The following is a 144,179-nucleotide window of genomic DNA, read 5'->3' as shown; positions in this document are numbered from 1 at the left end:
AGTTGAAAATGAGAGAAAAATGTAATGTTTTTAAGTGTAATTATAGAGATGAAGATAGATATGCTAATTGTACGTAATGCTCTTGTTGTGCCAATGAACTTCTAAGATAATTTTTTCAATGAGCATAACCTTAAATTCTTCTTGCACAAGATTATATCTGAACTTTTTTTTTCTTTTTCTGATTATTATTATTGTTATATCATTTTCTGTCAATTGATAGATATATCCTATTCTGCTTGTAACAGTTGAAGCCATGAAGTTGATAGCCTCAAAACTACAATATAGGAATTGGAATGTTGCTAGTGATTCATGCATCAGAAGAAGCAGTTCAGGGTTCGACAGCATAATTTCCGTGGAGAACACAGGGATTATGAAACAAGGCAGCAATGTAACTTGCAACTGTACCGCCATTGTTTGCCACATATCGACAATGTACGTATGTCTTAATTTGTGTATAATGTGGTAGGGGGTTAAATTCAAATGAGAATCACTAAACAGTTGGGAACTAAGACTACCCACTGTCACAACCCAACCCAACCCAACCCAACCCAACCCAACCCAACCTTTCAATTAAAAACTAATTTCTCTCTCTTTCACCTACACAACCCAACCCAACCCAACCCAATCTAAAATTTCACTCACATTCACAACCCAACCTAACTTAATATTTTATTAACTAAATAAGATTTATCACTATTATTTATTATATTAAAAAATAAATACGTTTAAAAATAAAAATTTTAGAAACTAATTTACTATTTTTATTTAATATAAATAAAAATACATATTATATAAATAAAAAATTACAATAAAATTTTAAAATGTAAAAAACACATAATACTAAACATAATCAATGAAAAGTAAATAATTAAAAGTAAATAATTAAAAGGAAAAAAAATAATAATAAAGTAAAGCAGGAACAACTAACAATATTAAATAAAAATTAAATAAAAGGTTTTAAAATAATAGAAAAAGAAACAAATATTATTAGCATGATGACAAGATATATTAAAATAATATTACAATTTGGTTGCAATCGTTGGTTGATGATGCGATCGGGTTGTGACTTTTATTTTTATTTAACATTTTTTAAATGACAACCACTTTTGTCCTTTAGTGAAATATTGCAACCCGTTGAGGCAAATGGTCATGATAGTGAGTAGTCTAACAAAGAAACCACTTTCTAGCCTTTGATATATGATCAATAGGATGAAATGTGGTTTCCTTTGATTCCTAATTATTATTTATGGTTATCATTTGAATCTCACATTTACTTTGTTTCTAATTGACTTTTCCATCAAACCATTTTAGTGCTAATCAATGTTTCAATATCTTTCCACGCGTGTTATATATTTGCAGCCAACTAAGAAGACTCAATTTGGGAGGAGTTCTACCAGCAGAAGAATTTTTAAATCTCCCTTATTTGAAAGAAATGTAAGTGGACTCACTTCTGTTGGGAAAAACGACCACCTAGCCACGAACGGTATACAAAAAAGTGCGGAATTAAACTTCGTTTGGCTAAACTTTTTCCCGACCTGAATGAACCAATAAGGATGCAAACAAATAGGGTATTTAAAAGTAAATATGACACAATAATTTTAGCGTGGAAAACCTCTCAAGGCGAGAGTAAAAACCACGGGACTACTAGAGCCGCTTCAAATCCACTATCACCAATAATGAGCAATACAAAAGTTCTTCTATAGGTAAAACTAGAGGCATACACAAATCATCATATACTTGGTACAAACTATCTTCAAGTATATGGAATCAAAACTACAAAGGAGTAACGAGTAAGAGGTATCACCAACGAGAGAATAAGTCGATCTCTGGAACGTTTCTTATCTTCAACAAAACACCCAAAAAGAATAGAGCACTAAATATCTTCTCTTCGTAACTGCTTGTCGAATCAACAGTAGAGGAACAAAAAAAAACTCTAAATCTTTTCGTATGTGTGCTTTTTCCACAGAATATGAATATGGCAAAACCATATATAAATATTCTTGTGATGTCGGTTTCTAATTACCATTCTAAAGAAACCCTTTTAAAATGCTTCCTTGACTCCCACGTGAAGCCCCCCGAAGCCCAAACAAAAAAATCACCAATATTATGTTGTGGCCATGTGGGCCCAGGAAGACAACCCACCAATTTGTTTGTTCATCGTGAGCAAAAGAACAATAATAATATATTTTTTTTTCTTTCATTATTATTAAATAGAAATAACAAAACCCATAAACGATTAATATGTTGGGCATTCTCATGAGCAAAAAATACCCCAACAACTTCACTACATAAATCACATTGTGTGTATGAATATAAGTTTTAAACTGTTTGTTACACAGAGATCTACTTAGCAACTATATAAATGGCACTATCCCATCCAGTTTAAGTCGGCTTAACCTTCGCATTTTGTAAGAGTTATTATTTATTTTATTTGCTTCACCTTACCTTCTTATGTTCACCATAACTCTGTGAACTTACTCTTTTAAATACCACAGGAATCTTTTGGCGAACCGAATCAGTGGATCCATACCCGAAGAAATAGGTGATATTTCTACACTTGAGGAGCTGTAAGTAAAGATCCTTACTCTAGATGCAGTTTTGACCATTCATTGGTTATATATTTACAATCTTGACCTGTACAACAGAACCTTAGAAGACAATTTGCTTGAAGGACCACTTCCTCAAAATCTTGGCCGTTTGACCCGCTTGAAAAGACTGTATGATTACTTGACCTTGTTCCAAGTATAATTTATCGCTTTGTCCATGAATAAATTAAATTACTTACCATTTTCTTGCAGCCTTCTTTCTGCAAATAACTTTACAGGAACAATACCAGAATCGTATGGCAATCTGACCAGTTTAGAATATATGTAAGTCGTGTTTTGTTTCTTCTTACCATGTAGTGACTTACACCAAAGTTAACGTACAATCATGAACGACATCAGACGTTTATTATTGCGGCATACTAATCAAATGATTATAAGAGAAAACGAGAGCAAATTGCAAACAAAAGAAACAAATTGGAAAACTAATTACAAACCCTATCGTCAACAAACAATTAACAATGTGACATCCGGCATTTTTAAGTTAACTCTGTTAACTAAACCCAGTTAAATCCTGTTGACTATGTCTATAATCCCAGTTAGTTCTGTTAACTATGAGTATGAACTCTTGTACATGTGATGTCATGTATGCGTATATTTAAGTCAACGTGTCATTGGTGACTTAAACAAGGATAAGTGACTAATTATAACTAGGATAATAAACCCGTCTTGCATGTTATAATAAACATGTCATATAACATGTATGATAAGTATAATGTGCTATGTGATTAATATGTTATATTATGGTTATTACATGATGATGTGATTGTAAGTAAGCTAAATGATTAAATAGGTTATATTGTATGTCATGTAACATGTTTATTATTTAAATGGAACCTTAGGTTATGTTACATAGGAAATGTTTATTAAAATATGTAGCATGTCACACATGAGTTAATAAAAGTTAACCTAAGTAATTTTATTCATTAAATCAATCATAAAGGGTTGTTAATAACAAGAAGGTTACAACTATTGGATGCCAACACCTTTTCCTTTCCCTTTTCCTCTCTCTTTGGCCGTGATACTCACACACACACACATACTCTCATTTTCTTTCATACAAACAATCATCTTCTAGTATTTTCTCCATAACACAAGAGTTGGTGATTTTGGTAAACAAGGGTTTAAGCATTTGATCAAGCAAAGTGAGTAGATTATTATGTTTATATGTTTCTTTTTCTTTTAATTCATATGAACCTTGTATCCAAATGGTTGGATCATGAAAGGGGATGATCAAAGTTTGACAAGTAAAAAGGATTTTTGTATGTGTCTTGATTAGTATTTTTGAGTCTTTTATAAATACATGTGTTTTTACTTCTCTTATGAAATCAAATGGATAAAAATAAGACATGAAATTTGATTTGGTAAGAATGTTTCTTGATGATTTTGAATCATAAATGTTTCTTGATGATTTTGAATCAAAAGGATAGAAAAGTTGTGATTTGTAGTGGATTGTGCCTAAAACTGCTTGTTGGCAGACTTGATGTTCCGGATTGCATTGTGGATAACTTGATGATATGTTTGAGTTTTTGATCGATTTTTGATTCTATGAACATGTACTTTGAATCTAGTTTTCAGAAAGTTTGGAATCTTAATTTTTGGACTCTGTTTGAGTACTTTTTATGAATTTATAAAATCAGGATGCAAAGCTGATTTAGGGATAATAATTTCGGAGTTGAGTTGTAAATTTCATAACTTGATGATAAAAATAGATACGGATATAATTCTACTTCTAGGATGTTGTAAATTGAATTAGGAATCTAGTCCAATTGGTCTTGCATCAATTAGACAAATATGGAATTTTTGACAAATTTTTGATTACTGCTGTGTTGTTGTAGAAATATAAATCATGTTGTTGTAGTATATGAATATTCTGGACGAATTGGTAAATCCAAAAATTGTGAGAAAAATATATGTTGAACCTAATACTGATGTGTACATGTGTGATTTATTTGGTAATTTAATTGTGAGTTTTGATTGATGAGAAAAATCGGTTTAGGTGGTATAAATTGTTAAAGGTGATAAAGGTGTTGGTTGAATTGAGATAATTGCAAATTGTGATATGTTAGTTGTGGTAAATTAGAACTTTGACTTTTTAAGTTAACTTAGAACTAGTTGACTAAATAGTTAGTCTTGCTTGTGATGTTGTGAACGTGTATTGATCATAGAATTGCAAGGAATATGGCTAAGTGTGTATACTTGATGATTGATTAAGTGTGACTAGAATGATAAGGTAAACATTCTAAGTCCAACCTTTTAGTCAAAGGTCAATATTTTAGTCAAAGTCAACTTTAGTCAAAGTCAACAAAAGTCAAACTTTGGTCAAAAGTCTTTTTAAAAACAATGGGAGATTGTTGGATACTAGTGGTTCTAGGAACCATCCCACAAGTTACTTACGTACTTGCATTTTAAGGGTCTTAGCACGTGACGCATTTACTTCGGTCGGATTTGTGTAATACCCGAAGCACCAACAAGGTGAGTTTACGGCCCCACTTTTATACCTTTCCTTTGGGGAAGGAAACATGCAAAACTGTTTTACTTTACTTGCTCTAAATCTTTACACAACCTTTTGGTTGCTTATAACGTAGTGTTTCTTTGCCATGGAAAGTCCTCACAAACATCGGACCGTTAACTAAGGTTAACTGGCGTGGTAAATTTAAATAGTACTATTGGGTTTGACAAACCCCACCCTGCATTATTCTCGACTGGAGGTCGAACGGGGTGTAACTTTGACCAAACATTGTTAAGTTTTGGAAATACTTGACTTGAGGCAATAACTAGTCAGCTTCGGTCGTGATGGAAACATAACACTATGCAGCAACGAGTTAACTAAGTGTAGTTAACCATGGGCCACTTTTATTTATAAATGTTTATGAACGGATAGAGCATAACTTACTTTGAAAACATGTGATCTCACCAACCATATGTGTTGACTCTTTTTAGCATGTTTTCCTCAGGTCACTAGCAAGCACTTGAATTAGGATAACATTGCATGCATGGACTCGCATTGGTTTAAGTTTGAAAACATTTATTTGATATTGGTTTTGCGCTTGTAGCGCCATGAATTATTTAAACTTGTTTGGGAGATGGCTCCCGCACTTTGTTTAGCTTCCGCACTAGCACTTAAGTACTCTGAACATTTTATTTTGATTTGTTAAAACTTTTAAGACCATGTAGATGTCGTTTGGTGTGATTAATGTGTTCGGATCCTGGTTTGTCACCCGCCTTACGGTAAAACTCCGTTAGTGGAAATTTGGGGGTGTGACAAACAACCTCACATGTCAGCTCATGCGTATTAAGCCATACTAAGTGACTAACGTACACTCATTAAGAATTTGACCAAAATGTGTTTCAATAAACAATTTATTAAAAACTTTTGAAGCATTTGTATTATTCTTGCAGTTTGATAGATGGGAGTTTATTATCTGGAAGAATACCTGATTTTATCGGAAATTGGACAAACCTCTCGATACTGTGAGTACTATTTTTCTATATAGGTTAAAGTTAACGTACAAATGAAATTAACGTGCTAAACGTGAGAATCAAGTAGAGTAATTATATATACAAGTAGAGTAATTATGTGATTACTCTAAGATGTAATTACATAATTACTCTATGATGTAATTGCATAATTACTCTACTTGTATATATAAATACTCTATTTGATTCTCACGTTTAGCATGTTAATTTCATTTGTATTTGATCCAAACCCTTGCTATATACATATATATAAACTACTTCAACTTCAAAATATTCACTATATATAATTTATTGTGCAGTAATTTGGAAGGAACTTCAATGGAAGGGCCGATTCCTCCCTCAATATCCCGGTTGACAAAGTTGAAGGAATTGTGAGCACGTTATTAAGCCTCCAGTTTGTTTTCTCTTTTCTGGCTTTCGTTTTCGAGTTTTCATATATTCGTTATATTTGTCAGGAGGATATCTGATTTGGCTGGAACAACAAGCTCACAATTTCCTAAACTACAAAATATGACACAATTGATTAGATTGTAAGTTATTGCATGAATGCATGACAAAAGAATGAAACAACTAGTTTATTAACTTGATTTTACTGCAGGGTCCTGAGAAATTGTTTACTTACTGGTTCAATACCCGAAGGCATAGGAAACCCAAACAACTTGAAACTTATGTAAGTTTTTTTAATCTATTGGGACATTAAAGATTTTGGCAATTTCCGATTACTAGTATTATTGGGGCAACAAGTTTGGTGGTGTTCGAAATGGATTATAGCAAGTTGTTTATATCCTGTTATTTAGCAATTCGTATTAGAGTCTAACGAAACTAGATGAGCATATGTAAACCGAGTTATGGTTATTTAACGTTTAGGGGTTATTAAAATGAGTTTGTTAATCGTTTTGATATGAAATACATCACTCGAAAAGGGTCGTAATTAGAAATATTTCTTTTTTTTTTGTAGAGACTTCAGCTTCAACAATTTGGATGGTTCAATACCCAATTCATTTGGGAACCTCTACTTTGATGCCTTGTATGCAACTAATTAGAAATATTTTATACTTAAATTACCTGCTTATCTTTATTTTTGACATATAAATGTGAGATAAATGTTGTCTATGACTCCATGGATGTAGATTTTTAAACAACAACTTGCTGTCGGGAAAGATACCGGATTGGGTATTTTCAAAGCAAAAAAATTCAGGACAAGCAAAGATAAAGATGTTAGTAACTCTCCTTAATTATGATATAAGTTTGTAATTTCATTTTTGTGTTTTTAATTAGTCTTTGTGACAATATTGTGATGACCTATGACTTATATAACTTCCATCTTTCTTATTGTAGCGACTTATCTTACAACAACTTTGCACGACCTCAACAACAGATCAGCTGTGACACATCTAATTTGTATGTTTTATATCCAATCCTATATTATACATATGCAAACCTTACTTTATATTTTGCTTATCACTGGATACCTTTACCACAGGAATTTAGTTGCAGCCTTTTCGGCTTCAGCAACGAGCAACGAGTATGTCAATTCACCAACCTATACATATATACACTTGTCTAATTTATATAATGAAGTGACCTAACTTGATTTTATCTTATAGAGATGATTGGTGTTTGAATGACCAGCCTACTTGCAGAAATCCCAACCGTAAGAGTGATAATAAATATAGGCATTTCCTTCTGTTTCCTTCACATTTTTTGTAATATTTATCACTAACATATTCACAAATGCAATACATTGTAGGTCATTCTTTATTTATTAATTGTGGCGGAGGCACAACAGAGTTTGAAGGAAACGAATATGAAGACGACACAACGGACGAAGAATCTCACTATTTTTATAAGCCAGAGAGATGGGCTTACAGCGCAAATGGTGCTTTTATTTACAAAGATCATGTTCCATTTATTGTCCATGGGTCAAATGTGGCACTTGCCGAAATATATAGATCAGCTCGTGGTGCTCCCACTACACTCAGGTACTACGGACTGTGTTTGTGGTCAGGGAGTTATAAAGTGAGGCTTCACTTTGCTGAAATAAGTTATACGAATGACACTACTTATAGTAGTCTTGGAAGACGCTATTTTGATATATCCATACAAGTAAGTGACATATCAGCATTGTTTACATTGTATATTTTAGAAGTTGAATGACAGTAATTTTTTTGTAAGAGGTTGAAATACTTTATGACAAGATATCTAAATGGTTAGTCTTTCCAAGAACCAACTAAAATAGTTACAGAGTAGCTTTAAGGATGGCATAATGGTAAGCGCTTGAGATATCTCATGTTTTCAACCTTTAGGCATTAAACCCCTTGAAGGCCACCTGGCAGTGCAAGCTCCGATCTCATTGGTTATCGGGGCATTTATGAGTCCCGTGAGTTTTCGAGTCATGGTACTCATGTTTACTAGAAAAATGGTTGGTGGTATTTTGATTGCATTTTTCCCCCAAATTGGAAGTTAAGGTTTTAATACATTTTTTTAAAATAAAATTTAACACTCTTGGTGAACTTTCATCCTGGTTTACCGTTAGGACCCATTAAGATTTAAGATCCAACCTTAAATAATATTTTTTATAAACGGCGACTTTCTTGTGCTTAGGCTACCGCACAACTCCTCAAATTTGGAGAATCCGTTATCCCACTCTAGCCAGACTATGTTGTTATAACCCGGCCCAAGCTGGCTTCAGAGCTTGGCTTGGGCGTTCCCTCGGGAAACCACACTGTCAGCTGCAAGTTGGCAGTCATGCCGCACAAGATTGTTTTTGTTTTTGTTTCTTTTTCCACTATGATTTACACTTGGGCAGTAGGACGACTTTCATCTTGATTTTCCGTTCAACCCATTTTAAACCAAATGGAATGAAATTTCCACCTTCAATTGGAGAATTAATTACAATTTTTAGTTGCCTTTCATGTAGGGAGTTCGGAAACGACAAAACTTCAACATTGCGGACGAAGCAAAAGGTGTTGGAAGGCCTTTCAAATTAGATTTTGATAATGTTATGGTTAATGGTACCACCTTGGATATCCACCTATACTGGGCAGGAAAGGGGACTACTGCCATTCCAGATAGAGGTGTATACGGCCCTCTTTTATCAGCTATCGCAATTACACCAAGTAAGGATTTTGTGTTCATGTGGCAATGGTTTCCTTGTTACATTGTCATTGTTTGTTTACTTTTATTATTTTGTTTTCTCACTCTTAAGCAAAAGTTTAAAGTACTTATTCTCCTTTATGTAGACTATGACGTCAGTACAGGATCAGGATCAGGATCAGGACTCTCGGGTGGAGCTATAGCTGGAATTGTGATTTGCTCGTGTACGTTTGTAGGGATAATTTTTGCCTTACTTTGGAAGAAAGGTTATTTATGTGGAGATAAAGTAAATAAAGGTAAGAACAATAGATGATACTGATTGTGAATGTAAATTTGCTTTTTTGTTACAAATATTAGGATCAAAGCGTGTCGGGTAATGGATCGGGATGAAACGGGCCGGATGACTTCTAAACACTATTTTGCCCATCTTTTACATTTTTTTTGTAAATAACTAACGTGTTAGTTTTTGAAGAAACAATATTATTACAGTAATGATTTAAATCTTTGAATATAAACGATTTCGGAGGATGTATGGAAAAATAGACTTTTAGAGACTTACAACCCGTTTGACCCAACACCCTTTTTAAATATTATTTTCCTAAAGTATAACCAAACTTGGCTCATTCCTGAGCAATCATGTCGAAAATGTCACCTGTTGATCTTGTATTCTTTTTTCTTTTTTCTTTTTTTTTTGTTTTTATGTTTTTTTTTTTAAAGTAACCATTTCCCCTTTAAGCTATTATTTCTTAAATATATATAACATTGTTGGCTCATCCATACACAATCGGGATTGTCGCCTCTGGTTCATGTATGGTTTAGATATCACTTGTTATCACTTTTAACTAAAATTATTAATTTTGTCACAGAGCTTCATGGAGTTGAACTACAAACGGGTTATTTTAGTCTACGGCAAATCAAATTTGCAACTCATAACTTCGATCCTGCTAATAAGATTGGTGAAGGAGGCTTTGGACCCGTTTACAAGGTGAAAAAAAACACCGACAAACATTATTATGTTTTATTTACTTCTATATTTAATTAAGGTAATTATATTCAAATTTTTATTTATTTATTTTCAGGGTGTACTCAAAAATGGCTCTGAGATTGCTGTTAAGAAATTATCAGCTAGATCAAAACAAGGGAACCGTGAATTTGTCACTGAAATAGGCATGATATCCGCTTTACAACATCCAAATCTAGTAAAACTTCTAGGGTGTTGCATTGAAGGAAAAGAATTATTACTCATATACGAATACCTGGAAAATAACAATCTTGCACGTGCTCTTTTCGGTAAATGTTTCACTTTGATGATATTCTCGTGTTATATTAATGGTGTAGCGTTCACCTCACTTATTATTATAGTAATCTCATGTTTTAATAATTTTTAATTTATTATACTAAGTGAAATATTATTATAAAATTTTATATAAAGAACATGCTCATTTAAGCTTAGCTTGATACGGGTTTTTAGTGACTCGACTTAAGTAGCTTATGAACAACTCGGTTGGTTTACACCCATATGTTGTATACCTTTTTGAGGAAATAACTAGTTAACAATAATATGTTATAGGTGACGAGGAACAAAAACTTAATTTAGATTGGGTCACAAGAAAGAAGATATGTATGGGAGTAGCACGGGGCTTAGCTTATCTCCATGAAGAATCGAGATTAAAAATAGTTCATAGAGACATAAAAGCCACCAATGTTCTTCTTGACAAGGATCTTAATGCTAAAATATCAGATTTTGGTTTAGCAAAACTGGATGAAGAAGAGAACACTCATATTAGTACAAGAATTGCGGGAACAATGTGAGTTTTCATATTCTTTTCTTAACATTTTACATTAATTGGTAGAGATGTAGATAGGGTCTACCTGGTACTAGAATCAACCTCTCTATCCTCTAGATTGAATATGGTTTGCATGCCTCTAGAGGGATCTTACGTTATTCATATCCTACCAATAGCAATGTAATGGGTGAAATTTTCCTAGATGTGGTTGTTGTTTTCAGTTGTGGAGATATTTATTGGTGTATATTTGTAGAGGATACATGGCTCCGGAATACGCGACGAGAGGTTACTTGACTGATAAGGCAGATGTTTACAGCTTTGGAGTTGTTGCATTAGAGATTGTTTGCGGGAAAAGCAATAAATGTCACATGCCCAGAGAAGATTTTGTCTACCTCCTCGACTGGGTACATTAATTCAATCTTTCATACAATTATATTATTTTCTAAAATTTTAGTAGGATCCGAGTCGAAGTAGCCGTAAGCCTTTTTCTTTAAATCCTTTACTTTTTTTAGTGGTTTTCTCTTTGCAGAGAAGATTCGATCAGCTATTAATTAACCTTTTTCATCATGTCAAAGAAGTTAATTATATTGTGAAAATGATTGCAAGGGCTAAACTAGGGGAGTTATGTGGATTCAGTTTAGATATAAACTTTATTAAGAACAGTATTCAAAATATCTATTTTTTTAGTATTACAGTCTATACCGAGATTAAACTATCATAACTAAAGAATTGTTTTATGTACTTGTTCAATACGTTATGTACTCGATTTTTAACTCACCCCCTAGATTAAACTATAAAAAAAAATCATTTTATAAACTATTTGAATTTCTATTCACCCCTGGCTGTTGACCCTTTTATAAATTGTTAACATAAAAAAAGAATTATTAACATCTTACCTCTTAAAGATAAAAGCAGGAGCTAACCATTCATTTTGCTTGTGAAGGCTTATACACTACAAGAGCAAGGAAATCTTTTAAAACTAGTGGATCCTAGTTTAGAAATATACTCAGAGCAAGAGGCAATAAAATTGCTTAACTTGGCTCTTCTATGTACAAACGATTCTCCTACCTTAAGGCCACCCATGTCAACCGTGGTCAAAATGTTGGAAGGCAAGATGCCGGTTCAGCCCCCAATCCTAGACACAAGATTAAAAGCCACTGACTTGATATCACATGACAGTCAAACACAAGACTCTACCATATCATCGGACAGTCAAGGGACCAAAAGCATCTCCACCGATAGTCAATGGGTAGATTCATCAATTTACAACAATGAGAATTCTTCTCCGGAAGAAACACTTCTACATGATCTTTATAATGTCGATATTTGAATCAATTGGTACAGTTTGTGATTCGTTTTCCTCATTTCTAATAAAATTTTATATTGTAATTTATAACTGTAGATTAATAATTTTGAGAAGTTAGGGGTAAAATGGTGTTTAGCTCACCAATGTCTTCGGTACCCTTTCATTTACCGAAAAAATAAATACAAATTTGCCCCCTTCCCCCTCAACTTCTTTATTTTTGTTAATTTATATAACAGTTAGACATATATCTCTTATTTTAAACTAACTATCCTCACAACTTTTTTATGATCATAAATTTTTTATACGTTAATGTTTTTAAAAAAAATATATAATAAAAACAAGCATTTTATTCTCTTTAATTTTAATATGATATTGCTATATTTTTTCAATTTTAAAAAAACTTACATGTTATGTGATTGTGAGTTAGGACCTACAACGAGTCGGGCGGACTTGGGTCATGTTTAAGACTGGATTAGGGTCAGAACGAGTCAATACAAAAAATGCTTAATTTGGTTTGGGTCGGTTCGGTATGGGTTCAGATTGAAATGAGTCAAGTCATAACAAGTTTCGAGTTAGAACAGTGTCCGGTGGGAACATGAGTTGAGTCAAAATTGGTTGTTTAAAAATTTATTTATATAAAGTTATTGTATATTTCATCTTTGCTTCTTGATTTTCAGCACCAGTTACGCATATGGCATTATTTACACATACTGGTGCCAGTTACGTGTTCATTCAGTGTTACACGCGTATCAATACCGGATTGCACGCGCATAAGCATTGTGTGACGGACTCATGGCCGACTATATATATATATATATATGATTGAGATTATGTGAGAACTATTTTGAAATTAAGAACTTTGAGAACCATTTTAAACCACAAAAAACCCAAAAATAAAAGAAAATCATAAAACAAAAAAAAAAACGCAAAAATGAAAAAAGTAAAAAAACCAAAATTTTTATCATCCCAGTTTCATAAAAAAATCCATCTCGGTTTAGCTAAATTATATATATATATATGTATGTATAATATGTACATATATGTACATACATGTTTTTTTATTATACACACATGTACAATTTAAGGTAAATGATAATGTACATATGTGTACATTACGTAACTACAGATTAAATGAAATTATACACATGTGTATCATACGAAGTTTTTTTAATGAATCCGGAATGAAATATAAGAATTTTGGTTTTTTAACTTTTTAAAAATTTTTGTTTTTTTGTTTTATAATTTTTTTAAATATTTTTTTAGTGGTCCAAAATGGTTCTCAAAGCTCTTAATTTATACCACTAAACAAACCATTTAAAAATTGAGAACTTTGGATACCATTTTGGACCACTAAAAAATCTCTAAAAAATATTTAAAAAAACTATAAAACAAAAAAAACAAAAATTTTATAAAAGTAAAAAAAAAACCAAATCTCTTATATCCGGTTTCATTAAAATTTTTTTTTATTATATGCATATGTATAATTTCATTTAATCTCTGGTTACGTCATATACACATATATACATTATCATTTACCTTAAATTGTACATAACTGTATAAAAAAACCTATATACACATATATGTACATATTATACATATATGTATAATTTAGCTAAACAGATACGTTTTTTTATTATATATAAAACCGGGATGATAAATAAGAATATTGGTTTTTACTTTTTTCGTTTATGCGTTTTTTTTTGTTTTATATATTTTTTTTTATTTTTAAGTTTTTTATGGTCCAAAATGGTTCTCAAAATTCTCAATTTCAAAATAGTTTTCACATGATCCAAATCATATATATATATATATATAAACGAAGACATAAAAATCTTACGTGTCGCGATATGGTCGCTCCCCCTTTTTTGGAGTCACAAGATTTTCTTGATTTTTAAATGAGGGCTTCTCATGCATATGACCCGAATTCATTGGTATGGGTCTTACCAAACCCATAATTTCTTAAACGGGTTATAACATCTCATTAAATTAAAAACTAATCTCACCAAATTATTGATGTAAAAATCCTATAAAATATGATATAATAAAAATTAATATCTTATTTATTTTTAAAAAAAATATATATTATTTAAATTAAAAAACCAATTTGATAGTAAAAAAATAAACGGGTCTTGAGTCTCATCAAACCATAAGTATATTATTAACTTTTATAAATATTATTTATAATTAAAAAACCAATTTTATAGTAAAAAAAATAAACGGGTCTTGGGTCTCATCAAAACCATATAGCTTTTAAACCGGGTTATAACATCTCATTTATTTGTGAAACAATTTATCACCATAAGTATATTATTAACTTTCATACAATAAAAAAATATAAATTCAAAAAATAAATAAATTATTAAAATAAAAAATATAAAACAACCCCCGTATATATATATATATATATATATATATATATATATATATATATATATATATATATATATATATATATAGGATTGGTATCATTTAAGAACCCTTAATTTAATTAAGAAATTACAGAACTCATCTCAACCATCTAATGTTAATCTCATCCATCTGAAGGTGTGATCAACTGCTAAGATCATAATGGTATTTTTGTAAATACAATATGTAAGGCCAATATTTGTGACTTGAGATATCAAATTACGAAACCATTATATATTTTAAGGTCAAGTTAATAATTAAAGTCGACGAGAAACCGGACACGAAACGAGAGCTTGGGGAACACGCGTTTAGCTTCAACGGGAGGAGATCTTCTAGAATATGTTATGTTTAGCTATAAATAGGGACTTATATTTCTATTTATGTGTGTGTTTGTAAGATGTAAATCAACCACCCAAGGGGAGCTCACCTGGGATGTTCGTTGTGACTTGCGATATCAAATTACGAAACCATTATATATTTTAAGGTCAAGTTAATGATTAAAGCCGACGAGAAACCGGAAACGAAACGAGAGCTTCGGGAACACGCGTTTAGCTTCAACGGCAGGAGATCTTCTAATGTTATGTTTAGCTATAAATAGGGACTTGTATTTCTATTTATGTGTGTGTTTGTAAGATGTAAATCAGCCACCCAAGGGGAGCTCACCTTGGGTGGAATCAGTTCTTTAATATTATCAATCATTTAACTGATTACGGAGTCGTTCACTATACTTATTATCTTTATGGTTTTGTTCGATCGTTTGATTTACCGCACCCGTCTCGACACATATATACCAATTGTAGGTCCCAAAACGACCACTCGAACTGTTTTGCTCTCGATATACGTGTCGAGACGGGTGCGGTAAATCAAACGATCGAACAAAACCATAAAGATAATAAGTATAGTGAATGACTCCATAATCGGTTAAAAGATTGATAATATTAAAGAACCGATCCCACCCAAGGTGACCTCCCCTCGGGTGGTTGATTTACATCTTACAAACACACACATAAATAGAAATACAAGTCCCTATTTATAGCTAAACATAACATATTCTAGAAGATCTCCTCCCATTGAAGCTAAACGCGTGTTCCCGAAGCTCTCGTTTCGTGTCCGGTTTCTCGTCGGCTTTAATTATTAACTTGACCTCAAAATATATAATGGTTGCGTAATTTGATATCGCAAGTCACAAATATTGGCCTTACAATCACCCCTTTTACTTATGATATCAAAAACTTTGTTAAACCGTGTCTCGCATCTTCACGAATCAACCCGATAAAGCCAAAACCTCTTCAATCACCCCCTAAAGGTATGATCCACCTAATTTATTCATAAAGGAGTTATCTCTTCTTTATCCATCTTGGATCCTCAAGCACTATAGGTTCAGAAGAACGACGGGGGATCACGATCAAATGAACAAAGCTTGTTATTTCCTTTTTAAGTCCAAATTCGTATCCAATTTGTTCAAAGTTCACCAACTTCTCGAACACCTAAAAAATAATATAGAAATAACATGCTTTGAACACGATTCAACAACGACAAAAACCCAAACGTATTTGACTTTCTTCAGTTTGGTCAACCCCGAACGGCAATTATTTCTTTACACAAAAAAATTCAGCAGCCAAAGGAAATGAACTAGCTTGTTTCTTAATCAGTTTGGGCAGCCCATTATATTAACAGCCCAACACAAGGATATGGCCCAGTTGCAGCCCAAGCCCAAACCCATTAATCTTTTATCATTTTAGGGCACAAAACATAATAATAATAATAATAATAATAATAATAATAATAATAATAATAATATAGCAGCATCACTTCACACAGCCGCCACCCACCTACCAGCCGTCGCCGGAGAGGCAATTGCGATGACCAGCTGTCCTACGGAAAAACGAAAATCCGGTCACCTCCAATGCCGAAACCCGCCATTATCAAACGTCGTTATTTTTCTTCTCTTTTACCTCCTTCACACGACCGAAAAAAGAAAAAATGGGGCCGCCGAAAAGGCGCGCCGGAGCTACTGCCGTCATCCACCACATCACCACTACCACAGCCTCTACCATTTCTTGACTACCATAGGAAATCGTATTCCGGTCACCACATATCCTTTTCCTCAACCATTACAACCTACACCACCACCACCACCACCACCACCACATACCATGACCTTCATCAAACCGTCGATATGCTCACCACAACGGCCGAAAAAACGACCCATACCGGAAAACGTTTTCCGGTGACTGCATCCGTCTACTTCTTTTTCACCTCAGTCAACCCAACCATGGCCACTTGTGCCTCTGCAGACAGCATAGCAGATTCTAAACACCAATGACGCCACTGCAATCGAACACCGCAGTTCTTTAAACGAGGCGGTGAACCCAGATCTACACAGGAGACGAACTTCGAGCACTTTTATTTTCTCAGATCTTCAAACTTTATTTCCAAACTTCTAACTTTATTTTCAAAACATCAACAGAATTAACATCTCGGTTCAGGTAATAGCGGAAATAGAACCCGAATATCAAGAGCAAAGTTGAATCCTAAGATTCGAATAAACAACAAGATCATTGTTTGATGTGTAGATATGCTTGACAAATGAGTAAGTATCATAGTGGTATAAACTTATATATCTGCATATGCCAGTGGTTACACTCTTATGAAGCGGTTGCCGACTCCAATTAAGTCATATTTATGATGGCAAAAATGTTATTATTCAGTTATACACGAGCCCGTTAGTGATTGATCTCCATAAAAACTTATTTCTTGCTTTAAAATCAAATGTTGAAATATAAAAAAATTATTGAAAAAACAGAAAACTGCAAAATGCTCAAAAATATTTAAATCAACACCAAAATGTTGATTAAACAAACATAAAAGTTTATGAAGGCTTGTAAGTCCGAACAGCGATCAGCCGAAACGTGAGGCAAACAAGCAAGTACTAAACACTTTATATGAAGGCTTGTAAGTCCGAACAGCGTGTAAGTCCATGGTTCAACCTTTACAAATGTTTGAAAGAAAATTTGCAAAAGTTTATGAAAGCTCAAAATGTTTTGATCAATCATTAGGGGGTCGGAGTCAAGTCGGGGTGATACTGATGAACACAAGCTATGCCTGTGGTATGATGGAGTTTGTAACATGTCGGATTAACAGGGGACCACACATGTATTGTGCCTAACTATACCTTAACGTATCACGGTGAAATCAAAATACTTGTTAAGTTTAAAGTGGATCAATATATCTGCAATCGACTTTGGGTGCTTGGCATAATAATATCCAAATAGAAGTGTGATCTAGGACACTATAGAAAATATGATTCCATGTCATGATCTTTTTCACCAAAAACAACTATTAATAGCCTCTTTTGTAAATTAATAAATATGATTAATATGTTATTAATTTTCTCCTTATTTTAATTTAAAATTTTAGCTCATTTTTAAGTTTTTATTTTATTTTATTTTACATGTTAAAATTAGTTTAACTTATATTTCTTTTAATTTTATTTTATCTTTTTTCATTTACTTTCAACTTTATTTTTTAAATCTTATCTTTACTTCTAACTTATTTGATTTTATCTTACTTTATTCTTATTTCTTAAGTTATTTTACTTTTGTTTTTATCTTTGTAATCATTTTAAAACTTCTTTTAAATTTTTTATAAATTTTCTCTTTGTCCAAAAAGTTTCATTTTCTGTTAATCTAAACATTTTAAAACTTTATTTTACTTTAAACTTATTTTAAAATTTTAATTTTATTCTATTTTATTTAAAAAATTATTTTAATTTTTAAGTATTTAGTCAAAATGGGTTTTTGTTTTCAACAAGGTTCTCATTGCATTGTTTGTTAAGTATTGATCCAATAAAATATATCTTAAAAAGTGCTTGGATGAAGACGATGATGAGTCAGAAAAGAGACGACGAGGATGAGGATGAGGATGAGTATGATAGCTATGATGATACTCGTGGTGATGGTAGTGGTAGTGGAATTGGTAGCGGTGAGGCTACCGGAAATAAGACAAAATAAGACGGCTGATGTTTAGCGGTCAAAGGAGGCTAAGAAAACGAGGGAATCGGAGGCTGTGAAGGAGGCTGAGCTCGCCTTCTTTACTAAATGTTTGTTCTTTTGCAGGAACCATCCCTTCTGTTCGAGAAAGCCGTGGATGGAAATAATTATGGAAGTGATGATGATCAATTATTCTCCCGATCCCGACACACCAGTCAGGGAGAATGGTGAGCCAGCCGTTGATAAACATGTTGTCACTCATGTTGCTGCACCTGCTCGAAAAAACTCAAGAAAAGGAATCAAATTCTATAGCGTGAGCAGGATGGGAAGCATGTGAACGAGGTCAAAGTTTCTTCACGACTTCATTGCATGAAAATTCGACAATGTATACGGCGAAGTTATCATACATTGCACTCGCAGTCATGAGCTCACGTTCCTTGATGAGCTTGAACTGGCAAGACTTGGACTCCGAGACCTCAAGAAGCTAATAGAGTCACCCCTGTACAGTTGAAGATGTTCGTCGTGACAACACAGACGCCATCATTGGAAAGTTCAACAAGTTCGCCAGAATACTTGTTGAAAAACAACCATTTGAAGAAGATCCAGACGAGGTATTCGAATATGAGTCCGAATGCGAGTGGTGAGAAGGAAATAAAGCAAATACAAAAGACTAGAGGGAGATTGTAAGGTCCATTTCATTAGTAGTCTTTCGTATTTGTAACTAGTGTACATTTATGTTGTTTATTCGATTACGTTTGTATGTTTGGGCCCGAGGCCTTTGTATTTGGAGCCTATTGGGCATTATTAATGAAAGGGGTGTATGAGTAAACACTCACATATATAAGGTGTGTGTATCTCATACACCAAACTAACCCTTTCACCAAACATATTGTCCAAGTCTTTCAAAACTCTCTCAACTCCTCACCCTTACTTTCAACTTTTGGCTCTTACTCAAACACACACAAGATCCGAGATCTCGGTCCAACTAGTTGTTTCCGCCAACTAGTTGTGAGGTTGATCCAAGAAAGACTAGTACTTAGTTTGTTTTGTTGTTTGATCCTGTTTGGGGACCTACACAATAAAAATAAAGGTAATTAAATAAAAAGATACGGGGTATTGTAGTAACTTAAATTTGCTAACTGATTACGCCCTGCTTGCGGTGCGCGCATATAATATATATATGTGTGAACCTTCGGGTGGGCAAAAGTAAAATTGCACTAATTTTGACGTTATTTTACTAATCTCGTGAAAATAACGTTAAAAGTGGCGGAAGGTTAATCAGGCATCATGTGGTGGCGTTGATAGCCGAAAGACAAGGGCACATGCACCAATCAGCCGGTGTCCCGATGATTGAGTGCTATGTGCCTTATGTCCAAGGCTTGATGCAAAAATACTATCGAGCCGGGGGTCTCACCGGAAGCAGCCTCTCTATCCCTATGTGATAGAGGTAAGGCTGTCTACATCTTACCCTCCTCAGACCCTACCATAGCATTGCTATTGGTGGGATATACTGAGTACGATGATGATGATGATGAAATTTGCTAACTGATTATTATTTCCTCTTTTTATTTCATAAAGAAGTGCATCTATCATTTGTTTATATATTATTATTATTATTCATTTTTTTCTCTCTTGCTCGCCTTCCTTAATTCAGAAACGATAAATCCTATTGACTGATGATCAAAATTTAATACAATTATTATTATTTCTTTTTTCTATCTTCCTATTGAAATATGTCGATTTTAATACAATTACATATATGTAAACTCTATTATTTGTTGCATAAACATTTGTATGTAGATGTCGGTTTTAATACATTTTCATATATATAAACTCTATTTTTTGTTGCATAAACATTTGTATGTAGATGTTTGTTTTAATACAATTACATATATGTAAACTCTATTTTTTGTTGCATAAACATCTATGCAATATGTCTAAGTGTAGATCTTAATTATGTTTTTAACTTGATAAATTTCCTGCATAAATTTTTGTAGCATACACATTAGTAAGCACTCATGTTTTCTTTTACATGCACATGTGTAAAAACTTTGTAATGCAATTACGTAGAATTACATTGGAAAGCATTTCTCATGTGATATATGCGTGTAAAAAGTATTTATTTACGTATAGAATCACGAACATAAACAGCGTGTGCATCCTTGTTTTAATATGCATAATTTAATATTTACATACATGTTTGACTTTGAACATGCTGATTTGCATCCGATGTTATTAAAAGAAAAATAAATAAATAAATAAAGTTTCATACTTGTAGTGAAAAGTGACGTAAGATAAGTAATTGAAAGAAAAAATGAAAAAAATTGAATGGAGAGAGAAAAACAATTAATCACTTAAATGGAGAGAGAAATATTAGCATGTTAAAGTTATATTCTTTTTATTTTATTTTTCTTTTTTAAATTAAAAATAATAAGTGGTTTAAATTGGTTGTTAAAGTTCTTAGAGAAAAGTGAGTTCTTTATTGAAACTAATGGTTTTAATACGAGAAGTGCGATAAATAAATCTAACAAATCACAAATTTTCTTTTTATTTTCTGATTTATTTTATTAGAAGGGTATATTAGTACACATAAATTTTAATATTTTTGGTAACCATCATTAATTTAAGGATGTCTATAATTACCTTTTTTATATATAATATAATTTATCGTTTTTTTTATTATGGTTATCATAAGCCAAAATCAAATTCTAACCAACATTTTTTTCATGATAATGTAGGTAGATCTAAATATTTTAATTATATTGTTTTTTCCTGTTAAATCAAGAATAAATTCAAACATCAAAATTCAATTCCTTTTCTTCATTTTGCATTTTCCTACAACCACCAACAAGATATTCCATTATATTTAGCAAGTATTTATATCTTTGAAAGTTTTAATTTTGTTATTTATTAAGTTATGGCTTTGTTAATAAAAATATATAAAAAAAAGAATTGACATTATTTTGGATTCATACTATTATAGATTATCAGACTAGATTAGTTTTTTTCTATTTAATTTTGATTCGTTATTGTTTAAATTAAAAACATATACATATAACAAAAAGAAATTATTGATAAAAGAACATATATGTTTAAACACCAATATTATTAAAGTAGTACCTTATAATTATATTTATACCTACGTTACATTAGTATAACAACATACTCTGATCACCTACATTAAACATAAAATAGCCTACACATGAAATCACTCATACACAACCATTAAATAACATATAATTACACAACTAGCATATGCCCACACAACTTATATGTATTTGGATAACTATATTAACATGTATTTACACAAACTTTTAACAACCTACACAACCAATATGTATTTAGAGAACTATATTAAGATGCGCATACACACAGTTTTAGTAGCCTACACAACTAAAAGTGTCTCCACATAGTTTGGTTGTTAAATCCAAATTTTTTTTTATAATTACGCAAGATTTAAAAAATATGTGTATGATTGGTGGTTGTGTAGGAAAATTTGTGTTCTTTGTGTGCTTGTAAACTATAATAGTGAGGTGGTTGCGTGAAGTTTTAAGTCTGTATGTAATTTTTTTTTTACTGTTTTTGTGTATTGGACTTATTTATTTGTGTAGGTTGTTAATTAATTCAGTTATGATATATACACTTGTATTGCGTTGGACATTCATTTGATATTTTTGTAAACTTTCACAACACATATTTTAAATCATACATGAATTTTTATTAGTTTACGCGCACGTATATTTAAGTGTAGGAATTTATCCAATTTATTTAGGATAATATCCATACACATAACCAATGTGTGTAGGATTATATCACTTTGATATACAAATAATAAAAAAAAAAACAAAATCTAGGAATACATATTAATAAAAAGAAAGTGGACGACATTAAATAAAAACAAGTGAAACAAATTTGATTTTTTTTAAAATACTTGTTTATGTATCATTATATTAATGTCAATTTAAATAAGGAGATTGTTTCATAAATTGATTTTTTCAACCAAAAATACATAGCTACCCTTTAAGTATTAAAATCAATTAACGTAAATAGCTTAAATTTAAAACATTGTCATTTTAAATTTAATTAATGATCATTGATTACACATAATCAATGGTCCAGATCTATTTCTCGCACTTCTTCCAATAAATGACTTTTATATATATAGGCTAAAATAAAAATAAATAGTTTTCTAAGAAAAGTAAAAATAGATCTAGGTCATTGGATTTATGATTTAGTGGTTGAGATTGTTAATTTGCAAAATACCAAATAGTTTCCTAGTATCTAGAATTTAGACTACATAGTTTTCTAACTTCAATTTTTATGCTCTTTTTACCATTCCTAGGAAACTATCTATTTTTATTTTAACCATTATATATATATATATATATATATATATATATATATATATATATATATATATATATATATATATATATATATATATATATATGGGATGGATCTTGCGAGAAGTGATATTACAGCGAGAAGTGCGAGAAGTGAAGGTGCAACTCCATTAATACATAATTTCACTCCCTTTCTTATTGTGTGTAGGTGCGTATGTACGTGTGTAGGTACGTATTTTGTATATGTGTATGTATGTTTGTATGCGTAGGTTTGAATGTGGCTCGGTACGTTTGTATGTGTGTAGGTACGCATGTATATGTGTGTAGGTAGGTTTGAATGTGTGTAGCTAAGACATAAATACAATCAACCTACATACATGTAGGTAACATCATAAGAAAGAGAATGAAATTAGAGATTTATGGAGTTACACCTTCACTTCTCACCCTTCTCGCTGTAAACAAATTTATGAAATGATCCAATACCTATATATATATATATATATATATATATATATATATATATATGCAAATGAGTGTTTAAGCGAAAAAAAATGTAGATGGTGTGGTGGTAAGGATGTTGAGGTGTATACCATAGGACTTGAGTTCACCTGATGGAGTGGCCATTTTTAGGTTTTACTTTTCAAAAGAGAAATGCATAAATAACATCTTAGTTTTATTCAAATTTACTTTGTTCTTACTAAACTTTTTAAAATTTATTCTACAACATATAAACTTTAATAAAAAAACTGTGTTGTACACTTGTACTAAGTGCTTTGGTGATGCTTTTGTTAACCTGGCCATTCATGTGTAGCTCAACAATTTTCACGTCTGATTTTTATTTGGTTTTCTTAATGGCTCACGAAAGTTACTGACCATGGGAGAGGGATTGTAATAACTCGGACTTTTCGAAATCTATATTTTTATTAAAACCAGACCCGTTTCGGTGTTCGCATTATCGAGAAAATTAACTATTATTATTATTTAATTAATTAATTATATATGATATATTTATAACTTTCAAAATATGGCTATTATAACCCCAAACTAAACTATTACCTATATTTGATTCCACATCTAATCTTTGAGGACCTTTTTGCAAATTATACATACAATATCCATTTAACCCTTTTACCCAGCAAACCTGACCCGTAACCCATGTTCGTATCCTAAACCTGATAACCCGTTTGATTTCTTGGTCCTCAATTCTTGTCACAATCATAGTAATTAAATCTTTTGATATGGTATACCTTCCAAATCGGCCTACCAACACTCGTATTATGTAAAATCAAATCAAATAGATCTGTATTGTTTAAATTTTCCTAGCCGTCAACCCTAGATCATTAAACTATATCAATACGAGTTTTATAATTCAATTAAATCAGTAGCCATCTTCCTGCAACTAGCGCTAAGCAAATCCATACAATTAATTTGATTATTACGGCCTGATGTGGGGTGTTCTTGATCGTCTTAAGGCCGACCACTGTTCACTTCATTAACCATTGTTTAAACAACTTTAAAGGTAATTGTATATATCTTTGTTCTCGTCGTTGTCTGCTTTATATTTTCCCTAACCTCAATCGATCGAACGTTTAGCGGATTGATCGATTGAAGGTTCTAGGGTTCATACATTAAGCTGGGTTCATGTGTGTCTGGTTAATAAATTTTGTTCAGATGTTATATACAAATGAGCTGGCAGTGCAGTTGGTTTTTGTTTACTTGTTAAGATTTGGAAACGGCAGGGGACGCAGGTTCGATCCCCCAGCCCCGCATTTTTAGTTAATTTTTTTTAAGTTTTGTTATTTTAATAACTTTTAACCAATAATAATAATATCAAAACGATAAATAAAATGTAATTTTTATAAAAACAGTCATATTAACTCATTGTTTACCCCGAATCTTGATTTAAAACTATATATATAATATATATAATCGTTATTTGAATTTTTAAAGGTTTTATTGGATTAAAGGTTTTAAAAAGGTTTTCTTTTTAAATACAAAATACATAATTATATTTTATAAATACATCTTATTATATTTGCATGATAATTATAAGGAAAATACATTATTATAAACAAATATTTACACTATTTATTTCGAAACAAATCTTTATATCGTTGTGTAAGACCTTAAATGAAAATAATACTCATAATAATAAAATTTAATAAATAAAGTATTAATAGTTTATAACTTAATAGAATAATAATCTACCGTCAGACTCTCGAATCCTATTCGTCAACTTCGTATATTTATTTTCCTCATTCACTTTCTTTCTTAGGCTTTATCGTCAACGAGAGATCACCGCTTTCATTGTTATTATTATTTTATTAATTCCGCTTGCTTAATCGCTAAGGTGAGTATTTCACTCCCCTCTTTTACTTATTTTAACCGTTTTGGGGACATATGCGTTCGTAGATATTTTCTATTATATAGTATTCAACCGCAACTGTTTATCCTTGTGTGTTTATCAGTTTGCCTAACTTGCTATTTGCTTACTTGCTTTGTTTGAATGCTACTTGCTTATTTCGGCAACCGATGTTCATTTTTATGGCACGGTTTAGTCCTTGCTTGGTAACCAATGTCAATTTATATGGATTGGTTGAGCCCTTTCTTTATGATTTGCTTTCTTTATGGTTTGTTGATTGTTACGTGCTATGGTTTAACTGAATATCTCAAAGGAACAGTTTGCACTTTTACTTATTATTATATAGTGTCTCAAATCTGGTGATTTACTCACTCAACCTTGTGTTGACAAAACCTATTTGTATTTTTAACGCATATGCAGGTTATCGTGTGACGTGATTATCAAGATTGTTTAATGCAACTTAGGATGCATATTAGAGAAGAAGATACAAGAATTTAATGTTGGATGTTTGTTGTACTTGTTTATTTATAAGTTTGATGTACTTGATTATTTAATTAAATTTAATAGATATTGTCACATTTAATATTGCATGATAGTAACCTTTAAAAAGCTGTGAGCAATCGGTTCGCCTCGGCATTTCCGCCGTAGGTTGGGGTGTGGCAGAGATGGTGTCCGAAGGCGGTGGTGGATTGGTGTTGACCTCGTGTTTTCAAGGGAAGTGGATGTACGAATAAGTAAACGGTGTTACACCGTGCCGCAACGTAGTGGTGTAAATACTAGCTAGTTAAATGATAATTACTAGTAAATAATTAACCTAAACAAACATAATTTTCTTCCTTTTAGAGGAAGCTGCTGTGTGGCCCTGGACCCTTTGGATTTGTCAATGTTGATGTGCATGAAGAAGGATTAATTAAGGACATAAAATACTCCAATCATTCGACCAACCTGCATGAATAAAATATATATATATTCGTGCGCAGCCGGTACGTAATCTAACAGTTAAACGATGTCGTAGTTTATCGAGTTAATTCTACATCAACAAAGGAACTAAAGTAGCAGCCAATTAATACTAGTGTACCTAACATTCTAACAAGATATTAAGTTTTTCAAGTGTTTACTTAAAAGGTTTTTTTTTCTTTTTAAATTCTCTTAAATTTCATTAAGGTCTGTTTGGTATGAGATAACTATGAAATAGAGAGCGAATGAAATGGATGACCACTACAAGAGAATTTCTCTAATGATCAGACCGTTTTTACCAGTCACATTTGGTCGGTACAAGTTCTACCGACCACATGTAGTCGGTATAGCTTGGTGACTAGAAAACGGTCGTAATAAGTTGAATTTATGGTCGGTATACATACACCGGCCTTTCCCGACCACAAGTGGTCACAAAAAATTATTTCGCAATGAAATGAAATTGATCGTTTCCATTCCTTTATCTTGCATGTTTGATTTACCTCTGGAGTGACGTATTACTTTATGTTGTTTGGTAGCCAAAGAAAAATGCAGGAATGAAATACAAATATCAAAAATACCCCTAACTCAAAGTAAAGATATTTTATCAAAAAAATGGTAATTGCGACGACAATGGTGATGGTGGCCGGTGAAGTGGCGATGATGGTGGTGGCAGCGGCGGTGGTGGTAGGCTGGTAGCGATGACAGTCAGGGGGTGGCCCCGGCCCCGGTTTTTTTTGCGTAATAGTGTAAATTTACCTGTTTTCGTCCGAAATTTTTTATACGTAGTGTAAATTTAGCCGTTTTCGGCCGAAAATTTGAGCCTGGCCCCTCAGTTTCTGAAATTCTTTATACATTTTGAGTCCGGCCCCAGTGTCTTAGTCCAAGCTTTGTCACTGATGATAGTGATGGCGCCCAAGCAGAGTTAGGGGTTTGCTATGGTGGGCCGGTGCTAGTTATAATAAAAAGGGTATAACTGTCTTTTGGTCTAGAAAGTCTAACCCTAAACCATCGTTTTCTTTTCATCCCTTCGGCCCTCCATGCGATTTTTTCAAATCAATCTTTTTCTTTGGACTATTTAACAGATGAAGAGCCCCACTCGAACAATTATCCATATTGGAATTATCTAACACACATGGAGGTCTAATCAATCAATAATTTTCTATATTGTTTAATATTCAATTGGAAGCCTACCGATTGCAATTCAGTTGGAAGTATCAAGTATTTCTAGATTAGACAACACAAGAGGTCCAATAATAATATTCTCTCTATTGTTAGTAGTTAACTTAAGTTTTGGAACTATCAACTATCAAGTATTTCAAGATTAGACTTGTAACACAAGAGGCCCAATAATAATATCTGCGCAAAGTGGCTACGTTTTTGCGAAAAAATGATTATTGAGTTTGTTTTGTGCGTATTAAAAGATTTTGTAGTAGTAAAGAGCAATTCACCCTCATGCCACCTTTTAGCAAGGTTTCGTACACGTTGCTGCATTGATAGAATCATCCGGGACAATAGCCGATCCAACATCGGAAATCAGCCCAAGATCGACTCTTTCTATTAACTAAGATCGACTCTTTCAATTAATTATATTTTTCTTGATACCAAATACATGGTCATAATCATCTATTTATATTAATTCTCTCTCTAAACATACTGTGACTCAAACTTCTAATGTCTAGTAATTCAAACAACTATATAAACATGAAATTAAATCAAACTGTTAACCCGATAAACATACTAATAAATTAAGCTTATCACCTGATTATTTTGTAGTTCAACCCCCCCCCCCCCCCCCCCAAACCTGTCTTTCACACATTAATTGATTATAAGTCGTAATTCCTAAGAAGCCACTATTTAATGCGTCTAAGTGGGGACTAAGGGGGAGGAGCAAGAAAGGAAAAAAAGAGTTTCTCTATTCTTCATCTACAAGACACGTGTCAATTTTAGTTATTTTTTTAAGTCCGTAACACAATGGACAACGAAACATGCTAAAACATCATGTTAATTGACATTTGGGGAGCATTAGTTAACATACATGAGATAATACTTTATACTATTTCCCTCATAGTAATCTCAACTATCCAAATCTACGAGTGGAATTTAATTTTCCTACACTTCCTACAAAAATAAAACTTCCTAATTAAACATAACTATAACAAGATAAACGAATGCCATATTTAAAAATTAGTAAAGTGAAGACTTGATTTCTTAAAAGTCGTCGAAAGATTCCTGGTTGTTTCTTGTTAGGACAAAGAAGTTGATAAGAAACCTTTATATAAGTTAATTATGCATGCATTATTTCTTCATATAAGACATGTTTCTAACATGTGAGGGACCCTTGTTGAATAGAAAGAGCCAAAACAAGTTGCAAAACACTCATACTATTCAAATGTATTGACTTAAACACCCAATCTTCATCTTCAAACACTTATCTTACATTTTTAAGAACATATATAAATGCATTACCCAAAAATGTTTATGGATCTACACAACATGTTGCTCATAATCCTATGTATTGGGTTGCTCCCCTTCAATTTTGCATCCCTAAACACAACATGTCTTGCCGCCGATGAAGGTTTGTAATACATCATAATCCATATAATTAGGTGCTTGGGATTGCTTATTAAAGTTGGTTGTCCGCTTACTGTCTTTTATTTAAAAGTTTTTTTTTATATAGAAAAGAGTTTATTTATTTGTAAGCAATGATTTTCTTCTTCTTTTTTTTATACGTAAGTAGTTCTAGCAAGCAATCCTAAAAACCGTTCAATGAGTAGATATGAATCTATGATGATTCATGTTATCGTGTTTCATTTTTTTTTAATTTATTTTTCTTTTTCTCAGGTAATGCATTGAATGAGATCGAAATGAAGATGGGTAGAGATTGAGATTTCCAGGGACGCTTGTGTTGTGATTGGGTTGGTTCTTCCAATTCTCATATGATAATAGCATCAGATGCAATTGTAGTCAACCAAACAACACAATATGTCGTGTTACTAGCATGTAATTTTCTCTTCCCAAACACTCTTAACTTAATTATACAAATGATGTTAAAATGAGTGATAATTAACATAAAGGTGCATCCTTATGGTAAGACGTCTCTCTTTTATACAAGAGGTTGAGGATTTAAATTATGCAAAGTGTTTGGATAAATTGTATATAGGAGTAGCTAAGAGGTCACTTAAAAGAAAAAAAAAAGGAAAACTATTCGACTAAGTAATAAAGAAATAACTTAATATAAGAACACTTTTTTAAGTTATAAATAACATTCCTTTATTTCGTTAAGAATCTCCTACTAATTAGTAACTAATATATAAACAACAAAGTACATGAGTATTTAAAGTAAGGGCTATCTTATAATATGAAGTAATAGTTTTAGAGCCCGTGTCATACACGGGATAATTCAATTATTAAATTACAAGTAAAACAATTAATTACATAACGTATTTGAAAATTTGTATTACATATGTGCTTATATCTATACTATGTGTACATAAATTGATCTTATTTATATCACAAAATGAATTTTTTAAATAAAGTTAATAAAAAAATGCGCGTGCAAAAACGAACCCGAGAAAGCTTCTTTCTATTGAAACTTTCGTTCTCAGTGTCATATATGTATAATTAAAAGAATTTTTATTATGAATCAGTTTCGGAAATAAGACGTCTCATACGATAGTAATTCTAAGCACTCAGCCTAAATACAGAAAGAGTGTTACCTTTTGTTGATATATTTATTAATTTACCACTCATCGAAAGAAAGGAGAACATTAAATTGTAACGACGAATGTTCTTCAAAAACTATGTTTTCTAATGACAACATAAAAAAAATAACATGCTAACCCATTTCAATTTTGTGAATATTTTTTGAGCGTAGTTTTGCATGACATGTTTCCCATACAACTTGATCACCATTGAAGGAAAAGTTAACGTTGACATAAAAATTTCAAATTTGATAAAAGTTAGAAACATTGATAGGCATAGGGTGGCATGTCGAAAATGTTCGCGATATTTTTTTATATTTTAGTAGTCGAGAGAAAAATAGTCAATTTTTCAACTCCCGAACCTTTTGATTAATTCCAAAAATGCACTTGAAAATAAATTTGAAACCCACATCATGTTTAAAATTCTAACTTTCATCCGCTTGATAATTCAAGTCAAAACTGTGAATCCATAACAGATTTGACAATAAATCTATTTGCATTCTCAAAGTTTTAAAAATATTCAAATTTTCCATTTTTGACCCGCAACAAATTTTGACTTAAATTTAGTTAACTTGTACCAAACAATCTATTTATCAACTTTTGACCCATAAAAATCAAATTTAAGTTTCACACAAAACCCAAAACAATCCTTGATAAAAAAAACTAAGAAATTAAATATGATAAACTTTGTTATGTCTGAAAGTGATTTCCTTTATTTTCTTGAATCGTAAGAGTACCAGGTACTTTCAAATCAATTTATGAAGGAGTGGGTAGTAGTCTTTGGGGTAGGCTTTATAATGATCTTTGTAATCTATGCACATCTACCATGCCCCATTGCTCTTTGTGATCATCACAGGGTTAGCAACTCGAGTTTGGTAGCGGATCTTGTAGATGATGCCCTCGTTGAGTAGCTCTTGAACCTTATCGTTCATTGTCTTGGTTTTCTTTTGGTCCATCTTCCTTTTTTTCTGGACAATCGGCGTAAATGCGGGGTTGACCTTTCATTTATGCTCAACTTTGCTTCGTGGGACTCCCACCATGTTGGAGGGTTGCCACGTGAAGACATCCATTTTTGTAATGAGAAACTTCATAAGGAAGGTGCATGTGTTCTCAAATATAGAGGCTTCTAGATTGATGGTTTGTTTGGAAAAATTAGTGTTTAGCACCACTAATATATACTTCCCAATCCCAACTGAGCTGGGGAGTTTCAAGTTATAGGGGAGCGGAGTGTGAGCTATCTTCTCTAAGAACTTCAATTTTTCCGTAAACACTACGGTGGGTACGACTTAGTGAAATTGACTTCCGTGTTGTGGCAATACTCTGTTTACGGATTCGCTTTTTGTTTGGGGTGGCTTCAGCCTCCTTTGTGATAATTTTGGGTGTTAGTGTGTCACCATCACTCATTTGTTCATGACTATTATCGCGGTAGTTTCATCATGCGCGTAGCTTCTGGTCTGGTGGGCGGCATGGCTCTTATTGTAAGGGGATTGCGCGGTACGGCCTTTGCCATGACCGCCTTGAGTCCGACTTTCCGCTACCAAAAGCTCCTAACCTTTTACTAGTATGGTTGTTTTGGGCAAGCATGTGGCGGCCATCGGCCGTTGGTGGGGAGTCTTCACTATTTTGTGTTGAGTTATCGTAAGTGAGAAATTTAGGAGTGAGTTGTTGTTCGCAGACCCTGTGTTCGTATTCCTTGCAAATTATATATTGCTCATGTTTGAGCCATGTCTCTACTAAATCCTCAGATAATGCGGGTCCTGATTACTGCCAAATACGAGACGTACAAGTCAGCAAACTGAAAGGACACGTTCGAGCATTGAGAATGATCTATTGGTATGAAGTTCCCCACATTAATATGGAGTGGTTTCTCGGCCACATAATCTCTGTCTAGGATACCAGACCCGCCGGTGGTGGTTCCTGATCTAGACGACGATGGAAGAGTGCATGGAGGAGGCTGAGTGGAACTCATATTGATCATAAAGGGAAAACGATTTTGTTGTTCATGTCGAATGTGAATGACACCAATGAAGAAACACTAGTTCAACCTAGAGGTTAAGTACAAGTCGAACCTAGAGGTTAAGCCTAAGTCTCAACCGGGTTTGGGGTTTGGTCTGATCACTCAAGTTTTAATTAAATTCAACATGCAAAACATAACAACATGAGCTTGTTATGAGAAGAGGAATAGGGTCCTTCTTATAACCACCATCTGGTGTGAGAATCAGTATTGTTATTTACAAGTAATAACAAGTGATAATGAGAGAGTTGGATCCTTAAACCGTTGGTCCAAGTGAGGTATTTATTATTGGAGATGTAGTGAAGGAATGGTAAGGTTGTCACTATCAGGAGAACCGTCTATTCTCATGAGAGAGCACATGCAAGGCTACCGATTAGTTGGGGGATGTGGACGGTTGTCACTTGGAGGTACCGTCCTGTGATAGGCTCGACATGCAATCGCAATTCCTTTTGTACCGGTTATCGCCCTAAAGGAATCTTGGATTGAATTGGCCCATTGACTAGTCGTTATGTATTGTTTGCTCCTCTATGGGTGAGAGATCTTCTGACTGCGGGTGGCGCTTGCGGCTTCTTACATAGTGATAAGTATAGACCCGCAAGTGTGATCTAAGACCATTTTTGTAGTTTACTTGGGTCCGGCGGGTTGGTCTAGGACCCTATATTTTCACGGTGCCACACTGGTGGTGGTGGCGAAATCGATTCCGGTTGTTATGATAGTGTGTCATGGTGTGGTGGCGGTGGATGGTGGTCGTTTTTTGAGAATTGGGGTTTGTTTTGAGATGAAAGGGGTGGTTAAGATGGTGGATGTAAGTTGGTTCTATGAAATTTAGGGTATGGCCCAAAATTCCGTCTTTCTTAGCCTTCCAACAGAAGTGAAATTTCTTATTTTAACCTAACCCTTTAAGGTAAACCAAAATGTAGTTTAAAATAGAAATGAAAACTTTTATAAAGAGAAAAGTAAAAGTGAAATAAACTTTTATACGCTCATGTCGTTTTCTATGGGATTTAGAGTGATCTCAGCGTGGGTAGCATCCAAAGTTATCATTTTGAGCTAAGAGCAAATAGTGGCACACAGAGAAAATTTTCTCACATGGGTTGGAAATTTTCTAAATTGACTATCTTTATGTACTCACGGGGTCGGTCAGGATTTTTTACATTAATAGTACTAAAAAACTCACTATGGACGCTCAACCCCGTACTACAAGAGTAGGTCCTCCCCTGAGAGCAAACGTTAGACATAAGAAAATGAGATTGTGGAATTCGTTTTTATATACGCAAGTGTTGGAAACTTAAGATGTATATTTTTATTTCTCCTTTTCAACTTTAACACATGCAACTTAGGGCTGATTAGCAAGTGAGTGAGTGTTACCGAGCCAAGTCGAGCTTGGGTTCCAAGTTAAACGAGCTAGCTTGGCTTAGAAAGTCTTAAGGAGCCGAAACTTGATCCTACTTGGATTAAATTGGAGCCAAGTCATGGGTCAAGTCCCAAATCGGTAAATTAATATCACGTAACACACGATGAATTCATATTAAATAAATCTCAGTCTTATTAACCATGATATCTTAACCATTAAACCAATTACAAACTCATAACCACAATCACAACTTTGACTAAGTTACACAAACCATGACTCGGTATAGTTAGAGATGGGCTCAAACACCTAAGAATCACTTCTCTCTCTTTCTCTCTCCCTCTCAAACTCACACACACAAATTAGCTATATAAATTAAATACATCTCATTTAGTTTATCCGTATTGATTTAATTAATTGACTTAATTCCATAATTCGAAACCAGCCAACTCGATCACCCCCAACACCATCTTATATTTAAGAGCGAGTTACGTCCAACAATAACCCTCCTAGATTTCGACATGAAAGAGACATGACTTCAACTCCAAGCATTTTATCCTTTTCTTAATTCTCTCGAGGCTCGGCATGATCTTTTAAACTGTTGTTTGGGCTCCGCATAGTTATAACAAATACCTAGTTCTTGTGATTATCATACATCATTCCTTAGGCTTAAATCTCTTACTTGACCGTGCTTTTAATTTCTCGAGCATTCTTCTTTAATTTTGGGCTTCAAAATAGAAGTTTCTTTTAGTCCAACACTTTGTAGATCTCGCATGTAAAATCTTCATTCCAACCATGTTAGGTTATGTACCGCAAGTGGCTATCTTGAGGCTAATCTTTACAATCGGTTCTTGGTCCTTGTCCTTTTAATCAAAATCTTACATGCATCATTATGAATGGTTAGCAACTCGTGCTTCATCGGAATGTTGCACCCACCTTCCATTGCTTGACGAAAACATTTGATATTGCATTGTAGGCTTTGGATGTAGAAAACATTGATTAAAAGATGCTTCTCCATTGTTTTCCCTTAGGTTAAAAGCAACCACTTTCTGCGAATGTCAGTACAAGATCCATGTCTAAACTTCACATTCCTCCATTCCTCTTACCAGTTCATTCAGTTCATAAATATAATAATTATTACATGTCATGTGATTCTATGCTCAGTTTTCGAGATACCAAGTGTCATTCTCCATCAACTCATTTTGTAAATGCTTTAGAATCACTCCTTCGTTTAAAACAATCTTTTTTTTATCACACATTGTAACGAAGTTGTATCCACATCTTTGATTATGATAAAATTAGATTCTTCTTGTTTCTCCCACGTATAGACGCAAAGTGACGAATTTTGACCTAGGATCTTCTTTGACCCAGCAATTTTGACCTAGGATCTTGACCATCTAGGCTTTAACAACCATCTTGATCCTCATCATTCTGGTCTTTGAATCGCCTTTTTTTACGTATTTCAATTTCAAATAAAGGGCTCGTTTCTCATAAACCATAAAGCTTGGTGTTGGTTTGGGTCTCCTTTTCTTGTATAAGCTTCCCCATACGCCACTAGACAATTTCAAATAAAGGGCTTGTTTCTCATAAACCATAAAGCTTGGTGTTGGTTTGGGTCTCCTTTTCTCGTATACGCTTCCCCATACGCCACTAGACATCCCACACATCCTAAAAACAATAGTTATCAAATCAATTATTTGTTCGATCAGGGCTACCTATGAATGAAGCGTTATGGTAACTTGTTAAGAAACTTCATCGATATCGACTATGTTTCTTCGTTTGTAGAGCCTAGTCATGTCTCCCTATAAGAGACTCCCAATAGATATCTCACGAAAATATCCATCGAACTCGAATCTTTTCATCTTCAAAAGAATCAAATTTTGACATTAGTGTTCGGCGCCTTGATGCAGCGTCTTAATGGCTTCTCACATCTCGTTAGCCGAACCAAGGTTGCCAAGTTGTAAAATCTGCTATTCAGGTACCGATTCAAACAACGCAATCGCCATGTTGTTCTACTTCGCATCAAATCCACTCCCAGTTCAATAAATTGATCCCAAACTCCATACACGTTAAAAGATCGCCCTTATTCGCATACCCATATTGCGTAATTTATTTGAGAAACCATGGGACAAACGGTCATCTTAAGTGTTTTCTTAAACTATAGCAATTGGTCAATCAATGTCCACCACCTTGTGTCTTTTATGTTAATGGTGTATTACCAACTAGCTCCAATCCTTCGGAATAAACGCTAACCAATCAGTCCCAAACAACTTTCAAGAGCCAACGCAAATCTGATTGTGAATTCCTCTCACAAAACGGAATAAAATCAAATTCTGAAATGAACCCGCTTGTCCAACCTAAATAAATCTTAGCAGTCAATGGTCAAACCAAACTTGCTCAGCCTAAAAGAAAGTAATCCACCTCTTGTTCCTTGTCAAATTAGAAATTCCGGACTTGATTCTTCCTCTTCATTCGCAACATAACAATGGTTTCAAGAATCCTAAATAAAATCCACATGTTTATCTACTAATTAAATAGCTTTCATATAAATCTAATATATCTCACTTAATTTATCCCTAATAGATTTGATTAACTGATCCAATTTCATAACTCGAAACTGGCCCACTCAACCCAACCCGACACTATCTTGTGTTAGATAGGGAATTACGTCCAACAATGGCATTTCAATCCAACCATTTAACATTAAAAGTTATGTATTTGGTATGGCTCGATGGGCCAACATGAAATTTAAACGACCAGTTCTTCTCCACCCTTCTTATTTTCGAGTAATTTTAACGGCGGGCTTATTTAAATAGTATTGAGGAATTTGTGTAACGGCACAATGATTTCCCCTAGATATTTTGGTTGGATGGATTTAAATCTTGTTTGGTTGCAAAAGTTGGGATTCTGAGCAGAATTAAGTTGTTATTCTGAACAATGCAGAAGCCTTAAAGGACAAAGCCTACCAGGCACTCTCCCACCAGAGTTCGTTAATCTTCGTTACCTCCAAAATCTGTACTGTATCTGACTCTCTGTTCTTAGTTTGTTTGATCTGTTGTTCGTTAAACTGATTTCCATCGTTTGTTTGTTTTTATCTACAGAGACTTAAGTCGCAACTATCTAAGTGGCACCATCCCTCCAGAATGGGGTTCCATGGAGTTAACTGTAAACACGTAATCTTCAACATACTATATTGATTTTAGATCTTAAAGTATTACGTTTGACATAAAAAAAACTAATCTGCAGTTCTCTTCTCGCGAATCGGTTGAACGGATCAATCCCAAGGGAACTCGGAAACATCAGCACATTGAGATCTTTGTATATTTCTTTTAGTCTCTTATCTCATCAAAATTACTGTCATATTTAACTTATTTAATTGTTATTTAAAATTATATCGTTAATTAGAGTGGTTGACGACAATTTGATGTCTGGACCAATTCCTGCTGAACTTGGGAATCTTACAAGCATTGAGAGATTGTAAGAATTTAGTTACATTTAATGGTATTATTGTGGTTTCTTACCGTATTTCATTATGTGATGACTATATACAACTATTTCATTTTCGGTTGTAGATTACTGAACGCCAACTTTTTCACTGGGGAATTGCCTGCATCATTTGAAAATCTGACCAATATGAGGCAGTTGTGAGTTCTACTGCCTTGCTTGATCTAATCATTGATCATTATATTGATAGATGCTTGACTCATTTTATTTTTATATCTTACGCAGTCGTATTGGTAGCAACAACTTGTCCGGGAAGATCCCAGATTTCATTGGAGAATGGACAATTCTCACGAGCTTGTGAGACATTTTCTTGCATTTTCTGTTATCATGTATTGGCTATATGTATACAGTACTCAAATTTAAATAATTTTTTGATCGAATAACAGACGGATTCAGGCCAGTGGATTGGAAGGGCCAATACCTGCTAGTATTACTCGGTTGGAAAGCCTAACGGACTTGTGAGTAATTTCTTTTACATAGTTTTCGAATTCGTTGCAACTTTGGTTAAATATTTGTGTTGAGTGAGTCAAGATATGCAGGAGAATAAGTGACTTCAGAGGACCAGACACCCCTTGTCCACCCTTTGGTAATACAACACGTTTTAAGAACTTGTAAGTTGGATTGCTTCTTTTATGTGAGGGTTATCGGTTTCTTTTTTTGTTTTAATGTATTATGAAATCACTCTTTCCAGGATATTGAGGAGTTGCAATTTAATCGGTCCGTTACCAGAATATCTTTCCCCGGAGAATCTGAAACTCTTGTTAGTAATATAGACCTTTTCCTTAGTTATTTACTTTAACATGAATTCATTTGCGCTGACATAAACACACAAATATATCTCCTCTGTTGTTAAACCCAGAGCATTGTTAGGAACAGAATGGAATGCACCGAAAATAACTAACACACCAACACAAACGAGTCGCACAGAAAATATAAACGACGCAAAAATTTAAGTGGTTCAGTCCAAGCGAGGGCCTACATAATTAGGCTGCAACTAGAGTTATTTCATTATGTACCGTACCAAGGATTACAATTACAATAGGGGTATTTAAAGATTAATAACTATTGCTAATTACTTGGTAAACAACAAACATAATTAGGCCCCTTAACTATTAATTAAAACTGGCCATTCCTTTTGTTTCTTTCAAGCCCATATATAAAGCCTTATCCTAACAAACATAATACTGAAAATCGTGTTAATTACAGCTTTGTTTAGAATAGGCTATTAAATCAAATTGTATTTCTTTATTTTGTATTTAGTTCTATTAAATCATTTTTGTTGATCTTCAGAGACTTCAGCTTTAACAAGCTTAACGGATCCATTCCTGAAAGGTTCTCTGATCTACGTGAAACAGACAACATGTAATCGTTATTCAGTTTTTACTGCTACTGCACATAAGTTTCAATCTACTGTATTGTTATCCAACGAACTTCTTACTGAAATATATTTTTAATTTTCAGCTATCTTACAGGAAACTTGCTATACGGAAGTGTGCCTAATTGGATGCTCCAGTTAGGAAAATATATGTAAGTTTATATAATGTAAAACATGGGCAGGTATAATAAATAAACGAGTCATAGTTCTTTTGATTGCAAAAATTGAAGTTGTGACATGTCTCGTTTCTTGATTGTAGAATATACCGACAACTAATGTTGTGATTTTTCCTGCAGTGATTTATCGTTTAATAATTTTACGTTTGATAGACAACCCTTATGTGAAGTGAGGCAGACGTAAGAAAATCCTCGTCTTTCTTTAAGTTTTTTTCTTTTTAGACATGCTAAATCTTGAGGTTTCTATTTGTATACTGCAGAAACTTGTTTGCTTCATCTTCAGAAGATATTATCTCGTAAGTTTCTTTTCCTACAGATTTCACAACGTATATTGCTATGTCACTTACTCTTATTTTTGTAACGTTTTACCAATTACTAGTAACAAGGTCTCATGCTCAAGGGGTAGAAATTGTCAAACAAGTAAGATTAAGTTACATATTACATTCACATATGTTAATGAAATTTTATAACGTATAGTTGTGTTTTTGGATTAGCTTCGTACTCATTGTATATTGATTGTGGCGGAGAGGGACTACAAGTTGGAGAAGATTTTTATGAAGGTGGCGTAGAACAAAGTGGTCCTTCAAGTTTCTCTTCACCTGGTGATCAATGGGGATTTAGCAATACTGGTCACTTTTTGGATGACAGTGTCTATGACAGTTATACTATAAGAAATACTTCTAGACTTTTGACGGACAACCCTGAATTGTACACGAGTGCCCGAGTCTCAGCTTTATCTTTGACATATTATGGATTTTGTTTGCAAAGTGGAAGCTACAATGTAAGCCTTCACTTTGCTGGGATTACTTTTACTGATGATGAAACATATAGCAGCCTTGGTAGGCGCGTATTCGATATCTACATTCAAGTGAGTTCTCACATATATATTATGCAAAGAGTAAATGTTTCTATAACCAAATTATTTAATTGTTATAAATGGTGGTATTGTGTCAGGGTGTGCTGGTGGGGCTATGAGACCAATTGTGATATCTTATACCGTAAATGTTACAAGCGGTTTGGAAATCTGTCTCTATTGGGCTGGAAAAGGAACAACCAATATACCGGGTAGAGGAGTATATGGTCCTCTTATTTCAGCTATTTCTGTGAAATCAAGTAAGCTATTATTTACATCCATTGTGTTCCATGATTTGGAGTTGACTATACTAGGTGTGACAATGATGGTAGCTTGTCAAAATGTTTAAGATCTTTTTGGCGCTGGTGTTACAACTTTCTGTTTAGGTTTTGACTGAGTTGGATCCTTACATGACATGAATCTGATTCTAACTGTAGCAATCGAAATCCTTTGTAGGTGTTATGTCTTCATCTTCATTTGAGGTGTATTTTCGGTTAGGCAACCAAATTGAAAAAATTGTATCACCATACTGTTTTCATTTAAAATAAACCCAAAAACATGATGCCGCTCATTTATTAACTCTAGGACTTACAAAAACAAGTTGATGTTTCGCTAATTGACACGAGTCACACTATAAATAAATGAGAGAATTAGGCACACAATTTCTTTAGCTAGGAATACCATGTTTTCTATATTTTTCGTAACACTAACCGTTAACATTTCCATAAGAAACTTTGTTATTTCTTTTTATTGAACTGCTTTTGACTATTGTTTCTATCTAACGCTTAATTATTCAGATTTTCCGATCCCGAGTGATGGAAATGGTATTTCTGGAGGCACTGTGGCTGGAATTGTGGTTGGAATAGTTTGCTTAATTATCATAATTCTTGGAGTTTTATGGTGGCGTGGTTGCTTTAGACGCAGAGACGCCACGGAATTAGGTAATTAATGCAAAAACTATTCTACCTAACGACGAGCCGTTTAACCCAGTTTTAATTAATTTTACATGATGTCAATTAATTTGTGGTTTACAGATTTGAATGGTCTAGAGCTCAACACTGGTTCTTTTACATTAAAACAACTCAAAACTGCAACTAACAATTTTGATGATGCTAATAAGATCGGAGAAGGCGGTTTCGGTTCTGTTTACAAGGTAAACTAGTTCTTAATTAACTCAATCACATAATATTGGTAAATGCATTTTACAAGTTGAAAATTAATATTGCCTTATAACGTAGGGTGTACTGCCAGATGGCACGTTAATAGCAGTAAAACAGCTTTCTTCCAAATCAAGGCAAGGAAATAGAGAATTCTTGAATGAATTAGGAATGATATCAGCTTTTCAACACCCGCATCTCGTGAAGCTTCATGGATGTTGTATCGAAGGAAAACAATTGTTGCTTGCATATGAATACATGGAAAATAATAGTCTCGCTCGTGCCTTATTTGGTAAATGATAAACTTCGGCCCCGTTTGCCCTGGTTGACTTTAGAGAGAAACATAACCTGATTCATTTATTATTATTATGTTGAATTATTTGAAGGTCCTAAAGAATGGCGGTTGGAACTTGATTGGCCAACAAGATACAGAATATGTATCGGCATAGCGAAAGGTCTTGCGTTTCTACACGAAGAATCAAGATTAAAGATTGTGCATAGAGACATTAAAGCAACTAATGTGCTGCTGGATAAGAATTTAAATGCCAAGATTTCTGATTTTGGTTTGGCTAAGCTTGATGAAGAGGATAACACCCATATAAGCACCCGTGTTGCTGGAACTTAGTGAGTGGTTAATTGTTTACAAAACATTATCATATCTAATTATCCATTTATTATTGAAGCTTATATTTTCGCTACAAATTTCAGTGGATATATGGCTCCAGAATATGCACTGCGTGGTTACCTCACAGATAAAGCAGATGTTTATAGCTTTGGAATTGTTCTGCTAGAGATCGTGAGTGGGAAGGGTAACATCCCTGACAGGGCAAAGGAGAATCCATTTGTTCTTCTTGATCAGGTAACTAACTTTAAGCTATAGTATTAGTGAAAAAATTTATGGGCCTGTCGGGTCGGGCTTCCTTTTGACGCCTTTTTGTTGATTTTGAGTTTTATGAAAACTCAAATCGTTAAATATGATTTGAAAAATAATAATCTTGAAATAATAAACTGTTTGTTTTAATAAAGCTATTATGAAGGTTTACTAATTTGAAATGATATTGGGCTACTTTACAACCGCCTTTTGTAAATAAACTATAACCCAAATCCACCCATATCTAACACGAATACGAAACGAAAATAACCATGTTTAAGGTTGTCATTATCTAACTCGTATAATCGGGTCATGTTTGGTTTGACCTTTTTAATACTATAATTAAAAATGTTGACCTGCTAACCCGTTTAATAAACGGATCATCTTAGGGTTGACATGATTAACCTGTATACATGTCAATCCGCTGACCAGTTCAGACATTTAATAGACGGGTCGTGTTTGGGTTGCCATGTTTAACCTATGTAATTAAACTAGTATGACGTGCATACTAGTTTATACACCTACCAACCGATTAGCACGGTTACAACTTCATTGTTACTTACCAATCGTATAAATAGTCTTGATAAATGGGTTAAATAGGTTATTCAAGGATGATGCTTTTTTGACCCAAACAAATATATGGGTCATGTACGGAACATTAAAACCTTTACATAAACATATATATTGCATTTATTCATCTGGTTTGTTTATTTTAGGCCATAGCTTTGAAAACAACGGGTAATTTGTTGGAGTTAGTTGACCCGAAACTGGATTCCAAATACGACACCCAAGAGATGATGGTTGTTATAAATTTAGCTCTAGCGTGCACTGCAATCGCTCCAGCTGACAGGCCCGCCATGTCATCAGTGGTTCGAATGCTCGAAGGAAGAACAGTTCCTCAAGAATTTACTGTTGAAAAAACCCGCTCTATGACAGATATAGATGGTGACAAGATGATGAAGAAACTTGAAATTACAGATGAGAGCCACGTTGAGGAAATGTCAATCCCGTACACTGATTCGTCAACATCAGCTGTTGATTTGTACCCAGGTGGTGGTGTAAGTGATTATCTTAAGGATAGATCCAATGTTACAAAAACATTGTTGTCTTAAATGGGTTTAGTGACATTTGATAACATTTATGGTCATTGCCAAGAACATTTATAGGAGAAAACAATTGTATTGTATACCATAATTTTTTTTGTTCTGTTTTTTACCTGATGTGTCTTGTAACACAAGCATGTTATTTTTTGTTTTTCTTTTTCTGGTTTCCGGATTTTTTTTGTGATTTTTGTGTTATCTGTTATCAATTCATTTTAGATAATTAAGATTTACTTTCGAGACCAAAAGGAAATCATACGTAGTTCAATTACCGTAGTTTAGAGCCTCTTAAGATTGATTTTCATCTACATGGTTGGTATAAATTATATCATCTAAAGTACACGGAGAAACAATATTGCATCATATACTCTAATATACACCGAAACTATTGGTAAACAAGACATTGAGGATTACAGAATCAAACACAAGATTGAAAGCAACGGACTCTTTTAGGGTTTTTATTAATTGCAGAAGTGAATACAAAAATAAAGAGATTAAGATCTCTTAAATAGAAAAATAACAAAGCCACAAACGGCTATAACTAGAGACTCGGTCTAAGCTAACAAATACCAAACAACTTAGTCAAAATAAAAAACAATAAAATAGGAACTGACTTGGACTCCTTCTGCATGAACAATCCACGTGCTTGAAAAGTTCGAACTATATCTGCATTAATAAAATGTACTCAAAATCTAAAATCCGGGTTGCCTCCCGGTCAGCGCTAAGTTTTTGTTAAGGTCTTCAGCCGGACTGTTACCTCATTTTGTGGTTATGGTGGTCTAATGGAGTTCTCACATTCCTCCACCCCATTCTTCTTACTTCTCCAACATAGTGGTAAATTGTACATAGTACTCAACCTTGGGCCAAAACACGCCAACCTTCTTTGTTCATTCTCAAATCCCAGTGGCTTCTTTACCTTCTCTTTCTTAGGCGGTTGCTTCTTACTTGTTCCATCTGTCTCCTTATTAACCGCTGTCTTCATCGCATTCTTGATATCATCAGTTGAACTGGCCAACTCCCCAATCTGAATCTCTACCGCATTCAACTCCTCTTTGACCTGTCAAACACAAAATCCTCCTCTTTGGTGTCACCCTCGCTTACACGAGGAAGACACTTGTTAGTATCATATGAACTATAATATTTTTTTTCAACATAATAATTATATGAATTTGAAAATATATTCAAAACATGCAAACTATTCCGTCTCGGCTGTTAATATGAGCATTTGATGGCGCCAAAAACGGTCTCCTCAATATCACACGGGATCTTCCTCCTCAGTCGGTGCATAATCAAGAACAAGAACATCTTCAGGATAGTAAAAATCAACAATCGTTACCGCAACACCAACCAACTTACCCCGGGGTCGTCTTTGAGTAAAATCAGATAACACAAAAGTGGTGTCAACTTCTTGTAAAGGCCCGAAATCAAACCGATCATACACACTCCTAGGTAGAACACTCACACTCACATCATAATCAACGAGTCCTTTGGAAGTCTTGAACTTTGCAATTTGAATGGGAATATGTGGTGTCCCCGTTTCAAATTCTTCAGTTGTGTCATTCACCACATTATATTCAATGGTGATGGCACTAACGTGTGCACTTTTATCATTTGACAAACTACTACATTGGTGGTTTGGGTTCTTCAAAGTATCACTCCGTAGATTTTTTGGATCCTTCTTCAAAACTGCCTTTTCTTGAATCTCCATCATCCGACTAAGGTCCTTTAACAGTGTTAAAATCATCCTGAGTCATATTTTGACTTGAGTCATTCCCTCACCTTACAGATAACTCTCTTGATAGCCTTTATTGTACCCCAGAGTCTCTCTGATTATACCCACTCTAACCATTACCTGATTTGTTCCCATACTACCTTTGATTCGACTGGTAACCTGTTTTCTGAGAACTTTCCTAAAAGTTCGGATTTGGTTGAGTGTCCGGGTTTCCATAACCGAAGTTCGGGTGATTTATGAGTCCCATGTGATAAATATTTGAGTTCATGTTATTATTATATCTTCTTTCACCCTGAATGTAGTTGACCTCTTCTTCACCGTCTTTCTCATCATGTACTACCCCACAAATCGCCACTCCATGTCCCAACTCACCACACCCTTCACAAACCGGGTATGTTTTTCCCGAGTTACCCTTTTCCTTCGTACCCGCAACCAACAACTTGTTCATCTTTCTTTCCAATCTCTCCATTATGTCATCCGACCCTTTACTGTCTACTGCTTTCACAACCGCCCTTTTTACCATCTTGTTTGACTGAGTCTGTCTCTTAGATTTTGTTGCATGTCTTTCCAAATGTCTCCAATCCACATTCTCATCATCTGTTAAGAAAGATCCATTAGTGGTTGCTTGGATATCTCGAACATCATCAGTGGAGATACTTTCATGAAATGCCTTAGTCAACTCCCATAAGACAATTCCATGATCGGGGCATGCCCTCAACAACAACTTAAATCTCTGGAATGACTCCTAAAAGATCTCACCCGTATGTTGCTGAAAATTCTGAAGGCATTTCGAGCCTCTGTGATGCTCTTAGCGTATAGTATTCATCTAAAAATTGTTATGCCAAATCTCGCCACATATAACTACTAGCCAAAGGTAGTGATAGGAATCACTGTTTTGCTGCATCTTTCAGACTAAATTGAAACACAACCATCTTCACTTCATCCTCAGTAAACCATTGACTTGATATAGTAGCGTAGATCAAGTTAAAATCACTCAACTGTAGATATGGTTCTGCGGTATCTTTTCCATGAAAAGTGGGTAATCCTGTTAAACCTCCCTATCTTGCTAAAAAAGTTCTTCCATCTCTAACTGAAACAATGGTCGGTAGAGGGTTCAAGGAAACTTTGGAATGAAGTGGTTTAGAACTCCTCTAACTGGTGGTGGAATATAAGTCCTTGGGACTCCATCATCAAACTCATAAAAGGGAATACGTGGCTCGTGGTTATTTTGGCGTATCGGTGCTTGATATTGCTGATTTTCTGGATGGTTTTGTCGAGGTTCTCGGTTATTCTGAAGATTTTGTTGTTGATATTGACCCGTATTCATCCAAAAACTCATCTTAATCCTTATAATCTAGCCTTGCATCATCCCCTATGTTCCATTCTCCGACCTGTATATTAGCCTGGTTTAACCAGGGCTTTCCTCCCTGAACTCTGCTTGACCCTTGACGATTTAGTGGGCGGATCTGAGTTGTCATTTTTCAGTTGTCTTCTCTAGTCACGGTTACCCCCTCCACGATTTACCTGCTTTCTGTTACGGTTAACATTATAATTTTGGTTAGGTGGTGGGTTGTTTTGAGGAATGGGTTGTTCTTGATTTGGTGGTTGATCTTGGTTATCGGGTTGGTAGTTATTCGGGTCTTGGTTATTTCGGTTACTCATGTCTTCTACTTTTGGTATTGAATTCGTGGCTTCTACTTTTCGGTTTAACTTGAGTTTCTGAGCTGCTCGATTTCTCTTTGCTGTCTTTTTCAACTTTTGGATCAAACTGTAACGACACTTTCTCGCTGGAATATCTTGTTTGCATTAACCTATAAGATCACCTGCACAGAAAAAACACTAACATAAGCGGAAAAAAATAATAAAAACAAAACTAAAAATTAAACTAAACTAGTACTTCGCGCGTTGATTCCCTGGCAACACACCATTTTGATGTATATGTCGTGCTCTAATAAAAACAAGTATTTTAATAGCTTAAATACCTATAACTAGTACGGGTAAGTAAATGTCGTCTCCATAAGAATCAATGGAAAGTGCATGTAAGATACATGATTAATTAGTTATTTTTTTAGGCGGACAAACGATTTCAAGCGGTTTAGAAAAGATGATTTAATAACACACGATTACTTTTAATTTACTATAAACAATTATGAAAAATTGATTCACTTCAGTTTCAGGTAATGTGATGGATGACCAACTAATCGCATATTCAGATTTATCGAATGGGTAGTAATTGCTAGACCTGATAGTTGGGTTGTGATGACGAACGATACCTTAGCCGAATTGTTGACACAACTAAACCCGGTCTACCCAATTACCAGTTTTATATTATGAAAATCAAGTAAGTCGCAATGACTAGCGATTATTAGTTCATTGACACAAGAGCTAACCCTAAATGTTGATGAACCAACCAGGAAAGTGATGCAAAGTTTGACAATCAAAAACAATAACTGTTTAAACAATCAATTAACAAAGTAGACAAGATCAAATAGTAAAACTCAATCAAGTTCATAATCAATTAAGCATAAAGAATTTGATGATAGTCAATTACAAAAAACCCTAGCCTAAAGTGAACACAAAGGTTTTAGTCTGACATCTACAAAGCGATTAACTCGCTTATCTGATGAAAGGATGGAAGCATGTGATGATCTGATGAACCAGGAGCTTCGGGATGGTAGAAAATCGTCCTAGGGCATCTCTTTGATTGCTAGAATTTAGGATATGTTGAATGAGGGCTGAAAGATTATTATAATCTCAACTAGGGTTTTTACCCCCGTTTTTAGGCCGCTTCCGTTTTTGACAATCAATTCGTGACACACGAAGTAAACTGACCTCATACTCAGATTTGTCTCATTGAGAAACCTGAAATTCATATATTATGGATTTCATAAATCATATTTTAGGATGAGATATGCCCGTTTTATAAAAGACACTTTCCTGGTAACCCGTGTTATTCAGTTTTCGCTTCGGCTTCGAATTTCTCATCCAAACCATTCCCGAATCCTTCTTAACCATCCATATATCTTTCCCTATACTTTCGTCTTCTTGAGACTCGCTTAATCTGCATTTGGGTGGCTCTGATGTAACATCCCGAAATTTCTAGAAAAATGATAGTAAAAGATTATTTATTTATGAAGGAAAATTTACTTGAGTTAGTAGAGATGTGATAAAATAATAAAGATGGTTCAAGTAGGACCAAAAGGAAAAGATGGGCCTTAGGTCAATGGGCTTAAGGGAGTATAAATACCCCTTAAACCCTAATTCTTTCAATTATTATCTATCTCTACACCATAGCCTACACCTTGAAAAACACACACGAACACCATCCTAAAACCCGAGCCGAGATACGAAGGTGAAAACACGAGCTTGTTGGTGCTAGAACGTTGTGACGAACCAAAATAACACCAAGACCAGCTCGTGTTCGTAAACCGACTCGTTTAAGGTACGTTTAAAACGGAAACTTGTTCATTTGGGCTTAGATTCGTTTGGGAACTATTATATCTGTATGTAAATGGTTAAAACAAATCCAACGCAACAAATCTCATTGAAATTGGTTGACAATTGATGGGTTAATCGAGGGTAAATGAGCCATGAGTATACATGTATAAATCGCACCATTTAAAACATGATATCGGGAAAGTTTGATGATTGGGGTTTGTATGTGATGCGTAGACGAATCTAATGATCTCGTGTTATTCCATCACGTAATGAAGGTTTAATTATAGATCTGTGAGGGTTGATTGCGCCTGTTCTTATCGATTTTGACTTTGACCCCTTAGTCAAAGTTTGGATAAGAACAAATGCTAATTCGTTATGATGAACGGATCAAAACGACGAATCAAGTAATTCGTTACTCGTCCAGTTCGTTATGTCAAGGTAATGAATTAGCTCACTCAGTTCGTTACGATAACGAATCAAGTGATTCGTTACTTGCCCAATTCGCTATGTTTAAGATAACGAACCAGATGACGAACCAAACCATATAACGGATGGAGGAGGAAAATCTCATAGCGAATCAAGATAACGAATCAGATCGCGCGAAGATAACAAATTAGGCTGTGTTAAGATAACGAATTAGGCTTAATTCGTTATAGCGGACGAGCTAACGAATTAGACGTCAATTTAAAATCCTTTTGTAAATGTGTTAAGCCAGTTAATGGAAATAAAAATTTTCCTAGCTGACCTGGCAGCTCGACCCAGCCAGGGGCTCTGCCCCTTGACCCTGCTAGGGGCTGCCGCCCCTAGAACCCTGCTGCCAGGGGCGCTGCCCCCGGACCCGTTCGTTGAGGGTAATAATTAAACTAGAAAGACGATATGGGAAGTGATAGTAATTAATACGCGTAATTGTTATACAGTTAGTCGTGCACAACTAAAGAAAGGGATTACCTTAACGGTGGACGCAACCGCATTCAGGTGAGTTTCTAGCCCTATTTCCTTGTTATGTTTTCGGGGTTGTGTGCATACTCGATATGAAGTGTGAATACACTTACCTTAAGTGGTAAATGTATGCTATAATGATTGATGTGATGGTAAGTATTATGTTATGAATGAATGTTTGTCGGTGCGTGAACTATCTTCGGATATTGCACGTACCTCCAGTGGGAATGATCTCTAAGTGGTTATTAGTGTGTGTAAATGTTATTATGTAACTTGGTTATTATGTAAATGATGTAATGATAAAAGTGTGTTGTAGACAAGTAGAGGTAGAGTGTGATAGAAGTGGCAAGGGTCTAGTAACGGTGTTAGTAGCATGGCGAAAGTATGTGGTAGAGTAAGCCTATACATGCCTTTGTTATTAAAGTGGCATGACGTGAGTGCGTGGTAGGGTAAGCCTACACGTGCCTTCGTTATTAAGTGGCATAACGTGAGTGCGTGGGAGGGCAAGCCTCTATGTGCTTCTGAAAAACAAGTGGCTAAGACGTAAGGGACAGTTAAGTGGTAAGGTAAACAAGTCAGACAGTAAACTATGTGTCTTCAGACATATATGTGATTCAATGGCAGATGGACTTGATTGGGAGGGGGGTATAGACCCCACTAAGATGTTTAATATTAGTGTGTTTTACTATGATGAAAATGGTCTTTAAATTTAATATGCCCCATTAATCTTTTTTCCCATCCACCCAAATTCTTGAGCTTTTCTTCCCGAACCAATTCAACCTCAACTAACAATTATCCATTCCACTACCACTTTAACATCTTATCATCATTTTAGGTTTATTAGAAGTCCGCATTTTAAGTTTTTAACAACTTAACCTTATCTTCATAATTGTTACTTTTATAAACACACTTGTTATTATTATTATTTGAACATCCTAATTGTATCTAACAAGTTTTATTTACTATTTTTGATGTACGTATATATTGCCACTAAGTTCTTAAAATTTAGATAAAAAGTAACTTCATACTAACTAATAGTTGATATGAATCCTAAATAAATTTATTTATAACTTCACATAAATAAAGCTTTACTTATAAACAAAGAAAAGAAAAAAAGATCAAAGGTTTGTTAACTTGAACGTTATTGCTGATCTTGCATGAGTTATGGACTTATAGTGCAAACAAGGAAACATGTTTTATTTCCTCCCGCGTAACGATTATTAGAGTTAATATTAGTTTGCATTGCAATCGTAGCGGTTAAAAGATGTTATTCGATGGTAAAGATTGTAAAGACAAATTTGCACAATTAAACAAAGAAACAAATTTTCCTTATATTGTTTTTTACCGACCTTTTCCCCACTGAATAAAATTTCTGGATCCGCCACTGATGTGATTGCATGTAATGGTTGTATGATAAGTTGCTTGATTAACTTGAACTCAGTCAGGTAGCTGGCTTTTAGTATACACACAGCTAAACAGGTCTAAAGAGCTATCACGAGAACGGCACATGGCATTGATTGAATGGCTGACATCTAATGATAAAAGAAATGATGTTATAACATGATGTTTTATGTTATGATCTAAAGACAAGTTTGTAATGTTTTGAAATGAATAATCGAAGTTTTCATTATTCTGTTAAAGTTTTAATTAACTCTGATTGTAAGAACTGTGTTTATGAGTAAATCCGACGCTAAAGTAGGGCATCGGATCGGGGCCTTACATCTGAATTAGCTTGTTTAAGCTCCGAACACCTGCAATCATAAAAGAACTCAAAGTAATTGTGTCCGCTATATATAAACACTTAAAATACATGAAATAACACATATATACACATGATTTATATTCGACCATCAACTACCTCCCAGGATTGGAACTTGCTTAGGTGCACACACATCTGTATGTATTAGTTGTAGCTTATTTGTTGCTCTCCAGGATTTGGACACAAAAGGCTCATGATATTGCTTACATTTAACACAATCATCATAGGACCCAAGTGTTTTAATACTTGGGAGTCCAAGCACCTTAACTAGGGTTGTCACTTTTACCCGAAAAAACCCGTACCCGAACCGGAACTAATCCGACTCGAAGAACCCGAACCCGAACCAAAGTAATTCGGGTTGGTTCTTGGGTTTAATTTATAAGAGTTGGGTCGACCCGAAAAACCCGAATAAAATTTAAGTTTTGAAATTAAATATATTTTTATGTATTTATAGGTTATGTCTTAGCCACTAAATTTATCAGAATCTGTACTCGACTGTAGTCATTCTAAATATTATGGATTGATTTCTTATTTAATTTATGGATTTTGTTTATTACTAATAGCAAACCGTAATTGAACAACCAAATCATACCCGATTGAATACGATTATGATTCGAGTTAGTTTACTCTTCTTTTGAATTGTTTTATCGCGTTAGGTTAGTTTTTTATTTGATTATTTGTATTATAAGCAAAGAATGATATGTTGTTTTAATTTTATCATTGTAATTTTTTAAAATATTGGTTTTGTGTGTTTTTTTCTAGGATACTCGAAACCCGATTAACCCAACCTGAAAAAAACCCGAACCCGAATTACCCGAACCCGAAAAACCCGTGAGAGATTTGGGTTGGGTTTCAGGTCAAGATTTAAAACTTTAAAACCCGAAGAACTCGACCCGAAGAACACCCATAACCTTAACTTTATCATGTAGAAGTTTCAACCCAAGAGAATTTTAGTAACCATATATGGCATGCCATAATCTGGATATTGGATCGATGTTGGGACTGACATGACTGGCTTCGTTTATTTTGGTCAAGGAAGCATCCACAAGGAACATATTATGATTGGCCACCAAAACTGACATGAGGACTGAATTTGTTGCCTTCATCTTATTATCATAATCAAATAAGAGGGAATATCCCTTCCTCATTAATAATTGCCCCACACTTAGAAGGTTATACTCAAGTTGATGAGCAAAATACACATATTCTAACAGTGTATAACTAGCATAAGCAAGGTCAAATTTTACAATACCTTTTGCTTCAACTCTTATTTCCTTCTTGTTACCAAGATGGACAAGTAGTTTGAATGAATCATCCATTCTTGAAAAACTTCCTTTCAAACCTGTTATATGGTTTGAGCAGCCTAAATCAAGAAACCATAGATAAGATTTGTTACCGGTTTGAGTTGCATGTGTCATGAAGGAGATCTGAGGTTCTGGAACAATTGCCATGAACAACTTGGCCTCTTACTTGTTGGAGTCCTTAGCATTTCCATCTTCATATGTTGCCATATTTACATGTGCGTCCTCACTCCTCATTATACCAACAATCCTTTTTATAATGCCTAAACTTATTGTAGATGGTGCATTGTGGCACTCTCCCTTTGTCAAAATGTCTGCCACGACCTCTCCCTCTGTATGGGCTTCTTCCTCTACCGCCTCTAGATCCAGTGAACTTTGTATTTGTTCAGGTTGGGAACCAATCAACCATGACTTGCAAGGCTTGTTCATCCAACTTGACATGTTTAACAGGTTGCCTTGTGTTGATTCTTTCCTCATAGGAATGCAATGAACACATGAGCTTCACCGGGGTGAGAGTAGCTAGATCGTGTGAGACTTAAATGGAGGGTACAACATAGCCATAACTAGGAGTGAGATTACGCAGTATCTTCTCCACAATGGTTTGATCTCCTACTTTTTCACCATAGGATCTTATCTGACTAACAATTCCCATAACACGGGAGACGTAGTCACCAATTGCTTCATCTTCTGACATGTTAAGATTATCAAAATCACGTCGTAGACCCTGTAATTTGTAATTTGATTGCTTGGATCTAGGAGTCTCCTTGAAACTCCATCTTAAGGATTTCCCATGTCTACTTTGCTGATGAAGCTGATGCAATACGTGAAAAGAGTTGTCCATGGACATCATGTTGGATGATAGCCATAGCATAGGTATCTTTCTTTTGCGCAGTCTTGCTTTCAGGATCGTTTTCTGCAACACCAGACTCCACCAGATCCCATAGATCCCTGGATCGTAGAATAGTCTTGATTTGGATGCTCCAATGTTCATATATGTCGCCCTTGAACATTGGAATAGGTATGGTAGGGTTTGTGGGAGTAATAATTTGATCAGCCATGGACTAGGGTTCTTGAGGGTTATTGAATTGAACACAAGGAAACTGGCTTTGATACCACAATCTGTTGGTTAACAACAGATTGAGGATTACAGACTCTTTTAGGGTTTTTATTTATTGTTGTAGTGAATACAAAAATAAAGAGATTAAGATCTCTTAAATATAAAAATAACAAAGTCACAAACGGCTATAACTAGAGACTCGGTCTAAGCTAACAAATACCAAACAACTTAGTAAAAATAATAAACAATAAAATAGGAACTGACTAGAACTCCTTCTACATGAATAATCCACTGTAACAACCCATCTACCATCGCACCATAATATTGTCCGCTTTGGCCGGGACGTACCACCATCGCCTCACGGATTTGCTTTTGGTTGCCCAGGTGGTCACCCATCCTCATAGTACTCCCACCTGAGCACGCTTAATTGTGGAGTTCTCCTCTCATCCACTACCATTAAGCGCCCAAAACGCGTTATAATGGGAAAGGTATCCACCTCCTTATATGGAAGGCTTAGTTCTCCTTCCCAACCGATGTGGGATGTTACAATCCACCCCCCCCCCCTTAGGGGTCCCGCGGGCCTGGCACCACCGATCCGGCCCTGGCTTTGATACCACTATAACATCCCAAAATTTCAATAAATAATATTTTATATATTATCTTTTATGGTGGACAAGTTTACCTAAGATGGTAAATAAAATAATAATAAAAGAGGGAAAGAGAAGTAGGCTAATTAGAGAGAATTAATCATGGACTAAAAATGAAATATGTGTCTTAGGTCCATGGGCTTAAGGGAGTATAAATACCCATTAAACCCTAAATCTTTCCATTTCCATCCAACTTATCCATCTTATTCTCTCTACACCTTAAAAACACACTTAAGCCATAAAATACCTTCCTTAGCCTCCACCCATTATCCAAACCATAAACCGATCATAGTAATCATAGATCTTCGATCATACAAGTGAGCTAACGAGTCCAAGGTCGTGTATCAAGCTAGCCGTGACCCTACTAACGTCTAAAGGTACGTTTTAAGCTTAAAAGTTACATTTTTATGAACGTTTTGCCAAGAAACTTGGCCCTAGAGTAGATCGGGTCTAGATGTTTCATAAAAATAGGAACTTGAAGATTAAAATGAATGAAATGGACTCATAGATATAAACGGTTCATAAAGGAAACCCTAGATCTAGCCTAGAACGTTTTAACCCAATAAAGGTTTAAGATTTATGTCTAAAACGGGTTAGATCTTGAAGCCGTGATGGTAATGGGTGTAAAACAATTATGAATGACGGTAAAAAACGGGTTTAAAGGCCATGATTTGAGCCTTAGAACTGTAACTGAGCAAGGTAGAAACATAGAAAATGGAATGATGAGCTGAACTGGGTGTTTTCGGCCAGATTTGAGGGTTCTCGACCAACCCGTGTTTTCGGCCAAAACGAGTTCTCGGTGAGTTCTCGGTCACGAGTTCTCGGTCATGAGTTCTCGGTGGGTTCTCGGTCAGATGAGTTATCTTTTTTGAGTTCTCGGCCACAGTTCTGTTGGGCCTTGGGCCTGAACCCAAATTGGGCCAGATGATGGATATTTAGACCTGATTTAAATAAGCCCTACTTAGAAAATGATTTAAAATGTTAATGGAAAATGTGTTAAAGCAGTTAATAAAAATAAAATATTTCCAAGCTGACATGTCAGCTTAACCCTAGCCAGGGGCTCTGCCCCTTGGACCCCGCTAGGGGCTGCCGCCCCTAGAACCCCACTCCCGGACCCCCGTTCGTTGAGGGTAATGATTAGACTAGAAGTGTGAGATGAGTAGTGATAGTTAATTGATGTATATAATTATTAAACTGTTAACCGTGCCCAACTGAAGAAAGGAATAACTGTCAACGGTAAACGTAACCGTTCAGGTGAGTTTCTAGCCCCATTTCCTTGTTATGTTTTCGGGGCTGTGTGCATACTCAATGTGAATGTTAATACACTTACCTTAAATGGTAAGTGTATGTCTTAATGACGATTGTGATAGTTATGTATGTATGCTTGACAGTATGTGAACGACCTTCGGGTATTGCACGTATTGTTAAGGCAAGTATAGTGTAGTATGTATGATAGTGTATGAGAATAAGGGAGTATGTACGATTATGTTGTGTATGATATTAAACATATGGATATGATAATGAAAGGTAAGGTAAGGATAAAGGGTTGCATACCCTAATAATATATGCGGAGGTTAAAGGGTTGCATACCCTAATAATATATGCGAAGGTTAAAGGGTTGCATACCCTAATAATATATGCGAAGGTTAAAGGGTTGCATACCCTAATAATATATGCCAAGGTTAAAGGGTTGCACACCCTAATAATATATGCGAAGGTTAAAGGGTTGCACACCCTAATAATATATGCGAAGGTTATAGGGCGTAATGCTCTTTAAAACGTAAGGTAAGTATATGAATGAAAGTGCGAAGGTAAGTAAGTATAATATAAACGGAAGTATGAAAGCATATAGCTACGAATGTATTGTATGTTGTGTGATTAACTAGAACTCACTCAGCGTAGCTGACTTTTAGTATGCACGCAGGTGAGTAGAATGAGGCATCTCACTTGAGGGGACACGTGGCATTGAATAAAAGGCTGGCATCGGAAGGCGTGAGACGTTTAAGTTTAAATGATTTGTTTATTTTGAAAGACGGGATGTTGTTTTAAGACAAGATATGGTTTGTTATGAAATGTTTTATGAAAGTTTTAATATTCCGTGAATGTTTTAATTAACTCTGATATAATGAACTGCGTTTATGAGTAAATCCAACGTCCAAGTGTGAGGCACCGGTAACAGGGCCTTACAAGTTGGTATCAGAGCAAAGTTCGAGAGATTTAAGCATCCTACATGCTTAGACTCTAATAGAGAATGGGATTTAAGTAAGAAAAGAAAGAAGATGCCAGTTCAAGAATGCCATGTGTCGCTCAAGCAAGTTCAGCAAAGGTAAGATGCATAATTAAATGATGTATGTTAAATGATAAAGAAAGGATATATGAACGATAGGGATAGGATTAATTGATTGCTTTAATTGACTGAATGTTTAATGTAGAACCAGCACAAATAGACTCATAAAGGGAGGTGTATAGGACACGGAAAGTAACGTGATCAGCTAATCACGGTGGGCCAATGTCATTACCTGTTAGCCTTACTATCCTTGTACTAAATAGTTCCTTGAGTGATGACGTTTGTGTTTCCCCTTTTAGAATACGATGGCTGAACGGGAGGCGATGCAGGAGCTGGAGTAATTGCGAGAACTGAGGGCCCCACTAGACGTCGTGGCAGGCCTCGTCGTGCCCAGCGACCTTCGGTTGAGACAGCTTCCAACACCAGAGATGAAGGGAGTGCAGTTGGAGGAGGTCCGGTCAACAACGAAGGGGTTCAACTGGATCCCGCAATTCAGGCAGCTATTGTCCAAGCTGTGGCCACTGCTGTGAAGAATATTACTCCGGGAGGGTCTGGTGGAAGCCGCGAAAGAACTGCTGGAGGGGCAGGTGGTGATGGTAAGAAGGATGATGAAGGGGGGAGAGAGAGGCCTCGAATGTGGTTAAATCTGTGAAAGTTGACGATAGGAAGAGAGGCCGAGGCGGTTGCAACTATAAGTCCTTTAAGGGTTGTGACTCGCTGAAGCTGACTGGTTTGGGAGACGCAATCGCTACTCTTCAATGGATAACCACCATGGATAAAATTATCCGCATTAGCGTGTGTCGTCCCGATCAAGCTGTCGGTTATGCCACCCAATCGTTTGAAGAGGAGGCGATGTATTGGTGGGAAAGTGTGGAGCAGAGGAAGACTCAGGACGAGATTAAGGCCATGAAGTGGGAGGATCTGAAGGAGTTAGTGATGAAGAAGTTATGTGCTGACGCCGAGGTTGAGAGGGCGGAGATGAAATTCCTGAACATGAAAGCCGGAACGATGACACATCGTGAGTATACCACCGAGTTCAACTCAATGTCTAGGTTGGTGCCCGAGATGGTTAACACTGAAGCTAAGAGAATCAAGTGTTATGTGAGGGGATTTCGACAGAGGGTCCGCACGCTAGTCAGGACGAGTAAACCTGCTACCTTTGACTCTGCTGTCGAACTCGCAGAGATGGTTTATGCAGACCTGGCTGCGGATGACGCTGTGGTGGAAGAAGAAAAGAAAGATAAGAAGTGGGTCAATGTCAAACGACCCGGTACTCAGTTATGGAACTCCAAAGATAAGAAGCAGAAAGTGTGGGAGAAGAGATCATACAAGACGTGTGGTAAAATACACGGTGGTGAGTGTAAGTGGGGTAAGGGATCATATGTTTGTTTTAAATGTGGAAAGACGCATGGGGAGAGTACAGGGTAGGGTCAAACGCCTGTTATAAGTGTGGAAAGATGGGTCACTATGCTCACGAGTGCAACGAGAAGCCGGCATGTTTCCGGTGTGGTAAGACGGGTCACATGGCTAGAGAGTGTACCGAAGCTATAGGCAATGAAAAAAGGATGCTGAAGCAACAAGGCCAAGGACCAGAGCCTACATGCTGACCCAAGAACAAGCCAAGCAGATTCCCGATGTCGTCACATGTACGTTTCTAGTAAACGGTATTTCCGCTTTTGTAATGTTTGATTCGGGCGCAAACAAAAGTTTCCTAGCTACACCATTTAGTAAAATAGCTAAAATGAAATGTTGCCGAGTGTCTGAAACCTTTATAGTAGAAACTGCTAGTGACACCTCGGTTAAAATAATGAAAATGGTTAAAGACTGTAAGATAGAGTTAGAGGGACATGATTTCCATGTTACCTTGTATGTCATGACCTTAGGAGGGTTCGATGTGGTTTTGGGAATGGATTGGTTGTCTGAGTATGAAGCTCAGATAGTGTGTAAGAGTAGGATAATAAGGTTAAAGTCCTCAGATGGTAGCGTGGTGACGGTTTATGGTGATAAGGAAATTCTGGGCTTAATGTCATTTCGATGATAAAATCCGAGGGTTTGTTAAGGCGAGGGTGCGGTGCCTACCTGGCGTATGTTGTCAACGCTACGGCCGAGACGAAAGAAACGAAAGATGTCCCTATTGTGCGCGACTACCAGAAGTATTCCCTGAGGATCTTCCGGGGTTGCCGCCGGAGCGAGAGATAGAATTCCAAATAGAGTTAGTACCAGGAGCCCAGCCCGTCGCGAAAGCGCCTTACCGTCTAGCGCCATCCGAGATGAAAGAATTGATGTCCCAACTGCAAGAACTCCTCGACAAAGGTTTTATTAGACCAAGTGTTTCCCAGTGGGTGCACCAGTGTTGTTCGTGAAGAAGAAGGATGGAAGTATGAGAATGTGCATAGACTATCGTGAGTTGAATAAGCTTACGGTAAAGAATAGATATCCCTTGCCAAGGATTGATGATCTGTTTGACCAACTTCAAGGTTTAAGTTGGTTCTCACGAATAGATCTTAGATCAGGCTATCATCAACTAAAGGTGAAGGAGGCTGACATCCCTAAGACAACGTTCCGAACACGGTATGGACTCTAGGAGTTCCTCGTAATGTCGTTCGGTCTAACAAATGCTCCAGCAGCTTTTATGGATATGATGAATAGGGTGTGTCGGCCAATGTTGGATAAGTCAGTTATCGTCTTCATCGACGATATATTGATCTATTCAAAGAGCGAGTCTGATCATGCCGAGCATTTGAGAGAAGTATTGGAGACTCTGAAGAAAGAGAAGTTATATGCTAAGTTTTCAAAATGCGCGTTCTGGTTGCGAGAAGTGCAATTTCTAGGTCACGTGATTAATCCTGAATGGATTACCATCGACCCAGCTAAGATTGAAGCGATAACTAATTGGAAAACTCCACAGAATCCAACTGATATACGAAGCTTCTTAGGGTTAGCTGGCTACTATAGGAGATTCATCGAAGGTTTCTCCAAGATAGCCGCACCGTTGACCGGTATGACCCGAAAGTTGGTAGTATTCAGTTGGGGAAAGTTTCAAGAAGAATCATTTGAAGAGTTAAAGAAGAGACTCACGTAAGCTCCAATCCTTGCTTTACCTGATGGTGACGAGGATTTGGTTGTTTGAGCAGATGCCTCGCATCAAGGGTTAGGTTGCGTGTTGATGCAACGAGGAAAAGTAATAGCTTATGCGTCTAGACAGTTGAAAGTTCACGAAAGTACTTATCCGACACATGATTTAGAACTAGCAGCTGTAGTGCATGCTCTTAAGATATGGAGACACTATCTGTACGGTACTAAGTGTACCATCTACACGGATCATAAGAGTTTAAAGTATTTCTTCGAGCGGAAGGAATTGAACATGAGACAGAGGAGATGGTTGGAGTTGATTAAGGATTACGAATGCGACATTAAGTACTATCCTGGTAAAGCTAATGTGGTTGCCGGCGCGCTAAGCCGTAAGAATGAGGAAGTCATTGCAACAGTGAAGTCATACAAGTTAATCATGAACTCAAGTGTTTTTGAAGAAATCATCAAGGTACATTCAGAGGTGTTAGTAGACGAAGGGTTAGTAAAGAAAGAAAGAATTTGTGGCCAGCAAGATGAGTTGATGGAAAATACTCATGGTGTTAACACTAGGTTGGACCGTATGTGGATCCCACGCCATGGTGATCTTAGAAGTCGAATCTTATATGAAGCTCACATGTCAAGGTACTCAATCCATCCTGGAGCTACAAAGATGTACCAAGACTTGAAGAGTGATTACTGGTGGCCAGGAATGAAAAATGATGTGGTAGATTATGTTGGTAAGTGCTTAACATGTTTACAAGTCAAAGCCGAACATCAAAATCCTTATGGAAAGATGCAACCGCTTGAGATACCCGAATGAAAATGGGAACACATCACCAAGGATTTCATAACTAAGCTACCTCGTACAGCTAAGAACCATGACACTATCTGGGTGATTGTGGACCGTTTGACCAAGAGTGCTCACTTTCTACCATACGAGAGGCTATCTCATCAGAAACGTTAGCAAGCTTGTCCATTAAAGAGGTTGTAACCAAGCATGGAGTGCCGTTATCGATCGTGTCTGATAGAGATACTCGGTTTACTTCGAGGTTTTGGAAGAAGTTCCATGAAGCTATGGGAACGAGATTGAACATTAGTACGGCGTACCATCCTCAAACCGATGGACAGTTCGAGAGGACGATCCAAACCCTTGAGGATATGCTACGTGCTTGTGTTTTGGATTTTGGTGGAAGTTGGGATGACCATCTGCATCTGGCAGAGTTCTCCTATAACAACAGTTACCATTCTAGTATTGGTATGCCACCGTTTGAGATGCTTTACGGTTGACGATGTAGAACCACGGTATGCTGGGAGAGATTGGTCAGAAGGAGATGGGAAGTTTCGAAGTGGTTCAAGAAACGTCTTCAAAGTTCGATCAGATTAGGGCTAGAATGAAAGCTGCTCAAGACAGACAGAATTCATATGCTGATAAGCGACGATGACCGATCGAGTTTAACGTTGGTGACAATGTGATGCTCAAGGTCTCGCCCTAGAAAGGGATCATTCTCTTTAGAAAGAGGGAGAAGTTGAGTCCAAGGTACAATGGATCGTTTAAGATTTTAGATCGTGTGAGTGAAGTGGCTTATAAGCTGGATTTACCTGATGAGCTAGAAACCTTCCATGTTTCTCATCTGAGAAAGTGTCTGGCTGATGACACGTCGCACGTGCCATTGATGGACATTGAGGTTGATGAACAGTTGAACTACATTGAGAAACCGATAAAGATAGTTGATCGTAAGGAGAAGCAACTTCGTCACAAGGTTATACCATTGGTGAAAGTGATTTGGAAGCATCGTAAGGGATCGGATGCTACTTGGGAAGCCGAGGATGAGATGCGCAAGTTTTACCCTAACCTGTTTATGTAATAGTTAGGTTTCGGAGACGAAACCTCTTTAAGGAGGGAAGACTTGTAACATCCCAAAATTTCAATAGATAATATTTTATATATTATCTTTTATGGTGGACAAGTTTACCTAAGATGGTAAATAAAATAATAATAAAAGAGAGAAAGAGAAGTAGGCTAATTAGAGAGAATTAATCATGGACTAAAAGGGAAAGATGGGCCTTAGGTCCACGGGCTTAAGGGAGTATAAATACCCCTTAAACCCTAAATCTTTCCATTTCCATCCAACTTATCCATCTTATTCTCTCTACACCTTAAAAACACACTTAAGCCATAAAATACCCTCCTTAGCCCCACCCATTATCCAAACCATAAACCGATCATAGTAATCATAGATCTTCGATCATACAAGTGAGCTAACGAGTCCAAGGTCGTGTATCAAGCTAGACGTGACCCTACTAACGTCTAAAGGTACGTTTTAAGCTTAAAGGTTACATTTTTATGAAGGTTTTGCCAAGAAACTTGACCCTAGAGTAGATCGGGTCTAGATGTTTCATAAAAATACGAACTTGATGATTAAAATGGATGAAATGGACTCATAGATATAAACGGTTCATAAAGGAAACCCTAGATCTAGCCTAGAACGTTTTAACCCTATAAAGGTTTAAGCTTTATGTCTAAAACGGGTTAGATCTTGAAGCCGTGATGGTAATTGGTGTAAAACAGTTATGAATGACGGTTAAAGGGGGTTTAAAGGCATTATTTGAGCCTTAGAACTGTAACTGAGCAAGGTAGAAACATAGAAAATGGAATGATGAGTTCTCGACCAACCCGTGTTTTCGGCCAGATTTGAGGGTTCTCGACCAACCCGTGTTTTCGGCCAAAACGAGTTCTCGGTCATGAGTTCTCGGTGAGTTCTCGGTCACGAGTTCTCGGTCATGAGTTCTCGGTGGGTTCTCGGTCAGATGAGTTATCTGTTTTGAGTTCTCGGCCACAGTTCTGTTGGGCCTTGGGCCTGAACCCAAAATTGGGCCGGATGATGGATATTTAGACCTTATTTAAATAAGCCCAACTTAGAAAATGATTTAAAATGTTAATGGAAAATGTGTTAAAGCAGTTAATGAACACCAGCCAGGGGCTCTGCCCCTTGGACCCCGCTAGGGGCTGCCGCCCCTAGAACCCCGCTCTCGGACCCCCGTTTGTTGAGGGTAATTATTAGACTAGAAATGTGAGATGAGTAGTGATAGTTAATTGATGCATATAATTATTATACAGTTAGCCATGCCAAACTGAAGAAAGGAATAACTGTCAATGGTGAATGTAACCGACTTCATGTGAGTTTCTAGCCCCATTTCCTTGTTATGTTTTCGGGGCTGTGTGCATACTCGATGTGAATGTTAATACACTTACCTTAAATGGTAAGTGTATGTCTTAATGACGATTGTGATAGTTATGTATGTATGATACGTGTATGAGAATAAGGGAGTATGTACGATTATGTTGTGTGTGGTATTAAACATATGGATATGATAATGAAAGGTAAGGTAAGGATAAAGGGTTGCATACCCTAATAATATATGCGAAGGATAAAGGGTTGCATACCCTAATAATATATACGAAGGTTAAAGGGTTTCATACCCTAATAATATATGCGAAGGTTAAAGGGTTGCACACCCTAATAATATATGCGAAGGTTAAAGGGTTGCACACCCTAATAATATATGCGAAGGTTATAGGGCGTAATGCTCTTTAAAACGTATGGTAAGTATATGAATGAAAGTGCGAAGGTAAGTAAGTATAATATAAACGAAAGTATGAAAGCATGTAGCTACGAATGTATTGTATGTTGTGTGATTAACTAGAACTCACTCAGCGTAGCTGACTTTTAGTATGCACGCAGGTGAGTAGAATGAGGCAGCTCACTTGAGGGGACACGTGACATTGAATAAAAGGCTGGCATCGGAAGGCGCGAGACGTTTAAGTTTAAATGATTTGTTTATTTTGAAAGACGGGATATTGTTTTAAGACAAGATATGGTTTGTTATGAAATGTTTTATGAAAGTTTTAATATTCCGTGAATGTTTTAATTAACTCTGATATAATGAACTGCGCTTATGAGTAAATCCAACGCCCAAATGTAAGGAACTGGTAACAGGGCCTTACATCCACGTGCTTGAAAAGTTCGAATTATATTTTCACAGAAGCAATATGGTCAATGGAGTGTTTGGGATATCCCCATCTGTTCTCATCCCAAACATTGTGCGTTCAAGTTTCAACAATATTGTTCGTTTGTTCTTGTTTATTTGTGAGCGAACGTGTGTTTATTTACTATTAATTTCGAAAGTGAAATTAGTTTTGAATTTTGAAGTCTTTATTACCTTTTAATTTACAGTAATTTTATTAGTTAATTCAAAATTATAAGTACCCGTCCTTCAATCATTTACGTTTGTGATGCAGGAACGAAAGCATTCAAATGGCTCATGACACTTAGTTAATCAAATACCATAAAACCGAACCCCAAAGGTTCAAGAACAAACGTTCTTTACGATATTGTTAATATAAAAAACTGAAAAATACATAACCTTCAACCCTAACTTTTATTAAAATAAAATGAGATAAACTTGTAAACAAGATAAACTCAAACATTAAAAAATAATAAAAATCATAAATTAAATAAAGAGATGCTCCTGCATCATACTCTCCATTTTTGAAAAACTCGTCATCGAGTTTTGCCTTTGGACCATACCTACCTAGATCAAAATGAACATCAACTCGATTCATAATCGTTACCACCATGACCCACCCAAAGAGCTCAACTTCATAGTACACCACGTCCCGCTCTAAAGTTGTACCACCAAGGTCTATTGGGTTGTTGGGTCTCTTTACAATAAACCCAAACCAAAGGTTCAAGAACAAAAATTCTTTACAGTATTCTTAATATAAAAAAGTATAAAATACACAACCTTCAACTCTAACATATACTAAAATAAAATGAGATAAACTTGTAAACAATATAAACACAAAATATTAAAAGATAATAAAAATCATAATTTAAATAAAGGGATGCTAATGCGTCAGTTTGTTTCCTTTAATCTGGAATTAAATATATAAAATCAAATTTGTTAATAAAGACCGATAAAAAAAATATCAATAAAAATTATCATTTGCGGCAAAATAATCGGTTAGTACTAGAATTGTTAATAAGCCATTAGGTATAACGCAAACATTAAACATACACGACGTAAATAAATATATAATCAGAGCCGGCTCAAGTGTTTTGTTAGGCCAAGTAAGGGCTTGAGGCCCCATAAATATAAAGGCCTCCAATTTTCATTAAAAAAGTTTAATATATTATGTTTTTGGAATCAGCCGACGCTGGGCAACTTTGGAAGGTCGGGCAGCGAAATATCTGAAGCGGACTCAATTACTTAAGTTCAACTATGTTGACTTTTGAGGAGTGCATTAAATGGTAATTAGTTTATCAGTTTTTAATATGTTAATTGCCAATTTTAACACCAAATTTTACCCTAATTAGTAATTACAACCCAATTTATCATCTATTGTTATTTATTTCTTAGAATCTTTGTTAAGCATTACACATTAAAACTTTTAAATATTATTACTAGCAATTGAATGTTAAATCGAAAGCTAGAAATATAAATTTATGTAAATATTGTTTACACAAAGATATAACTTAAAACAATTTTTATTTAATCTGCCAACTATAAACGTGTTACTTTATTGTTGTCGGTGGTCTCAACCCGGGTAAAGGATGAGAGTTTATATAAAAAAAGTTTTTGAAAAAGTCTCCAACTTAATAGTTAGCTTGAGACTTTCTAAAACCTTGGGCCGTCACCGTATATAATTGTGTATGAATTGTACAATATAACCCAGCATAATTTACACCCTAGTTTTCTATCATTGTTCTTTTTATTTGAATCTATACTTTAATTTTTATATATGTTTGGGTGGAATATATTGATTCAACTTTTTATACCAAGCACCTACACTTTATTATACTATATATTTTCTTTTTGGTGAAAACAAAAAGAAATTAAAAAGAAACAGTTGATTCAACAAAAAGGTGAAGTATTCCAACGTCATAAATGTTGAAAACCTTTTTAGTCTATGATCATCCTTCATGCATGTACATGTTTCTTTGGATGAATATTATTCAGTGACATGTTCTTAAGTCTTAAAAGACTTTTCCAAAACCTCGAAGATATTCAGCCACTTCAACAGTAGCCAGTAACTGATAAGAATCTTCCTCAAGATTTATAATATTATTTTTTTTACTAAAACGTAATTTTAAATCAATTTGATTACTGAAGAAACGTGGATCTACTCACTGGTAGCAGATCTACTTTCCTCGGGTATGATTAAACTGTTTCACCGATGGTTCCTTTGAATCCGTGTTCTTCCACCTACAAAATGAACAGCGCCGTTACTTACCCCTCAGAAAGGGACAGAGGGGTCCTCTTTGGGGTAACCCTCCGGCGTGAGAATCAGTATCTTTGTGGAGAAGATAATAAAGTGTGAGTCAGTGAAATCTCAAGAGTATTGCTGAATCGCTGAATACTCTTGATTGTGTGACTGTGTGTTTTTCTGTAACTGACTGTGAGTGAATATAATTCAATATGATTGAATGTGATATCACTGCTTGTAACTGTCAATGATTGAGTGTGAATGAATGTGTCATCAAAGTGGAGTTGATGCTGTATTTATAGTGCTAGGGTTTCCACTGGCTGGGCTCAGCCTCGTTGGCCTCCTCCAATCGCACTGCGCCACGTGTCCTCTGGGACACCTGGCGCTTTCTCGTTGGTTGAAATCATGTGGTAGCACATGTGTCATGCTGAGTTGTCGACCTTTCATTTGGCAGCTGTCAACATCAGCATATTCTTACTCCTTAAAAAGATGTCTTCTAGAAGAGTGTCTGACGTGCACAATCAAGGTTGCCCTGATCCTGATTTGGATAAGGACGAGGTTGATTATGTGCACGTGTGATATGCGCCAATCCTGAGGATGCGCGAAGTCTTCTTTTTATTCTCACGCGCAGATATTTCATGCGCAGGTGTGATATGCACGAGCGTGTGATATGCGCCGCGCGCTGGTGCGCCACGCGCATATGTGACACGCGAGCATATGTGATGTGCAAGAGCATGCGATATGCGCCGCGCGCATATGTTATGCGCGAGCATATGATGCCTGAGCATGTTTTGTATGCGCGATGCGCCTGGGTTTTGGCTTTGTGCCTTCATAATGTCTTTATCTTGTGGGTTGACCCGCCTTGCTTGGTGTTGAGGCGGGTACATACCTCTTCAAGCCCCCCCAGTCTAATGTGTGTCTTATCTTGCGCGAGCGTGGTAAGATAGATATTAGACTCACTGAATTGTCCTTTTATAGGGGGTTTTGTCGTTTTCTTTGTTGTTTCCATCGTCGCGCGAAGTTCTATCCATTTGGTTGAAAACGAAAGGTCCAAACACGTGGTTGGTTGGTGATGACGTGCGCCGTAAACGTGTCAGACGTTTCGTGTGCTCGAGGTGCTACAGTTGCCTTTCACGTCCCCTCACACAGCTGTCTTGAACACGTGTCGCACTCGCATTGGTTAGTACCTGCGAGTGGGGGCGCGTCTCTGTTCCGTGGCAGGTCGGTTACATCTTTTTGTCCCCTCACACAGCTGTTAGGGACACGTGTCGCGCCGTCGTTGGGTTGCCCCTGCGAGTGGGGGCGCGTGAAACCCGATCAGCTGCCACATTTCTCTCTCCTGGGCCTATAAAAGCAGGCCCTTAGGAAATTTTTATCTTCATCTTCATTGTTGCTAAAATTCAAATTTCTGCTTTCACATTCTGATTTGAGTGTTTACATCGATTCGAATCCTCGATTATCGGCTATTACATTTGTATGTCTGATAGTTCATACTCGTCTAGCCCTTCAATCACCTCCGTTGCCTCTCGAAGACGCCGTGTGAAATCTGTGGTGATGTCGACATTGAAGCAAAAGGGGAAGGGGAAGAAAGTTGTTGAGACCACATCGGAGGAAGTAGGGAGGACCAAGGCCACCAAAAGGTGGAATGAAATCCCCTGCAAATTGAAGCAGGCAGATCTCGACAACCTGATCACCTCTCAGGGCTTTCCCACCCTGTTTGGCTGCATGTTGCCTAGGTCCGGGCAAACGGCGGCGGACCCGCCTGCCGGCTATATATCCCTATATAGCCACTTTTTCTCCCACTGCAACCTTCGTCTCCCGATGACAAGGTTTGTGGGTGCACTGTTGAAGTTCTATGGGATTCACATATCCCAAGTCCATCCGTTTGGACTCGTGCGCGTGACTCACTTTGAGTTCATGTGCAAATCCCAGCGCGAGGAACCCACTCCTCGGCGCTTTCAATATTTTTATAAGGCCAAGATCCAAGACAATTGGATCTCTTTTATTCCTCGCAGTCAGAAAGTGAAGTGCTCCACTGTTTCATTCAAGAGCCTTCATGACTGGTCTGAGAGGTTTTTTTACATTAAGGCCGGTGTGATCCCCATCCGTATGACCATGCGCTCTATTACTTCTGCGCCTGCGGATGAGGGTGTCCTCAAGAACCCAACTGGCGCATGGGTTAAGAAACTGACCGCCGAACCATCCCCCGCGAAGAAAATTTGCGAGGAGGCGCTGGTTGGGGTCGGCATGAGCAGGCTCTGGGCCGACAGCGCGCTTGAGCCCGTTATCCAAGTCGACGGGTTGTGTAAGTTTATTTCATTGCTTTATTTATTTTTTCTGCGCGAACATAATTCTTTTGCTGATATCATTTAACTTGGCTTTGCGCAGTCACCAAGGATTACATCCTTGCCGCTTATGATGAACATGTGGAGGGCGGCTCCGTCGAACTTGGCGCTGGGGAGGTTGGTTTCCCGGATCGCTTCGATGACCTGTTCATCCCAGTAGATCTGGATTTTGACTTTGACGGTGACGCGCCTGGTAAGTCTTCGCACTGCTGCTCATTCCTTTAGAATACCCAAGTTTATTAACATTTCTGTCGCTTGCTTTTGTAGATGCGCTTGAAAACTACGAGCTAGAGCTCGCGGAAGAGGAGGAGGAGGAAGAGGAGGCGCCTTTACTAAAGCGCAAAGCTAAGGGGAAATCTGGCGCAGGGGCCAGTAAGAAACAGAAGAAAGAGGACACCCCTGTCGCTCATCCCCATGCTCAAACGAAGGGACCTAAGGAAACCCAGGTGTTTACCACAAAGGTTTCTTTAGCTTCTCTGCCTGTGAGAGTGGGCAGACCTCCTGTCCACTTGAGGTATGGTGGCGTCGCCTCCTCCTTTCGCGCGGCTGAAGAGAGAAGCAGTGCCGCGCCTGCAACAGGTATACTTTATTTACCTTCATCTGCCTGAATTGTTATTAAACCTTTGCTCCTTTAAATGTTTGCAGAGGCAGCGACGGTAACAGATCAGCCGCAGGCGCCACAAGGTGCCACGGCTGCGCCGGGGACTCCATCGAAGTCCCCTGTTCTACCCTCTGAAAAGGGTAGAATGGATTTTATGGCGATGTTCGATGCGCGAACAGAATTGCGCCAAGGTAAGTTTTGCACATATGTCTTTTAAATTTTTCCCTTTGGAGTCAGTCATAAACAATTTTTCCTTGTTTATTTGTTGATAGGAGTTGTAGCTGGCGCAACAGTTGCTGGTGATACTCCCGGCGGCACTTCCGGCGCCGCTGGTTCTGGTCCTGCTCCTGCTAGTGCTGAATCTCCCCTTATTGGGATTACCAAGGAGCAGGAAACCGTATTGCGCGCCGAACTGGCGGCGTCGAGACCTCCCTCGCCTCCTCCTGCACGCAGCCCTCCCCGCGAGGCTGGTTTGGAGCCTTCCAGGTCGCAGGAGAAGAGGCCTGTTGAAGAAGACGAGGAGGACGAGGGGGTTCAAGTTGAAGACTCCTTGGGAGACCGCGCCAGCCCTGCGATGCCGCAAGTGTTCGCAGCGCAGACCTCTGGTGGGGCTGGCGCTGACTTTCCTGCTTCATCCCCGCAGGTATGTATTGATTTGTTGGTCCGCTGCGCGTACCTCCATATAAGTATGTTTTATGACTTAGAACTTTTCTTGTGTTTTGCAGGAAGGTGTCCCCGTTTACCGCCCGAGATGGAATATTAATGAAGAGAGTTCCTTTCAATCCATGGGCGTATGCGAGGACTTCTGGGCTCATGCCGTGCCTCCTACTGAAAGGAGGTATCAGGAGGAGCGCACCCGCGCGGACTTGCTGAACGACCATGTTTTCGCTGGGTCAGCTTTCTTCGCTGCTTCCCAAGAGCTTCGTCGTGATTATGTTAAAGTACGCGACGCTCTTGTGGAAGCCCAGCGAGAGGCTAAGGTGGCCGCCTGGAACCTGTCTGATGCTCGCGCGCGAGCTGAGAAACTCCAGGCGGAGCTCAGTGAAAACAGAGCAAGTGCCAACACCGCATACATCAAGCGCGGGCATGAGCTCCAAGCTGCGCGGGAGAAGCAGCAGTTGGCGGAGGCCGAAGTTGCCAAGTACGCGCGCAGAGTGCGTGTCTTGGAACAGCAGGCCGAGGCGCGTGACCAAGCTATCGTCCAGAGTATCACTGAGAAATCATCACTGGAGAGCGAGGTTGCGCGCCTGAAAAGGGATTTGGCGGCCGCGCAGGCCGATAGAGATGAGGCCTTAGCGACGGCGGCGTCTAGCCAGGAAGCACTTGGTGCTGCGCAGGCGGAGAAAGAAAAAATTTTGGCGGCAGCAGCGTCTGATAAGGAGGAACTAAAAAAGACTAAGGAAACTGTTGAGTTATTAAACTCTCAGGTTCCTGCCCTCGAGACGTCTGTTGCTGGCCTCGCGCAGGATCGCCAATGGCTGGTGTCACAGGGCATGGCTCGCTGCGCTTTGGCGATGAAATATTCCGCCGAGTTTCAAGCCCTTGTGATGGACTGCAATGCCGCCGCGCGTTTGGTTGGCCGAGCTGAAGGGTTTACGGATGGGTATGAATATGGCATGTTGAGGAAGAACCCATCCGAGTACCCTTACAAGAGCGATGCGGCCTGCGCGGACATGGCCGCGGTGGGGGAAAAGTATATGAATACTCCCATCCCCATCCTTATGCAGGTACCTTGATCATAATGAGTTTTTCTTGACTAACTTTTCTAAGTGTTTTGTACTCATTACTTTTCTAATGATTTACAGATAGCTGCGCTTGCTGACCAGCCCGACCTCGGCGCGCTAAAGAAGTTGCTTGATGATTGCGAGAGGGCTGGTGGCGATGATGGTGGCGCGGGGGATGTTGCCCCTGCCAGCGGCTCTGGTGGGGCGAAAGAATCTGCTCGTGACACCGTTGTGATCGAAGACTCCAATGAGGAGGAAGAACTTGACTATGGTCAGTTCGGGGATGAGGAGCAGACCGCGCCAGATGCTGCGGGAGATGATGAGGATGATGAAGCGGCTGACGTCGACGTGGAGACTTGAGAAGCCCTTCATCAAATTTTGTATATTTATTTTTTATACTTGTAATTTGTAACTCATCATACTTGTAAATTTCGATCCAATGGAATGAAACTTGTTCTCTCGTTTTCATATCTTGCGCATTTCCATTCATCTCTTCATGTTTGGTTTTATAGATATAAGATATGCTTGCACGTTAAAATAAGAACAAGGTTGTATGGAAATTATTCACTTAACCTCTGTTCTATTTTGTTTGTGGTTCTCGCAGTATCTTGTTCATGCTGACATGCGCGCTAACTTGTCGTTATTTTCCTTTTCGCGCGTCGTTGTCGCGCGGGCTGGAAGTATGAGTTTAGCCATTACATGTCAGCTTGTGTTACTCAGATATCCACTATGATTCCGCGCGCGGCCTGGACCTGAGACCTTAACATGATATGGCATGTACTTTGCCTTAGTTATGTTTAAGGATTCTTATGATCAGGCTGCGCGGGATGTAAGATGGATGTTTGTGAGTGTTTTGAGCTAAGGCTCTTTGTTTTGGGCTAAGGCCCTGACGTTTTAGAGTAAAGACTCGTTAACGCGCTTGAGCTAAGGCTCGCGCATGTATGTTTTACTTCACTTTATTTTGTTTTGAAGTCAATATAGTGTTGTCATATTGTTCCAATTTAATAAAGGAAGTGTGAAACATGTATGCAAAGGTAATAGAACAAATATTGAAAGATAGCGCGAATCATCATTCATGATGGCTTAAAAGCCTTCATTACAAATTTGAACTTTTACATGAAGCATTTTCTAAGTTGTGCCGCGTTCCACGAGCGCGGTATCTTTTTTCCATTCAAATCTTTTAAAGCGTACGCGCCTTTCCCCAAATCTTCTGAAATTTGATAAGGTCCCTCCCAATTGGGGGACATTTTTCCTGGGGGTATTGCGCGACTAGCTTCATTGTTTCGAAGGACAAAATCATTTTTCTTGAAGTGGCATTCTTTAACGCGCTGATTATAATATTTTTCCAGCTTTTTCTTGTATCTGGCTTCATTAATGATAGCCGCTTCTCTGCGCCCTTCAAGCAAGTTAAGGTCCAATCTTCTTTCGCGCTCGTTATCAGTTTTGCTCATCATGAGTACCCTATGGGATGGGCATCCAATTTCTGCTGGGATCATAGCCTCTGTCCCATAGGTTAGGCTGAACGGGGATTCGCCATTGCTAGTTTTGCTTAATGTCCTGTGCGCCCACAGGACATTAGGTAACTCTTCGACCCAAGAGTGGGATTCTCCCTCCAACCTTTTCTTCAGCCCATTTAGCAAACTTTGATTCGCGCGCTCCACTTGACCATTCCCCTGAGGGTGGTAGACGGATGTGAAGATTTGGTTGATGTGCAATTCTCTGAGCCAGCTTGATATCTTCCTGTCAGTGAATTGTTTGCCATTGTCGCTCACAATTTCCATGGGAAGGCCAAAACGGCAAATGATGTGGCTCCAGATAAATTGCTTCATCGCCTCAGCTGTGATTTTTGCTAGTGGCTTGGCCTCAACCCATTTTGTGAAATAGTCTATCGCCACTACCAAAAATTTCACTCGCCCTTGCGCTTGCGGCAGGGGCCCTACAATATCAATGGCCCATTTGTGGAAAGGCCATGCGGAGGTGACTGGAATCAAGTTGTTCTTTGGACGCATGGTGTTTGGCGCGTAGCTCTGACATGCCTTGCATTTTTGGATTTCTTTTAGCGCATCCAAGTACATGCCTGGCCAATAGTAGCCTGAGCTCATCGCCTTGGCAACCACCATGCGCGGGCCAGCGTGAATTCCACAGATTCCTTCATGAATCTCCCTAATCACATAGGTTGCTTCTTCAGCATCCAGGCACTTCATGAGTGGTCCAAGATAAGAGCGCCGATATAATGTACCATCAAGTAATTCATAGTTCTGTGCCTTGTGTCTTATCTTTCTCGCCTGTGCGCGATCGTCCGGTAACTTCCCCTTCATCAGGAATTCTGTTATTGGAGTTATCCAGGATGAAGGGGTTGTATGAATTACAAGGACCGATTGCGTTTGCACTGACGGGCTGCTCATTACCTCCACCCTGACATCCTTGCCAAAGTGATCAAAATTAGTTGATGCCATTTTACTCAACGCGTCAGCGGACTTGTTTTCGCTGCGCGAGATGTGTATTATTCTGAAGAAGTCAAACTGCTCAACGAGCTTTTTTGCCTGCTCTAGATACAGAGGCATTGTGTTCTCCTTGGCGTCATATAGGCCGTTGACCTGAGCAGCTACCAAGTAAGAATCAACATGCGCCTCTAGTCTTTTAACCCCAAACTTGCGCGCGATGCGCAGACCAGCCAGCAGGGCTTCATACTCAGCCTCATTGTTGGTACTCTTGAAGTCCAACCTGATAGCATAAGTATATTCACGATTATCAGGGTCCATCAGTTTGAGGCCTGCGCCGGACCCTTCGCTGTTGGAGGCTCCATCAGTGAATAGCCTCCAAACATCTTCTTCATCATTTGCTCGCGGAGGATCTACCTCGCGCTGAGCTTCTTCAATCTTTCCGTCTGGGATTTCCGTGATGAAATCCGCCAAAACTTGACCCTTTATCGCTGGACGGGGCTTATAAGTGATCGTGTGTTCACCTAATTCCAGCGCCCACTTTGTCAGCCTTCCGGATAGCGCGGGGCGTCGCAAAACTTGCTGGATGTTGTAACCAGTTAGAACTTCAATAGGATGACCATTGAAGTATCTATGGAGCTTGCGCGACGCGTGTGTTAGTGACAAAACTAACTTTTCCATTATTGAATAGCGCGTCTCAGGGTCTGTGAGCACCCGACTCACATAGTATATCGGCGTTTGTATCCCCTTGCGATCCACCAATAATACTGCGCCAATCGCGCGGTCTCCAGCTGACAGGTACAATGTAAGGGTCTCGCCAGGAAGTGGAGCTGTGAGCGCTGGCAATTTAATGAGACATTCTTTTATCTCAGTGAAAGCTTGCTCAGCCTCAGGCGTCCACTTGAATTGGCTCTTCTTCAAACAGTTCCTCAAGGTGTTAACGAATGGAGTAGATTTGCTGGCGTGGTTCGCTAGGAACCCGTTGATTGACACCAATCTACCATTCAGCTTCTGAACCTCTTTCATGGTGGATGGTGAAGGCATGTCAAGGATGGCTTCCACCTTTTCAGGGTTCACCTTGAAACCATCCTTAGTGACCATTACACCAAGAAATTTCCCCTCTTCTGCGCCGAAAGTACATTTGCTCGGGTTGAGCTTCATGTTAACCTCCGTTAGGCGCTGAAGGGTTTCCTCGATGTGTTTGAGCATTTGTCTCTCCTCCCTGCTCTTGATCACCAAATCATCGACGTAGACTTCTAGATTTCTTCCGATTTGTTCACTGAAAACCGAATCCATAAGTCTCTGATAGGTTGCGCCCGCATTTTTTAAACCAAAGGGCATTTTTGTGTAACAAAAAACACCCTTGTCGGTTCTGAAGGCCGTCTTGTCTTCATCCTGTGGTGCCATTTGAATCTGGTGATAGCCTTTATAGGCATCCAGGAAACATTTGAGCTTGAATGGCGCCACGGAGTCCACCTTTGCGTCGATGTTTGGGAGGGGATAACAATCTTTCGGACATGCTTTGTTGAGGTCCTTGAAGTCAATACACATTCTCCATGACCCGTTGCTTTTCTTTACCATCACAGGATTGGCTACCCATGTCTGGTATCGAATTGGGCGGATGATGTTTGCGCGCAACAGGTCCTCCACTTGCTCATTCATGGCCTTCGCCTTTTCATCCCCCATGATTCTCTTTTTCTGTGCAATTGGCTCCACCGACTTAAACGTGTTAAGAGAATGTTGCGCCAAGTCTCGCGGGACCCCCGTCATATCGGAGTGTTGCCACGCGAAAACCGACGTGTATTTTGTAAGCAACTTTTTCATTCTCAATCTCGTTTCGTCTGAAATGGTAGCGCCAATTGTGACCGTTTGCTCTGGGAATTTTGGGTTTAAAATCCACTTCTCTGGCGCATTGTCAGCCATTGTAAGTTTCATTCTCCCTTCCCGCGGCGTGCTTGTCACTGCGCACAAATGATCGCGGTAAACAAATGCTACGCCTGTTGGTGTAGGGATCCCCAATGCGCCGTGCGCTGGCGACGGTACAGCATTAAATTGGGCAATCGTTCCCCTACCCAGGATCATATTGTGGCATGACGTGGTGGGCAAGACCAAGAAGTTGACAACTTCGGCTCGCTTGTGCTCATCATCCCCCATAGTTAGTTCAAACTGAATCTGGCCTAGGGGATGTATGATTTCATTTGAGACACCACCGATCGGTGCGTTCACAATTTCGAGCCGCGCTTGGTCTGCCGGGTCTAACTTTCTGAAACACTGCTCATACATAATGTCAGATTCGCTTCCAGTGTCCACCAGGACCTTTGACACCTCGTAATGAGCAATGTGTGTGGTAATGACTAGAGGACTGCTTATTGAAGGGCCTCCCCTGATTCTTGGGAAGATGACTTGCTGCTCGCGCCAATCTCCGTGAATTTGCGCGCTTCTCTTTCTTGACGTCTGCCCTTGTCGTCCCCCCTCAGCCACACAGATTCTTTTGTACTTCTTGCTGGCAGAGGCTCCCTCCGGTTGCTCATCTTCTATTCTTTGGTTTTTTACCAAGTGAGCCAGCCTGCCCGACTTTACATCCTTCTCGATCGCATCCTTTAAATGATGGCATGCGTCGGTGTTGTGGCCCGGGGACCTGTGAAATTCACAATATTTGCCACTGTTTTGCGGTCCCTTGTAGTGTAGTTGTTTGGGAGGCTTGAATTGGACATTCTCAGTACTTAACACCTGTGAAGGTGTTTTAGTGAGGGGAGTCCATATTCTTGGCAGAGGTCTGCTGGGATCTCTGCCGCCCTCCCTCTTGTCACCCTCCCCGTGTTTACGAGCATCCTTTTGGGGCTGGGGTGAGCTTGGTTGCGCTTGTTTTTCCGCGGAAGAAAAACTTGTTGGCTGCAACCTGGACCATACAGAGTTCTGTTTGGGCCTCTTCTCTTTGCTGCGCGGTGATTCAGCCTGATGCGCTCTTTCTCTTGCCCTATCTTGGGCAATCTGTTTCTCATTTCTCGCGAAAACTCGCGATGCCTCCATTAACTTGGCCCACGTGGTGGGCATACCATCTTTACTTACGAGAGCTCGTCGTAACTGATCACTGCGCGCGCCTTGTATAAAGGCCACGCGCAGGAGCTGCTCAGTTATGCCCCCGATTGCCAGGGACTCCTGATTGAAACGAGTGATGTAATCTTCAATCGTTTCATCATTCCTGCGTATGCAGTGCATGATGTCATCAGGATCGCGCGTGTGCCTGCGCTGCTGTACGAAGTGGGCTTGGAACTTTTCTAATAGTTCCTCGAACCCATCAATTTGCCCTGTCGGCAAGCTTTCGAACCATACCCGCGCAGCACCCGTGAGGCAGCGAGCAAACATATGACACCATGTTGGCATCGTCCAGCTCTCTAGGTTTCCCGTGTTATAGAAACCCTGCAAAAAGTCATCTGGATCTGTTGTGCCATCATATTTGCCCAGACCACTTGGCATCTTGGTCTTGTGCTGGATGGGAGCCTGCGCGATGCGCGCAGTAAACTTTGAGTGTTTTACCAGGATGGCTGGTCTGTAGGGTGTGGTTACGTCAACTTGCCCTCTGACCGGTGGGCTGTATGGCATGTGCAGATCCAGATCTGCTCTGGCCCCAGGCGCCATGTTCACAGGCGCGCGGAGCTGCGAGCCTCCTGCATGAGTATCCCTTGTCTTCCTCATGCTATGCACTTCTTCATCACTGAATTCAGTGTGTGCAGTGTGAACAGAATGCCCTTCTTCCGGCGCGCGCGGCCTTTTTGTAGGCTGCTTATCAATCGCTTGCCTTTGTGTTTGGTCGGCTAGCTTCTTCTGTTTGATCATTTCAGTGTACTTTTCCATCAGACGCCGCTGCTCATTTATGAGCCATTCATTCGGATCGTTTGCTTCATCTTCTGGACCCATTGGTCCTTTCAGCTTCGCGCCGGCCATATTTTGTAACGTGTGATCGTCTGGAGGAGTTTCAGTCTGGCCGTGAGGGGTTGTGACGAAGGGACGGTTGCTGGTGGTACGCGTAGAATCACGCGGAACCCTCAGAACCTGCTGTCCGTCGTTAACACCCTCACGTTCAATATCCTCCAGAGCTTGATCAACGTTACGAACTCCAGAAACCATGGTGATTGATTTTTTTTTGTAGATCTGGATGAGATCTGATTGCCGTTTGTAACAGTGGATGGCGCCAATGAAGAAACGTGGATCTACTCACTGGTAGCAGATCTACTTTCCTCGGGTATGATTAAACTGTTTCACCGATGGTTCCTTTGAATCCGTGTTCTTCCACCTACAAAATGAACAGCGCCGTTACTTACCCCTCAGAAAGGGACAGAGGGGTCCTCTTTGGGGTAACCCTCCGGCGTGAGAATCAGTATCTTTGTGGAGAAGATAATAAAGTGTGAGTCAGTGAAATCTCAAGAGTATTGCTGAATCGCTGAATACTCTTGATTGTGTGACTGTGTGTTTTTCTGTAACTGACTGTGAGTGAATATAATTCAATATGATTGAATGTGATATCACTGCTTGTAACTGTCAATGATTGAGTGTGAATGAATGTGTCATCAAAGTGGAGTTGATGCTGTATTTATAGTGCTAGGGTTTCCACTGGCTGGGCTCAGCCTCGTTGGCCTCCTCCAATCGCACTGCGCCACGTGTCCTCTGGGACACCTGGCGCTTTCTCGTTGGTTGAAATCATGTGGTAGCACATGTGTCATGCTGAGTTGTCGACCTTTCATTTGGCAGCTGTCAACATCAGCATATTCTTACTCCTTAAAAAGATGCCTTCTAGAAGAGTGTCTGACGTGCACAATCAAGGTTGCCCTGATCCTGATTTGGATAAGGACGAGGTTGATTATGTGCACGTGTGATATGCGCCCATCCTGAGGATGCGCGAAGTCTTCTTTTTATTCTCACGCGCAGATATTTCATGCGCAGGTGTGATATGCACGAGCGTGTGATATGCGCCGCGCGCTGGTGCGCCACGCGCATATGTGACACGCGAGCATATGTGATGTGCAAGAGCATGCGATATGCGCCGCGCGCATATGTTATGCGCGAGCATATGATGCCTGAGCATGTTTTGTATGCGCGATGCGCCTGGGTTTTGGCTTTGTGCCTTCATAATGTCTTTATCTTGTGGGTTGACCCGCCTTGCTTGGTGTTGAGGCGGGTACATACCTCTTCAATTACCCTAATTCTGTTTCATGTCAAACGTCAGACTAAATGCCACTTTATTATTTCATTAGCAATCCTAGTTCTAGTCTAAAGAGTAAAGATTAGATTATAAATACCGAGTTGTGCTATGGGTTGTAGTCCGGCCAATTTTTTAGTAAGTTGTTATGGATTATTAATGGGTGTTGCTAAACGTATCACCCCTTACTCCATTTTTACTAAATATACCCCCCCCCCGGAACTTATTACATAAAATTACAATTAACTCTTAACATTATTTATATACATATTAGTCACTACAACATTACTTTCATTTGATAACCTCCACTACATATATCAAATTAAAAACTATCAAGTATTACTATTAATTAATATTTTTAATATTAATATTATAAATATTTATAATAACTTTTTTAAATTTTAATAGTATATGTATTTATAATAATATCCTTATTTTACCACTCTATCTTTTACAAAATAAACCAAAAACCCAAAACCCTAAACCCTAAACTCGAAACCGAACCCTAAACCCTAAACCCGAAACCGAACCCTAAACCCTAAACCCAAACCAAACCCTAAACCCTAAACCCGAAACCGAACCATAAAACCAAAACCCGAAACCCAAAACCGAACCCTAAACCCTAAACCCGAAACCGAACCCTAAACCCTAAAACCGAAACCCAAAACCCTAAACTCGAAATCATAAAAAGAAAACGCAACTTGTAAAAAAAAATATTAAATCCTTACTTTTGTGCTAATTTGGTAATTATATGATTTCAATGGTTAATATGAAAGTTGGTGTAGGTCCCAAAACGACCGCCGAACGGTTTTGATCTCGATAAACGTGTCGAGACGGGTGCGGTAAATCAAACGATTGAACAAAAATATAAAAATAATAAGTATATTGAACGACTCCGTAATCGGTAAAAGATTAATAACATTAAACTAGAACCGACCCACCCAAGGTGAGCTCCCCTTGGGTGGTGATTTACATACTTGAAAACACACACATAAATAGAAATACAAGTCCCTATTTATAGCTAAACATAACACATTCTAGAAGATCTCCTCCCGTTGAAGCTAAACGCGTGTTCCCGAAGCTCTCATTTCGTGTCCAGTTTCTCGTCAGCTTTAATTATTTTCTTGACCATAAAATATATAATAGGTTTCGTTCTTTGATATCGCAAGTCACTAAAATTGGCCTTACCACCCCCTTGGTTTGTGATATCAAAACATCGTCGAACCATGTCTCGCATTTTTTACGAATCAACCCGATAAAGCCGAAGCCTCTTCAAACACCCCCCTAAAGGTATGACCCACCTAATTCATTAATGAAGGAGTCATCAGTTCTTTATCCATCTTGGATCTTCAAGCTATATAGGTTCAGAAGAACTACCGGGGACATCGATCAAATGAACAAAGCTTGTTATTTCGTCTTTAAATCCAAATTCGTATCCAATTTGTTCAAAGTTCACCTCACGGCTCGAACTTCTCGAACGCCTTGAAAATAATATAGAAATAACATGCTTTGAACACGGTCCAACAATGACGAAAACCCGACCGCATTTGACTTTCTTCACTTTGATCAACGAACAAAATTTAACTTGCAGCCAAAAAAAATGAAAGTAGTAAGCTGGTCCATGTATGGTGGAGTGTAAACAGCCAAAAATAATAGTATGATCAATATCATTTTGCCCAAAAATAATGAACTTCACTCTCTTTAACATGATTTAAAGAACAATACTAGGCCCACATTTCAGCCCACCAAAGAATAGACGAGAAAGAATGACCCGCCAAAAGAATGTCCATGAGAATTTTAAAGTTAAACCCTAGCAAGTACCGACATGATTGGGTGCGGGACGTTCTTTGGGACATCTTAAGGCGAGCTGGGATATCAGCTAAAAAGGAAGCCCCCGTAAACTTCCTTACAGACCCCATGGAAGGGAGATCCACTCTACGACCGGCAGATTTGCTCGTCTTTGGTTGGGCCGGAGGAAAACACGCTTGTGTTGAACTCACAGGGGTATCTCATTTAGCTGGTTTGAGGGATAATGGGTTTGTAGCTGGGCAAGCAATGAAAGGGGCTGAAACGAAAAAGGTGGAGAAACATGCTAAAGCCTGGGAAGAGAACCAACATGTTTTTGTCCCTCTGGCTTTTGATACCTTTGGCTCCTTGGCACCGGAAGCTATCCGTTTCCTTACCAGGGTCCAACGGGTTGTGCATAGCAATGTGTCGACTCTAAAGGGGCAGGGGTATGTCTTTAGCAGGTTAGGGTTTGCAATTCAGAAAGGGGTGGCGGCGCAGCTTGTTGCCCGCCTACCTGCTATGTTGATGTAATATCTATGTTTCTAAAAATGGAGAATACAAGTTAAAATGAAGAAATGGCTGCCGGATTAGGGTTCCGGCGCCGCACTTGCCGGAGAACTGTTATTCCGGTCACCACAGCTTCCGTAGCCGCCCGTCTTCCACCATTACAGCCACTACAGCCGTCGTGTTCGACCACTAAACTGCTGAATAACTTGGAGAAGACGGCGATCTTTTGATAATAATAAAACAAAATAAACTGACCCATAAACTTAAATGAGCTTGTAGGTCACCTACAGAGCTGACCCATGACCCGTACCAGATTTGAATTAATACTCCAACACATCTCTCCTCTATCTAAATGTTCAAGGATTTAAATCGTGCAAAGTGTCAGTTATGCGTGGTAAATAGAAGTAAATAAGAGGTGGTTCTTAAAAGAAAAAAAATAGAAAGGCTATTCGGATTAAATAATATTTATTTAAGTTATAAATAATATTCCTCTGATTCTAAATAATTATAATTATTAATACGGAGTAGTTAACTTTGTCAAACATCAATTAAAGTATTGTTAATAGAAGTTGTTATTCTGAATGATGCAGAAGCCTTAAAGGACAAAGCCTACCAGGAACTCTCCCACCAGAGTTCGCTAATCTTCGTTACCTCCAAAATCTGTACGGTTTATGCCCCTTTTTTGATCTGTTGTTTGTTAAATGACTTTCATTCTCTGTATGTATGTTTGTATTTACAGAGACTTATCTCGCAACTATCTCAGTGGCACCATCCCTCCACAATGGGGTTCCATGGAGCGAATCGTAAACATGTAATCTAACATACTATAATCCATTTTGGACCTTAAAGTATTACATTTCACATCAAAAAACTTATTTTCAGTTCTCTTATCGCGAATCGGTTGAACGGATCAATCCCAAGGGAACTTGGAAACATCAGCACCTTGAGATCTTTGTAAATTTCTTTTTGTCTCTTATATCATCAAAATTACTATCCTTTTGAATTTATTTAATTGTTATTTACAATTATATTGTTAATTAGAGTGGTTGAGGACAATATGATGTCTGGACCAATTCCTGCTGAACTTGGGAATCTTACAAGCATTGAGAGATTGTAAGACTTAGTTACATTTTCTGGTATTATTGTGGTTGCTTTCTGTATTTCATTATGTGATGACTATATACAACTATTTCATTTTCGGTTGTAGATTACTTAACGCCAACTTTTTCACTGGGGAATTGCCTGCATCATTTGCAAATCTGACCAATATGAAGGAGTTGTGAGTTCAAGTGTTCAACTACCTTATTTTATCTGATTATTCTTTGATCATTATATTGCTAGATGCAGTTGGCTATTTTTATTTTTGTTTCCTTGCGCAGTCGAATTGGTGGCAACAACTTGTCTGGGAAGATCCCTGATTTCATTGGACAATGGACAAATCTCACGGGCTTGTGAGACATTTTCTTACATTTTCTATTATCATGTATCGGCTATGTACACCACCAAAATTTAAATAAACTTTCTGAATAACAGACGGATTCAGGCCAGTGGATTGGAGGGGCCAATACCTTCTAGCATTACTCTCTTGCAAAACCTGACAGACTTGTGAGTAATTTCTCTTATATAGTCAAAATTTTGGTTGCAACTTTGGTAAACAAAAAAAAAATGTGCTGACTGAGTCAAGAGATGCAGGAGAATCAGTGACTTGAGAGGACCAGACGCCCCTTGTCCACCCTTTAGTAGAGCAATGCGTTTGACGAACCTGTAAGTTGAACTGCTTCTTTTAATTGTCGGTTCCGAGTTTTTTTAATGTATTCTGAACTCAATCTTGCAAGGATCTTGAGAAATTGCAATTTAATCGGCGAGTTACCAATACTGGAATCTCTTTCCCCGCAAGAACTGAAAGTCTTGTTAGTATTATTGACCTTTTTCTCAGTTATTTACTTTATGCGGGTTTACATCATAGAGTAATTACATAATTATTCTACTTGTATATATACACTTACTCTACTTGATTCTCACAATTAGCACGTTAATTTCATTTGCACGTTAACCTTCCCCTACTTTATACATGAAATTTATTTTCCATTTGATGGAATCGATCAACAAATATCAACACGTACAAAATAACAAAATCTTGAAAAATATGTGGAAGAAAACCTGTGTATACTATTAATTGAATGTGACATGAATATTACAAATGATTCCACACTTGCATCGTTCTTGATTACCATATATATATACATACAGGACTGACGTAATGTTAAACGATGCGTTGCTTAAGATGTTAACGGTGTTAGCATAAGTGCTTGAACAGTTTGACCTAGTGGACACTGATTACATCTTAGGTCCTTCCTAATTATAACATATTCAACTTATAATAGCATAATAGATACGATAATAATAGCTTAGTTTTAACTATTTCTAATATCATTGGTATTAACATAAACACAAACATATCTCCTCTGTTGTACTGAAAATCCTGTACAGCTCTGTTAAGAAAAGAATATTAGATAATTTTGTATTTATTTACTTTTCATTTAGTTTTATTAAATCATTTTTGTTGTTCATCAGAGACTTCAGCTTTAACAAGCTTAACGGATCCATTCCTGAAAGGTTCTCTGATCTACGTGAAACAGACTACATGTACATTCTCATTCTATTGTATTACTATTTCCATACTATTCGTTCTAATGTATCGTTATCTAACGTGCATCTTACTGAAATGTATTATTAATTGTCAGCTATCTCACTGGAAACTCGCTATCTGGAAGTGTCCCTGATTGGATTCTCGATTCCGGACAAAATATGTAAGTTTATATAATGCAAACCATGTGCAGGTATAATAAGTAAAGGCTCATACTTGGATCTTTTGTTTTTAAAAATTGAACTCGTGACATCAGACATGTCCTCTTGTTTGATTCATGTAGATTATACCGACAACTAATGTTGTGATTTTCTTGCAGTGATTTGTCATTTAATAATTTTACATATAACAACCAACCCTTTTGTCAACAGAGGCAGACGTAAGACCAACCTCGTCTTTCTTTAAGTTGTTTCTTTTTAGACATGCTAAATCTTGAGGCTTCTATTATTTTATTGCAGAAACTTGTTTGCGTCGTCTTCAGAAGATATTATCACGTAAGTTTATTTGCTTAAAGATTTCACAACGTTCAATACTCTGTCACTCTTATATTTTAATGTTTTACCAATTACTAGTAACAAGGTCTCATGCTTAAGGGGCAGTGAATGTCAAACAAGTAAGATTAAGTTACATATTGCATTCGCATATGTTAATGAAATTTTATAACGTATAGTTGTGTTTTTGGATTAGCTTCGTACTCGCTGTATATCGATTGTGGTGGAGAGGGACTACAAGTTGGAGAAGATTCTTACGAAAGTGACATAGGACAAGGTGGTTCTTCACATTTTTTTCCAACCAACGAATGGGGATTTAGCAATACTGGTAGCTTTTTGGATGACAGTATCTATGACAGTTATACTATAACTGCAAGCAATACCTCTAGACTCTTGATGGACAACCCTCGATTGTACACGAATGCACGAGTCTCAGCTTTATCTTTGATGTATTATGGATTTTGTTTGCATAGTGGAAGCTACAATGTAAGTCTTCACTTTGCCGAGATTATTGTTACCGACGATGAAACATATAGCAGCCTAGGGAGGCGTGTATTTGATATCTACATTCAAGTGAGTTCTCACAAATGAATATTATGCAAAGAGTAAATGTTTTTTGAACCTAAGTATTTAATGGTTGGTACTATGTCAGGGTGTGCGGAGGGAGACGGATTTTGATATTAGTGGCAGAGCAGGTGGGGCTATGAGACCAATTGTGATGAATTATACCGCAAATGTTACAAACGGTTTGGAAATTCGTCTCTATTGGGCTGGAAAAGGAACAACCAATATACCAGGTCGAGGAGAATATGGTCCTCTTATTTCAGCTATTTCTGTGATACCAAGTAAGCTATTATTTACTTTCAACGTGTGTTGTGATTGATATTGTGTTTCATGATTTGGAGTTGACTATATTAGTGGTGACAATGATGGTAGTTTGTCAGAATGTTTAAGATCTTTTTGGCTGGTGCTGTTACGACTTTCTGTTTAGGCGTTGACATGAGTTGGAGCCTTCGTGATCATAGTGGTGCATGACATAATTATGTTTGCACATATTCAAGCCCTAGGAATCGAAACCCTTTGTAGGCGTTATGTCATCATCTTCATTTGAGGTGTATATTCAGTTAGGCCACCGAATTGAAGAAATGTATCCCCGAGTACCAGACAGTTTTCATAAAATAACCCAAGTAACACGAGAATAATCATCAACAAAGCTAACAAAGTACCTAAGATCCAACAGGATGCAACTTATTATTAACTCTAGGACTTACAGGAACAAGTTAATGTTTGGCTAATTGACACGAGCCACACTATAAAGACGATAAATGATATAATTAGGCACACAATTTCTTTAGCTAGGAATACCGTGTAATTTTTTATATTTTTCATAACACTAACCTTTTAGCATTTCTAAAAGAAATTTTGCTATTTCTTTTTCTTGAACTGCCGTTGACTATTGTTTCTTTCTAACACTTAATTATTCAGATTTCCCGGTCCCTAATGATGGAAATGGTATGTCTGGAGGCACTGTGGCAGGAATTGTGGTTGGAATAGCTTGCTTAATTATCATATTTCTTGGAGTCTTATGGTGGCGGGGTTATTTAGGATGCAGAGATACCATGGAACTAGGTATTTACATGTAAAACCTGTACTATGGAACTACGACCCGTTAATTTTAATATATTTACATGCTCTCAATTAATAAATGGTTCTACAAAGCTAAATGGTCTAGATCTTAACACTGGTTCCTTTACATTGAGGCAAATCAAAGCTGCAACAAACAATTTCGACGTTGCTAATAAGATTGGAGAAGGCGGTTTTGGCCCTGTTTACAAGGTAATCTAGTTCTTAATTTTTCAATTACATAATACTAAACATGTTTTCACTTATGCTAGAAAATATTGTCTTTATATAAAGGGAGTAATGCCAGATGGCACGTTAATAGCAGTAAAACAACTTTCTTCCAAATCAAAACAAGGAAATAGAGAGTTCTTGAATGAATTAGGCATGATATCGGCTTTGCAACACCCGCATCTCGTGAAGCTTCATGGATGTTGTATCGAAGGAAACCAGTTGTTGCTTGCATATGAATACATGGAAAACAACAGCCTTGCTCGTGCTTTATTTGGTAATGATATCCTTTCGGTCAGTTTGACCCGTTGACTCTAGAGATAAACATAACCTGATTCACTTATTATTTTTTACTTTGTGGATTGCAGGGCCTAAAGAATGGCGGTTGGAACTTGATTGGCCAACACGATACAGGATATGTATCGGTATAGCAAAAGGTCTTGCGTTTCTACATGAAGAATCCAGATTAAAGATTGTGCATAGAGACATTAAAGCAACTAATGTGCTCCTTGATAAGAATTTAAATGCCAAGATTTCTGATTTTGGTTTGGCTAAGCTAGATGAAGAGGATAACACCCATATAAGCACCCGTGTTGCTGGAACTTAGTGAGTGGTTAATTGTTTACAAAACAATATCATGTCTAGTACATTATTCAAGATTTTTGTTTATGTTACAAATTTCAGTGGGTATATGGCTCCTGAATATGCACTACGTGGTTACCTCATGGATAAAGCAGATGTTTATAGCTATGGAATTGTTCTGTTAGAGATCGTGAGCGGGAAGGGTAACATTGCTGACAGGGCAAAGGAAAATCAGTTTGTTCTTCTTGATCGGGTAACTAACTTAAACCTATTACTAATAAAATTGATGGTCCTGGTGGGTCAGGCTGATCCTTTTGAAGCCTTTTTATCCAATTTGAGCGAAAAAAATAATATGATTTGAAAGAGTGAAAGACTAATCTTAAATTAATAAGCGGTTTGTTTTAATAAGGACATTAAGAAGGTTTATGTATTTGAAATCACTTTGGGTAACTCTCAACCCGCCTTTTGTAAATAAACCACAAATATGACACGAAAATAACCATGTGTACGGTTGTCCTTATTTAACTCATTTAATAATCAAGCCGTGTTTGGGTTGACTTATTTTATACTATAATTAAAAAGTTTGGCATGCTAACCTGTTTAATAAACGGATCATGTTTGGGTTGACATGTTTAACATGTATACCTAAACATGTCGACCCGCTAACCAGTTCAGAAGTTTAATTCACTGGCCATGTTTGAGTTGACATGTTTAACATGTATAATTAAACAGGATGACCCCGCAAACTTGTTTAGGCGTTTAGTAAGCAGGCCATGTTTGGGATGATATGCTTAACATTTATAATTAAACCGGTACGACTTATTAACGTTTACCCATTTATGACAACTCACCAACCGATTAGCACGTTTACAACTTTCTCGCTAGATAAATGGGTTGAATGGGTCATGTTAGGAAAGATGTTTTTGACCCAAACAAATATAACATTTAAACATGTACATAAACTTTTATATTGCATTTATTCATCTTGTTTCTTTATTCTAGGCCATATCTTTGAAAACCACGGGTAATTTGTTGGAGTTAGTTGACCCGAAACTAGATTCCAAATACGACACCCGAGAGATGATGGTTGTTATAAATCTATCTCTAGCGTGCACTGCAATCTCTCCAGCCGACAGGCCCGCCATGTCATCAGTGGTTAGCATGCTCGAAGGAAGATTAGTTCCTCACGAATTTGCTGTTGACCAAACCCGCTCCATGACGGATATAGATCGTGACAAAATGATGAAGCAACTTGAGATTACAAATGAGAGCCATGTTGAGGAAATGTCAATCCCGTACACTGATTCATCTACATCCGCTGTTGATTTGTACCCGGGAGGCGGTTTTAGTGAATATTTGCAGAACAGATCCAGTGATACGAATAAGTTGTTGTCTTAATGGTCATTGCCAAGTACATTTATAGAAGGATAAAATAATAGTACCGTATACCATAAGCTTTTTTATTCTATTTTTTACATAAGGTGTCTTGGATCACAAGTATGTTATTTTTTTTGTTTTTATGGTTCTTGTAATATTATGGTAATTAAGATTTATTTATTTTAAGACCAAAAGCAAATCCTACACGGTTCAATTACCATAGTTTAGAGCCTAAGAAGGTTGATTGTCCTATGCATGTACATGGTTGGTATAAATTATTGTACCACTATTGCACAACATGCTCTGATATTCACCTAAACAATATGATCAATGGAGTATTTGAGAATGGCAAATCAATTCGATTTTGGATTGATACTTGGGGTCCTGGACTTGTTAATTTAAAATCGTGGTAGTAAAAAACATCATGATTGCATATTGTTACATTACGTCAGACCGAAACCTCAGTGGCGAAGCTTAGACGAAAACGCGTAGGGGGTGTGAGTGGGTGAGGGTGGAGAGACAGGGTGGGACGGAGCCAACCCGGGCCACAATAAAGGTTCGCCCGTGACTACGCTATTAAAGTCGTCTGATCATTGCTAAGACAGGGCGCGTGGGGGATATAAACTTGGTCATTCAGTGGGGATAAATGGCTTCCATTAAAGGTCAACATACTTAATTGGCGGGCAGAGTTGAACCGAATACCAACATTGGTGGCTCTCAGTATAAGAAGAATAACTTTGTCATCACTTGTCGTTTGTGCGGGGAGGCCGTCAATCAATGGATCATTTATTCATGGCTTGTTACTTACGTGTCAACTGTAATATGGCAACATGTAAGTACTTGAAGTGGAATTCAACCAATCTTTGCGTTTTTCTTAGTTAGGGGTCTTATGAAGCTTGGAAACAACACACGCCTATAATGAAACGAAAAAGCGGATGATCATTGTTATGAAAACACCAAAGAAACGATGAAATTGACGTAATCAAAAGCTTTATTATCAATGGTGATTACAAGAACGAAACAGTAACAAAAGGAATTATCAAACAAAAAAAAGTAATCTAAACTATTCTAATTGGGGCATATATTTGAGCCCCTAACCCCCAAATCATCAAGAAACCGTTCTTAACAAACTCCTGGAGAGATTAGGCACAAGTATTCCCTACACTTCTGTCTCCTTATCACTTTATACCCAAAGTATTATATATCAAGTTATCAGCTTGTAACATCTTTGATAACTCGACACTTTTGACCCTTCAGCTAGCTATTATTGACTGAGTTAACTAACACCAATTTTGACTTTACCATAACAATTCTCCACCTAAAGTCATAATTGACTTTAACCAAGCCCCAACTTATTAACACAATACTCCAATTTAGGCCCTGGAAGAGTTTTGGTAAACATATCTGCAGGATTTTCATCTGTTTTCACCTGCAACACCTTAACCTCTTATTATTAACCACTTCTCTAATAAAGTGCAATTTGATATTTATGTGTTTTGATCTCTCATGGAACATACTATTCTTTGACAATTGAACAGCCCCATGATTGTCACAAAACACCATTGTATCATCCAATATAACACCTTTAACCAAATAGCTTCTTTAACCCCTTTTGTTAAAGAAATATATTATGATTCAGTAGTTGATAATGCAACAACTTTCTGCAACTGAGCTTTCCAGCTAACAATATTGCCAAACACTTGAAATGCATTACAAGATATAGATCTTCCTCTATCCAGATCTTTAGCAAAGTCTGAATCAACATAGCCAATTACCAAATTACCCATGTCTTCAGATCTTTGTTTAAACACTATACCAAGATCTTTAGTACCTTTTAGGTACCTAAAAATCACTTTTACTACATCCCAGTGCCTTCTTCCTAGATTGGCCATGTATCTACTCATCAGACTAACTGCATAGCCTATATCTGGTCTGGTACACACCATAAGATACATTAAACTGCCAACAGCATTTCCATATGGTATTCTTTCCATATCAGTTCTTTCTACTTCATCTTTTGGAGAATCATTGGCTGAAAGTTTGAAATGTGCAGCAATGGGAGTTGTTACAAATTTCACATTATCATTTGGCATCCCATAGTTAACCAGAACCTTCTGCATATAAGAACTTTGTGACAGTTTTAACACTTTCAAACTTCTATTCCTTTAAATCTTCATGCCCAAGATCTTCTTGGCATCCCCTAATTCTTTCATATACCTTCATTAGAATTTCTTTAGTAGCTTTAATCTCTTTCTTATCTTGACAAGCCACCAACATGCCATCTACATAAAAGAGAAAATAGACAAAATTACCCATGCAGTATTCCCTGTGATATACACAACTATCATATGCACTTCTCTTGAAACCATTACTTATCATACACTCATCAAATCTCTTGTACCATTGTCTTGGGGACTGCTTAAGTCCATATAGATATTTCTTCAATAAACAAGCCTTTTCCTCATTATCCACCACCTCATACCCTTTTGGTTGCTTCATATAAATCCTTTCTTCCAATTTTCCATGAAGAAAAGTTGTTTTGACATCTAACTGTTCTAGTTCCAAATCTAAAGAAGCAGTTAAAGATAGAATTACCCTTATTGAAGAATGCTTTACTACAGGTGAGAAAATCTCATCGTAGTCCACACCAGCCCTCTGTGTAAACCCCTTGGCCACAAGTCTTGCATTATACCTTGGTTCTTCTCCAGGATTCAATCCTTCTTTTACTTTGTATATCCATTTGCTAGACACCAACTTTTGGTCTTTAGGCTTCTCCACCGGTTCCCATGTACCATTCATGTATAATGAATCCATCTCTTCATTCATGGCAGCATACCATTTATCTTTATCTCTTGAACTGATAACCTCATTGTATGACAAAGGTTCAAAAATACTTTCATGCTCAGCAGCCATAAAGGCTTATTGGAAACTATAATCAAGGCAAAGATCAAGGCACATAATCCTCTCCTATTAATTTAGTCAATATTGTAGTTTATTGTAATCCCTTGATTTATGTAATTTCCTATGTAACAATTGTATTATAAATTCACTGTAATATCAAAATCATTTATATGGTGAAATTATCTATTATCACATGGTATAGAGCCTATCTACGATTCTTCTTCTAACCCACCCTTTTAGTTGATGTTTCTTTTTGTTCCAAAATTTCTTTTCTAATGACCACCCAAACTGATTCCTCCCTTCCTATGAACACCCTCCTTCACATGCTTACAAGCAAGCTCTCCCCAACAAACTTTCTCCAATGGAAAAACCAAATCACACCCCTCCTCCTTCAAGATTGGTTTCGTTTTGTTGATGGCACAACTCCCGCACCTCCGAAAACAATTACCGTTGACGGAAAAATCAACCCCAATCCTGAACATGCTACATGGTTTCAAACTGATCAGCGGGTCCTCTTGCTTATTCAATCCTCACTCACAGAAGAAGCCATGGCCGAAGTCTTAGGTCTCTCATCTTCTCATGATGTCTGGCAAGCATTGGAATCGGCTTATAGCCATGATTCACTTGAGAGAGCACAAAATCTCAAAGACACCCTAAGACAACTAAAAAAGGGAAATCTTTCCGTTGTTGATTTTGGACGACAATTCAAGGCCATCTGTGATCAATTGGCCGCTATCGGAAAACCGGTTCTGGACTCCGATAAAACTCATTGGTTTCTTTGTGGTTTAGGTTCAACCTATGAGTCGTTCTCCACGACACATCGCGCTGTACGACCTCCTCCTCCTTTTTGTGACCTTCTCGCTAAAGCCGAGGGACACGAGATGTTTCTGGCTTTTCTTCGTGGGCCTGAACCTGCACCGGTTGCCTTTACCGCCCATGAAACTTCTGCCCGCTCAAACATTCGAGGTCGCGGTCGTTCGGGCAGAGGACATTCAGGCAGTTTTATGAACTCTCGTGGTCGAGGTCGCCGACCACCTCACTGCCAGTTATGTCGCACAAATGGTCACTTCGCAAATGCATGCCCGAATCTAAAAAATTTTGCTCATCAGTCATCCTATTCGGCTGCGAATCTTGCTCAAGCATTCCATGCGGACTGCAATATCTCCGCTTCCAAACCGGATTGGTGTGTTGACTCCGGTGCTACAGCTCATATGGCACCATCACCTTCTCATTTTGACTCATCGTCCTCTTATGAAGGACATGAGAAGGTGGCCTTCGGTAATGGTAATATTCTTCCAATATCTCGTATTGGTACTCTTTCCATTAATCCGCACTTAAAATTAAACGATGTTCTGATTATCCCTAATCTTAAGAAAAACTTGCTCTCAGTTAGCAAGCTTACTAATGATTATCCGATTGATTTCTTATTTTCTCGATCTTATTTTGTTATTCAGGATTCGGTCACAACGACCGTTCTAGCAAAAGGGCACATAAGGACGGACTCTATGTCTTGAGCCCCGGTTTTCAAGCACTTGAGGCTACCGTTCTTTCTTCTTCAAAAGCATCGTTTGAACTTTGGCATAAACGTCTTGGGCATGTTGCCTTTGATGTCGTTTCTATTTTAAATAAACATGGTTGTTTAAACCTCACTTCTATTTTACCTAAGCCTAGTCTTCGTTCTCCGTGTGAACTTTCAAAGCAACGTCGATTACCATTTCAGTTAAATGATAAACGTTCATTACATGTTCTTGATCTTGTGCATTGTGATTTGTGGGGACCCGCTCCCATTGTTTCACAACATGGTTATAAATATTATGTCGTGTTTATTGATGACTTTTCAAGGTTCACTTGGTTTTATCCCTTGAAAGCCAAATCATATTTTTTTGAAGTTCTTCGAACGTTCATGACTTTTGTACAAACACAATTTTCGTGCAAAATTAAAGTCTTTCAAAGAGATGGAGGAACCGAATTCATAAATAATAAAGTTCGGCATTTGTTTTAAATAATGGGACTCATCATCGGATGTCTTGCCCATATACATCCCAACAAAATGGTCGGGCCGAACGTAAACACCGACATCTCACCGAAACCGGGTTAGCTATGCTTTTTGGTGCTAATGCACCTGCTACCTTTTGGGTTGACGCCTTCTCTTCCGCGGCTCATATAATAAATCGTCTACCCATAAAATTATTAAATTACAAATCACCATTTGAAGTTTTATTCCATTCCATACCGAGTTACACAAATTTCAAAGTTTTTGGATGTCGTGTCCTCATAAACTTGCACCGAGAAGCATTGAGTGTATTTTCATTGGCTATTGCACTCAATACAAAGGGTACAAATGCTTTGATCCAAGCACTTCTAGAACATATATAACTCGTCATGCCAGATTTGATGAAGATTCATTTCCTTTTTCGGGCAAAACTACAACAACAAACCTTGCAAATCTTTTCCTAACATCCTATAGTGATCCAACCCCATCCACCATAAGTCACCCTACTGCCATCAATAATGACCAGCCCACATCATCAACACCCATCCAAACCCATTGTCCAACATGTGACACTCCTCCCTCACCTGTTAGCCCACAACCAAATTTGTCCACTCAACCCACAATGCAAACCGAACCTACTCCTGTCACCTCACCATCCACCACCACTACAACCTCACCCTCACCTGATACTTCACCAGTTCATTCTTCACCTGATTCCGCAACACAAAATATATCACCACCAGCCACCACCCACCCAATGGTTACTCAAGGTAAAGCCGGTATCATCAAATCCCGTCACATTCTCAACCTTTCAGCTATTGCTCCTACCCCTCTTCATCATGCATTGCTTGTCACTAGTGAACCAAAAGGTTTCAAAACAGCCGCGAAACACCAACACTGGTATGATGCTATGACCGAAGAGATCATGGCCCTTCATCAAAATCAAACATGGACACTTGTTCCTCGACCTCCTAATACAAATGTTGTTGGCTCAAAATGGGTATTCGCACTAAATACCACTCAGATGGCAAAATTGATCGGTATAAAGCACGGCTTGTGGCACAAGGTTTCACACAAATACCAGGATTTGACTTTTCACACACCTTCAGCCCCGTTGTCAAAGCCACAACCGTTCGTATTGTTCTTTCTCTTGCTACGACAAATCGGTGGTCTCTTCATCAGCTTGATGTAAAAAACGCGTTCCTTAATGGCAATCTAAAAGAAACTATTTACATGGAACAGCCACCTGGATTCATTGACAATAACAAACCGAATCATGTGTGCCGTCTCAACAAGGCACTCTATGGCTTAAAGCAAGCCCCACGGGCATGGTTTCAACGACTAAGTAATTTCCTAATCACTCAAGGTTTTACTTGTAGTCAAGCGGATACATCCCTTTTCATCTTCCACCGTGGATCCTGCCTTATATATTTGTTGGTTTACATTGATGACATTATCCTCACCGGCTCCGACGAGCCGTCTATTCAGCGATTTGTGGCTCGATTAAAAACTGAATTTGCAATTAAAGATTTAGGGAAATTGAGTTACTTTCTTGGTCTCCAAGTTTCCTACACTACAGATGGCTTGTTTCTTTGTCAAACCAAATATGCTCATGACATTTTAACTCGAGCCGGCTTAAAAGATGTCAAACCTGCAGGTACTCCCCTTGCCACAAACGACGTGTTCACAAGCCAAGGTGCACCTTTTCACGATCCTTCTTTATATAGGTCACTAGTTGGTGCTTTACAATATCTCACTATAACTCGCCCAGATTTATCATATGCGGTGAACCAGGCGAGTCAATTTCTTCATTCCCCAACTGTGCATCATTTTCAACTTGTGAAGCGGATTATTCGGTATGTTAAAGGCACCGTCGGATATGGATTATCTTTTTCTTATCCAAATACTCCTACCTTAGTTGGATACTCGGACGCCGACTGGGCTCGGTGCATTGAAACACAGCGTTCCACCTATGGCTACTCTATCTTTCTAGGTGGAAACCTTGTGTCATGGAGTGCTAAAAAGCAACCAACAGTGTCTAGATCAAGTTGTGAATCCGAATATAGGGCAATGGCAAACACCGCGGCGGAACTTATTTGGATAACTCACTTATTACGTGATCTAAGTTCCCTACCATCCGCTCGTCCCACTCTCTTATGTGATAATTTAAGTGCTATCTTCCTTAGCCAAAATCCGGTTGCTCATCGAAGGGCTAAGCACATTGACATCGACTATCATTTTATTCGTGAACTTGTCTCTGCCGGAGAATTACACACGAAATTTGTTCCTACCAAGCTCCAAGTGGCTGATATTTTCACAAAATCATTACCAAAGCCTCTTTTTGAGTCCTTTCGTGAAAAATTACAAGTTCATCCGCCACCAATTCGCTTGAGGGGGTATTGGAAACTATAATCAAGGCAAAGATCAAGGCACATAATCCTCTCCTATTAATTTAGTCAATATTGTAGTTTATTGTAATCCCTTGATTTATGTAATTTCCTATGTAACAATTGTATTATAAATTCACTGTAATATCAAAATCATTTATATGGTGAAATTATCAAAATCATTTATATGGTGAAATTATCTATTGTCACAAGGCTACTACATATATGTCTTCAGTATCTCTAAACCTCAAGGGAGGTATAATAGTTCTTCTAGTCCTATTTCTGGCTAAACTAGGACCATTTTCAACAATACCAGAACTACCCCTTGTCTGATTTTCATTAGTATTCTTTAAGGCTTCCTCCACTTCAATCTGAACACCTCTTTGATTGACAGAAATACCCTCAGATGTACTTTCATCCCTATACATCACATCCTTATAAACCATGTCTTCATTAAACTTGACATGCCTACTTACTATAATCCTTTGACCATTCCCTTCCGGTCTTCACAACCTATAACCCTTCACACCATCTGGGTAACCTAAAAATATACACTTCGGTGCTCTAGGCTCTAGTTTCCCTTGGCTTATATGTGCATAAGCTAGTGATCCAAAAAATCTAAGATTACTATATTCTTGCCTATGACCAGACCAAGCTTCCATAGGTGTCATCATGCCTAAGGCTGCTGATGGTAACCTATTGATCAAATATGCTGCACTAGTCACTGCCTCAGCCCAAAAACTTTTTAGCAAACCAGAACTTACTAGCATACATCTCATTTTTTCACCAATAGTTCTATTCATTCTCTCAGCCAAACCATTTTGCTGAGGAGTTCCCAACACTGTTAAATGCCTAGCTACCCCACTTGACTTACACAACTGGTCAAACTCCTTATTACTAAAATCTAAACCATTATCAGTTCTAAGTTTCTTGAGCTTCTTATCTGTTTGTGTCTCTACCAATGTTTTCCATTCTTTAAACTTCTCTAAAGCATCATTCTTATTCTTAAGTATGTAAACCCAAACCCTTCTAGAATAGTCATCTATGATTGATAGATAGTATCTTGCACCACCCAATGAGTCATGTCTTGCAGGACCCCACAGATCAGAGCCTTGTAGGATGTTTACCCCTGCTAAAACTAACCCTTTTATGTTTCCCTAACACACAACTTTCAAAAAAACTGATGTCACAACTTCTTAGTTTTCCAAGAACTTGTTTGTTTAACTCAATAAGTCCTTGTATACTAATATGACCTAGTCTTTTATGCCAAAGTAATGCATCATTTTCAACACTATTAGATGCAACATTCACAGAATCAGCCTCTTTGACCTTACCATCTAATAGATAGATGTTGTTATCTTTTCTAGATCATGCTAACACAACCATAGACCCCTGTACTACTCTATCCTTCCCATCTCTTAAACTAACATGATACCCTTCTTTTTCAAAAGTACCTAAAGATAAAATACTTCTCTTCATATTAGGAATATACCATGCCTAAGATCTTTAAAGAACTCTTTCACAGGTGTCATATGAAATGAACATCCTGAGTCCATTACCCACTGTATCTTTCCTTCAAGATTATTTACACAATACACATCAGCACTATCATAGCCATCCGAACCATCTTCTTGTGAAATATGACTATTCTTCCCCTTAGATGAACTTCCTTCACCTTTCTTTTTCTTGAGCTCGGGCCAGTCCCCTTTGAAATGTTTTTCTGAATTACAAAAGAAACACCTTTTCTTGGTTCTTGATTTAGATCTGACTTGAAAACTTGTTCCCCTTTTGATTAGAACCCCTTTGATCATGTCTCCCTCTTACAAATAACCCATCTCCACCATCTTTTTTATGATCTGATCTCTTCTTTAACTCTTTTGAGTTTAATGCAGCCAAGACTTCCTCCATGGACAGAGTACCATACATCAATGTATCGACTAAATGTTCATAAGATGAAGGAAGGGATGTCAAGAAAATAATGGCATGATCTTCATCTTCTAATTCCACCTCAATGTTCTCTAAATCCAAGTTGAGTTTATTGAACTCATCCGTATGATCTTAAAGTGTCTTCCCAGAGGTCATATGAAACGTATACAACCTCTTCTTCAAATACAGCCTATTAGCCAGAGACTTAGTCATGTAAAGTGACTCAAGTTTGGCCCAAACTCCGGCTGCCGTTATCTCTTTAGACACTTCTCTTAGAACACGATCTCCGAGGCTAAGTATGATGGTGCTATGGGCTTTTTCAAGTATATCTTTCTTTTATTTATCATTCAAACCATCTGGCATATTTGGTTCTCCGAACAAGGCGTTAGAGACACCCTGATGAACCATCATAGCCCTTATTTTGACTCTCCAGAGATTGAAATCATTCCTCCCATTAAACTTCTCTAACTCGAATTTCGTATACACCATAACGATCACCAATTGTGGAAACCACCGTTGAATTCTTCGAACAATCAAGAGCCAATGGATCTGATACCACCTGTTATGAAAATACCAAAGAAACAATGAAATTGACGTAATCGAAAGCTATATTATCAATGGTGATTACAAGAACGAAACAGAAACAAACGAAATTATCAAACATAAAAAGTAATCAAAACTATTCTAATTGGGGTATATAGTTGAGCCCTAACCCCCAAATCATCAAGAAACCGTTCTTAACAAACTCCTGGAAAGATCAAATCATCAAGAAACCGTTCTTAACAAACTCCTGGAAAGATTAGGCACAAGTAGTCCCTACACTTCTGTCTCCTTATCACTTTATACCCAAAGTATTACATATCAAGTTATCAGCTTATAACATCTTTGATAACTTGACACTTTTGACACTTCAGCTACTATTGTTGACTGAGTTGACTAACACCAATTTTGACTTTACCATAACAATAACATTCGTGGTCCTAACCGCTTGTTGGATACTTTAGAAGGCTAGAAACAATCATTTTCTCTTCAATTTAATAAAACTTCGATTGGTTGGCTATACGAAGAAATTAAGACAATGGGTTTCCTTAGTTCTAAAACACATGAAAAGCTTAAACTTTATATTGGTTTCGGTGATGTCATATTATGATAACTTACTTATTTGTCATAAGTATAGTTTTCTCTAGCATTTGCTAGAGTTTGTCAACACTTTCATTAATTGTTTATTTTAACCTATAAAACACAAATATTTAATCTATTTCAATTTTTTAAATTATTTAAGGGTCCTCGGGGACAAAAGGAAATTGCACTAATTTGACGTTATATTACTAATTTCGTGATAATAACATTAGAAGTGGCGGAAGGTTAATAATGCATCATGTGGTGACGTTAATAGCCGAAAGACAGGGGTGCTTGCACAAATAGGCCGATGGTTAAGTGTTACATATCTTATGTCCAAGTCTTTATGCAAAACTACTATCGAGCCGGGGTCTCAGTGGAAGCAGCCTCTCAATTTCTACGGTAGAGGTCTAAATCTTACCCTCCTCAGACCCTACCATAACTTTACTATTGGTGTGATTTACTGAGTATGATGATGATGACGACGAAGACGACTTTCTTAAATAATTTTAATAAGATTTCGGGTACACATCAAAATACATTTTACTTTCCCAGTTCGTATCATCCAGGAAACTACATTCTACATAAAGTTTCCATTTAAATATGAAAATAATATAGTGCTAACATATTCTACCGACAGTTTTTCTTGTATCTATTCTGTTGACTTTTTGCTTAAGTTTCAGTTTGACTTTTTGTACCGATGACCAAGTCTTCCCAACTCCCTTGTGGACATATGCTAGCTTCTCTGTTGTCCAATCATCACCTACTCACCCTTGACTCGATATCTAATGTTACGCATAAGATGTTCAGAAAAATTCCTTACAATAATAGTTTTTTTTGGTAAAATTGCGTCAATGCATAAGATGTAATGCACGAGTGAAATGTTTATTTTATATTCACCTATCATCATAGTTACATTAATCTTACAAATAGAATGTCGTACATATTTTCTCTATTTATTTTAGAGGAGTCTATTCGTACCTAATATATGAGAGGGATAATGTTATTTAATGAGAGCGAGTCCATCAAATCTATTAAGAGTACGTTTAGCATGTCTCTTATTTTATATTCACGTATCATTTGTTACGAATCTAAAGAGATGAAAGAAAGTAGATACTTGACCAAAAGATTATCGTTTATAAATAAAATGATAAAACTAAATGGTTGGTATTTTTGACATTTTGGAAAATGCATTTTTGTATATATGTTATGTGAATGAAATCATGTTTATCATTTTTTAAAAAATTATACAAACTAATGAATTTAAAAAATTGGATAAAACTGAAGTGTTTTGGACTGGTTCGGACTGCCAAAGCCGTAGGTGGCAATGCAACCATTTTTTTTACAAATCCAACCGAATGAGAGATGAATAGTCATTTTTTTAATGACCAACAAATTCCAGCAAAATGGGTACACCCATTTGGTAAAAAGCCATCCACGCCCATGATCGCAAACAATCACTAGTTACCCGGTCTACTATCAATTTCAGTGAAAACTCATCACTCGAAGGTCCACTCTGGTAAAACCCCAGCTCATTCATAACATTTTGTCACGAACAAAACTCAAACCATTGACTTTCCCTAAAAAAAGTTACTAGGACACCGCTAGTATTTCTCATTTGACAAGAGATATGAATAATGAAGGCCCGACAACTATCTAAAAGTATATATGATGAAGAGTGATATGAAATGAAATATGCATGGAACTTAGTTATTTCACATCAAACAAAAACAAAATAGTTATTTATTATTAGTATAATATATAGAGTACAGAAAGCCACCTAATAAAAAGCACCAAACACCAAAAGTCTTCGTCTTGATCACTTCACATGTGATTTAAATTTCAACTGCTACTATGATATTTTATACCCATTGGCTATTTCTTAAATACTTAAATAGAAATATTTTGATCCCAAGAAATATTTACATATAGAAACAACAAGTTGGCCAGGATTCCAGAGTGACTTCATAGCATTTAAATATTAAACATTAAAGTCTACCCCTCTACATCATTTTATTCTCTCTTAAATGCCTATTATATAACTACTCATAATATGATCCCAAAACATTTTAGCGACTGGTCAAAGTGCAACATGTTAGTCACAATACTATGCTTTGCATTGCTAATTCCCTTTGGTCTTGCATCCATCAACACAACTCTTCTTCCATCCTATGAAGGTTTGGATATATATAACATGTTAATTTGTAACTTGAGATATGATGTTTTTATGTTATGTGGTTTAAATTATATTGTAACTTTTTGTTAGTGAGCGCGTTGAGGGTGATCGGACAGAAGTTGGGTAAGAAATGGGATTTTAGCAAGGACCCGTGTGTCGAATGGGTTAATTTTAATACCAGTACCGGTTATGATGATAGTGTCTTGTGTGGTTGTGACACAAATGGGACGATATGCCACATCACTAGCGTGTAAGTTTCTCTTCCCTCCATCAAATTAAGAATTTTTATCATGTAAACAATAATGTTTTGTTAAGAACAATAAATCTTTTAGGTTTTGAGTTTGGTAAAATAAAGGGTTGTAAGTTGTAACGAATTCAAGTTAACTCATGAGCTAGCTACTCAAGACCGGGTCGATATTATTCAAATCGACTAGATATAGGTCGAGTCAACAAGTAATAAATCAAGGTGTTCTAGATTCAAATCTCAAAGGTTAAAGAGTAAAAATAGGTTGAGTCAAGCTTAAGCTATAGTATGAAAGTACTTGTAAAGATCACGAGCCTTTCAACTATTTATTCACATTATGTCCTTTATGATTTTGTTTGTTAGTATGCTTAATAAAAAAATTTACAATATTCAAATAAAAGAAAACATAATTTATTGTGATCACAAAGAGTTAACTTTTTAGTATATTCACCCTCGTAATTGTTTTACTTGATAACTCTTTCTTTATGTTTACAATTGAACCCATGAGTCTGGTTGGTTAAACAAGCCCAACTCTGACTCGTTGAGTAACTCAACGAGTTTACAACATTAGTCGAGCTCAGCTGATGGGCCTCCACTAGGCCACTATTGCCTATATCTCTCGAAGAGGGAAGGGAGATTTATTTATGTGTAATATTGCATATCATTTTTTTTAAATATCATAACTTAGTTTTATGGTTAAAGTAACCCGGCAATTGGCTTTCTAGTCTAATAGCATGGATTCATGAAATGATAGTTGAGGTTTGAGATCTTTATGAGCTCAGGTTTTAAACCTGAGTCAATGGGGGAGTTTCTCACAATAGTGGTATCCTCCTTGATGGTGGTCCTGGATAAGTGGATAAGTCAGGCTAGCAGGGTCAAAATCAATATGGACGGTTGATATCACGTCTCAGAAGTCTTGCTCGGGTATTGAGGGTAGTTTCAAAATTTAAAGCTTTTATATAAAACTAGCATAGAGACTCCTAGTGCGTATTCTTCTCACATAGAGCTGACAAAACTTATTTAGAACTTCAAGTTTGTAACTAACTTAGACAGAACTTTGAAATATAAGTACGCAGTAAAAGTGCTAAACACGAATCTAGCAAGTAGTATGACCACAAATTCAGTCACCTTCTGATTCTCAACATGATAATCCTATTTTTTAAACCTTTCTATGATGGGATTCTAGTTTGAGCACCTAGTCACCTAGACATGTTGAGACACCAAGATAAATGCATGATAATCAATGAATCTTGATGCTTGTCATCATAGTGTGGAAGAAGTTGGGCTGGTGATGAGTTTGAGCTGATAATTGATAAATGTTTTTAATTAAAACCCACAAAGTTGGGCCGGAGATTGAGCATGTGAGAGGGTTTTGCGTGGGTTAATTTTCGGCTCAAACCCAACCAAAATGTTTAAAATTTGGTTTTTGAGTTTTTGAAACCGCTTGATTTCGGATTGAAATGTTTGGGGGCCGATACAAAAGTTTTCCTAAAATAATGAATTCGGGCCCAAATATTTTTGTTATTTAATAATCAGTTGATTAATATACCTTTGGGCTAAAGCATTTTGATGACCATATATATATTAAATTCTTAAGATTTTCAGCTTTATTTACATGCAAAACGAAACTGATCCGAAAACTCTGTTTATACGAAAACATAAAGCCAAACCGTCGGTTTTTGTTTGATTAGATCAATCCGGCCTTTTCGATTATTGTCGTTTTTCCAGTTTCACGCACACGCTTAGATTGAGGCTTTTGAGCTGAGACATGCTTTTTGACTGAGTCACTAGTGAAGGCCTTTTTTAATCAAGACTTATATGTTATTATTGTTATTATTATTATTATTATTATTATTAATTATTGATTATCATTATTAATTTGTGATGATGTTTTGGTTTGTATGAAATGCAGAAGTCTCAAAGGACAAAACTTAGCAGGCATTCTCCCACCTGAATTCACTAATCTTCCCAACCTCCTAAATATGTGCACTCCTAAAACTGATTTTCATTATTAATATTATTATTATAACTTCCAATATTTATATATATGTAACAGTTGATATCATGTGTAATTCATTTTCATAGAGACTTAACTCGCAACTATCTTAGCGGTACCATCCCTCCAGCATGGGGATCCATGCCCAAAATACTAAACATGTACTTTTTATGCTATGCATAATCTTTAAATCTATAATCACCGTGTTCGGTATCAATAAGATTGTAATATAGCTTATATAATATTATTTGCAGTTCCTTGATCGGGAATCGTTTAACTGGATCAATCCCAAAAGAGCTCGGGAACTTAAGCACATTGACAACTTTGTAAGTTTCTCTTTTATGTAACTTATTTAGTTCTTTTTGCTGATTATGGTGTTAATAAGTTAACTCTAATGTTAATTAGATCTGTAGAGGACAATATGATGTCTGGATTGATTCCTGAAGAGCTCGGGAATATTGCAAGCATGGAGAGATTGTAAGTCTTCTTGTATTTTAGTAGTATATTGTTGTTTGATGCTCTTGGTATCCCGTTATCCAGTCAATTTTATATACGTACGTTTAATTTTTATACGCAGATTTTTTAATGCCAACTTTTTCACTGGGAAGTTGCCCGCGTCGTTTGCAAAGTTGACCAACATCAAGGAATTGTGAGTTATACTATCTCATTGGATTTCAATGTATTGTCTTACATAAGAGACTGTTAGCGGTAGTGTACAACCCTCATTAGGCCGATAAAGTGTAAATGAACCATCGTGTTCGTTTGTTTAACGTTATTTGAACAAACGATCGAACATGAACTATTAAACGAACGAGGTTCTCTTGTTCATTTTCATTCTTTAAGAAAATGAACGTGTCTGTGTTTGTTTTTGTTTTTGTTAATAAACAAACAAGAATGTAATTGAAGCACATTGACTGAACATAGATGAACGAATATAAACATATATAATTGAGCAAAAACGAATTAAAATAAACTTAAACATTGACTTGTTGAGCCTAAAAAATAATAAAATGATATTAATTATAGTGGGCCTAAAAGTTTAAATGAATATATAAACAAACAAAGATAAACATATGTAAGTAAATGAATGTTTGCCCATCACACCTTCCCCAGACCCTATCAGTAGCTAGTGGAACTTTACTGGATACGTTTTTTTGTTAGTTAGTTTCTTATAACAAAGTTCTTTATTTTATTATTATGTTTTTTCTTGCAGTCGGATTGGCAGTAATAATTTCTCTGGGACGATCCCTAACTACATAGGGCGATGGCAAAGTCTCAAGAGCTTGTGAGACATTTTCTTACCGTTACATTTTCCATTTATAATATGTAAAGATTAGATTTAATTAAAGTTTTCGAATTACAGAAGGATTCAAGGCAGTGGACTCGACGGGCCAATACCTTCTAGCATCACTCTCTTGACAAACTTGACAGACTTGTTAGTAATTTCTCAAATATCATATTATTTAGTTTTCTTGAAACTGTGATTATATGTGTTAACCGAGTCAAGCGATGCAGGAGAATTAGTGACTTGGGAGGACCCGACGCGCTTTGTCCATCTTTCGGCAATGCGACATCTTTCAAGACGTTGTGAGTACTTGAATTTCTCATATTAATTATTACCATTTTATTCTTTAAATTTAATATTGTTAGGATCTTGAGGAATTGCAATTTATTTGGAAAGTTACCGGATTCTCTTCCTTCAAGCGGTTTGAAAGTCTTGTTAGTAATACTAACCTTGCCCGCAAATTATTCATGTTATAAAGAAATTTAGTAATATTTATTATAGTAATATTAACCTTACAGAGACTTTAGCTTTAACAAGATTAACGGTACCATTCCTGACGAGTTCAATGATCTAAAGAAAACCGACTACATGTAAGCATATATTTGTATAGTTTCAAGTCCTTGTTATTAAAAATCTTAATATAACTGCAATCAGTTTTAACTTATTGTTTTAAACTTTTAGATATCTTACTGGAAACTCGTTATCTGGAAATGTACCCGATTGGATGCTCACTTCAGGAGAAACTATGTAAGTTGATCTATACTGTTAAAACTTGTAAATATTATTGCCATTGGATTTTTATAATTTATTTACGTATTATTTTTTTTGTGCAGTGATCTGTCATACAACAAGTTCGCATCTCAAAACTCGAGTGACTTGAGGTGTCAAATTCGGGAAACGTAAGATTAAACTTAAATAATCATGTTATAACTCAACTACTAATTATTATGCTTCATGCTAAATCTTGTGTTTTTTTTTCTTTATCGTAGAAACTTGTTTTCTTCCTTTTCGACTGATAACACGTCGTAAGTTCTCTAAAATGATTTTATTTGTTTCTAATAAAGATATGTCAAGTTTCATATTTTTATGTGACATGATTTTTATTGTATTACTTTAACAGTACAGAGGTCTCATGCTTGGGGAACAATGTTTGCGGTACACGTAAGTTAAAATAACACATTAGTTCTCTTATTTTGATGAAATTTGGTGACATGTTTATTGTGATTCGGTTTATACTTGATCCTAGGCGTATTTTGGTTTGGGTTTGGTTTGGTGTCGACTTTCTCGGGTTTACTATTTGGAAATGAAATTTTTGGGCCTGAAAAAATTGGCCAAATATAATAAATTTGGGCCTAAATGTTTATGTTGGCCCAATATGCATTTGGGTTACAATATTTATTAAATTTTTATAAATTACCTAACATTCAAAATAAAAAACTAAATCCATAAATTCGGTTCATTTCGTTTTAAATTACACCAAAAACCGAAACTCAACCAAAAAAAATAAAACTAAATCGTCTGTTTTTGTTTGGGTTCGGTTAGTTCAGTTACATATCGTCTTTTTCATTTGTTTCAGCTTCATCCTCCTTGTATATTAACTGTGGTGGATCGGGAGTATCAAACGGGAACAAGCAATACGAACCCGATTTGGAGCCAGGTAGTCCTTCACGTTTCTCATCAACCGCTAACCGATGGGGATTTAGCAACACGGGTCACTTCTTGGATGACGACCGCCCCGACAGTTACATTTTAACAACTAATTCCACTGTCCCAGAAAACACCTCTGAACTATACACAACTGCACGAACCTCGGCCATATCTTTAACGTATTACAGTTTCTGCATGCGTAGCGGAAGCTACAATGTTAGCCTTCACTTTGCTGAGATTGTTTTTACTAACGATACAACGTTTAGCAGCCTTGGCAGACGCATATTTGATATCTACATTCAGGTGAGTTATTGTATATGCTGTTTTATACTTATATTATTGTACAACTACAAACCACAAGGATCGGTTTTGCCATTCAAAAGGGAGTGGCGGTGCAGCTTGTTGCCCGCTTACCTGCCTCTTTATTGTAATTGGATCCTTTTATTTGAAATGAAATTATTGATAATGATAGGTTATTTAAAAAAATACATGTATAAAACATCATACTTATGTTATGATGTTTTATACGTGTATTAGGAGTATTATACAAATAACAAATGAATATATAAGTATAAAACATCATACTTATATTATGATGTTTTATGCTTATATTATTGTACAAACAACAAACAAAAATATAAGTATAAAACATCATACTTAAATTGTAATGTTTTATACTTGTATTATTGTATAAAGGTTAAATGTTTTGTGAACCAACCAAGATGTTGTGATATTAGGGTGTGTTGGTGGAGAAGGATTTTGATATTAGTGAAAGAGCTGGTGGGGTCGGGAAAGCGATTGTGATGACTTACACGGTTAATGTTACGAATGGATTGGAAGTCCGACTTTACTGGGCTGGAAAAGGAACGATAAGTGTCCCGACCCGAGGAACGTATGGGCCTCTTATTTCAGCCATTTCTGTGGATCCAAGTAAGCTATTATCTAGTACAAGGTGTTTTGTGATTTGATATGGTGTAACAGGGCTGCCAAACAAGCCGAGTTGACTAGGCTCGAGCCGGGCTGGTTTAACTTACTAAAGCTCGAGCTAGGCTTGGGCTTGGGGTAGGCTCAATTAGAATTTATCAATTGATGTATATACATCTAATTATTTTTTTCTAAAAATTTAATATAATAAATAAATAGGCTCGTTTAAGCTTGCAAGCCAGTTTAGCTCGAAAAGCAAAGCTCAAGCTCAGGCTCGAGCCCATTAATTAACTACGCTTAAGCTGAAGTTCGGCTCATTTCAAGCTCTATTTCTAAGGCTCAAGCTAAGCTTATGCTTTATATATTAATTGATGTCTATACATCTATAGTTATTTTTCGTACAAATTAAATATATTAGATAACGATTATATAAATAGTAGGCCCCGTGATCCAGCTTGAACTCGATAAGTGAAGCTTAGGTTTAGGCCCATTTATTAAACAAACTTATTTTTAGGATCGAGCTTGTTGAAGCTCGATTCGAGCTTTTATCAAGCATTTATCAGCTCATTTACACTCATAATGGTGTTCATGATTTGGAGGTGACTCGACTATCGTTTAGAAAACAAAATAACATTATTTAAAATGTTTTAAGATCTTGTTAAAATAAGTTCAAGTCAGTTTATAATGAGCAAAATAACAATTGCACAACTGCAAGCTTTCAATCTTTATTGTTTGATTGTCGCTCTAAAGTATAGTTTTCTCTTCTTTTTTTTTCTTTTAATTGTTCAGATTATTCTGTTCCACGCGAGCAACAAGAAAAAGGAAACGGTGTGTCTGGAGGCGTTGTGGCGGGAATTGTGGTTGGAGCCGTTTTTGTTATTGTCATAATTCTTGGAGCCTTATGGTGGTTAGGTTATTTACGACGCAAAGATACTAATGACCTAGGTATTAAGTTCTTACATATTCAATGTATTAATGATAATTTGGAAAACAAAACATTATTTAAATATATGAGTAAATTCAGATTTAAGCGGGCTAGAGCTTAACACGGGTCAGTTTACGTTGAGGCAAATCAAAACCGCAACAAACAATTTTGATGCTGCTAATAAGATCGGAGAAGGTGGTTTTGGCCCTGTTTACAAGGTAATAATATGTTGCTCTTAAACATGTTTTGTACTATGTTGGAAACTAAATGTTGTGTTTTAATGTAGGGAGTGTTGTCGGACGGAACATTAATCGCTGTGAAACAGCTTTCTGCCAAATCAAGGCAAGGAAATAGGGAGTTTTTGAATGAGTTGGGCATGATTTCGGCCTTGCAACACAAGCATCTTGTGAAACTGCATGGATGTTGTATTGAAGGAAACCAGTTGTTGCTTGCGTATGAATACATGGAAAATAACAGTCTTGCACGTGCTCTATTTGGTAAATAAGTTGTTCGGTATTCATATAAGGTTGCTAAACGGGTCATGTTTGCGGGTTGGAGGGTTTAACTCGAAAGGAACTCTTAAATTTGACACATATGCGAACATGACACGAACCAGAAAATCATGTCAGACATATGAACCTCAACACAGCACGCATATTAATACTTTAAATTTACATTCTTATAGCAAAATTACGAATGTATAATATATATATATATATATATATATATATATATATATATATGTGTATATTAAAGGTATGTTTTAAAGTTTTGAATTTCTTTTTTAGGTTTTAACTTTTGTCATAAAATACCGACCAATTGTATTTATGGCATAGAACACATTTTAAAAACCAAAAATAAAAATGGGATAAACGAGTCAATCCTTAAACTTGCCAGGTTGATATGAACCCAACCCATTAGCTGAACCCAACCCATCAGCTAAACAAGTTCGCGGGTTTGAGTGTTTGACCAGACTGACCCGAACCCGTTTCTACTAAACCCAAAACTACAAATATCATGTTAGGTCTATGTCTTGTTAGATATGCACAACCCTAGTCCTAACATGTTGTTTTTAGCACTCGGATATTTGTTTGTAATTATTTTTTTTAAACTTTTTTTATCTTGTTTATTGAAGGGCCCGAAGAATGGCAGTTGAAACTTGATTGGCCAACAAGATATAAAATTTGCATCGGTATAGCACGCGGTTTGGCTTTTCTACACGAAGAATCAAGATTAAAGATTGTGCACAGAGACATCAAAGCAACTAATGTGTTGCTTGATAAGAATTTAGATGCCAAAATTTCAGATTTTGGTTTGGCTAAGCTTGATGAAGAGGATAACACCCATATAAGCACTCGTGTTGCTGGAACTTAGTGAGTCCTTAATTATTTACAAAATAATATTATATCTAATACATTATTTATCCAAGATTTTGGTTTTGTTACAAATTTCAGTGGATATATGGCTCCTGAATATGCACTGCGTGGTTACCTCACGGATAAGGCAGATGTTTATAGCTTTGGAATTGTTCTGTTAGAGATTGTAAGCGGGACCGCTAACACTGTTGACAGATTAAAGGAGAATCATTTTGTTCTTCTTGATCGGGTAACAAAAGTGAACCTTTTTCAACTTATAAGTTTGCTTAGGGGTATAAGTTTGCTTAGGGGTGTTAAACGGTCATGTTTGCGGATAAAGGGTATGTAAAGGGTATGTATGATGCTTTGTCTCTTCCTATTCAGTATTCGTTTTGTCTCTTCCTTTCAGGCCGCTGCTTTAAAAACCACGGGTAATTTGTTGGAGCTAGCTGACCCGAAACTGGATTCCAAATACGACGTCCAGGAGATGATGGTGGTTATAAATCTAGCTCTAGCATGCACTGCAACCTCTCCAGCCAACCGGCCCGCAATGTCATCAGTGGTTAGCATGCTCGAAGGAAGAAGCGTTCCTCAAGAATTTGTCGTTGAACAAAATGTCTCAGTGTCCGAAATGTATCCCAAGAAAACATTGAAGAAAGATGGAAACACAAGTGAGACTCAAACCGAAGAAATGTCATTCGTGTACACTGATTCATCTGTATCTGCTATTGATCTGTACCCGGCTGATCGGTTCAGTGAGTATTTGCAAAAAAGAGACAGTGATGAGGAGAAGTGATTGTTTGTATGTTTTTTTATAACTGAATATTACGTGTGTGTTTTTTGTTTCTTATTGTTGGGATCAATGATACAGTTATGGAAAATATTAAGCAAGTACATAATGGCGGAATAAACCAAATACATGCCATATGTAATTCAGTAATTGTGTATATGAATTGTATTATTACTTACAATATACATGTATATGACTCAAAATGGATGGATGGTGTGTTTTAGGGTGTAACTGAGTCAAGCTATTCGTGAGATACTTGAGATTGTGATGCAGCGTACAAATAGTTAACGAAGGCGAATCACGTTAATTCTACGAATACCCGTGAATCCGTGATGATCCTTCCCCAAACCCTCAAATTCGACCCAAAAGTCAAAAATTTGTAAAGCCAAATTATTTTTATTCAATTATGATCAATGATAAGTCACAAGACATTCATCACATATTAATAGAACATTCAAAATGGGTTTGGGCCAACACAAATAACTAAACGCCCAATAACAGCCCAAAAGAAAACCCAAAAACTAGACGAAAAACATAAAAGTGGCCCAAAAGTGTATTTAGAAGGCTTATTTCGGAATAATAAACGGGATAACCCACCTATGACGGTTACCACATGGTGGCCCACGTTCCAACGGTCGTTTTGATTGGTAGCACGATTGAAACGGAGGCCCGTAACCCAAGTTATGCCCATTTTCTTACAGCTCCTCTGGAAGCGATCTTGGGCCTCTAGAAACACCATGACCCGATCTTCTACACTTAGGCCTACGTCAGATTGGCTTGCTAAAACTATCATTACTTGTATAATTTTCTTTGGTCTCGTTTTCGGTCTCTTTCATGATAATGTTTATCGGCGGTGATAGTACTTGTTGATATTACATATGAGCCTGGATTAATCCACGTCAGCTTTAGTGGTAATGCGGAATTAATGTTGCACACGGTTGTCATGTATTATTCGAAAGTATTAAGTGTCCCAAAATGGTTTCTATTTGCTTAACAAAAAATATATGCGGACATGTGGTAGTGGTAATGGATGGTAGTGTTCGGGTTAACCCATTAATTAAATGAGTCACGTTCAGATAGACATTATTATTATCCTATAAAATACTTTATTTATTTATTTTTTGTTCGGATGGTGTCCCCTATCACTTAGTTGGCAAAGGAAGAAAAAACCAACTTGGGTCTTAAATGGGCAAAATGTCGTTTTCTATAATTATTGTCAGTACGATTTTCTTGAGACATATTTTGACAGCTTCATGCATAATCGGTTTTTAGGTCTTGGATAGGATTAAATGATGTGATAACATCTATGCAATATTAATTTCTTTTGCTTTAATTTCTTATAATGTAAAATAAACTCTCTTCTAGTAAGAAACTAGAGGCCAATTGACCGATATTAGATTTGATTCTCAAGAGGTAATGTGTCTCCCTTGTAATTTAGAGGTCGAAGGTTCAAATTCCGTAACAAGAATGTATAGATGGTTTTGATTATAGGAGTAAATTAAGAGCCGTTCAAAATAAAAATTGGTATTAATATTATAATGTACATTAATTAGTCCAATGAAAACAGGTTTCTTTTGGATCGATATTTCATCCATATATAGCTAAGTAACTTTGTTATATGTTTGTTTGAAGCTTGAAATTGTTTCTTGTTTCTTACTGTGAGAGCAGAGATGATATGTCTTAGGAAATATATAAAAATACATCAATTAGTCTAATAAAATTGTTTCTTGTTCCTTATAGCAATTCGAATGCTATATGATTCTATTTTGCTGTATGATTGACTGAGATCAATAGGGAATATTTTAGGAAATAAGTGTTCTCTCAATGCTGAAATTTGAGGTCTCGGAATTAAATTATTTCAACCTAGTTAGTAAATTTGGTCATATTTGGTTGTAACGTCAAAAGTAGAGGTGCACAAACTGGTTTAAAACTCAAAACCGGTTTGGGTTAAAACCGGTCCGGTTTGGTCAATAAAAGTCAAAACCAGTTTATGATTGGTTTTGGTTCGGGTTGAAACCGGTTTCTTACCATGTTACGATCGGTTTTAGTTCGGGTTTTGCCCGGTATCGGTTCGGGTTTTTACCGGTTTTTGCCCGGTTTCGGTTCGGTTAACCGGTTTGAACCCGGTTTTGGTGGAGAAAACTACAAACCGGTTCCGAACCTGCAGTTTCAATCGGTTCCAAACTGGTTTCTACATAATCGGTTTCAAACCGGTTCGGTTTCGGTTTAATTTTCGGGTCGGTTCGGTTAACCAGTTTGTTTGCGCACCTCTAGTCAAAAGGTTGTGTGTTTGTATATTATGATTTGTATTTTGTTTGTAATGTTTGTACCGTAAATTGATTAATTTGTATTTTGTAAACGGTAAATTAGTTAATGTAGCACATAATACAACTCACTAAGGGCCACCAATCTCATTAACCGAACACATCTATCATTATTTTTTTATTAGTTTTGTTCGTCCATAAATCTAAAAAATAGGCCAGTCACTTAAGTTATATATGCATCATTCAAAATATTTAGCTTATCACCATAACAACTTCCATGAGTTTAGATATTGTATGAATTTTCTTGAAGCTTTTAGATGTAAACTTAAATTTCAGCTTTATTATTTATATTTTTTATACTGAAACATTCTTCTTATATTTTGTTGAATTACATATACAAAAGGTGTTACAATCTTGATTCTAAAAATCAACTTATCTCAAAAGTGATTTAAGTGTTTCAAGACATTGCTTAAAACTTGTGTATAAAAAGTTATTGATTGTCAAGAACGCATTAAACTTTCAAAGTTTGACGCATGTTTATATAACGTAATCTTTAAAACTAATTACATCAATGCACTAAACTTGAACATTTTGAGACCATGGTGCATAGAATCATATTATATACATAGATAAATAGTGAACAAAGCCTTTATTGGGCCATCTAACGGTGACAGCATGTGCCACATCATACGATTTTTTTTCTGGTTTAAATATGTTCTCTCTTTGTATTATAAGTTACACGAGTATTCTAAGTGTTCACCAATTTAACTTTGGATTTAGTGTCGATAGCGTAACGAAGCTAACCGATACCAGCCGACTCCGTGTGTCTTTGACTTGAAGCTGTAATCTTTTGTTATAAGCTCTACGAGTGTTACTGCTGTTTTCTATGTCGATAGATACCAGTATTGTAACGAATTAACCCATACAAACTGAATGCACGTTAATGCACCACCGCAACATGACGGGCACAAACCTAATTAGAAGTAAATACAATATTATTTTAAGAAAAACAAAACAGTGTATAAAACTTAACCATGTCTTATTATTATTATTTGATAAAAAGTGCTTAGGATATATGTTACATCAATTTCTTTGTTTCCACATTGACAATTGGGACGTTTAGTTATGCATTATTAAAAGATGACAAATTAAATAAAGTTTATTATGTAACTTTGTATAATTCAAAAGAGTGAACGAATAATAAGTCATGGTATTCATAACCAGCATTTATGTCCCAACCACCACTTGGTACCGAACATTTTCAATAACTTAGATATTTATGATATAAGTTTATCTATATGTAATCAATTTTGAAAACATATATACATATAAGCAATATGATATTGGTAATTTTTCTATGTGTTACATTGCTACCTTTTTCTTTTGCATCCATCAACACAACATGCCTTCCTCAGGAAGAAGGTTAGTCATGATATTATATATTGCGCGTTTTATGGTTTAATTACTTAAAACGTCTTTTTGTAGTGGATACATTAAGGGAGATGGGAAGAAAGCTGGGTAAAGCGGATTGGGATTTCGAACAGGATCCATGTGTTTATTGGACTAGTGGTATAAGCAATAGAACATATGAGAATAATGTCACTTGCAAACCGGAACCAAACAACACGATATGCCATGTCAATAGCATGTAATTATTCCTCTTCCATCACTTGCTCTTTCAATTACAATATTATGGAAGATATTTCCAAAAGAAATTTTAAGTGGATCAAGTGGTAATTGGTGTAGATATCACCACTTAGATCACATGTACGAATCTTGAAATTACGTGTAAAAACGTAATTAAACGAAGTTTTTATTGGCGGTTTATGATGTTGGGTGATGTAAATTACCTTTTAAAAAATGAAAATCAAAATAAACTGAATTTGGAGGGGCTAGAATATAATTTTCTTATTTTAAGGGTCAACTTTGAAATTTCCAATCTAACTCGGAACCATCAGAATCGAGGAACCAGAATCGAACATGTGCCCTCGGAATAGCTAACGTGTGTTACCTTACGGTTCTCGGTTCTCATAATTTGCATTAAACGGTTTCCGGTTCGGTTCCGGGTAAAACCGGCGGTTCTAAACTTGGAACCGAAGAACCGGAATATCAAAAACCTTTTTACTAAATTTACCAATCCTCATTTTTTATAGGCAAATTGGAAATAAATGATCCCAACTTTTGTGTATTGTCTCAACGGACCTTTGTTAAAGTTGAGATTATTATCGGTCAATACACAACAGCTGGGATTATTTGTTCCAATTTGTCTTTTTGTAGGGTAACTTATTAACGGTATCCATTCAATCATTCTTTAATTCAAATATTCTTTTCTTTGCGTTCAATTCCTAGCAGTCATGATCAATTTTGTTTTAAGCTATCAAGTTAATTTAATGTAAAATGATATGATCTTCCTTTAATCTATCGCCGCTAATAATTAATTTAACTTCAACAATTAAGTTTAATAAAAAATATAACGGGTGTTCATGTTGTAATCTAAATTAATTTTACCGTGAAAGAAGACATACAATTATATAAACTTAATTATTTTGCAATTTGTAAAGTTTGCACATCCATTTGATAAATAAACAACCGAAATAGTTCTGGCCAGAACCAACTTTACCGGTTCTGAAACCGAACCACTTTACTATAATAGGTTCCAGTTCCGATAAAACTTACATCATAGAGTCTTGCCTTTTACTAAAGCTTCTAGATTCTAAATCAAGCAAGGGATTTTTTTATATAGGAGTTTTGGGAGGAATATTTGAAATATAGTGACAGTCATTTGAGAAAAAAAAAGTAAGAAAAAACACTCATATTATATCAGGTGAAATAAAAACCACATGTAATTTATAAAAAGAAAATAAAATACAAATATATATGGAATTATAGGTGTAAATTGATTACTTTTTATACGGACTTAGTTTAACGGAAAACAAATTGAATATTTCATAGTCATGCTTAAGTTGTATGATGTAAGTTAATTAGCATCTACTTGTTAAATTGCACGCCATTTGTCAGACAATGACTTTTAATTGGCCCGTCATTTTTTTTTTTTTTGAACGGCCAACTTTTAATTGGCCCGTCATTTAACTATTGTATTATAATCTAACTAAAAAATAATTAAAAGAAAAAACAAAAATAAAATAAATGTAAGAGACATGTGATTGATAGAGAATGGTGGATCCTACCCTTTTTTGTGTTAAAGGGGCGCTAAGGGGTAACACTTTGCTCTTTAGCGCCACCTTTAATTCACCCAGCATAGCATTTAGGACATTAAGTTGTCCATGTGACAGCCCCTGGTTAGCTCACAACGGGCGGTCTTAAGGAACACTTTAAAACGGTTATATTATACATCTTCTCCTATGTCACATTAGTTATTTATCTGTATACAAGTGTGTAAATCATAGTGATTAGTTGTACATGATCGTTTAAACTATGTTGGTTCGTTCAATAGGGTTGTTTGACCTATGACGATTCCTTATATGCGGTCGTTTGACTTACGATGGTTCCTTATATACAAGCATATAGCCTTAAAAATCAATCGTAGTGAAATTTTTCGTTGTATTGATTAGTTTTCTAGTAAAAAAAATCTCATAACTGTTTACAAATAAATGAAACTAGCTAACTTTTGTACGAAACTTTCGATTGACACACAACAATAAAGAGGTTTATCATAACATAACCTAAGGTTCTTCATGTTTATATTTTCCCGATTAATAAATTCATTATTACTCTATAGAAGCCGTCATTTAGGATTCTTCAACGAATCGAATTTTAAGTTTTGAAGTTGTATTCGAATTCGAAATAGATTCGACAAATTCGATTCGAATTCAAAATAGCCAATTGGAATTTCGATATGAATCGAGTTTGAAATTTGAATTCGGATGGATTTGATTCTAACTAAAAAAAGACTATTTTAATTCTAATAACATTATAAGCTTGAGTTTTTTAACAACAAAGAATATAAGTTTATTAAACAAATAATCCACTCAAAGTTACAACATCCTAAATATTCAAAGTGGTAACGTTAAATTACGTGTTCATAGCAATCGACTAAAGTATTATGAAATAATAACCAAATGATGAACTTCTAATTAGTAGCTAGTCTTTAGAACTTAAATATATATTTGTGCCTTTGATTGCCGTGAGGGACATGAGATTGAAATTTGAAGATGTCTTAGAAGATGAAATTGGACATGATATTGAAAATGATACAAATGATGGTGAGTTAGAAGATGGAATTAGAGATGCAGAAAAGAAAAGAAAAGAAAAAATGTCAACCTTTATGGACTTTGTAAACTACGTGTTAACAATCCTGTAACATATTCCTCAAAAAGCTTAGAAGAATGGATGTTTGAGCCGGATGAATCATTTTGACAGTTTGAATAAATTTTTATTTTGATAAAATGAACATCTATATATATAATAAAATGAAATGTATAATTTGAATTCGAATTTTTATTGCGAGTTCCTATTACTAAAACAAATTTGGGTTTCTGATCATGAGTTTTGGTTGTTATGAGATGCAGAAGCCTGAAAGGACAAAGTCTACCAGGCATCCTCCCACCGGAACTCGTTAATCTCCGTTATCTCCAGTATTTGTATGCTCTAAGTTCCTAGTTCAATCTGTTTGTATTTATTCAATGATTGAGTTGTGAATGTTAATATTACAGAGACTTAACTCGCAACTGTCTCAGTGGTACCATCCCTCCAGAATGGGGTTCCATGGAGCAAATTGTAAACATGTCAGTCTTCATTACTTATAATAATATGTAACATACTATTGACTTTGGAGTTTGACATCAAAACCTCACTTGCAGATCTCTTCTTGCGAATCGCTTAACTGGATCGATCCCAATGCAACTCGGAAACATCGTCACATTGAAATCTTTGTAAAAACCTGTTCTCTCTTTAAATTCAATATACCTGTGTAACATATGATCAGTGTTGTAAAACTCGGTAGTCACTAGTCGTGCGATAAGGTACGGACTAGCGATTAATTAAATTGGAACTTTTATATGTTAGAATTAAAAAGAAAATTAACGTATGAAAAGTTACGCCGGTTAAAGATCATAGGGAGAAATTGGTTTAATTGTTAGCAATATGTTTAAAATGATTGTACCATATTTTTTAAAATCTGGAATTACTTAAGCTCTTAAAATTCTGTAATTATATTTTTGTCTTCCTAATATTTATTATAGTATAGAGTGTGTGTGTGTGTATTTTTGAAAAGTTACATATAAATGTTCACATAAATACTTCAAACATAAACAATTAAACGTAAACATAACAAATCAACGAGAAAATCAAGGTCTAATTGCCTTTCAAAAGTTTTTTTATATATTCCGAGTTTTGACCGATTTGGGCCGATCTTTTACCGCGGACTACTGACTAATGTCATCGATTAGCAAAAACTTAATCATTAACTCACTGACTTACGACTAGTGGCCGATTAATAACGATTTTTGCAACACTGCATATGCTATTCTCTTTTTGCTGTTTGTGACCACATTTCTATTGTCAATTAGAACGGTCGAGGACAATAGAATGTCTGGACCAATTCCTGATGAGCTTGGGCAGCTTATAAGCATTGAGAGATTGTAAGACTTAGTGAATTTGTTGCTATTGTTGTGGTTGCTTTCTGTATCTCATTTTGTGATGACTATCTATACACAACTGTTTCATTTTCTATTGTAGATTACTGAACGCCAACTTTTTCACCGGGAATTTACCTGCATCATTTGCAAACTTGATCAATATGAAGGAGTTGTAAGTTCTACTATCATGTTGGATCCAGTTATCACTTTGATCATTTTATATGGACAGATAAATTGACTATTTATTTTTGTTTCTTAAAAGTCGGATTGGTAGTAACAACTTCTCTGGGAAGATCCCGGATTTCATTGGAACATGGACGAGTCTCACGAGCTTGTGAGACACTTTCATACTCTTTCTTTTCTTTCCATTTATTGCCTACATATAGCAATTATATTTGAATATGGTTTCTGAATAACAGAAGGATTATGGGCAGTGGATTGGAAGGGCCAATACCTCCTAACATTACTCTCTTGACAAATTTAACAGACTTGTTAGTAATTTTTTGCATCAGATATTTTATGTTCTTGACATTTTGATCTAGTATTTATGTTGACTAAATCAAGAAATGCAGGAGAATCAGCGACTTGAGAGGACCGGATACGCCCTGTCCATCCTTTAAAAATACACCTTTTGATACTGTGTGAGTGAATTCCTTCTTTTAATGTAGTATTATTTGTGATGCAGCGTACCAATAGAGAACGAAGGCAAATCACGTTGATTCTACGAATACCTATGATGATCCTTCCCCAAACCCCCAAATTCGACCCAAAAGTCATGAATTTGAAAACCAAAAGTTTTTTATTCAATTTTGATCAATCATCAGTCACAAGCGTTCATAACATATTAATAGAACACCCAAAATAGGTTTGGGCCAACACAAACAACCAAAGGCCCAACAACAGTCCAAAACAAAACTCGAAAAATAGACGAAAAACACAAAAATGGCCCTAAAGTGTATCTAGAAGCCTTATTTCAGAAAAATAAACGGGATAACCTGCCTATGGCAGTTACCACAACGTGGCCCACATTCCAATGGTCGTTTGACCGGTAGCACGCCTGAAACGGAGGCCCGTAGCCCAAGTTATGTCCATTTTCGTGCAACCCCGTTCGAAGCGCGATCCTGGGCCTCCATAAACACCATGGCCCGCTCTTCTACACTTGGGCCCACATCAATTTGTGTGTTGAAATATTGGATTATTATATTACTCATTGTATATTAAAACAAAGTATACTTAGGTTGTGTTTGTTTTTGCTTATAAGGTCTGCAAGCACGCAGACATAAGCTTCTGAATACTGTTTGTTTTTAAAAAACAAAAGGATCTGAAAACTATTTTTATGGTCTTAAAAAATAAGTCATTTTCAACATCTTCACACTTCTTCACATTTCTTAACATCATACCAAGTAACAACACCCAATGTCCAACACCACCACCGCCCACCTTCCGCCACCACCACCACCATCCACCTTCCGCTGCCACCACCGTCCGCCGCCGCCACCACCACCGTCCGCCGCCGCCACCACCACCGTCCGCCGCCGCCACCACCCACCGTCCACCACCACCACCCACTGTCTGCCGCCACTCCACCGTCCGCCACCACCACCAACCACTCACAACCACCACCGTCAACCACCCACCACCACCACCAACCATCACCACCACCACCCCCGTCGGCCACAACCACCGTCCACTACCACCACCACCACCCACCGTCCGTCGCCACCACCCACCATCCGCCACCACCACCGTCAACCACTCACCACCACCACCACCGTTAACCACCCACCACCACCACACCCGTCGGCCACAACCACCGTCCATTACCACCACCATCCACCACCTACTTTCCGCCGCCACCACCATCTACCACCACCACCCCGCCACCACCACCACCACCCGACACAACCATCCATCACCACCATAGTCTACCACTCACCACCACCGTTCATTATCACCACCACCCATTGTCGGCCACCATCACCGTCCACCACCAACCACCACAACCTTCCATCACCACCACCCACCATACACCGCCTACCACAATCGTCTACCACCACCCACTTCCATAGTTCGTACCCCACTACCAATTATTTTAGCTGTCTACAAACGTTAAATGACTTTTATCTAATGTAATATATATGATAGGTAACTAATTTTCAGCTTATGCAGACAATATCCAGTTTATAAAACAAACAGTATTATATTTTCATATTGCAGACCTTCAGACCACATCTTCAGTTGCAGACATTAAATCAGATGAAATCAGATTGCAGACAATTTTTGTCTTTAAAAACAAACAACACCTTAGTCTTATAAATATCTGGAATATAAAAGAATCATACCATTAGATGTTACATAGTTCATATATACAAAAGACAAGGTGTGAACAAAGAGTGAAAAAGTTGTAAGACGTGAAATGTATGGTGTGCGTTACAAAAGAAGTGTATGATCGTGTCTTGAAGACACTAGTCATGCGCCGCGAGACATGACAATCTAGTATTTTTGTGACGTTGGAGACTTGGAGTGTTGAGTAACTATAACTTATACATATGTAATTGTTTATTTAGTTGTAGTTAGTTTTATCATGCTCTTTTTTTCGTCTTATATTATTACATATATATGTCTAGTATCCCAAATAACGTGCTCTAAATTAACGCAATCTTGCCAGGATCTTGAGGAGTTGCAATCTTATTGGCGAGTTACCAAAATCTCTTGCTGCAACTGATCTCATGTTAGTATACCTGTTACCTTTGCCTCTACATATTACCTTTTCTTCGAGAAAAGTGGGTTCCATGTGTCTAATTTTTATATAGTAATTAATACTCCCTCCGTCCCATTAAAAAATGTTCATATTTTCTTTTTTATTTGTCCCATTGCAAATGTCTACTATAAAAATTTATTAGCCAATTTCAAATTTTACCCTTAAACACACACAACTAACATTAATAAACAATACTGATGGAACTAATTTCCAAGGGCATTATTGTCATTTGGTAAGCAAAAAAAAGTAATCATCTAACTTAAACTTTGTGTTTTTCAAACCATGACACTTTTAATGGGACGGAGAGAGTATTAGTTACAATCTTTTACAATGATTCACACCTTCATTGTCTATGTTGCTCTTTCAGAGACCTCAGCTTTAACAAACTTAATGGATCCATTCCTGAAAGGTTCATTGATCTAAACGGCACTGACAATATGTACGTAAGCATATCACTCTAATGTATTAATTTGTATCTCACATCCGATTGTGCAGGCATATATGTTTTGTAGTTCTAATAAGATTCTCGATATAACGTCGTAACTGCAAGATTAATGTAACTCATAAAAGGGACAGGAAACAGTATATCTTATCACGATCATACTGCATATCGCTATTTATGATTCATTTGAATGTCATCGTTATTTGTTTGGGAAATTTAAGGTATAACGGCAACGCCTCACTAAATTATTGTTATAATTTTTAATTTTTAGTTACCTTACTGGAAACTTCCTATCTGGAAGTGTACCTAATTGGATGATCACTTCAGCAAAGAGTATGTAAGTTTATCTACCGCTAGACTTGTATATAAGTAGCATACTTAAACTTGGGACCATATATAGTTTTACCGAATAAGATGCTATTCATATAAGTTAACTTATACGGCTGTCTAACAGACGGACTAATATTGTGAACTTTCTTGCAGTGATTTATCATACAACAACTTTACATTTGATAGCTTAAGGCATTCAACGTGTCTGATCCAACAAACGTAAGAACAACACCATCTTTTTCCTTTCTTATTACACCATCTAAATATTGGTGTTTCTGTTGCGCAGAAACATCTTTGCTTCGTTTTCAACGGATAACAACTCGTAAGTTTCTATGCCTTGAATTGTTTTATTAAAATAAGAATTTATATTTTTATGGCATTCTCTTTCTAATTCTACCTTTGTACTATTTTAGCAGCCGAAAGGTCTCATGTTTGGGAGATAGTTCATGTCCAACAAGTATGTTAAAGTTACATATTATTATTGTACGCTTGATGAAATTTTGGCGTTAAATTAACTTTTTTTATATTAGTTTCGACGTCCTTGTATATCAACTGTGGAGGAGGGGAATCATGGAATGGAGATCAAAAATACGAAAGTGACCAGGTGCCAGGCGGTGCTTCGTATTTCTCAGGAGTAGACGGGCGATGGGGATTTAGCAATACCGGTAACTTCTTGGATGACAATAGACGTGACAGATTTGTTGTTCAAAATCCTTCTGGGCTCCCAGAGAACACTTCTGAACTATACAGAAGTGCACGCGTGTCAGCCTTATCTTTGACATATTATGCTTCCTGTATGCAAAATGAAAGCTACAATGTAAGTCTTCACTTTGCTGAGATTCTTTTTACTGATGATGGAACGTATGGCAGCCTTGGGAGACGTGTCTTCGATATCTACATCCAGGTGAGTTCTGATGGATATATATTTGTTTAAGAGACTGGAATAATAATATTCGTAAATATTGTAATTACAATGGACCGGAACCCTCAATATATAGGAAACCAGACACCCTAAACGAACCTATAACAAGCCCTGTTGCCTATAAACAATAATAAATAACTAGTAATTATCCATATTTAACAGTATCGACTATTTGAATAAATAACAGAAGCAGGAAGATATGTCGTACTTACAAACCTAGGGGTTTTTTACTGATTTAGTAACAAGTTTAAAATGGGTTGAGGTCAAAAGTCGAAACGTACATCTCATAAAAGTGAAATGGATTGAGTAGCCAAATGATTGATTTTAGTTGTATCAAGTATCAACTATCATACATGTCATAATAGAAAAATCTAGCTAACAACAAGATTAAAATTGCCATCTCTATTAATAACTATAACTAGATAAAAGAAAAGTATTTAGTAGCTTAAGTACGGAGATCTATAGCCGTACTTACAAACTCAGGGGTTTTTTGAGTTAGTTTTTCTCCTACTTCGAGTCTAACAAGGATTTTGTATGGGTTAAGGATTTTAGGTTAATAAATAAGGTTATTTGTAATCAAGTTAATTTTAACAATTAATAATACATATGTTTAGACTTGAAATCTGATTATATTTTAGCTTACTAGCTAATTATTGTTGGTTATAAACGGTTGGTAGGGTGTGCGGAGGGAGAAGGATTTTGACATCAGTGCTAGAGCAGGTGGTGCTATGAAACCAATTGTGATGACTTATACAGTAAATGTTACAAGCAGTTTGGAAATTCGTCTCTACTGGGCAGGAAAAGGAACAACCAATATCCCATTTCGTGGAAATTACGGTCCTCTTATTTCAGCTATTTCTGTTGATCCAAGTAAGCTGTTATTAACTCCTTATGTGTTTGATGATTTATGTGGTGTTCATGATTGTGTACTATTTATGATGTTTATATGGTAGATTGTGAACTTATCCATGTAAATCTTTTCTAGTGTTAACTTATCCAAACCAAAAGCTCATATTATATCTCTGTATGTATGATACTAGGATTACATTTATTCTATGATTTCCCAACCTAACAATATTTTCCGTCTTTATTTAATTAAATCATTCAGATTTCTACGTTCCAAAACCGCGGGGAAAAGATAACAGTGTGTCTAATGGGATTGTGGTTGGAGTTGTGGTTGGAGCAGTTTCCTTCATCATCCTAATTTTAGCACTTTTATGGTGGTTTGGTTATTTACGCCATAAAGATACTATAGGTATGCTATGTTTACCCGGACTAGTAAAATTTAGTAATCTCCTAACTTGTTTACATGTTCTCAATCACATTTGCGGCTCAACAGATCTGCATGGTATAGAGCTGAACGGTCTAGAGCTCAACACTGGTTCCTTCACTTTGAAGCAAATCAAAATTGCAACCAACAATTTTGATTTCGATAATAAGATTGGAGAAGGCGGTTTTGGCTCGGTTTACAAGGTATGTTCGATCACATGACATTGAGAATTTAGTTTTTTACAATGTTGAAAATTAATATTGTGGTATAATGAAGGGAGTGCTACCAAATGGAACCTTGATAGCAGTTAAACAACTTTCCTCTAAATCAAAGCAAGGAAATAGAGAGTTCTTGAATGAATTAGGCATGATATCCGCTTTGCAACATCCGCATCTTGTGAAGCTGCATGGATGTTGTATTGAAGGAAACCAATTGTTACTCGCGTATGAATACATGGAAAATAACAGTCTTGCTCGTGCTTTATTTGGTAAATAAATGCTTTGAACCGTTTTGACTTATAGAGAGAAACATAATCTAAATCATATGGTTTTACTTATTGTTTGAAGGGCCTAAACAATGGCAATTGGAACTTGATTGGCCAAGAAGATACAGAATTTGTATACAAATAGCTAGAGGGTTAGCTTTTCTACATGAAGAATCAAGATTGAAGATTGTTCATAGAGATATTAAAGCAACTAATGTGCTGCTTGATAAGGATTTAAATGCTAAAATTTCTGATTTCGGTTTGGCTAAACTTGATGAAGAGGAGAACACCCATATTAGCACCCGTGTTGCCGGAACTTAGTGAGTCCTTAATTATTTACAATATAATATCATATCCAATACATTAATCATTAAAGATTTCTCTTTTTATTTACAATTTTTAGTGGATATATGGCTCCTGAATACGCGATGCGCGGTTACCTAACAGATAAAGCAGACGTGTATAGCTATGGAATCGTCCTCTTAGAGATTGTAAGCGGGGTGCCTAACATTGCTGACAGGGCAAAGGAGAATCAGTTTGTTCTTCTTGATCGGGTAAGCAGTATTCTTGAATTTTCCAACTAAGTTTCAAACCGATTGAGCTCTAGCACTTTTTTTTTCTTTATTATTATATTTTATATTAATAACTAGTTTATTGAATAAATTCATGAAAAAAGTAAGGGTTAATACCATATTAAAGTCCCTCAGACTAACATTTGCATATTAAACTCTCTCAACTTCGAAAAATTTTTAAACTACGACATGTTAATTCTTAACTTGGCTTTAATTTTATAAAGTGAAATTTAATTTAATTTTTTTTCTTTCCAAAAAAAAAACTTAAAAAAAATATTATATCATCTTTATTTTTACCGATTTAAGAGTTAACAAGTTATTATTAAAAGAAAAAAAAAAGTATTGTGTATATTAAACAGGTAAAGAGACTTTCATAATATGTAGCTTAGTGCCTTTTTCTTGGAACTTATACAAGTTGAGGGAATTTAATACACCAAAATTTAGTTGGGGGACTTACTCCTGAAAAATTAATGAAGCATATTGCCTTTTTTATGCTCTCAACCTAATATTAGATATACTTATGAACAAAATAATGTTGTAGTAATTCGGTTATCTCGTTATCATGTTGTGTCTTTATATCAGACCATTGCTTTGAAAGCCACGGGTAACTTAATGGATTTAGTTGATCCAAAACTGGGTTCCAAATATGACATCCAGGAGGTGATGGTAGTTATCAATTTAGCCTTATTATGCACAACAATATCTCCAACCGGTAGACCAACAATGTCATCAGTGGTTAGCATGTTAGAAGGCCGAATTGTTCCTGAAACGTTTATTGCTGAACAAAGTGTCTCAATTTCTCAAACGGTTCGTGACAAATTGATGAAGCAACTTGAGATAAAAAGTGAGAATCAAATGACGGAAACATCATTCGGGTATACAGATTCTTCAACGTCGGCTGTTGATCTTTATCCGGTTGATGGGTTCAGTGAGTATTTGCAAAGGAGAGATAGTGATGCAAAGAAGTTGTTATCTTAGATTGAACACTTGAATAGTTGCATACATTGATTATATGGATATAGAGTACTTATTGTTTGATATCGACTCAACATTTATATGTTATAAAGTTGTGATGTTTGTTTATTCCAGTTTATAAGGTGAATTTCTTATTTTGTAATTGAGTTGTGAATTTTTTTTGGAATTGTACAACTAATAAATGTGTGTCCTTCCATTTACATCTTTATTTGCATAGTACATGTTTTAAGTTAATTTATTGTTTTTTTATAAATGTTAATATATAATGATCTACAAAAATTTGAATTTTTTTTTGGTACTATATATGCTTTTGTATATTTACATACATTTTGGTATGATCTAACATCAAATAAGCCTTAATTCAATATTTCAATTTATATCATATACAACTCAGTATATCAAATTATACATTAAAAATTATAAAATAAAGTTGTATTTTGTCCATATTCGTTTGATAAGCACTTTTCATAAAACAAACGTTTCACAAACACATAACCAAACAGTGCTACATGTTTGTTCATTAAGTTCATAAACAAACACAAACGAATATATAGTAATTTGAAAAATAAAACACAACGTTCTTGAACTCAAGCATTTGATTTAATCAATTACTCACCCAAAATAAATATATATAAAGTTAACTACTCGACATAATTATCTGAAAATACTTAACAATTTATATAATAAAACTTAAAAAAATATATAAAATATAAACTAATAAAAAACAACGTACTAATCACCAATACATTAACGAGTATAAATGAATGTAAATGGGCATACATAGCAAACACACTATGAAACATTCACCAACATGATCATTATTCATGTTTGTTCATTTAACTATTTAAACCAATGTTGCAAAAGTCGCTAGGCGGTCCCTAGGCGGCCGACCTCCTTGGAGGGAGTACTCGGTGAGTACTCGGACATGGTAAATATAAAGAAAATTAATATTTGGTTATTATATATATGTCAAATATCATAAGTTTACTAATATTTATAGCAAAATAGGTGAATATCAATATAAATAAAAGAAATACATTTTTAAATTTAAAATATTCTAAAAATTACTAATCATTAATTAAAAAAATGATATTTGTTCTTTAATATTATTGAAATAACAATTATGTTTTATTTTTATTTTTTTGAGTCAAAATCGGTCAAAGTTCACCAATAAAATGTGATTCTGGCTGAGGTTGACCACATCTGACCGATTCTTAGTAACTAGGCGGATTTACAGAAACTCGCATCGGTGACATACCTTGTTGCGAGTACTCGGAGAGTACTCGGCCTTGTAATCTTACTTTTACAACATTCATTTAAACTGAATCTCTTGCTTACATTCATTCATTTATTAAACAAACGATTGCAAACGAATTTTCCATAGAATGGTTTGCTATACGTTCGGTCCGTTTTATCCCATCAAGAAACTGGAAATAGAGCAGTCATATTAGTTGGTGATTTAAAAGAAACAAATTCTTTATGTTGATTGAGTTTTAATTTTTATAAGTTATTTGTGGGGGTGTCGGTCCTATTTTATAAAACACAAGGTCCTATTTTATAAAACACAAGGATCCTATGTGGCAATAGAACATAAAAGTAAGGGTGAAACTATTAGTTTTATAAAAAGGCTGGGCCCACCAGTATGAGCACGAAATGATAGAACACTAGAAAGTTATGCATCCACCCGCTATGGACCAAATTTGGTGTTCTTCCATTCTTTATTTGACACCTTGCACTCAAATTATTTGTTCAACTAAAAATTATCATCTAAATGTAATTTATATACGTTCTTTATAATCTGTTTTTCTTTTTATTTGTTGATTTTAAAGTTACAAGATATAAATAAACGAATTAGGTCAGGCTAAACAGGTTTGTATTGGGTCAAAAACATGACTAACATGTTTCGTAAGCTGACATATATGTTCGACCATTTTGCAACTCATTCCACTTGAATTGGCTTGTTTATATCATACCGACAAGAGTTGCGTTCATGTTACACGTGCCTAACTTAAGATTCAACAGTCCTACCATATTATATTTGAGTTGTGTCATGCACATATACTAAACTAAAGGGTAACATAACGATCTTACTAGTATAAATTATTTGTATAACCATTACAAGCCACAACCAAAGACAAGTGTGGGGAGTCTCTTGAAGCTACACATACCTAATATTAGCATGAATTGTTACCCATATAAAATTTATATCAAAGTAACTACGACATCTTGTCTAGTTTGGTTTTAAGGTTAAAAGATGAATGGATGATTGGTCATTCATTGCATTGCAACTTCGTATGGTCATTAAATACGCACGTGGTCCGCCGCATTCATGTACTAGGGACATAGAATAGTGTTTGCCTTTGTGTCCTTCTTATGTCAACAGGACATACTATTATTCCTTTCCTTTTCACATCTTTTTCTTACATTTAAATCCATATTTTTAAAATAAAAATGTGAACTCAGTTAAGTTTAATTAGGCGGTTGGCGTTGTATTCCTAGTCCTTAAACATAAGGATGATGGTTAACGCTTGAGATCTTATAGTTTCAGATTCGAAACCTGACTCTCCGAAAGTAGTGAGTATCCTCCTTAATGATGTTCTTGAGTGAGTCGGGTCTGAAACGTCAAACTCAGTATGAACATTTAAAATTATGTTTCAAGAGACTCAAAGTATTTGAAGTAGTTTCAAACGTCATTAAAAAAGTTACGTTTAAGTTGGTTTCACCGGTATATGTTGAGTTATCATTAAACCTTGCATCTTTGTCTTTTGCTTCTCTAGTCCTATTTCTATTATTTCTTGTTTTATCACTATCTTCGTATTACGTTTAAGTTGGTTTCAAACGCTAAAACTCGGTCTCAAGCCTTTGCAACTCATGTTCAGGACAAAATTCTTTCTTCATGGCTTCCTTGAGTTTGTCCTAAGGCATGGTCACAGCCAACTCGGTTCCTTGGTTAGCTTTGAAAGTGTTCCATCAACTAAGAGCTCGATCTTCGAAGACGCTCAAGGCGAACTTAGTCAGTTTGGCGTCCGGACATTCGCAATGGATGAATACGTTCTCCATTTTCTTGAACCATTGGAGGAGTTTAGTGGCATTCTACTCACCATAGTACTGGGTAGGTTTAGCACTCTCGAAGTTCTTGAAGTGAATGCTGTTTGGAGTAGCAGATGTAGCAGAACCATTCAAGTTGAGGCTCTGGATCTGAGTTACGATAGTAAGCATATCAGCAGCAAATATTTTGGTAATCCTAGCAGCCAGACGTCGGTCATGAGAACCAGATGAACGACGTTGGTTACGACGATGGTTTCTTAGAGAAGACATTCTGCGAGGACCAAAAATGAAATTGCATAAGATGGAGGGTAAGTCGTGTAAATTTCATGAGTTTATGTGAAATAATGTGATCAATGAGAGGTAATTAGGTGAGTAAGCGAGGTTTGTTTGAAACTTAGAATTATTTCATAAACAGATTGAAATATTTGAATAACTTTATTGTGTTGGGCTCCCCATGAGTTTTCCATGGCAGTTTAAGAACCCAAATAATTATCAAAAATGCTTCGTGGGTTGGGCCTCCCATGCGCTTTCCATGACATTTTAAATGGCCCAAATAAAGTAACGTAACATCAATTGGTGTGTTGGGCCTCCCATGAGTGTTCCATTGGATTTTAAATGGCCCAACTAGTTAATGAATTATCGACACGATTGAGTTGGACGGCCCATGAGCGTTCCGTGGCTTTTTAACTGTCCCAACTAAATAACGAATTAACGAGATAAAAGTATGGGTAATTGGAGCATCTCGTGAACCACCACGAATGATAATGCTCCAACAAAATATATACAAACATTTGGAATTTTTCCGAATTTAGTCACGAACCACCGTGAATTTGGTTTTTATATTAGGAATGTAATCGTTTAACTGGTTACATTGACTGCTTAAAGTTTCGGCTGTATGACAATTGTTCCGCTTTGGCCTATAAGCTCGAGTACTGTGGACGGGTTATCCTCCAAGTAAGGAGTAGCGTCTTATATTTGATTCTCGGAATCGTTTTGCCAAGGCCCAACTCACAGTACTCTCCCCCTTCCAGTTACTACAGGAACTTGTCATACCCCATGCTTTAAGGTGCGGGAGTAAAAACAAAACAAGGGAATTCTTAAGAAATTTCCCAAAATAAAAAAGCAATCTACTAATTTATTTTAAAAAAAAAAATCTTTTGAGAATGAGGCATAGCCTCGGAGTTTGTGTGTGTGTGTAAGATAAAATAAATAATTAATTAATTAAATAAGTAAGCTGTAAACACATAAAAATAGGACACATTAGATTGTCAAGTAACCATGTATGGGGTCCTAAGCATGTTACTAAGGCGTCTCTAACGACCTATCTTACAACACTCGGCTTTGATACAAATATGTCACACCCCAACCTACAGCGGAATGCCGGGGTGCGAACCGTGGTTCACAGCTCACAAGGTACCATCATGCAATGTAAATATGACAATATCTAATTAATTATTTATTAAATTCAAAATTACATACTAGTACACAAGTTCAAAGCAAATTACAATTTAATCCCAAATCAACACAAGTAGTCTTGTTTTTATTTTATCTTAAGGCATCTCTAAATGTTTTTTCACATAAGCTTCAAACCAAAGTATAACCTGAAATATGCGTAAACATAGATATATTTTTTCAACAATATGTTGAGTGAGAAAATCACCAGTTTTCGACATCAAAAAAATATAAGACAAAAACTACAAACCAATATTGTGAGTATCAACAATTCAATGAAAGCAAGTAATGGTGTCGTATGGCCATTGCCTGGCGAATCAAGAATTGGCTACTAAGACGACATGCTAGAATCAATGATGAACCTCTCCGAATGCTAGAATTAAACAGATAAGCAAGTAAGCAATTAACAAATAACCATTTAATTGATCAACAAAACAATAATCATGATTTGCTAGTATGGATAATATGTAGTATGAAAACCAAAAATAGATGGGCATATAGTCCCCAAAAGTATTTAAAAACAGTAAATAGCAGAGTGATCACTCACCTTGATGATTAAGCGAGTAAGCTGAGGGATACAATAAACTAGTGAAACTAGCGTGCCAAGAGATCTAACCCAAACAGACCGGAGACTTATAAAAATGAAAATAGAGTCAAAACCGAGAACATAGCCGCTGGAATCAATCCAAACGGATGTATAAAACTCCGGTTATGATATTTTTAATAAATAAGCGAGTTAGTACTGACCAGAATCCGAACAGTGAGTCAGGAGTCTGGTTTTAGTCAGTAAACTCAAAATCTAAAAATAACATAAAAGTCTTCTGGCCCGAAAGCTAATTCCGACCATAAGGGATAGAAATCGGTTAGTCAAATTTCTTGACTAATTTTCCCTTGAACGGGTCGGAGTCCAATTGACCCGATAAATCCCATCAATCTCAGAAATTGATTAAGGGTTATTGATTATTGAATAAAAGTGAACAAAATTGCAGAAGATAACTTACCCAAACACGGATTAGAACTAAGAGAAATGTGTGGTCAAAGATATCTTGAACTTGAAAGTCAACTTAGTAAATATGGACTTGAACAATTCTTGAAGAAGATGATGAAAATAGGGGGGGGGGGATTTTGTCGGTTTTGCTTTAGATGGTTGAGATAAAATGTTTTAGGGTTTATGATTGTATCTTGGTTAAGATTGAAAAGATTATAACTAATTGTTTTAGAAATTACTCGATTAAGGTAACCAAATAATGTAATTGAGACAAAATCGATTCACAAAACAGAGAGATTGATTCTTGTAGAAGGGGAAAGAGAATGTGGACATATACCATGACTAAAGGGGTTTTCTGGGAGCTTAAAACAAGAGATTTTGGTAAAAAATAAGCGATTTTGCATTAAAACCCGTAATTACCATAAATCTTAACTGCAGCACCCTGGCTGCACTACTATAACAAACCATAAAATAAAAATAAAGGAATAAAAGAAGGAAAATTCCATCCCACATTGGTGGAGGAAAGAAAAGGAGAGGATTCCACCATGGTATTAATAGGATTGTAAGTCCTTGTCCCACATCGCTAAATTACAAAACTATTGAGCTCTTTATAAGAAAGGAAATTCATATGTTAATGTTCTTATAAGACATATCACACCCAGCGGTCCTAGCGGAGGGTGCCAAACACCCGCACGCGCACGGGCACGGGCGAAATGCGATGGACGCAATGTGGCGCTTTGATGACGCACTTTGCACTTCTATCGCGATACACGACGAGTTTAGATTAGCCTCATCGCGTAGCGCGACGACGTGTAACATTATCCAGAAATATTGCGACGTAGCGATACGCGATGAGCTGATATAGCCACCCATCACGTATCGCGACGTGGAGGTTACACAGACGGGACACGTGGCGTGCCACGTAGCAGGTCTAGGGCTGATTAGCAAAGCTATGAGATTATTCGCAATACGCGACGCCATTTGCCTATGGCCATCGCGTATCGCGACGGGCTCCAGAAATTGCTATTAATAGGTTGGCAACGGGAATTTCACTTCTTGTCCCAAAAATTATGAATATTTCTCTCTGAATTCTCACACATATATAAATATAAATTAAGAGTATAGTATAATACCCGAGTGTCGTAGCGATATCCTATCCGATCGAAAGAAACTAATATACACGAATCCAAAAGCTCTGCCTATTAAGGTAAGACATTGTGCCATCGTGTAAAGTTTCTACTCTCGTGATTATCGTTATGATGATTGGTTTTATACTAATCTAGATGTACTACATTGTGTTTATCCTATGTGCTTAATACTAAGAGACGTTTTCTTTAATTGTAAACTTGCATGGTGAGACATTCGAGTTTTGTACAACTCACATTTGCGTGAGACAACTAATTTTCTGACACTGTCATGGTGATTTCAAAACCTATAAAACCCATGATAGATATTCTAAATATTTTCAAATGTATTTATAAAGTATTTAAAATACATTACAGTGATTAAGTCTCTGTAGACTTACGGGATGGTTACTACTACTATTGTGGGGTTTTGTATACAAGGCTTGCCTACTGGGCTATTACACGTTACTTATTGGACAAGTGTTAGCCAATAAGTAATATGACCACAATCATAGATACGGTCGAGTGACAAGTATCTTTCGGTAATTTGTAAGCAGACAGATGTAAAAACATCTTAATGCTGTAACTGTAAAATGTGTCATTTGTAAATGAATGTACTCACCAGTATTTCTTGTTGATCAAATATTTTAAACATGCTTCAGGTGACTTGTTAGAGGCAAAGGAATGATGCATGCGGGCTTCCAACTTAAATAAGTGGCTTGTCACCAGAATAAAGAAACGTGTTTTGTAAATTAGGGTTTATCCCTACAAAAATTATGTTTGTATCAAAGGGGATTAAATTCCCGGTTTATTATGATAATAATCATGGTGTTTTTATAACTCTGATCATTTTTTCTAACTACGGTTCTGATGAAATAATCCGCTACAAAATAATTTAATAAACACCGATACCACCAATCAATGTTCACGGCTCCCCTTCCAAAGTATAGGGGTCGGGGGGTGTGACAACTACGAAATCAGGTAAGACCTTACTCCCCCCCCCCCCCCCGCACGTGGCGTGGGGAGTGGTCTGCACTTTCTGTTTTGGTCAATTTTGGTCCCTGATGTTCCAAAAGTGAATTTTAAGCCATTTTAAGTGATTTTAAGCGTTTTAAGGGTTGTTTTACTAGTTTGAAAGTTATGAAAATATATACCAAGTTAAACAAGTTAAATACCAATACTACAAGTTTTTATTAATTTGAAATACCCGAATTACGTTCCCGAATCGGGTAAACAAATACGAACATAAATACGAAAGATCCGAAATGTTACATGTATCACACGAAAATGATAAAAATGTATATATGAATATATGTGTATATTGATTTTATAATATTGTAAACTTTTAAAAGTTTTTATAATATTAAATTAAGAAAATAAGAAAATCATCTAACAATAAATAGTTTTGAAGTTGGCAAAATATATATCGTTAATTATGATTAATACGTATTGGTTAGTAAGAAAATAAAGCTATTAAATATCATTAATTATGATTAATATGTTTTAGAATTTTGAACTTAATTAATTATTAATTAGGTGGATATATGATAGAAAATGTAAAAGTATATGTGGCATCCTATGTGAACATGATAGAATAATATCACGTGTTTACATACATCATGCTAAAAATGGGCTACGGTCACGTGAAAAAGCCGTGGCCGTAGGCTTTTGGTCACGAATGTATTTTCCAGCTCAAGTGTGACCAAAGGTCGTGTCACCGTAAGTATCATACTGTGACACTCGCATTTTAGTGCTTGTAGCAACTTAAAAATGTGGCTAAAAGGGTGTCAATATTTGTTGCTGGAACTATTCATTTTGTTCCAATAAGTGTGGCTAAAGGGGGGCTAAAGGTCAGATCTATACATTTTAAGTGTGCCCGTTTATGTTACGTGGTCACAAAAAAGTATGTCTGCGTCACATTCATTCAAAAAAACCATGACTAAAGGATTGTTGGAATCAAACATAATAAATGTGGCTAATGGGTAGCAACCGCCACATGAATGTATTGAAGTTGTGGTCGTTTGTGAAATATGGTCACAAAAAACTATTCTTTGGCCACACCCATTTCAAAAAAATAATGGCTAAAGTGTTGTTAGAATCAAGCATAACATAGGTAACTAAATGGTAGCAACGGCCACAACAATGTATTCTAAGAGTTGTCGTTTCTATTATATAGTCACAATAAAGTATTTTTTAACCACATTAAAAAATAGCATGGCTAAAGACTTCTTGTAATGTATTATTTTGTCCAAATAAGGGTGGATAAAGGCTAGCAACGGTCACATGTTGGTTAGTGTGGCCATTTGTATTATATAGCCACAAAGGTTTGTTTTAGCCACATCCATTTCAAAAACCCTTGGTGAAAGTGTTGTTGTAATCAGGCATTTTGTCTCATTAGGTGTGGCTAAAGGGTAGAAACAGCCACATAAATTCATTCAGTGTGGTCGTTTGTATTATATAATCACATAAAGTTTGTTTTAGCCACATCCATTTCAAAAAAATTGTAGCTAAAGGGTTGCAGGAGCCATATGAATTTTATTGTGGTTTGATGTGGCCATTTTCTTGTAATTGTCCATTTAACTTCAAATTTAACTTGGGAAATAAAACTGCATTAAAAATGAGAAAACTAAAATTAGTTAATCAATGATATACTGACAATATAAGCCAAAATATATCCATATTTATAATCATGTGTTCAACTTAAACAGTAAAGACTTTAAACTTCTAAATCAACGTCATTTGTTTAATTTGTTGATCTTATTGATTCTTGTATTATTTTTTATGTCTTCTTACTAATTTTGTACCTAAAGCAACAAAATACGGAAACAAATTATATGACTACCCAAATAAAAACAAATACGCATGAATCCTGTTGGAAAACTCTATACATACCTCTTGGATGTTTGTTTTTTCTTGTTTTAAATGAGATCAACTCTATGGCATAGCTTGACTGTCGTTTCTTTTCTATTTTCCATGTTTTTCTAAAAAACATTCACTTGATTAGGTTATGAATAATCATCAATTGTAAAATGAAAGAAGTTGTGAAATACTTACCAATTCTTTGAACAAAGTGTGAGATACGTTAGCATTAGTAGCCTCAGCATAATTGACGTACAATTCAATTAATTAGGATATAAAAAATTACGATCAACAATCACAACAAAAAAAGTCGAGGGTTTATTAATCACTTAATCATGTCAATATGTAGTTTAGTAGGTTAGTTAATATGGTCAATTTGATATACCCTTGGGTCAAAGTTCAACGCCAATTTCAAAACAAGTCAAACCGAGTTCAATGTGGTCGTATGTTAGTTGATCAGTTGTATGTTAGTTGGATTAATCAAATGCTTTTGGTCAATCAATGTTAGTTAATCAGTTACAAAGTCAACATTAGGATTGGTTAGTTAGTCGGTTAGAAAGTCAACATCAGGTTTGGTTAGTTAATCATGTTAATATGCAGTTTAGTAGGATACTTAACATGCTCAAGTGAAGTAAAATGAATCTTAGATTGGAAAAAGTCAATAGGGTCAAACAAAGTCAAACAGAAAGTCAAAAATAGTTGATTTTAATTTTGGATGAAAACGGAAAAACACCACGAGGGTTCAATTTTTTATATATTACACAACCAGGGGTATAAGGTTCTCTTTATAGGTTTTTTAACGTTGGGTTCATAGCAGGGTTCCGATTACAAAAAAAGGATACTTAACATGCTCAAGTGAAGTAAAATGAATCTTAGATTGGAAAAAGTCAATAGGGTCAAAGGACAAAACTTAGCAGGCATTCTCCCACCTGAATTCACTAATCTTCCCAACCTCCTAAATATGTGCACTCCTAAAACTGATTTTCATTATTAATATTATTATTATAACTTCCAATATTTATATATATGTAACAGTTGATATCATGTGTAATTCATTTTCACAGAGACTTAACTCGCAACTATCTTAGCGGTACCATCCCTCCAGCATGGGGATCCATGCCCAAAATACTAAACATGTACTTTTTATGCTATGCATAATCTTTAAATCTATAATCACCGTGTTCGGTATCAATAAGATTGTAATATAGCTTATATAATATTATTTGCAGTTCCTTGATCGGGAATCGTTTAACTGGATCAATCCCAAAAGAGCTCGGGAACTTAAGCACATTGACAACTTTGTAAGTTTCTCTTTTATGTAACTTATTTAGTTCTTTTTGCTGATTATGGTGTTAATAAGTTAACTCTAATGTTAATTAGATCTGTAGAGGACAATATGATGTCTGGATTGATTCCTGAAGAGCTCGGGAATATTGCAAGCATGGAGAGATTGTAAGTCTTCTTGTATTTTAGTAGTATATTGTTGTTTGATGCTCTTGGTATCCCGTTATCCAGTCAATTTTATATACGTACGTTTAATTTTTATACGCAGATTTTTTAATGCCAACTTTTTCACTGGGAAGTTGCCCGCGTCGTTTGCAAAGTTGACCAACATCAAGGAATTGTGAGTTATACTATCTCATTGGATTTCAATGTATTGTCTTACATAAGAGACTGTTAGCGGTAGTGTACAACCCTCATTAGGCCTATAAAGTGTAAATGAACCATCGTGTTCGTTTGTTTAACGTTATTTGAACAAACGATCGAACATGAACTATTAAACGAACGAGGTTCTCTTGTTCATTTTCATTCTTTAAGAAAATGAACGTGTCTGTGTTTGTTTTTGTTTTTGTTAATAAACAAACAAGAATGTAATTGAAGCACATTGACTGAACATAGATGAACGAATATAAACATATATAATTGAGCAAAAACGAATTAAAATAAACTTAAACATTGACTTGTTGAGCCTAAAAAATAATAAAATGATATTAATTATAGTGGGCCTAAAAGTTTAAATGAATATATAAACAAACAAAGATAAACATATGTAAGTAAATGAATGTTTGCCCATCACACCTTCCCCAGACCCTATCAGTAGCTAGTGGAACTTTACTGGATACGTTTTTTTGTTAGTTAGTTTCTTATAACAAAGTTCTTTATTTTATTATTATGTTTTTTCTTGCAGTCGGATTGGCAGTAATAATTTCTCTGGGACGATCCCTAACTACATAGGGCGATGGCAAAGTCTCAAGAGCTTGTGAGACATTTTCTTACCGTTACATTTTCCATTTATAATATGTAAAGATTAGATTTAATTAAAGTTTTCGAATTACAGAAGGATTCAAGGCAGTGGACTCGACGGGCCAATACCTTCTAGCATCACTCTCTTGACAAACTTGACAGACTTGTTAGTAATTTCTCAAATATCATATTATTTAGTTTTCTTGAAACTGTGATTATATGTGTTAACCGAGTCAGGCGATGCAGGAGAATTAGTGACTTGGGAGGACCCGACGCGCTTTGTCCATCTTTCGGCAATGCGACATCTTTCAAGACGTTGTGAGTACTTGAATTTCTCATATTAATTATTACCATTTTATTCTTTAAATTTAATATTGTTAGGATCTTGAGGAATTGCAATTTATTTGGAAAGTTACCGGATTCTCTTCCTTCAAGCGGTTTGAAAGTCTTGTTAGTAATACTAACCTTGCCCGCAAATTATTCATGTTATAAAGAAATTTAGTAATATTTATTATAGTAATATTAACCTTACAGAGACTTTAGCTTTAACAAGATTAACGGTACCATTCCTGACGAGTTCAATGATCTAAAGAAAACCGACTACATGTAAGCATATATTTGTATAGTTTCAAGTCCTTGTTATTAAAAATCTTAATATAACTGCAATCAGTTTTAACTTATTGTTTTGAACTTTTAGATATCTTACTGGAAACTCGTTATCTGGAAATGTACCCGATTGGATGCTCACTTCAGGAGAAACTATGTAAGTTGATCTATACTGTTAAAACTTGTAAATATTATTGCCATTGGATTTTTATAATTTATTTACGTATTATTTTTTTTGTGCAGTGATCTGTCATACAACAAGTTCGCATCTCAAAACTCGAGTGACTTGAGGTGTCAAATTCGGGAAACGTAAGATTAAACTTAAATAATCATGTTATAACTCAACTACTAATTATTATGCTTCATGCTAAATCTTGTGTTTTTTTTTCTTTATCGTAGAAACTTGTTTTCTTCCTTTTCGACTGATAACACGTCGTAAGTTCTCTAAAATGATTTTTTTTGTTTCTAATAAAGATATGTCAAGTTTCATATTTTTATGTGACATGATTTTTATTGTATTACTTTAACAGTACAGAGGTCTCATGCTTGGGGAACAATGTTTGCGGTACACGTAAGTTAAAATAACACATTAGTTCTCTTATTTTGATGAAATTTGGTGACATGTTTATTGTGATTCGGTTTATACTTGATCCTAGGCGTATTTTGGTTTGGGTTTGGTTTGGTGTCGACTTTCTCGGGTTTACTATTTGGAAATGAAATTTTTGGGCCTGAAAAAATTGGCCAAATATAATAAATTTGGGCCTAAATGTTTATGTTGGCCCAATATGCATTTGGGTTACAATATTTATTAAATTTTTATAAATTACCTAACATTCAAAATAAAAAACTAAATCCATAAATTCGGTTCATTTCGTTTTAAATTACACCAAAAACCGAAACTCAACCAAAAAAAATAAAACTAAATCGTCTGTTTTTGTTTGGGTTCGGTTAGTTCAGTTACATATCGTCTTTTTCATTTGTTTCAGCTTCATCCTCCTTGTATATTAACTGTGGTGGATCGGGAGTATCAAACGGGAACAAGCAATACGAACCCGATTTGGAGCCAGGTAGTCCTTCACGTTTCTCATCAACCGCTAACCGATGGGGATTTAGCAACACGGGTCACTTCTTGGATGACGACCGCCCCGACAGTTACATTTTAACAACTAATTCCACTGTCCCAGAAAACACCTCTGAACTATACACAACTGCACGAACCTCGGCCATATCTTTAACGTATTACAGTTTCTGCATGCGTAGCGGAAGCTACAATGTTAGCCTTCACTTTGCTGAGATTGTTTTTACTAACGATACAACGTTTAGCAGCCTTGGCAGACGCATATTTGATATCTACATTCAGGTGAGTTATTGTATATGCTGTTTTATACTTATATTATTGTACAACTACAAACCACAAGGATCGGTTTTGCCATTCAAAAGGGAGTGGCGGTGCAGCTTGTTGCCCGCTTACCTGCCTCTTTATTGTAATTGGATCCTTTTATTTGAAATGAAATTATTGATAATGATAGGTTATTTAAAAAAATACATGTATAAAACATCATACTTATGTTATGATGTTTTATACGTGTATTAGGAGTATTATACAAATAACAAATGAATATATAAGTATAAAACATCATACTTATATTATGATGTTTTATGCTTATATTATTGTACAAACAACAAACAAAAATATAAGTATAAAACATCATACTTAAATTGTAATGTTTTATACTTGTATTATTGTATAAAGGTTAAATGTTTTGTGAACCAACCAAGATGTTGTGATATTAGGGTGTGTTGGTGGAGAAGGATTTTGATATTAGTGAAAGAGCGGGTGGGGTCGGGAAAGCGATTGTGATGACTTACACGGTTAATGTTACGAATGGATTGGAAGTCCGACTTTACTGGGCTGGAAAAGGAACGATAAGTGTCCCGACCCGAGGAACGTATGGGCCTCTTATTTCAGCCATTTCTGTGGATCCAAGTAAGCTATTATCTAGTACAAGGTGTTTTGTGATTTGATATGGTGTAACAGGGCTGCCAAACAAGCCGAGTTGACTAGGCTCGAGCCGGGCTGGTTTAACTTACTAAAGCTCGAGCTAGGCTTGGGCTTGGGGTAGGCTCAATTAGAATTTATCAATTGATGTATATACATCTAATTATTTTTTTCTAAAAATTTAATATAATAAATAAATAGGCTCGTTTAAGCTTGCAAGCCAGTTTAGCTCGAAAAGCAAAGCTCAAGCTCAGGCTCGAGCCCATTAATTAACTACGCTTAAGCTGAAGTTCGGCTCATTTCAAGCTCTATTTCTAAGGCTCAAGCTAAGCTTATGCTTTATATATTAATTGATGTCTATACATCTATAGTTATTTTTCGTACAAATTAAATATATTAGATAACGATTATATAAATAGTAGGCCCGTGATCCAGCTTGAACTCGATAAGTGAAGCTTAGGTTTAGGCCCATTTATTAAACAAACTTATTTTTAGGATCGAGCTTGTTGAAGCTCGATTCGAGCTTTTATCAAGCATTTATCAGCTCATTTACACTCATAATGGTGTTCATGATTTGGAGGTGACTCGACTATCGTTTAGAAAACAAAATAACATTATTTAAAATGTTTTAAGATCTTGTTAAAATAAGTTCAAGTCAGTTTATAATGAGCAAAATAACAATTGCACAACTGCAAGCTTTCAATCTTTATTGTTTGATTGTCGCTCTAAAGTATAGTTTTCTCTTCTTTTTTTTTCTTTTAATTGTTCAGATTATTCTGTTCCACGCGAGCAACAAGAAAAAGGAAACGGTGTGTCTGGAGGCGTTGTGGCGGGAATTGTGGTTGGAGCCGTTTTTGTTATTGTCATAATTCTTGGAGCCTTATGGTGGTTAGGTTATTTACGACGCAAAGATACTAATGACCTAGGTATTAAGTTCTTACATATTCAATGTATTAATGATAATTTGGAAAACAAAACATTATTTAAATATATGAGTAAATTCAGATTTAAGCGGGCTAGAGCTTAACACGGGTCAGTTTACGTTGAGGCAAATCAAAACCGCAACAAACAATTTTGATGCTGCTAATAAGATCGGAGAAGGTGGTTTTGGCCCTGTTTACAAGGTAATAATATGTTGCTCTTAAACATGTTTTGTACTATGTTGGAAACTAAATGTTGTGTTTTAATGTAGGGAGTGTTGTCGGACGGAACATTAATCGCTGTGAAACAGCTTTCTGCCAAATCAAGGCAAGGAAATAGGGAGTTTTTGAATGAGTTGGGCATGATTTCGGCCTTGCAACACAAGCATCTTGTGAAACTGCATGGATGTTGTATTGAAGGAAACCAGTTGTTGCTTGCGTATGAATACATGGAAAATAACAGTCTTGCACGTGCTCTATTTGGTAAATAAGTTGTTCGGTATTCATATAAGGTTGCTAAACGGGTCATGTTTGCGGGTTGGAGGGTTTAACTCGAAAGGAACTCTTAAATTTGACACATATGCGAACATGACACGAACCAGAAAATCATGTCAGACATATGAACCTCAACACAGCACGCATATTAATACTTTAAATTTACATTCTTATAGCAAAATTACAAATGTATAATATATATATATATATATGTGTATATTAAAGGTATGTTTTAAAGTTTTGAATTTCTTTTTTAGGTTTTAACTTTTGTCATAAAATACCGACCAATTGTATTTATGGCATAGAACACATTTTAAAAACCAAAAATAAAAATGGGATAAACGAGTCAATCCTTAAACTTGCCAGGTTGATATGAACCCAACCCATTAGCTGAACCCAACCCATCAGCTAAACAAGTTCGCGGGTTTGAGTGTTTGACCAGACTGACCCGAACCCGTTTCTACTAAACCCAAAACTACAAATATCATGTTAGGTCTATGTCTTGTTAGATATGCACAACCCTAGTCCTAACATGTTGTTTTTAGCACTCGGATATTTGTTTGTAATTATTTTTTTTTAACTTTTTTTATCTTGTTTATTGAAGGGCCCGAAGAATGGCAGTTGAAACTTGATTGGCCAACAAGATATAAAATTTGCATCGGTATAGCACGCGGTTTGGCTTTTCTACACGAAGAATCAAGATTAAAGATTGTGCACAGAGACATCAAAGCAACTAATGTGTTGCTTGATAAGAATTTAGATGCCAAAATTTCAGATTTTGGTTTGGCTAAGCTTGATGAAGAGGATAACACCCATATAAGCACTCGTGTTGCTGGAACTTAGTGAGTCCTTAATTATTTACAAAATAATATTATATCTAATACATTATTTATCCAAGATTTTGGTTTTGTTACAAATTTCAGTGGATATATGGCTCCTGAATATGCACTGCGTGGTTACCTCACGGATAAGGCAGATGTTTATAGCTTTGGAATTGTTCTGTTAGAGATTGTAAGCGGGACCGCTAACACTGTTGACAGATTAAAGGAGAATCATTTTGTTCTTCTTGATCGGGTAACAAACGTGAACCTTTTTCAACTTATAAGTTTGCTTAGGGGTATAAGTTTGCTTAGGGGTGTTAAACGGTCATGTTTGCGGATAAAGGGTATGTAAAGGGTATGTATGATGCTTTGTCTCTTCCTATTCAGTATTCGTTTTGTCTCTTCCTTTCAGGCCGCTGCTTTAAAAACCACGGGTAATTTGTTGGAGCTAGCTGACCCGAAACTGGATTCCAAATACGACGTCCAGGAGATGATGGTGGTTATAAATCTAGCTCTAGCATGCACTGCAACCTCTCCAGCCAACCGGCCCGCAATGTCATCAGTGGTTAGCATGCTCGAAGGAAGAAGCGTTCCTCAAGAATTTGTCGTTGAACAAAATGTCTCAGTGTCCGAAATGTATCCCAAGAAAACATTGAAGAAAGATGGAAACACAAGTGAGACTCAAACCGAAGAAATGTCATTCGTGTACACTGATTCATCTGTATCTGCTATTGATCTGTACCCGGCTGATCGGTTCAGTGAGTATTTGCAAAAAAGAGACAGTGATGAGGAGAAGTGATTGTTTGTATGTTTTTTTATAACTGAATATTACGTGTGTGTTTTTTGTTTCTTATTGTTGGGATCAATGATACAGTTATGGAAAATATTAAGCAAGTACATAATGGCGGAATAAACCAAATACATGCCATATGTAATTCAGTAATTGTGTATATGAATTGTATTATTACTTACAATATACATGTATATGACTCAAAATGGATGGATGGTGTGTTTTAGGGTGTAACTGAGTCAAGCTATTCGTGAGATACTTGAGATTGTGATGCAGCGTACAAATAGTTAACGAAGGCGAATCACGTTAATTCTACGAATACCCGTGAATCCGTGATGATCCTTCCCCAAACCCTCAAATTCGACCCAAAAGTCAAAAATTTGTAAAGCCAAATTATTTTTATTCAATTATGATCAATGATAAGTCACAAGACATTCATCACATATTAATAGAACATTCAAAATGGGTTTGGGCCAACACAAATAACTAAAGGCCCAATAACAGCCCAAAAGAAAACCCAAAAACTAGACGAAAAACATAAAAGTGGCCCAAAAGTGTATTTAGAAGGCTTATTTCGGAATAATAAACGGGATAACCCACCTATGACGGTTACCACATGGTGGCCCACGTTCCAACGGTCGTTTTGATTGGTAGCACGATTGAAACGGAGGCCCGTAACCCAAGTTATGCCCATTTTCTTACAGCTCCTCTGGAAGCGATCTTGGGCCTCTAGAAACACCATGACCCGATCTTCTACACTTAGGCCTACGTCAGATTGGCTTGCTAAAACTATCATTACTTGTATAATTTTCTTTGGTCTCGTTTTCGGTCTCTTTCATGATAATGTTTATCGGTGGTGATAGTACTTGTTGATATTACATATGAGCCTGGATTAATCCACGTCAGCTTTAGTGGTAATGCGGAATTAATGTTGCACACGGTTGTCATGTATTATTCGAAAGTATTAAGTGTCCCAAAATGGTTTCTATTTGCTTAACAAAAAATATATGCGGACATGTGGTAGTGGTAATGGATGGTAGTGTTCGGGTTAACCCATTAATTAAATGAGTCACGTTCAGATAGACATTATTATTATCCTATAAAATACTTTATTTATTTATTTTTTGTTCGGATGGTGTCCCCTATCACTTAGTTGGCAAAGGAAGAAAAAACCAACTTGGGTCTTAAATGGGCAAAATGTCGTTTTCTATAATTATTGTCAGTACGATTTTCTTGAGACATATTTTGACAGCTTCATGCATAATCGGTTTTTAGGTCTTGGATAGGATTAAATGATGTGATAACATCTATGCAATATTAATTTCTTTTGCTTTAATTTCTTATAATGTAAAATAAACTCTCATCTAGTAAGAAACTAGAGGCCAATTGACCGATATTAGATTTGATTCTCAAGAGGTAATGTGTCTCCCTTGTAATTTAGAGGTCGAAGGTTCAAATTCCGTAACAAGAATGTATAGATGGTTTTGATTATAGGAGTAAATTAAGAGCCGTTCAAAATAAAAATTGGTATTAATATTATAATGTACATTAATTAGTCCAATGAAAACAGGTTTCTTTTGGATCGATATTTCATCCATATATAGCTAAGTAACTTTGTTATATGTTTGTTTGAAGCTTGAAATTGTTTCTTGTTTCTTACTGTGAGAGCAGAGATGATATGTCTTAGGAAATATATAAAAATACATCAATTAGTCTAATAAAATTGTTTCTTGTTCCTTATAGCAATTCGAATGCTATATGATTCTATTTTGCTGTATGATTGACTGAGATCAATAGGGAATATTTTAGGAAATAAGTGTTCTCTCAATGCTGAAATTTGAGGTCTCGGAATTAAATTATTTCAACCTAGTTAGTAAATTTGGTCATATTTGGTTGTAACGTCAAAAGTAGAGGTGCACAAACTGGTTTAAAACTCAAAACCGGTTTGGGTTAAAACCGGTCCGGTTTGGTCAATAAAAGTCAAAACCAGTTTATGATTGGTTTTGGTTCGGGTTGAAACCGGTTTCTTACCATGTTACGATCGGTTTTAGTTCGGGTTTTGCCCGGTATCGGTTCGGGTTTTTACCGGTTTTTGCCCGGTTTCGGTTCGGTTAACCGGTTTGAACCCGGTTTTGGTGGAGAAAACTACAAACCGGTTCCGAACCTGCAGTTTCAATCGGTTCCAAACTGGTTTCTACATAATCGGTTTCAAACCGGTTCGGTTTCGGTTTAATTTTCGGGTCGGTTCGGTTAACCAGTTTGTTTGCGCACCTCTAGTCAAAAGGTTGTGTGTTTGTATATTATGATTTGTATTTTGTTTGTAATGTTTGTACCGTAAATTGATTAATTTGTATTTTGTAAACGGTAAATTAGTTAATGTAGCACATAATACAACTCACTAAGGGCCACCAATCTCATTAACCGAACACATCTATCATTATTTTTTTATTAGTTTTGTTCGTCCATAAATCTAAAAAATAGGCCAGTCACTTAAGTTATATATGCATCATTCAAAATCAACTTATCTCAAAAGTGATTTAAGTATTTCAAGACATTGCTTAAAACTTGTGTATAAAAAGTTATTGATTGTCAAGAACGCATTAAACTTTCAAAGTTTGACGCATGTTTATATAACGTAATCTTTAAAACTAATTACATCAATGCACTAAACTTGAACATTTTGAGACCATGGTGCATAGAATCATATTATATACATAGATAAATAGTGAACAAAGCCTTTATTGGGCCATCTAACGGTGACAGCACGTGCCACATCATACGATTTTTTTTCTGGTTTAAATATGTTCTCTCTTTGTATTATAAGTTACACGAGTATTCTAAGTGTTCACCAATTTAACTTTGGATTTAGTGTCGATAGCGTAACGAAGCTAACCGATACCAGCCGACTTCGTGTGTCTTTGACTTGAAGCTGTAATCTTTTGTTATAAGCTCTACGAGTGTTACTGCTGTTTTCTATGTCGATAGATACCAGTATTGTAACGAATTAACCCATACAAACTGAATGCACGTTAATGCACCACCGCAACATGACGGGCACAAACC

The 144,179-nt window shown here is 36.4% G+C and overlaps 5 protein-coding genes and 1 pseudogene across 6 annotated transcripts in view; all 6 read left to right on the top strand.

Moving 5' to 3' along the window:
• The window catches only part of LOC143543460 (putative LRR receptor-like serine/threonine-protein kinase At1g53440), a 14,401-nt gene extending 2,040 nt beyond the window's left edge, over window positions 1–12,361 (top strand). Inside the window, exons 2-24 of the mRNA XM_077035776.1 lie at window positions 246–432; window positions 1,360–1,434; window positions 2,340–2,408; window positions 2,496–2,567; window positions 2,646–2,717; window positions 2,799–2,870; window positions 6,006–6,077; window positions 6,383–6,454; window positions 6,539–6,613; window positions 6,682–6,753; window positions 7,042–7,110; window positions 7,214–7,300; window positions 7,422–7,484; window positions 7,567–7,608; window positions 7,691–7,737; window positions 7,834–8,189; window positions 9,004–9,202; window positions 9,326–9,475; window positions 10,046–10,164; window positions 10,259–10,469; window positions 10,750–10,987; window positions 11,220–11,370; window positions 11,910–12,361. Of these exons, the coding sequence (XP_076891891.1) occupies window positions 246–432; window positions 1,360–1,434; window positions 2,340–2,408; window positions 2,496–2,567; window positions 2,646–2,717; window positions 2,799–2,870; window positions 6,006–6,077; window positions 6,383–6,454; window positions 6,539–6,613; window positions 6,682–6,753; window positions 7,042–7,110; window positions 7,214–7,300; window positions 7,422–7,484; window positions 7,567–7,608; window positions 7,691–7,737; window positions 7,834–8,189; window positions 9,004–9,202; window positions 9,326–9,475; window positions 10,046–10,164; window positions 10,259–10,469; window positions 10,750–10,987; window positions 11,220–11,370; window positions 11,910–12,296 (2,957 nt within the window). The 3' untranslated portion in view covers window positions 12,297–12,361. The remainder of the gene's footprint in view (window positions 1–245; window positions 433–1,359; window positions 1,435–2,339; window positions 2,409–2,495; window positions 2,568–2,645; window positions 2,718–2,798; window positions 2,871–6,005; window positions 6,078–6,382; window positions 6,455–6,538; window positions 6,614–6,681; window positions 6,754–7,041; window positions 7,111–7,213; window positions 7,301–7,421; window positions 7,485–7,566; window positions 7,609–7,690; window positions 7,738–7,833; window positions 8,190–9,003; window positions 9,203–9,325; window positions 9,476–10,045; window positions 10,165–10,258; window positions 10,470–10,749; window positions 10,988–11,219; window positions 11,371–11,909) is intronic.
• Window positions 12,362–28,625: 16,264 nt separating this feature from the next.
• LOC143543456 (putative LRR receptor-like serine/threonine-protein kinase At1g29720) lies at window positions 28,626–42,501 on the top strand (annotated as a pseudogene). The gene is made up of 23 exons (XR_013137077.1): window positions 28,626–28,907; window positions 29,174–29,332; window positions 36,342–36,413; window positions 36,500–36,571; window positions 36,645–36,716; window positions 36,804–36,875; window positions 36,971–37,042; window positions 37,128–37,199; window positions 37,289–37,360; window positions 37,442–37,513; window positions 37,594–37,662; window positions 38,193–38,264; window positions 38,364–38,429; window positions 38,574–38,633; window positions 38,714–38,749; window positions 38,833–38,873; window positions 38,948–39,566; window positions 40,104–40,247; window positions 40,341–40,459; window positions 40,545–40,755; window positions 40,850–41,087; window positions 41,172–41,322; window positions 42,051–42,501. The product of XR_013137077.1 is annotated as a putative LRR receptor-like serine/threonine-protein kinase At1g29720 (transcript).
• Window positions 42,502–55,899: 13,398 nt separating this feature from the next.
• On the top strand, window positions 55,900–86,760 carry LOC143543449 (putative LRR receptor-like serine/threonine-protein kinase At1g53440). Its single transcript, XM_077035767.1, has 24 exons — window positions 55,900–55,931; window positions 80,128–80,199; window positions 80,277–80,348; window positions 80,420–80,491; window positions 80,579–80,650; window positions 80,745–80,816; window positions 80,917–80,988; window positions 81,071–81,142; window positions 81,230–81,301; window positions 81,373–81,429; window positions 81,788–81,799; window positions 82,112–82,183; window positions 82,282–82,347; window positions 82,504–82,563; window positions 82,643–82,678; window positions 82,757–82,797; window positions 82,872–83,248; window positions 83,328–83,520; window positions 84,161–84,311; window positions 84,385–84,511; window positions 84,593–84,803; window positions 84,895–85,132; window positions 85,211–85,361; window positions 86,111–86,760. The coding sequence occupies exons 1-24, from the start codon at window positions 55,900–55,902 to the stop codon at window positions 86,504–86,506; spliced, it is 2,796 nt and encodes a 931-aa protein (XP_076891882.1). The 3' UTR covers window positions 86,507–86,760.
• Window positions 86,761–98,675: 11,915 nt separating this feature from the next.
• Window positions 98,676–108,412, top strand: LOC143543457 (putative leucine-rich repeat receptor-like serine/threonine-protein kinase At3g14840). The gene is made up of 24 exons (XM_077035773.1): window positions 98,676–98,988; window positions 99,078–99,237; window positions 101,144–101,215; window positions 101,317–101,388; window positions 101,482–101,553; window positions 101,633–101,704; window positions 101,805–101,876; window positions 102,441–102,512; window positions 102,591–102,662; window positions 102,743–102,814; window positions 102,878–102,946; window positions 103,031–103,102; window positions 103,194–103,259; window positions 103,346–103,411; window positions 103,502–103,537; window positions 103,633–103,673; window positions 104,089–104,462; window positions 104,897–105,089; window positions 105,873–106,028; window positions 106,108–106,226; window positions 106,295–106,505; window positions 107,144–107,381; window positions 107,463–107,613; window positions 107,773–108,412. The coding sequence occupies exons 1-24, from the start codon at window positions 98,865–98,867 to the stop codon at window positions 108,157–108,159; spliced, it is 3,039 nt and encodes a 1,012-aa protein (XP_076891888.1). The 5' UTR covers window positions 98,676–98,864; the 3' UTR covers window positions 108,160–108,412.
• Window positions 108,413–111,705: 3,293 nt separating this feature from the next.
• On the top strand, window positions 111,706–123,788 carry LOC143543458 (putative LRR receptor-like serine/threonine-protein kinase At1g53430). Its single transcript, XM_077035774.1, has 24 exons — window positions 111,706–111,839; window positions 111,903–112,065; window positions 114,947–115,018; window positions 115,091–115,162; window positions 115,238–115,309; window positions 115,946–116,017; window positions 116,115–116,186; window positions 116,277–116,348; window positions 116,434–116,505; window positions 116,587–116,655; window positions 118,683–118,745; window positions 119,143–119,214; window positions 119,489–119,554; window positions 119,701–119,766; window positions 119,834–119,869; window positions 119,961–120,004; window positions 120,078–120,451; window positions 121,147–121,339; window positions 121,578–121,724; window positions 121,809–121,942; window positions 122,016–122,226; window positions 122,306–122,543; window positions 122,627–122,777; window positions 123,378–123,788. Exons 1-24 carry the CDS (start codon window positions 111,755–111,757, stop codon window positions 123,771–123,773), a joined length of 3,012 nt encoding a protein of 1,003 aa, XP_076891889.1. The 5' UTR covers window positions 111,706–111,754; the 3' UTR covers window positions 123,774–123,788.
• A 10,318-nt stretch (window positions 123,789–134,106) lies between these two features.
• On the top strand, window positions 134,107–141,378 carry LOC143543459 (putative leucine-rich repeat receptor-like serine/threonine-protein kinase At3g14840). The gene is made up of 22 exons (XM_077035775.1): window positions 134,107–134,204; window positions 134,306–134,377; window positions 134,471–134,542; window positions 134,622–134,693; window positions 134,794–134,865; window positions 135,430–135,501; window positions 135,580–135,651; window positions 135,732–135,803; window positions 135,867–135,935; window positions 136,020–136,091; window positions 136,183–136,248; window positions 136,335–136,400; window positions 136,491–136,526; window positions 136,622–136,662; window positions 137,078–137,451; window positions 137,886–138,078; window positions 138,861–139,016; window positions 139,096–139,214; window positions 139,283–139,493; window positions 140,110–140,347; window positions 140,429–140,579; window positions 140,739–141,378. The coding sequence occupies exons 1-22, from the start codon at window positions 134,107–134,109 to the stop codon at window positions 141,123–141,125; spliced, it is 2,781 nt and encodes a 926-aa protein (XP_076891890.1). The 3' UTR covers window positions 141,126–141,378.
• Window positions 141,379–144,179: the final 2,801 nt, after the last annotated feature.

Source organism: Bidens hawaiensis, unplaced genomic scaffold, assembly GCF_021521415.1.
Source record: "Bidens hawaiensis isolate Kalapana, Puna unplaced genomic scaffold, B.hawaiensis_p1.1 tig00013121_1, whole genome shotgun sequence".
In the NCBI taxonomy this organism is placed as follows: domain Eukaryota; kingdom Viridiplantae; phylum Streptophyta; class Magnoliopsida; order Asterales; family Asteraceae; genus Bidens; species Bidens hawaiensis.
The sequence above is the reverse complement of the archived record's forward strand: the minus strand, read 5'-3'. Positions and strand labels throughout refer to the sequence as shown.

Bases quoted from the DNA above. Each gene is read 5' to 3' on its own strand.
- LOC143543449 (XM_077035767.1), top strand. From the start codon at position 55,900: ATGGCTGAACGGGAGGCGATGCAGGAGCTGGA. The intron at 82,348-82,503 runs GTAAGTTTATAT...ATTTTCTTGCAG, and splicing joins CTCGATTCCGGACAAAATAT to TGATTTGTCATTTAATAATT. The intron at 85,133-85,210 runs GTGAGTGGTTAA...TACAAATTTCAG, and splicing joins ACCCGTGTTGCTGGAACTTA to TGGGTATATGGCTCCTGAAT.
- LOC143543457 (XM_077035773.1), top strand. From the start codon at position 98,865: ATGATCCCAAAACATTTTAGCGACTGGTCAAAGTGCAACATGTTAGTC. The intron at 101,216-101,316 runs GTGCACTCCTAA...TCATTTTCATAG, and splicing joins CTTCCCAACCTCCTAAATAT to AGACTTAACTCGCAACTATC. The intron at 102,947-103,030 runs GTTAGTAATACT...TTAACCTTACAG, and splicing joins TCAAGCGGTTTGAAAGTCTT to AGACTTTAGCTTTAACAAGA.
- LOC143543458 (XM_077035774.1), top strand. From the start codon at position 111,755: ATGATATTGGTAATTTTTCTATGTGTTACATTGCTACCTTTTTCTTTT. The intron at 119,555-119,700 runs GTAAGTTTATCT...ACTTTCTTGCAG, and splicing joins ATCACTTCAGCAAAGAGTAT to TGATTTATCATACAACAACT. The intron at 121,340-121,577 runs GTAAGCTGTTAT...TAAATCATTCAG, and splicing joins AGCTATTTCTGTTGATCCAA to ATTTCTACGTTCCAAAACCG.
- LOC143543459 (XM_077035775.1), top strand. From the start codon at position 134,107: ATGAATCTTAGATTGGAAAAAGTCAATAGGGTCAAAGGACAAAACTTA. The intron at 134,694-134,793 runs GTAAGTCTTCTT...TTTTATACGCAG, and splicing joins ATTGCAAGCATGGAGAGATT to ATTTTTTAATGCCAACTTTT. The intron at 135,936-136,019 runs GTTAGTAATACT...TTAACCTTACAG, and splicing joins TCAAGCGGTTTGAAAGTCTT to AGACTTTAGCTTTAACAAGA.